The sequence below is a fragment of the Gymnoscopelus braueri genome (assembly GCF_963280865.1).
Source record: "Gymnoscopelus braueri genome assembly, chromosome: 5".
Taxonomy (NCBI): Eukaryota; Metazoa; Chordata; class Actinopteri; order Myctophiformes; family Myctophidae; genus Gymnoscopelus; species Gymnoscopelus braueri.
Window position 1 is genome coordinate 28,255,968 of NC_137606.1, and position 138,013 is coordinate 28,393,980.

General features: G+C 40.9%; 6 protein-coding genes and 1 long non-coding RNA gene across 11 annotated transcripts; 2 read left to right on the forward strand and 5 right to left on the reverse strand.

Moving 5' to 3' along the window:
* Positions 1-50,629: 50,629 nt before the first annotated feature.
* socs9 (suppressor of cytokine signaling 9) lies at positions 50,630-54,961 on the reverse strand. Its single transcript, XM_080429623.1, has 2 exons — positions 54,823-54,961; positions 50,630-52,704 (listed from the first exon to the last, which is right to left on the reverse strand). The coding sequence occupies exon 2, from the start codon at positions 52,544-52,546 to the stop codon at positions 50,894-50,896; it is 1,653 nt and encodes a 550-aa protein (XP_080285749.1). The 5' UTR covers positions 52,547-52,704; positions 54,823-54,961; the 3' UTR covers positions 50,630-50,893.
* A 1,896-nt stretch (positions 54,962-56,857) lies between these two features.
* Positions 56,858-74,391, reverse strand: samd4b (sterile alpha motif domain containing 4B). Of its 2 annotated transcripts, XM_080429621.1 has the most exons (14): positions 73,863-74,391; positions 73,313-73,446; positions 71,082-71,598; positions 70,478-70,954; positions 70,023-70,265; positions 67,618-67,727; positions 67,212-67,298; positions 66,825-67,086; positions 66,600-66,685; positions 66,143-66,258; positions 65,279-65,477; positions 64,689-64,815; positions 62,817-62,900; positions 56,858-59,862 (listed from the first exon to the last, which is right to left on the reverse strand). In XM_080429621.1, exons 3-14 carry the CDS (start codon positions 71,275-71,277, stop codon positions 59,834-59,836), a joined length of 2,016 nt encoding a protein of 671 aa, XP_080285747.1. In that variant the 5' UTR covers positions 71,278-71,598; positions 73,313-73,446; positions 73,863-74,391; the 3' UTR covers positions 56,858-59,833. The 2 variants fall into 2 exon arrangements, with proteins under 2 accessions (XP_080285747.1, XP_080285746.1); XM_080429620.1 differs by lacking the exon at positions 73,313-73,446.
* A 2,485-nt stretch (positions 74,392-76,876) lies between these two features.
* Positions 76,877-81,177, forward strand: gmfg (glia maturation factor, gamma). Its single transcript, XM_080429635.1, has 7 exons — positions 76,877-76,981; positions 77,331-77,427; positions 79,487-79,536; positions 79,639-79,688; positions 79,817-79,899; positions 80,315-80,388; positions 80,933-81,177. The coding sequence occupies exons 1-7, from the start codon at positions 76,979-76,981 to the stop codon at positions 81,002-81,004; spliced, it is 429 nt and encodes a 142-aa protein (XP_080285761.1). The 5' UTR covers positions 76,877-76,978; the 3' UTR covers positions 81,005-81,177.
* A 431-nt stretch (positions 81,178-81,608) lies between these two features.
* Positions 81,609-90,084, reverse strand: paf1 (PAF1 homolog, Paf1/RNA polymerase II complex component). Its single transcript, XM_080429624.1, has 14 exons — positions 89,847-90,084; positions 88,340-88,372; positions 88,127-88,219; positions 87,916-88,037; positions 87,331-87,397; positions 87,119-87,220; positions 86,895-87,000; positions 84,659-84,727; positions 84,010-84,113; positions 83,790-83,906; positions 83,524-83,652; positions 82,975-83,080; positions 82,722-82,806; positions 81,609-82,484 (listed from the first exon to the last, which is right to left on the reverse strand). The coding sequence occupies exons 1-14, from the start codon at positions 89,891-89,893 to the stop codon at positions 82,033-82,035; spliced, it is 1,632 nt and encodes a 543-aa protein (XP_080285750.1). The 5' UTR covers positions 89,894-90,084; the 3' UTR covers positions 81,609-82,032.
* A 490-nt stretch (positions 90,085-90,574) lies between these two features.
* Positions 90,575-96,202, reverse strand: LOC308086194. The gene is made up of 4 exons (XR_013933229.1): positions 95,897-96,202; positions 94,464-94,600; positions 93,965-94,009; positions 90,575-91,822 (listed from the first exon to the last, which is right to left on the reverse strand). It is a non-coding gene; the product is annotated as an uncharacterized lncRNA (long non-coding RNA).
* Positions 96,203-97,856: 1,654 nt separating this feature from the next.
* Positions 97,857-119,907, reverse strand: taok1a (TAO kinase 1a). 4 transcript variants are annotated; one of them, XM_080429616.1, is made up of 20 exons: positions 119,858-119,907; positions 116,346-116,579; positions 115,813-115,884; positions 114,607-114,708; positions 114,461-114,506; positions 114,228-114,324; positions 114,000-114,113; positions 113,237-113,328; positions 112,924-113,017; positions 112,582-112,663; positions 112,163-112,330; positions 111,242-111,442; positions 110,300-110,428; positions 108,306-108,542; positions 108,049-108,177; positions 106,236-106,439; positions 105,688-105,927; positions 105,122-105,334; positions 104,081-104,263; positions 97,857-103,758 (listed from the first exon to the last, which is right to left on the reverse strand). In XM_080429616.1, exons 2-20 carry the CDS (start codon positions 116,475-116,477, stop codon positions 103,204-103,206), a joined length of 3,090 nt encoding a protein of 1,029 aa, XP_080285742.1. In that variant the 5' UTR covers positions 116,478-116,579; positions 119,858-119,907; the 3' UTR covers positions 97,857-103,203. The 4 variants fall into 4 exon arrangements, with proteins under 4 accessions (XP_080285742.1, XP_080285741.1, XP_080285744.1 ...); XM_080429615.1 differs by having other exon boundaries at positions 119,664-119,897; XM_080429618.1 differs by lacking the exon at positions 119,858-119,907 and adding an exon at positions 119,203-119,223.
* A 4,878-nt stretch (positions 119,908-124,785) lies between these two features.
* tsr1 (TSR1 ribosome maturation factor) lies at positions 124,786-134,505 on the forward strand. The gene is made up of 15 exons (XM_080429612.1): positions 124,786-124,920; positions 126,178-126,281; positions 126,374-126,602; positions 126,987-127,121; positions 127,588-128,039; positions 128,764-128,908; positions 129,309-129,490; positions 131,292-131,500; positions 131,721-131,880; positions 131,971-132,081; positions 132,429-132,561; positions 133,088-133,204; positions 133,800-133,940; positions 134,074-134,148; positions 134,244-134,505. The coding sequence occupies exons 1-15, from the start codon at positions 124,788-124,790 to the stop codon at positions 134,420-134,422; spliced, it is 2,505 nt and encodes an 834-aa protein (XP_080285738.1). The 5' UTR covers positions 124,786-124,787; the 3' UTR covers positions 134,423-134,505.
* The last annotated feature ends 3,508 nt before the right edge of the window (positions 134,506-138,013 follow it).

Consider the following 138,013-nt stretch of genomic DNA (forward strand, 5'->3'; position numbering starts at 1 on the left):
CTGAGGTAAATATTGGATGCAGAGGTCACAGATGGGGCTGCGTTTCATCATTATTGTCCAAACGGTTGATGACTCACTGGTTGACAGCGGCCATGCCATTTATCTATTCTGAACAGTTTGAAGACCGTTTGTGTATCTCAAGCTCTTTCTGTCTGACACATTTTTTATTGAAAGAACAACAATTGAAAAAACCTTAATGGTGGGAGTTCAGTGTGGCTGACATGGGTAGTTCTAGTAAAGGTTGTAGAGCACGTTAGACTGCATATTTATTAAGTTGAATGGAGTTTAGCTGTGGAAGTTATAACCTTTTTGGTGTGACTTCTTTTTATAGCGCCACCATCTTGTCGACATGGGTGAATGGCCTTGTCTGAGTAGTGCGGTGGGCATAGGAACCCTCTCCTGCCAAATGTGACTTATGGAGCTGCACATAGTTTTAGTGGAGAACAATAAGGAGAAGAAGAATCCTTACAAATACAGTAGGTTCCCCCTTAATAATAGCAGAAAACTAAAAGAAAAACTCACTTTATAAAAATGAGTATTAAAAATAGTTAAGAGAGGACAGCTTGTCTGATTCACAATGGAAGGTTATTCCACAATCAGGATTTTGAAATCAATTCTGAACATACTGGTTTCCAGTGCAATGAGGTAAGAATAGGGGATATGTGCACATATTTCCGAGTTATTGTAAGAACCTGAGCAAGACTCTTAACCCCTAATTGCTCACAGGCCCTCATTGGAAACAAGCCCGCAAGGACTTTCATGAACGTCCTGTTAAAAGGAATTATCCTTATCCTTACCATGCATAGCTGCGGTGTTTTGTACAAGTTGGAGGCAGTTAATTGATTTCTGGGGCAGTCTGATAAATAATGAGTTACTGTAAGATGATAAAAGCAGATTTTTAGAATGTGATTCAACTGCAATCGATTTGGAATGTCATAATTAAAAAATGTATTGCCTCTACATGGTTCTCATCCATCCAAAAATGGAAGTTGGCCAATCAGAAGAAATAAGGCTTTTATGGCTTGTTAAATGGTAAATGGTGCATTTTTATAACACCTTTAGCCAAGGCACTTTACAATGTGCATTACACACACACACACACACACACACACACACACACACACACACACACACACACACACACACACACACACACACACACACACACACACACACACACACACACACACACACACACACACACACACACACACACACACACGCACACACGCGGAGGAAACCATGCAAGGCACCGCAACCTGCTCATCGGGAGCAATTAGGGGTTCAGTGTTTGCTTAAGGACACTTCAACACTAAGAATCTGATGAAGACGAAACGTTCTTATGCTCTAACAAATACAAAATTCTCCTAAGGAGCTAAGAACAGTGTGCAGACTTCCCTTCCTTCTCCACTTCGACACTAACTCTGGGGGAGTTAGTGTCGAACTAGGAACCGTTTCCCAAGCGGCCGCTCTACCTCATGAGCCATTGCCGCCCGCGGTAATAGGGTGTACCAAAAAATCCTAAAGGGGGCGTCAACATGTGTGACTTGGTAGCGGCGGACATTTTTGGGGCCGGAGGGTACATAAACAGCTTGTAAACAGTGACCCGACCGTGTTCTTTTTTTTAACTCACAGTCACAATGGTGAGGTTTTTTTTTACCAAAAACATGAAACTGCTATAGTCTCTGCTAACTAAAAGTAATTAGGTAATGCAACTAGACTATGGTAGCCTAGGGTGGTCCAGAGTGTTAGTGACTTTTTTCTCTCTCTAACGCTCTGACAGGCGCGCTGCTCTGCTCATAGACCGAACATTACACTACCGTTCGAGGTCTCCAACTTAAAGGTAGGGTAAGTGATATTTTTGGGTTAAAACAAAAAGTATTTTTTTAAAAGGTTAAAGCACTATATTCTGATAGTAATCATTGCTATAGAGTGTTTGTTCAGTAACAGGAGTCTCCCCGTCTCTCCAGCTCTTTAATAAACAGAAAATAAATGTTCTGGTAGGTGTCAAAATCTCAGCCAATCAGGAGAAAGTACCCATTTTTAAGCTTCATTCTTATAGTGTTCCAGTTCTAATTTTGCCTGCTAATTTCTTAGTGTCATCACTTCCAATTTCACTTGTTTAATCTGGATCCTGATTGAGTTCTCTATCCTGATTGGATAAAATTGGAAATGAAACTGAAACTGAAACGAAAATGCATTTTCTGTTTTATAAAGAGCTGGAGAGACATGGAGACTCCTTATATGGACAGGACACTCTATAGTAACGAGCACTATCAGAAACATAGACCCATTTTGCAATTATTTGAATAATTGCAAATCACTTAACCTACCTTTAAATAAAAATAAACAACGCTATTTCACTATTCACCGAAACTTTCAACAACACAAAACTGCCTTTGTTTCGGTGAATAGTGAAATAGTTTTGTTTATTTTTATTAAAGTTGGAGACCTCGCACGGTAGTGTAATGTTCGGTCTATGAGCAGAGCAGCGCGCCTGTCAGTAGCCTACATTTATAAAAATGTAGGCTACCTTTAAGAACATGACGTGAACAAACACGGCTGTACTTGGGTATGTTGTTGAACGTTAATTCTTTGTGTCGTACAGCTGAGATCCAAGCCATACTACGTATCTTGAATACATTGTTAGCCTCACAATCTTGAAGAGGAGAGCTGCGACATGTGAACAGCTTTCTCATAGACCAGCCACACATGTACAGTGTGCACTGATCACTATGTAGTCTGCAAAGAAGTTAATGTTTACAAACACAAACCACCGTCACTCTCTAGTCTTAAGCGCGTCTCTATGTACAGTCTGACCCCTCATGGGCTGTAGCGTCAAAAAAGGGGGCGTGGTGAACCTTTGATGATGAGTCGTTGGCGCACCCTATACAGACAGAGGCAGAGATGAGGGACTGCAAAGAGCAATTATACGATTTTGTATTATTGTTTTTATTTTAATTTTTTACTGTGAATCATGCAACGCTAGTCTAGTGGAGACAGCCCCAGGGAAAAAAATATATTAAACACCAACTGTACATGATTCTATAAATTTGTATTCACTGTGAATAGAATTCGTCATCCCTCAGATCTGTCACAATGTGTGCCAGGGGAACAGGCCCAGGTACATATGAACGGAGGCAGAGCAGGTTCAATACAGTGAATTCATTGCATCGAAACAACAGGGACAAGGCTCACAGCATGGCCATGCAGGCAAGGGCTGAAATTGGCAAACAACCCCCCAAAAAAGGGAGCAGACAATAATCTAGAGTCAAGGGACAGACGAAGGTCAAATACACAGGTAAGGCAAGCAAAAACAGAACCTGACACAGGGCTAGAGAGCTAGTACAGGAGAAAACACAAGGCAATGCTGTAGAGGGTTACTTCATTTGTCTGAGCTCACAAACTGTGCTGATGACGCAGTGGCTGTCTAGAGATACAGTATATAATGTTTGTGTGCGTGTGTGCATCCGTGCCGTGCTCTGTGTGTGTGTGTGTGTGTGTGTGTGTGTGTGTGTGTGTGTGTGTGTGTGTGTGTGTGTGTGTGTGTGTGTGTGTGTGTGTGTGTATAATGCCAGTGCCATATTATGTTTTCGTCAGTGATTGTAATGTAATTAGACTTGGTGGCCGATAATGATACAGGGCTTTTTTGTTTGTTGGGTAATCACATACAATTAGAAAAACAAACTACCTGCCGTGTAGGCTAGGTACACACACACACACACACACACACACACACACACACACACACACACACACACACACACACACACACACACACACACACACACACACACACACACGAAAAAGACTAAAGGAAAAAATACATGCAGGAAACAATCAGCTATCACGTCTCTACAGCGTATCAGTCTGCCAGCCTTATCTGCCTCTTAGTGCTACACTGATGTTAATGATATCACTGTGGCCTCTGCCAACAGCTACAGCACACCAGCCAATCCAGGCCCATGCTTTGTAGATCTCATTTGATTTTCACTGCTGATAGTGGATGCGGCGATTTATGCCATAGCGCTCATTGAAGGAGGGGGAGATCAAAGAATCTTCCGGTATCCCTCCCCCCCCCAAACTCCCCCATCTCTGGTTTCATCAGAGCTGCAGCAGGGCCTCCTTAAACAGGCTTTCTGAATCACTAAATCTGGAGGGTCAAACTCCATGTGCAAGAAATGCTAAATCTCAACAGAAGTACTTGAGATACTCTTGTTGTCATGTTTACCAGTGCCTGCAGTGTCAGAAATAGTACAGTAATTTCCTGATGCTTCCCTCGGCACAAAGGATAAAAAACTAATGAAGCCCTATATTTTTTTTCTTATATCCTGTTTTCAGCGAGTAAAGCAGGGCCTCCTTAAACAGGCTTTCTGAATCACTAAATCTGGAGGGTCAAACTCCATGTGCAAGAAATGCTAAATCTCAACAGAAGTACTTGAGATACTCGTGTCATCATGTTTACCAGTGCCTGCAGTGTCAGAAATAGTACAGTAATTTCCTGATGCTTCCCTCGGCACAAAGGATAAAAAACTAATGAAGCCCTATAATTTTTTTCTTATATCCTGTTTTCAGCAAGTAAAAATGTGTGTCTCAGTGATCTAATTCTTTGATAAGTTATAAATGAAGATATCAATCGACAGAGTGAATGGGATAGAGTTATTTCTTAGTCAAAAAGACCTGAGGCCTGAAAATCCCAATTTCATTTAGCACAACACCGAGCATCAACAATAAAAACTAAACTTTCTATTTCACATTTCATTCCTTTACTCCTTCTCCTTTACATTGTGCATTAATTATCATCCCATGCAAAACACAAACCAATTATCTTTGCCTTTTTTTTTGCGAGGTTTTAATGTTTTATCTATACAGCGAAGTGACAGAGCTATAAGAAAAGTAAGTGTAATTCATTAATTGGTATATGCCATTCTAGGCTTCTAAAAATGTTACCCTATCATTAGTCTTTCACGCTGGAAATAATTTCATTTGTATAATAATAGTACATTAGTATTGTACAAAGGATTGTGGCATGAGAGGATAGTCATGCACAGGATTCTGACCAGATTGTGCCTTAATTAGGCTGAATTTATTTATGTGAATTGAATTGAGGTAGGGTAAGTGATTTTATTTGGTTAAAATAAGATAAGAAAACTAGGTATTTATCTGCCAAGGATATATATGTCACAGGGAAATTGGAGAACCAGGGAAATCGAAAACGGAGCTCTCGTTTTTAGGCGCGGGGCTTCGGGGCGAGGCGGGGCTTTTCGAGACAGGGTTTATTACGCGAGGCTCGCGAGGAGGAGGAGGAGGAGAAGGAGGACGCAGCGCCGCAAGGCGGGGCTTTGATGCGAGGCGGCGTGATGAGGAGGAGGAGGAGACGGCACCGCGAGGTGGGGCTTTGATGCGACGCGGACCTGGCTTTTGTTGTTCCCCCCCACATAGCAACCAGGAAGCTACGCTAGGGGAACGCTGAACACACGTTCACACGTGATAATAGTTATTGTCCATGACGGGAGGCGCGCCGACTCAGCAGAGCTTGAGGCCGAGGAGGCGCTAGTGCCCGCGCTGACCGGCCGATGCTCTGCAAGTCGAATCCGCGGCGTCCGAGTTGTAAACCGATATGGACAGAATATATCTTTTCATGGATCACTATCCGTGTGTGTGTGTGTGTGTGTGTGTGTGTGTGTGTTTCAGGGATAAACTAAAACAAATGTTAAAAGCCAGAACACAATAAAAGTATCTTAACAGTCATGCTTTCAATAAACCAAATTGAAAGCATGAGCGAGTGCGCGTGTGCGCGTGCGTGTGCGTGTGTGTGTGTGTGTGGTCGGGTCCATATATGTTAGTGCCACTGTGGTTGGGAAGCCTCGTGGCTTGTATTCGTGGCCTTCTAGTGTTGGTTCTACAGAATTGCCTGGGTGGGTGCCTTCTCTTCTTCGCTACAACACTGATGATACGTCCCAGCCTCCCAGGTGCATCCATGTGATGTTTTTTTGTTATGTTACAAGCACTGACAATTAATTTAGTAACTGGCTTTTTGTATGAAGTACTGAGAAATGAAGAATAATGTCCTTGCAATGGAAAATGTTGATTTTATGTAACCAATTATTATGAACAAAACAAATAAGTAAACTAAGATCACGCATTTCTGCAGATGATCATAAAATTATTATTTGATTTTATTTGTATTTTCTTTGGTCACAGAGGTGGGAGTGTTTTATACAACAGTAAAGTTGGGCCCATTTTTACTCAGAGTTCTATTAATACTAAGAATTCCATCAATGGTTATGGTGTGGTATGTTATAAATAACTTAGCAAAATGCAAATGAACATGCATTAATGTGTTTGTAATGCAGTGCTAATAACATCTGTAGAGGAATTCTTCAGAGCTGATGCCCCGGCGATTTCGTAAACAAAGCATTCAAACAACTCAGAAAATAAAAACACCCCACAGGCCTTATCTGATCTTTTCTGGGAGTTCTTACAGTGTGGAAAATGCACTGATGGCACCCAACGATGTGCAGCCATGGGCTCTTATCAGACAATGGAAAACCTTGTCTCCAACTACCATTCTGTGAGGTAAATCACAGTGCAGTGAAAAAGACAAGGTGCCATGATTTATCTCTATATTAGCATACACACACACACACACACACACACACACACACACGCACACACATAGGATTAAGCTCTGTGTGTGTGTGTGTGTGTGTGCGTGTGCGTGTGCGTGTGCGTGTGCGTGTGCGTGTGCGTGTGTGTAAGAGAGGGGGCAGGGGGGGTCTTTATTAGGCAGGTGCTAAATGTGCTCTTTATGAGAGATAATGGTGGTGTTATTCTGCTCTTTGCTGAAGCTAAATTGACTACCTATATGAGCAATTCTTTGTTTCATAAATACACAATGTACTCATATATGAGGAAAGGTAATGGTAGGAGTAAAATCAATAAACCGATAAATCTCACCTACAGAATGTGAATAATGTAAGAAGACCATTTTCTCCATTCCAAATTCACAAACCATAATACTTCATTTTTAATAGATACAAGGCCTTGCATTTTGGAACTGTTACAACAAATAAAACCATCAGAGGGAACAGGAAGATATGAACAAAATGTTTTACTTTAAGTAGCCTATGTGCCGGTATGGTATGAAAGATTCTTTGGGGATTGTGTGATCTGCTATAAGCAGTGGGAGCTAACAAAAGTGTGCAGACTTTATTTTGACACTATGAAAAGATCCATGTTTGACTTTCAGGTCAGACGTTCTTTTTCTCAGCTTTCTGAGGTGTCATAATACTCAACATTACAAATGTCAACTGTATCCTGCAGGTTACTGTAAAATGAATCCCAGTAGACGCTCTGTTGTAGGTACCAGCATGCATTATTTTCCTTCTTCCAACTGATTCACCTGCTATGAGATAAGGGTTCTCATTGAGTCAGTGAGAACTCCAATATGGAGGAAAGACATGCACATCCAAACCCGATGTTGGGCACAGCAGTAGGCTACTCAGATGCAAAACAAAATTGCAACTGGAGCCCGTTGCTCCATACTACAGTGTGCGAGCGTTCCTTTTTAGTTTTTCAACTCCAATCACCATATTAACATAGCTGCAATTTTGCTGTTACCGTGTGTTAGGTTTCCCACCCCCAGAGAATGCAAAAATGGCTGCTGTGAGAATAGGCTACTTAACTGTTTTAAAAGCATTTTTTTTTGCATTCAGCTGATCTGGAACTTCAGTATAGTCAATCATCATACATTTACTGTGGTGTCTCCTCATGTCATTAAGAAGTTGCTGTAACGGCTTGACAAACTATAAGACAGTATACCAGTATATACTGTGCGTAAATAGTACCAATTTAATTGATTTGAAAAAAAAATACGTACTACTGTTTAAATAAAATGATATTATTACATTACAAATCCTTCCATGGTCAATTCAGACAATATTTCACTGCTAACGATAAAGCTGTGTTTCTGTCACATGATACAGTGTTAGTCACACAAACAGCTTCTTAGCTTTCAAATTAGAGCCCATGGCAAAACTTGATAGATCCCCTAACAACATCCCTCATAAAGCAGTCTCTCTTTGAGGTCTTTGAGGCTTCTGTCATATCGTCACACACCCCTGAGGGCATGCTGCTGCAGCTCCAGAGCTGATGATTGCTTCGCTTGCCACATTTGGAAGCAGGAAACAAAGCAGCTGGATGGTTTGTGGTTCCACCACCGGGGGGGTAATGACCTGCATCACGTGTACCACGGCTAACTTTCATTCTTTATTTCTTATGGTTGTCCACCCATGCACGGCAGTAATGATATATGAGCTGGCGCTTATCCTGAGTGGTATCTCGGAGCAGGTCACTGCTACAAGGCTTATAGAAATAGAGGAATAGCCTGATTCACTCACCCAAGCTTACAGGGTCTATCCTGTGTGTGCAGAGGGCTAACGGTCTTCACTTCATTCATAATTCTTCCATTGGTTCTGTGCCCATAGCAGATTTTGTGGATGATGTGGTATTGAAAACATACACAGCAAAGGTTTGCTTCACAGTTGAGGTTAATCATGGTATTTTCCAGATAAAAGTTCAGCACAATAGACAGGTCTAGGACTCTATACACGGTTTCTATGTATTGTATTGCAGTCTCACAGACTCTCTAATTCTAAATGACAGTGCAGATTTATCTAATTCTCTCTGTCAGTTTACTTTTCACATGGGTCTTTCTTAGCAGATGTGAATAGCTAATGAATATTTATCATTTCACTCATTGAAGCTTATATTGTTAATAATTTACCAGTTATTATAATGAAATGGATTCCAGTGTATACACGATCAACATGCACGGTAATGAGCTTTTTGCATTTAGGCCGATGTGGAAGAAGAAATCATGACACCAGCTTTGTTAGAATCATCAGTAAAAGACATTCAAAGTGATTACAATAATATGTCATAATTCAAAGGACAAACCTGGAGCACTGAGTCCTATTAGCAGACTATGACAAGACAAAGGCCATTCTTTACCGTGAATGCAATTATTGGCCATTAGCCTCCATTCAGACAGTATACTTTGTTGTACTTGGACATTGTGATGCTGTCTGCTCGGTGTGCATGTGCTTATAGGTTCGTTGTGATTTTGCATGGAAGGAGCAGACACGTTCACACAATCTAGTGCTTACTTTTAGTGCCTCGAAGTGTATGTACTACGATACGATACGATACGATACGATAATACTTTATTGTCAGTTCACACTGAAATTTGTCTTGCGACCCAGCAGCCATATATGCAACAATAAACAGTACACACATTTTACATGACACAAGAAAACAAAACAAAATACATACATAAAGACATACAAAGACAAGAGCAATGTCCACCTCTCAGCCTACCCCTGGCCTATAACTCCTGATTAAGCCTCAATGTCGTCTGATGGACAAAGGACCTCTTCAGTTTGACCTTATTGTATGTAGGAACACCGTATCTCCTTCCTGAAGGCAGCAACCTATATTCTCCATACAAAGCATGGCTAGTGTTTGAAGTGATATTCCTTGCCAACCTTATCATACTGTCATTATACGTAGATGTATAGAGCCTCTGAAGTGGTTGTCCAACAATCTTTGAACAAAATGTTCAGTTGCTGCAGCAGTTGTGACTTTAAGGCTACAGACAGGCATCCATACCAGGTGGTACTACAGTACTGAAGAACACTCATAATAACAGAAGTGAAAAACAAAAGAAGAATCTGTCTACTAGCACCAAAAGATCTCAGACGGCGAAGGAAATAGACTCTTTGCTTTGTCTTCTTACCCACTGATTCAATCTGGTCTTTCCATGACAGAAGGTGTTCAATTACTACTCCTAGGTATGTATACGAACATACCTGGTTGATCTGTTCACTATGAATAGTAATGGGGGATCTGTGTATCTCTAGTGGGGCACCAAAAACAATCTCCTCTGTCTTTTTTGTGTTAATGATAAGAGCGTTGTTATCACTCCACTCCACCACCTTATTTACTCTGTGTTGGTGCAGTCCAGGATCACTGGAACTATCCAAAAGAGAAATCAAAACTGTATCATCAGAGTACTTTAGAATGTATTGGTCTGTTTTGTCAGTGCGACATTCAGACAGACATTCCTCAGTACGACAGCTGTCAGTATAAAGGGTGAAAAGTACAGCTGAGCTTACACAACCCTGGGGAGCACCAACATTAGTAGTTAATGCCGTAGAGGGTTCTGTTCACTTTCACCCTCTGTACTCTGTTAGTAAGGAAGGAAGCATACCAGTGAATTAAGTATGGATTCAGTTCCAACTGTACCATCTTTGTCACCAGAATATCAGACTGTATTGTATTGAAAGCTGAAGAGAAGTCTAAGAACAGCACCCTTGCATGATTCTTATTAGACTTATCTAGGTGTTTTGTAATGAAGTGGACCAGTGTGACAACCGCATCCTCTGTACCCCAACCTTTCTTATAAGCAAACTGACAGGGGTCGAATTTGTCTTTAGTTATACTTACAAGATGTTGCAACAGTGATTTCCAGTGATTTCATGATCACTGAAGTGAGAGCTATGGGTCTATAATCCTTATGTTCTTTTGGACATTGGATTTTGGGTAGTGGTTTTATGTGTGAGGTTTTCCAACACAGAGGAATTGTGTGTGTGTCTACAGAGGTTTGAAATATTGGTTGCCACAAAGGAGCCAACTCAGATGCAAAGTTTTTGAGGAGAAAAGCACTGCACTCGTCCGGCCCATTAGCTTTCCTTGTGTTAGTACACCGAAACACTTTTCTGACATCCTCTTCAGTGATGACAATTCTGTCTGAGGGGGCAGGTGTTACAGCCTTAAGTATTTCAGTGCACTTAGAGGAATCGCCTAATGATTCGAATCTGGCAAAGAAAGTATTTAGGTAATTAGAAAAGCCAAGTTCATTATCTGTCACAATAGGTTTGGTTGGGGATGACATTCCTGTCATGGATTTCATAGTATCCCACTCCTTTTTGTGATTTTTGGCTTTAAACGCATCCTCTAGATGCTGTCTATGTGTCAATTTTGCCTGCCTCATTTCAGTTTTTAGCTTTTTTTCCGTCAATTTAAGTGCACCGAAGTCTTTGTTTATGAAGGCTATTTTCCTTTCATTTATTACACTATTATGTGTCCTTGGTCACATATGATTTATTGTTCGGATAGATTTTAATTTACTAAACTAATACTGTAGTAATACGCCTGCTTTCAAGTGATTGTAACCAAACTGGAGGCTGACTGATGCTTGACATTTTTTATTCATTTGTTGAATTATGGTTTTGAACTTCACAATTCTTTGTTTAAGGCGATTACACAAACCTGTCTTGTTGGTATTTCAAATACATAAAATGTGCTGTTGATCGGTGCACAGGAATGGTACCAGATGTCACGTGTCAGATGTGTTAAAGTCTTACAAAATAAAATTGTCTTCTGTATATCTGAGTGGACTAAAAGTTTAATGAGATCCCTCGGTAATTAAAACCAAGCTGCAAGAATAGACCCAAACTATAAATGTTATGAATTATGAATAATGTTGGCTTAAACTTCATTCAGGCATCAATGGTGAAACACAGAAGAAATAGCCTAGTAGAACAATATTCCCTAAAGACAAGTAATATATTCCTCTGCCAAGTTAAATTGCACCCTTGCAACAACACATGAGGCTGAGAAAAGATTGAGGGCAAAACTACTGCAGTTGCAGCTTTCTAAAAAGTCACTGAAGTGGTGATTGTAGAGATCATATTATCACATTCCTCAGTGCCTTCTCAGAACTTCCCTCTCTACTGCCGTTTCTAAATCAGAAAAGGATTTTCATCCTAGACCTGCCTTCAGCAGGCCTGTGTAGAAGTCCCCCATGCGTTATTGTTTTACTTTTGAAGTCCCACGGTTATAATAGTTCACTCCTTTTTCAGGATAAGGGTTCCCTTAGCAAGCATCTTCCAAAACAAGGATTTGTCTTCATCACCCCACAGGTTCATGTTACCCAATGAATTCCTTTGTGCATGAAGTTATACAGTATTTGCCTCGAAAAACTATAACAGCTTTAACAAAGGGTATGTGTGCAATCATGAAAATCAATGGTGTAAAGTAACTAAGTACATTTACTCAAGTACTGTACTTAAGTAAAATTTGTAGGTGTTTTTACTCTACTGGAGTATTTCCAATTTTCTGTACTTTTACTTCTACTCCACTACACCTCAAAGGCAAATATTGCACTTTTACTGCACTACAATTATTTGAAAACTTTAGTTATAGTTACTTATTATGGTGTCTCGAAGGCAAATACCGATCTACAAGCTCACAACGCGTCGCTTTTGTGACGCACTGTGAACTTGACTTGTAGATCGGCTCAATGAACCACACAGAGTTTTCCTTCTAGGCCAATGTAAAAACATGAATGACAGCATTCTACCAACACATGCTGTTGTTATTTTTCTAAAAGTTTGCACAGAACATTTCTATCGCAGCCTACATCGTAACATTATGGCAAAACTAGATTACAATATTTACATTGCAATTCATTTATAACTTAGAAACTTTTATTATAATAAACATAGCCCACATTAAAAAGTAGGCTGTATTCAAAATATTGAGCCCTGAGCATAATTTGTCTAATATTGCATTTTGCCAGTGATAAATGTGTGACCGAGATGTGTTTATTATTATTATTAATAATTAATTAATTAATTAATTAATTAATGTATGTAAAAAGGTTTAGGGGGGGTTCTGCACGTTGAGTCCAGGGACGTGGCATATTAGCATATTAATGAGGGGTCGTCCCTGCAGGCCTGGCATAGTGGCATAATTAATATATCCTGGAATTGTTAATGAGGGCACAGACAGAGCCACGTTCAAGGTGCTATAAAACTCCTTAGATATGTTTTTTGGGTGAGAAAAATACTTGACAGGGGCATTATTGATCAAACATATGTAGCTCAGTAAATTCAATGAAGTGTGAGCACTTCTAGCCAATCTGCCAATCTGCAGTCAGCCAATCAGGCAATTGGACTCCGCCTTTAAATATCACTGCCTCTGACACTTGTCATTCTTTTTCCAGCATGCAACAAGCAACCCACCTCCATCCCCAACTCCACCCAGTCTCAATCGTCTAGAGTTGAGAAGGTTCATCTGCACTGCCACCACAAGCGTCTAGACTCCGGGGGGTTCTCCCAATTAAAAGTAAATCTTAAACATTATGTACGTTACATATGTACGTTAAATGTTAACGGAGTCTAATTGCCAAACATTTGCAACAACTTGATCTCTCCCTTTATTGTCTCCGCCAGGCCGAAAGGCATGGCGAGAGAGTATGTTTTACCCTCCGTCCGTCCGTCCGTCCGTGTGTCCGTGTGTCCGTGTGTCCGTCCTGTCTGTGTGTTACCACCTAATCTCCGGCACCGTTGGCCCGGTCGCTGCGAAACTGTGCACACACACTCCCTGGATGCCAATTCAGAACCTCTGCCTCAAAATTTTCACATGGGCCTATTATAGCGCCACCTGGAGGCCGATTTGTGCAAAAATCATTTTTCAATATTACTCCTACAGATTTTATCCAAACGTCATGCAAATCGGTACACAGTATCTCTATAGTCATGTGATCAACACGGATCTGTCCGATATCCCATATTCCATCCTCATTGGCTAAGGTTGGCTTCCAAAATTTGCAGGATTGGTCCGTTTTGAACAAAATGCCTCAAATCATGAACGCAGCTTGCGATTTCCGTGAAATTTCACAAACACATTCCCACTAGGCGGAGGAAGAAATGCCACTTGACATTTTTCAAATCAGCCTCATGGTGGCGCTATAAAAGGCTGATTTGTGTTTTTAACTATAACTGCACCGATCTGTGTGAAACTTTGCACGCACACTCCCTAGAAGCCAAGGAAAAACATCTGCCCTGCATTTTTCACATTTGCCTTATATAGCGCCACCAGGAGGCCGACTTACGTAAAACACATTTTTGGATATTAAGCCTTCAGATTTTATCCAAATTCCGCACAAATCGGTACACATGATCTCTATAGTCATGTGATCAAGATGGAACTGTATGATTTTTCATATTTCATCCTGATTGGTTAACATTGACATCTAAAGTTTGCAGAAGTGGCCCGTTTTGAACAAAATGCCACAAATCATGAACGCAGCGTCCGATAGAGGTGACACTTTGCACGCACATTCGCACTATGTTGAAGAACAAATACCACCCTTTAACATTGCCCTATTATAGCGCCACCAGGAGGCCGATTTTTTCAACACTTTTCTTTTTTGTATTACTCCTACAAATGTTGTCCAATCATCATGCTAATCGGTACCCATTATCTCTATAGTCAAGTGATCAAGATGGTTCCGTCCGATGTTTCATATTCCATCCTGATTGGCGAATTCCAAACATTGTTGGCCCACAATAACCTAACTGACCTGGCGGAGACCTGTGCTCCGAGGAGCACTTTTTCTAGTTGAATTATATTTCTGACCAAATTTGGATGAACTGCAACTTTGAGTAAAACATTTGAGTACTTTTTACACATTTATTCTTTTTTTTTACACGCAATTTTAGTTGCATTTAGAGCTGAATTATTAGGTCTTATTAGGTATTATCAGCGTCTTTGCCAGTGTCGACCGACTCAGACAAAGTTTCACGTAATGATGAAAATAGACTATCATGCATACAGACGCGCCTCCAGTGTCCGCTGTATGATTTATAATATTTTAGGCTACTACAGTGCCGGCCCTGAGCAATTTGGTGCCCTAGGCAGGATTTTAGCTGATTTTTGGGGGGCGAACTACTCCTTTAACACATTCCATGCCAGAGTTTAATCTCATAATGTACTCACCAGTGCCAGCGTTTTATTGTTGTTTTTTAGTTTTTTTCATGTCGCCACAGACCTCGCTAAATAAGTTAAAAGTGCGCGTTCATTTGGTTCTAAACACACAGCGGATCCGTGAGAAACGGCTAGCGAAAACAGTTTCCAAATCCGTGCCGCCATCTTGAAGCTACAGCCGATACACGCTAAACAGTGATCAGCGAGGAGAAAAACAACAACCAGAGAAAATCGAGTTTTAAACAGGATCCCAGACAGGAAGCGGATACGATCGAAAAAAACGGAACCCGAATAATTCCGTTTCCGACCGGAAACCGTAAACGGAAATGGATCAAAAAAATTCGGAAACCTGGGGCACTTAACATGGGAATCGGCGGTTCGCGTAGATCTACGCGACTGGCACGCTGCGGCTTTAAATAGGTTCGCGTAGATCTACGCGACTGGCATGCAATGTGTTAAGTACAGTACTCAAGTGTACTTACTGTGACTGTCCACCACTGCAAGTTTGAAAAATTTGACCAGGCTGATAATTCTCACCTGTCATTTGAGTCAGTCTGTCACAATCACAGTAAGGGTTCAGACTAATTGAGCATCTTGTGAACATTCAGATAGAACATAGGATCACACTTTTTGATGACAATAGACTATCAGACTATCATGCCTTACAGACGCGCCTCCAGTGTCCACTGTATTATTTATAATATTGTAGGCAACTACTATATATTGATCACATGAACGCCACACACAATAATAATAAGTCTTACCATCTGATGTGTGGGATGATCTATTCCCCATTCTGACGTAGGACAGTGATGTATTAATCCAAAGGATCACACATTTTGATTGCCAGCCAGTTTGGCCTTTCTTCCTGCTCCTGCACCATAGAAGAGTACATCAGATGAAACATTGCTGCTCCTCTTCTTGACCTCATCATCAGAGTGATGCCCAATTTACTTCCCTCTGAGTCATCTCCTCAACCCTGCTTGGGCTAGTTCCAAATGCTATCTTGTTAGCCCTGTATATACACCAATTAGTAGTTTAGTTAGTTGTAGTATTGTAGTTAGATAACCGCACCTGAATTAACAGGATGTGCCAGCGCAGGAAAGTGACCGAGCCAAGGGTAATTGGGCTACAATTACCTGGATGGTGTACAGATCGCACCGGACTTAATGACACTGGATGAACAATCGGGCTAAGTGTAGAGCACTTTGTTTGAACCTAGTTGTATCCCATACCTGAATGTGCTTACAGTAGTTATTCTGAAACAAAACAAAAACAAAATAAATCTCCATGAATTCAAGGCTTCATGGGGTGTGTAATTGATCCAAAAGACAAACGTTGTAAACATTACACATAAGAGCATTACGTTCAGCTGATCCATCGTGCAATAGAAGGACTCGCTTCCATACAGAACAGATGGTCAGTTGTCTGTCAAGGCGATGCGGCTGACAGCTGTATTTATATAGACGAGACGTTGAACTTCTCCGGCACCAGTGTTGCCAGATTTCGTGAGAGAAATAAGCACCACAAATGCTACAAATTTTTGTTGCAGAAACATCTATTTTTCACCAAATTAGGCACAAATGCTCTCGTCCATAATGTGACAATGACCGTCAAACAAGGTTTTCATATACCATATCTGTATTACAAAATTGTGGGCGATGACTATTTCTTACAAATGTCTTGTTATTTTACACACGGCCCCATGGACAGACCGTGGTAGAAGCTGAAGTTGTGTCCGTGACGTTATGTCCATGTCCAGCATGTTTGCACATTAGACCACGAACTGCATTGATTTGAAAGTCCGTCCGCGTCCGGTTGTGTGCGAGCAGGCTTCAGCAAGAAGATCAAATTACTAAGAAGGGGAGGGGCCGTTGAAAATATCAGTGTTGCCGCAGAGGGGACCGGGCTTGAATTAGTGTAAAAAGATATCTGTTCACTTCTGCCCTAATACATAGGACCACAATGGAAACAAGTCCCCATTACTTTTTTGTGTTATTCTTTTAGCCTTAATGTCTCTCTAAGTAACACGTGCTGTTTGCATTTCTGACTAATAAAATATGTAATCAATCAATCAAAATAGGCTGCAGGTACAGTATAATGCAGGTAATCAGTATATATACATATATATATATATATATATATATGTATATATATATATGTCACAGTATGATTGGAAAACCAGTGCACTTGTTTTCACCGACGGAGTGGCACCACCGAGCGAGTCGCCGTGCCGAGCCTTGCGAAGGCACGGCATAATATACATAAAATATATGTATATTACATACATAAAACAAGCCTAAAAAGTGCACTTTACTCTTATCCATAGGGGTGCCACAAACTCACACATAGCCGTTGGTAGACCACCCAGCCTGGTGGAGATCTTCGCTAAGTTAATCATTTTTATGGTGAACCTTAAATAATGTGACTGAACAGCAACATGAACCACTTAAACCCTATATACTTAGTTGACCAGATTCCCAAGGGCTCTATTGAATGTCATTGCTGAAAATAGGCGATCAAGCTCACGACGACTCGCTTTGCAACACAGTGGTTGTGAGCTTATAGATCTTCTATTATAGCTGACTTTCAGGAAAAGGCCACATTATTTTTCTGAATGTGGTCTTTCTCTGATTATGGGAAAAATAAATTACCGGGATCCTGATATTACTGTACATACCCCCATTATGTCTCTAAAAGCAATTCAGTATATAGCCCCAATTACCAGTGGGATATTTAGTCAAAGGCAATTTATTCAGTAGGCGGGTTACATGCAGTCATGCAGATGGCATATATAGGATCCAAACACAGGGAATGAGAATATAATTCAATTCACACAGAAGGGCTCTATTGTATCTTAATTGCAGTCGGCACCATGGTTTAGTTTTCATAGAATTCAGGGATCACCTGCATTCCTTGTTACATTTCTTTTCAACTGGTAATGATGTGCGCTTGGGTGATAACGATGACAGTCCATTGCGTCTTCTCTATAACAGCTACGATCCAAATGGAGCATTTGAGGCCGGGAACCTGAAATAGCTCAGACGTTTACATCCACAAAGATGCACAATGAGATTCAATTTCACTTCTAAGCATTGACCTCACACTGAAGGAGATGAGAGGGACAAATTTATAAAGCATTCCACTGTGGGGAAGCCTTTATGGTTCTGTTGCCATTATTTTTACCATACCTTATAGTATAGCACACTGTTAGATTGTCTACCACGCTATGCTGTACATGAATCCCCCTGATTGCTGCAATTCCACCACTCTTCTCTAGAGAACACAATGGAGATTCTGAGACAAAGATGAATGACCTAATCTTATTTGATTTTAAAAGGTTATACTTTCTCCACCTCTCAGGCCCATAGCCTGCTCTGGACCACCAGGCATCCCTTCTCCCCTTCCAAAGCTGGCAGAGGTGTACTGTACCTTACTTTACAAGTCATTTAGAAATGTCACTCATTAACAGCCCAAAGGCCAGCTGACCTTCTATCCTTTTAAAAGTCCACAGACCTTGGTAGTATTTTAGATTTTATAGTGATTATCCTCTGAACCCTGAAGCTCTTAATTCACATATAATAGCCATTATTAGCTATCTTTATACAACATAAGCCTTATCAAATCCAGCTTGGATGCAGTTGTAATTTGGCCCAAGCAAGATTTACACAGTAGCTTTGGCAGAGAGCCAGTTTAAAAACCTATTCAAGCTGAGGAATTCAATTTGGCATTTTGCCATGCAGTATGTGAAAAGCACAATGAATTCGCAGTGTCCTCCTTATGCTTGTGTAGGAAAATTGTCCTTTATGCCTGTAAATAGCCTGATGGTGACATTTTCAAATATGAGCACAAACTTGTGCCCCGATACTGATAGTTCAATTAAGTGCTATTGTCAAGCAAGCTAATAATAAGCTCATTCATTCTCTCCCGCTGGTGCAATCAACCATCAATGGATGGTTCTCCCCATGTCTACGCCACAGTAAAACCTTCAAGAGACAAATAATTATTTCACTCATCAGGGTGGAAATATCATGTCATACAGCAATATACCAGATTTGCAGGGTACAAGACAAACATTTGGCAAAACTGCCATTTGTACGAGAAGGAATTGACCTTTTAAAACTCATTCTGTTCTCGCACCAATGACAGCCAAGAATGTGTCGCATGGACTCCATGTCTTATCAGTCAAATGCCCTCGTTGTTAGCAACGTCTCATTCGCCTGAGTAATGGGACTAATGCTATAATGTGGATTAATGCTAGAATGTGAAGCATTATGAAGATGGTTTTCAGTGTGGGATTGTGCTACACAGATTGCATGATGCTCAAATAACTGATTTGATTATTAATCATTTTGTAATCCAGCAGGACATACTGTTTGTCTAAATATTCTCCTGCACATCAGAGGCTACTGAGCTATGCAGAGGCTACAGTAGGTGTGTAACAGTTAATCCAACCAATCCATTCAATTGATTATAAAAAATAACTGAGTATAATTAAATAATCAATTTAGGGGGAATAAGTTTATTTTTTTCTTTCTCTCTTTTTAAAATACAGTAGTATAAATGGACTGTAACATCCAACAACCTCACAACGCCTTACGAGCTTCTAGATTGGCTATTTTAAGTATTTTTTTGCACAATATCACTGGATGACGAAGTATGAAGTAGGGCTTAAGTGGTTAATCAGACTCAATTATAAAAAAAATCTATTGCATTGATTAAATGGTACATTTATATTAGCGCCATTATCCAAAGCGCTTTACAATGTGCATTACATTCACCCATTCACACACCGACGGCGGAGGAAACCATGCAAGGCACCAACCTGCTCATTTAGGGGTTCAGTGTCTTGCTCAAGGACACTTCGGCACTTCGTTTCCTTAGCGGCCGATCTACCTACTGAGCTACTGCCGATTAGTTTATATATAGTTAATTTAAAACATTACAGCTGCCCCCCCAACCCCCCCCCCCCCCAAAAAAAGTGCTTCTCGATTATTCAATAAATCAAAAAAGGAATCAATAGAATAATCGTTAAGAAAATAGTCAACGTCCTTCTTGAGACTCTCATTTAGTTCCAACTTGACATTTATAATCTCCAAACAATGAAATTAAATCATTTCCCTGCCCAAAAAGCAAGGTTTGTTGATTTTACTTCCAATAACCTTCCATGTCTAATTGAATTTCACTAGTTTAATTTAATGAAATTTATGAAGAAATGAGGACCCATGGCTGATTGCATTGTGCGCTTTGAAGTGGCTCAACAAGAATGATTTGAAGATAGTGAACTTGGTTTTCTCAGTCAATTACAGAGAATCGTCCGGGATGACTTGAAGGGCTGGTTGTCTCGAGTCTGAGTTGCAAGGCCAAGAGGTAATTTGCCTCGACACACTTGGGGCATGCTAATGACTGTCCCTGCTTCGTTACTCTAGTCTGGTATTGCAGTGTGGAAAGAGCATTATTGAATTACTCCCTCTCCATCATTCCATCTTCTCTGACATCAGCTAGTCTCTCCTACATATCATATGCATTATAGTGTTTGTGTTATCTATAGTGATACACATTTGATTCCTCAATTCAACTACGAGAATGTCCTTGCCATGTGAAAATGGTCGCATTCTCACTTAATTCACTGAGCCCTGACTTGACAGTGACATGTTGAAATGAGAGTCCCTCCTGCTGAGGAGTGGGAGATAACAGGATGATTCATAGCCTTTCAAAAGAGGTCACCGCTTCCTGTGCTTTTACGACAGGAATTTGGGATTCCCTCTCTGTGCAGCAGGGAAGGGCAGCAAGCCCAGTGTTCCAGTTGGCATGCATGCAGAATGAGCTGTGGCTGAAGAACAGCCCTTGTCCTCACAACTCATAATCCTAAACTCGGGCTCCTGTTGCAATTTACCAATGTGGTCACAAGTTCATTCTTCCTAATTTAGAGCAGGAGGGAAGGGAACCAATGTTCTTTTTAGAATTATTATCAACCAATCCTGGGGACCAGAACGTCTGGACCAAAACGTAACAAAATTGCTTGCATGCAAGATTTCAGGATATCTTATTACAATAAGAGCAAGTACTATTCAGTAACATTTGAAATGACTCATCAGCTGGGCTGCATGCCAGTTAAAGGAATACAGCATTTCACGTGGCATTTCACCCAGCAATGTGCTATAGTAAAAGACAGATTAGTTTAAAATAATAATAATGGAGAGGACTAACTGAGGCAAATACACTAAAATAAGATAAACATTACATCAGCATTGCTTGAACAGGATTTGGGAATGTACTGACAATAGAACAAGGGCATGTGAAGGTTAAATTGAACCTCTTCTCTCCATCGTTGCCGTTTCTAATAATTGAGCTGGAGGGCCAGAAAGCGCTGCTTTTGTTGCCTGGTGACTGCAGCACAAACCAAAATGTTCTGTTGTCTATTATAATGAAAGTGACCAAGCCTACATTTCCAGCATTTCCACAGGGCAGATTCTCCTTGCGGGCTCCAAGTTTATCATGCATATATGACAGGGCAGGTTCCAGCTAGAATAATCTAGATTAATGAAATGTTATCTGCATTGCTACTTCAGAATCACAATCAGTATTAGTGTAAGAGCGTTGGGCTTGATTCACAGTACAAAAAGATAAAGGAATATGTCTTTGCAATAGACCCGCAAATGGTCAATTTTTACTGTCTGTCAGGCCTCTACTTTGAGCGCAGTAAACAGACAAACACTGACAAAACATCTTGTCAGTGCTGGGATTCCCTAGTCCTGGAAACCTAAACCAAGGACCCCCAAATGTATATGTATTTGGCCACGGACCCCCATCTAAAAATTGTTTGCACCAGGTGCCCCGAGAGAAGATTTGTGTAAAACCTTTAAAAGTTTACAAGCTCTCAACGCGATGGGATGCATGAGCTTGCAGATCGGCTTTGTTTGAGTGGCTGAACTGATTTTGATGATTTTAATCAATTTAACTGGGGACCCCCTGGATTCCTCTCGAGGACCACTGGGGTTCCTCGTACCCCACTTTGAGAACCAATGACCTAAACAATCTTCCACTGGCAGTTTGGAAAAGTTTGACTAATGACAGCCTTGGCCAACAAATATTACACTGTTTTTCTCCATTATTTGGAGAACCACATTAACTGGATAGGGTGCACAGACCTCCCCCCAAAAAGTCAATATTAAATGCAGCAAAAGCCAGTGTTCTTGTGGTGGGTTGTTGGCCCATCTTTTTAGTCTGTTAGCTGTACCAATTCCACTGCTATGTGTGAATCGATCAACTGCACTGAAACATTAAGGGAGGGTAAGTGATTTTCTTTGGTTAAAATAAGTGTTAAATAGCTCTATATTCTGATAGTACTCATTGCTATAGAGTTTTTGTTCAGCAACAGAGTCTCCATGTCTCTCCAGCTCTTTATTAAACAGAAAAAGCATGTTCAGGTCAGGATACCAATTTTATCGGAATAGAGACCTCAAACAGGATACAGATTAAACAAGTGAAATTGGAAGTGATGACACAAAGAAATGAGCAGACAAATGGAACTGGAACACTATAAAAAAATATGCTGATAAATGTGTACTCTCTCCTTATTGGCTGACATTTTGTCACCTACCTCTATTTTCTGTTTATCAAAGAGCTGGAGAGACAGGGGGACTCCTGTTACTGAACAAACACTATAGTCTATAGCAATGTTTACTATCAGAATATAGTACTTTAACCTTTTAACCAAAAATATCACTTACCCTACCTTTAATATTATCACTCTCAAACTAGAGGCCTCAGAGTTTAATTATCAGTCATAACTCAGCACATTAGTTGCCAGCCCCAATAAAATTACAACATAATGCACACTGTATTCAAATGAAATCATCATTAAAAAGAACATAACATAAACCTACCTTGCTTTCCACTGCAGTGACACACAAAGTCCTGCAGCACAACGATGCAAGGAGCGGGGGAGAATCCAGCACCACAGCTAAAAAAAAAAAGACAATATATAAATGTATTAAAAATCCACAAGGGGACACATAAAACACATAGAATGTATACTGTTTTACCAGTATCTCCAGGTCTCTAGCCACAGCAGTTTGTTGGAGGTCACTTCATTTGTAAACTGAAATGTAGAAATAAAATACATTTGAATAAAATAAGTACTTAATTACAGTATTTAAGATGATGTTCGACAGAAATTTAAAGTGCTATAAGCATGGCAAACATCCATGTGCATAAACAAACAATAGCCTAAACTAAACAAAGGCCAGCAGTAGCATTAGCCATACCACAAACAAAACATAGCATTAAACAAGGCTAGTCAGTGCTACATAAGGCTGAGCTTCGGCCTACCATGAGTTCTCTTTCAGGGAGATCATATCTTTCTTTCTTTTTCCTTTATTTATTCAGGGAAGCCCATTGAGAGCCAGCTCTCTTTTTCAAGGATGCCCATCACCATCATGTGTGCAGCAGACATACTCAACTCAACTTGTATCACTTCCTAACTACTTCCTGGTCATGTGACCAGGGCATGAGCACAAATCACCTGGATTCCCACATAACAAACCATAATACTTCATTTTTAATAGATACAAGGCCTTGCATTTTGGAACAACAAATAAAACCATCAGAGGGAACAGGAAGATATGACCAAAATGTTATACTGTATTTCTCAGCGCATCAAGTCAGTCTACCCTATTATATCCTCTATTACCCATGTCTTTCCTGAAAAGTAACTAATAAAATATCTAATAAATATTATTTGCACATATTGGGATTAGTGACAGAAAGCAAAAGATAACCATTAGGATGTGTTATCATGTTGACAGTGTGTGAATTTGCAAATTCTGCATTTAATTGAGAACAATTGTGTCCGTTCAGATGCTCAACAAAGACGGGTGCACCGATTTTGAGATTAGCCCTGGAATCACGACAAACAGGCAGACAGGCAGGCAGGCAGGCCGACAGACAGGCAGGCAGGCAGGCAGACAGACAGACAGACAGACAGACAGACAGACAGACAGACAGACAGACAGACAGACAGACAGACACACACACACAGAGAGAGAGACCCTCTTCTAGATGGCTCACCCCATAGGAGCCTTGTTGTTAAATAATTACTGTTCTGATCCAATTTCCTAGTTTTCTCTCGTTATATTTGTTTAACGAGAGATTTTTTTTGTAGTAGTAATGTTAAATTACTGTGTTGTTCAAAACAAAAACATTTCCCACCATACTGATTTGACAACCTACTATATTCATAATGTTAAAAGTCCAAAGTGCAATCCAATATTTGGATTGTAATATGCATATTATGCATGTAATCAGCTCACTGCTTTTTCCAATAGGGAAGCTATTACTTTGATAGTATTTGCCTTCACACTTGTCATGCTTTGAAGAGATTAGTTCTCCTTTGAACAGATTAAGAATAGTATACATTCCTAAACTGTAATTAAATGAATATATGCTTTAGGCGAGTGGTTCCCAACCTTTCTTCCTTGTCAACAAACTTCCTTCGCCCCCCCCCCCCCCACACACACACACACACACACACACACACACACACACACACACACACACACACACACACACACACACACGCACACGCACGCAGGCAGGCAGGCAGGCAGGCAGGCAGGCAGGCAGGCAGGCACACACGCAGGCACACATACTTCTTTTCAGGCATCTTAACCATTTAAGCCCTATACGACAAAGTGCGAAAGTAGCCAATATACCTGCTCACAACGCGTTGCATTGTGACGCGTTGTTAGTGTTGTGAGTTACTAATTTGAATAGAATTTCATCATGGTTCATCATGGTTTTTGCCAGTAGCAGGCATAGCTATAGACCGTGCAGCCAGTGCCATCGCACTGGGGCCCGTGGGGTGGGGGCCCGTGGGGTGGGGGCCCGTGCACACCTACGGTATGGTGGGCAGAGTACGAGCACTTTGCAAGTGATTGAGGTTACCACCTCGAAAGTATGCCTGTGTTCAAAGAAGTTAACAACTCACACTAGATACTGTAGAAAGATAGATAGATAGATAGATAGATAGATAGATAGATAGATAGATAGATAGATAGATAGATAGATAGATAGATAGATAGATAGATAGATAGATAGATAGATAGATACTGTATATACCCTTGAAAACACAAAGGGGCCCGTCCTTATAGCTTGCACTGGGGCCCCCTGCAACTACACTATGCCACTGGTTGAGCTGCCTTCACATCGGGTGACATGATTCGATATAAATAAAAAATAATAATATTTGAACTGGGGACCCCCCCACTCTGACAAGCACTTGGAATGAGTTGAGGCATTACATTTTGCTTGACTGGGTTCCACAGATAAATATGTTTAGAATAGCAGAGCTACAAGCTCACAACGCCTCGCAACGTGAGGCGTTGTGAGCTTGTAGATCAGCTATTTTCAAAATGTTTTCCTCTTTCTATATTATTTGACTATAGAGCACCGAAGTCGGATGTCACTGCCTCTAGAGGGCGCTGTTTCACGGGTTCGTGGCTTTATTTTTTGTGTTGAAATCCCCATTTGGGAATCTTAGATCACGTCATATAAGAACTGTGTTCCAAACATAAACACACCACCCTGGCGTTTTTGTCAGGGAGGTGGCTCTGCATCGTTTATGATATTCATTCATATTTGATACAGCCTGTTTCTGGCGAAAATTGAAGTAATTCTGCCTTAAAAGTCTTAAGAACTGAGGTTCCGGGAAGATGGCGGAGAGAGGAGCAGCTTAGTTTGTTTGCTCTCCAAAGTAGGTTAAAATAGCTCGACAGAAACAGAACCAAAACGGGGAAAGAATGAAAATAAAATGAATAATATATAAAGAGGAAGCCATAGAATCATTTTAAGACCTACAAGAGAGGAATAAAGCATCGGAAACAGCGACGACGACGGAGGGAAAAGAAGGGAATGAGAAGCGGAGATAAAAATGGACGGGGGATTCAACGAAACACTACGTGCGGGACTCGCTGGTATATCGGCAGAATTAAGATCTTTTAAACAGGAAATGCAGCAAGAGCTAGCTTCGTTCAAAGAAGAAATAAAGAAAGAAATTAAGGACGAAATTACAAACTTTCGCATGGAGGTAGACCTCCAGGCGCTAAGACAAGACGGAGAAATAGCGACGCTGAAGGCTGATACTAACGAGACCCAAGCACGCATATCAGAGGTGGAAGAATGGAGGATAGGAGCGGACGGAGCCATGATGGTAATGGTGGACCATGTGGAGATCTTACAGGCACAACTACTGGAGCTCGAGACGAGGGCGAGACGAAATAACTTAAGGGTCTTTAATCTGAAGGAGGAAACTGAAGGGGTGTCGGTAATGAAGTATATGGAACAATTATTTCAATCCGAACTGGATCTACCCACAGGAACCCAACTTCAATTACAAAGGGGACATCGAGCCCTCAGCCAGAGACCGAATAACCCGTCTGCCCCCCCCAGGTCCATTGTGCTGAACTTTCTACAATTTGAGACAAAAGAAATGGTGCTGAGAAAGGCTTGGGAGAAGAATATACAAGTGGAAGGCAAGCGGCTAGGATTCGACCATGATTACCCTCCCGAAATCGTTCGCATGAGAAAAGATTACCTCCCAGCAAAGAAAGTCCTAAAAGAAAGAGGAATCCGTTTCAATACTCCTTTCACAAAGATGAGGGTCCACTGGCTGGAGGGAGTGAAGACCTACAACAACGTGGAAGAAGTCACACAAGCCATGAGGGAAAGAGGCTTCATGGAGGAAAGACTGAGCGGGGATCCAGACGTAGAATCGCCGACGGAGGAGCCGACAACGGCAGCGGAGGCGGAGGGTCGAGCGGATCCGACGACGGCACAGGCGAAGGGAAGCAAGGGAGCGAGCAGTGGAGCCTCGGAGTGGAAGAGAGTGGAACGGGCGAGAGGAGCAAAGAATCGAGCTTCAGAGAAGTTGAAAAGTTTTAGAAGAAAATAAGGAATTCTTTTTTTGCTGAAAACAAGAGGTAACATTGAGTTGAAATGACAGTGGGGGGTGGGGTAAAGAAGGGGAAAATGACGAGGGAAGGTAAAATACATAGGGGGAAAGAATGGTAAAAATTGACGTCATATTAATATAGTAGATAGAAACAAACCCACCCGTACAATAGAAATGGCTGGTTATTTTGTGAATACAACTCAATATGGGGTCTTGGTTACAAACTAGGTTTTTGATGAAAACGAAATGGTTTCTGTTCTGTTTTTTTTGTTTTTGGGCTGTTACTTACTGACGGAGAGTTTTCTCATTAAGAGGATGTTGGCTAGGCGCTGGGGAAGCCCAAGGGTTGGGTCTAGTACTAGTATGCCTAGGGGGGGGCCCCCGTGCAAGACGGGGCTTACCCCCGCACCCTATTATGAGGGTCTAGGGGTCAAGGAGGTTTTACCCCGTGTTTGGAAGTTAATTTATGTGTTTTTCGTTTTATGTTTTAAGTGTATGAAACTGACAACTGGTTGTAAACATTACGGGATGAAGGTACAAGGGTTATATGTAACAAGAAGAGAAATGAGGTATTTTGATGACTAATGTGGTTGGGATAATGTCACTGAATGTGAATGGTCTGAATTCTCCGATAAAAAGACAAAGGGTGATGACAAAATTGAAAAAAGAAAAAATGCAGGTGTATTTCCTACAAGAGACTCATCTAACAAAAACAGAACATGAGAAATTAAAAAGATTTGGCTATAGGAATTCATATTATAGTTCATATAGAAAAGGTCCTAGAAGAGGTGTTATAATTTTGATATCTAATACAATTAATTTTACATTTGAAAAGGAAATTAAGGATAAAGAGGGGAGGTATATTATAGTGAAAGGAAAACTAGATAATGAACCGGTGACCTTGGTAAATATATATGCACCTCCAGAAAGTGATAAGATTTTTTTCAAATCCTTGTTTGATATCATAGCCTTGGAATCAAATGGGATTTTGATCTGTGGAGGAGATACCAATACGGTTTTGTGCGATAAAAAAGATACGTCAAGTACAAAAAGAGGGAAAACTCAATTAGCAAAATTTGTGAATACATCACTAGAGGAGATGGGACTGATAGATATATGGAGATATCTTCACCCTTTAGTAATTGACTTTACACATTACTCTGCAGCCCATAAAGTGCATTCTAGATTAGACCAGTTTTTTATAAACACAGATGAAAGTCATAGAGTTACTGAATGCGAGATTGGAGGGGCGGATGTATCAGACCATAATCCAGTGTCTTTGAAATTGAGATTGAATAACAGGAAACGTCAAACTATCTGGAGACTTAATATGGGAATGTTGAACAGTGAGCAAAGGAGGGAGAAGATCAAAGCTGAGTTAATAAGATATATAGAAGAAAATGATAATGAAGAGGTGGACCCGACAGTAGTCCTGGATGCCATGAAAGCGGTCCTGAGGGGAAAATTGATAGTGGAATCAGTATTAGTAAAAAAGGCTAAGTTAGAAATCTACAGGAAAAACAATGACAAATTGAGGGGGCTAGAACAGGAATATCAGAAAACAAAAAAGGAGGCGGTATACAATCTAATGCAAGAACTGAAAACAAAAATAAAAGAGACACAACTTGACGAAGTTGAAAAAAATAACAGGTTCCTCAGACAAAACTATTATGAAGCTGGATCAAGGGCCACCAAATTATTGGCAAAGCGAATACGCAAACAACAGGTATTGAGTAACATATGCCAAATTAGAGATCCTCAGACAGAAGAACTGACATGTGTACCGGAACAAATAGAGAGAATATTCAAAAACTATTATGAGGATTTATACTCACAACCTAAAGAAGCAGAAGAGGGAGAAATGAGAGCATATTTGGAACAATTAGATCTGCCTTCAATTGGGAAAATACAAAATGATAAATTAACAGCAAGCATTACAGGAGGAGGCCGGCAATCAGCTCATTTAAGAATAACAAATCACCAGGGAGTGACGGTTTTCCTGCGGAATTCTACAAAATGTATAGGGAAGAGCTGGCACCACTACTATTAGCTTCTTTTAACTGGACATTGAAAAAACACAAAATCCCAACCTCATGGTCAGAGGCAATAATTACAGTTTTGCTAAAAGAAGGGAGAGATAAGGTGCAATGTGGTAGCTATAGACCAATATCCATTTTAAATGTAGATTATAAAATGTATACAAAAATTCTGTCCAAAAGATTGGCAGATCTCATGACAGACCTGATCGACGAAGATCAGACTGGGTTTATCAGAGGGCGCCAGACCCATGATAGTATTAGAAGAACTATACACATTGTAGATAAGGTACAGAGGACGAATACAAGTGCACTATTAGTAAGTATTGACGCGGACAAGGCCTATGATCGGGTCTCTTGGGAGTTCTTATATGCAGTGCTGACAAGATTTGGATTTAGCAAAGAGGCGGTACAAAGTATAAGATCATTATATCAACAGCCCTCAGCGAGAATTAAAATTAATGGAAGTTTGTCCGAAAAGTTCTATCTACAGCGCTCGGCGCGCCAAGGGTGCTGCCTTTCGCCTTCCTTGTTCGATTTTTTCATAGAACCCCTGGCACAAGCGGTGAGACAAAATGTGGGTATACATGGAGTTGTGGTTCACGGCATAGAACATCGGATCGGGCTTTTTGCCGATGATATAATAACATTCCTCGGAAAACCTAATGATTCACTCCCTGTGTTAGGTAATATATTAGAAACATTTGGGCATCTATCTGGCTACAAGGTCAACATATCCAAAACACAGATTTTGGCATTGAACTATACCCCAAATGCATACATAAAGGAATCTTTTGATTTCAATTGGAATCAAAAAAGTATTAAATATCTGGGTGTTAACATTACTAAAAGTATGTCCACACTGTATAAGGCCAACTACACCGGAATAGATCAGAAAATCCAAAAAGATATAGAAAGATGGACTACATTGCCACTGGACCTTAACTCTAGAATTGAGACTGTGAAAATCAATGTATTGGCTAGGCTTTTATATATGTTCCAGGCTCTGCCAGTAGAGGTCCCCCAAAGCCAATTTACAAAATGGGATAGACTGGTGTCCAGATTTGTTTGGGGAGGTAAAAAGCCTAGAGTTAAATTTCTGACTCTCAAACTACCAAAAGATAGGGGGGGGATGAGTCTCCCCAACTTACAAATGTACTATGAAGCTGCTCAGCTGAGGTATGCGGTATGTTGGTGTAACCCTAGCTATGAGTCCAAATGGAAAGAAATGGAGAAGGAAGTTGAGAATAAACCAATTCAGAGTTTCTTAGGAGACATTGAATATTTAAAAAAAAAGAAGCATCTCATCGACCCAATTACATTATTTACATTGGAGATTTGGTTTAAAATAGTTAAAAAATACAAACTAAAAGAAGAAATAAAAATATTAAAATGGATAGCTTCAGACAGTGCCTTCAAACCGGCGGAATATGATAAAGGGTTTAAACAGTGGCAGAATAAAGGCATGACAGCATGGTGTACTTTGGTGAAAAAGGGGCAGTTGGAGAGCTTTAAGGAACTAAGCGATAAATATGATCTAAATAAACATGAATTCTATAGGTACCTACAACTAAGAGACTATTATACAAAGGAAATTCACGAGACACCCTCTGGAGAAGTGAATGGTGTGGTCCAAATGATGATAAACGCATACACAGGAAAAGAGGTTCGGGTTATATCCGGATTATACCAAAAATTTATAAATAGTAAACATACAACTGATTATATAAAAGAAAAATGGGAAACGGAACTGGAGATAGAAATTACAGAAAAAGAATGGGTGAATATGTGGATGACGCATCAAACCTCCACCAATTCACGGGTCTGGAGGGAGTTCTCCTGGAAAAATTTGATCAGGTTCTTTATAACTCCAAAAATTAAGAGTAAACAGTTAAGTAAACAAGTTCAATGCTGGAGGGAATGTGGAGAGGTGAATGTGGACCACTCGCATGTTTTCTGGAAATGTCATAAAATTGAGTCTTTTTGGAAAATGATACATAAACAACTCCGGAAGATATTGGGATACGAGGTACCTATGGAAAGTAAAGTTTTATATTTATGTGACTTAGAATCAGGAAAGGTGCGGATGAAGGACAGGTATTTAGTCAGGATTTTATTGGCAGCAGGGAAGAAAAACATCACAAGGAAATGGGGACAGGTGGACATACCCTCACAAGGGCAATGGGAAGAACTTGTGGAGGAAATCTATGTAATGGAAAATATGACACATCGCCTGAGACTACAGGAAACACAGATGGTAAAGAAATGGACAAAGTGGATACTCTACAAGAACTCTATTTGAATGAAGTAGCATAACAAAAGGACATATATAGTCAGTTGTTGGTTTCGAAACGTTTGTCTTTTTAGGTTTTTTTTTTTGTCTTGTCTTTATGTCTTGTTCTCTTTTTTGGGTTTTTTGTATTTCTTTTTGTGTTGTATAATTTACGTTTGTGTGTACAAAAATTAATACAAATTTCAAGTGATAAAAAAAAAAAAAGTCTTAAGAACTACTACTTCCGGGTCTGAAATCACTGTCCCTACAGAAGCCGCGTTCATGGGAAATGTAGTCTTTGGGTTGTTTGACTCGTTTCTAGTGTTTATATTGTGTAACTCTTTGGGTAAATGTGTACATTTACACCTTCAGTCGATGCTTCATATCCATATGAGTAAAATCGCCAGGGGGGTGTGTTTATTTTTGGAACACAGTTCTTATATGAAGCGATCTAAGATTCCCCAATGAGGATATCAACACAAAAAGTAAAGCCACGAACCTGCGGAAAGCGCCCTTGCGTCAGGACTTCGGTGCTCTATATAGCCAATGTTTGACCAGTGTTTATAGTATAGTTTGTTGATTTCTTTTGATGCAGTAATGGTATTTTTTCATTTAATTTTTTTTAGGTATTAAAAAAGTCTTAAACGTCCTACCACCACCAGTCATCTGGGGACCCCCCCCCAACATCATGTGGGGACCCCGAGAACCAAAATCATGGCAATGCCTCTTTTTAAAAAAAAAGAAAGAGTGGGAGCAGCAGGCTGCCCAGAGTATAAGCTGTGTGTTATTCCTTGGGTCATTGTGTTCATGAAAACATGTCAAATCTGCCATGCCATTATGTTCATGAAAACATGGCTGTGGTTTCTTCCTGGAGTAATGTGTTTTAGTGTAATTTAAACAGGTCCACATTTTATGCACACAGAGTGTGTGATTATGGATGGCAACATCAGGGTGGGAATGGTGCATGTCGGTGGGGTGACTGCCCTTTTTATTTCTATTTGAACCTCTGCCCCCCAAATTGTCTACAGTGTGCACAGACCTGGCCATTGTTGGCTTTCTCTGCTATGGTTTGCACTGAATAAAATTAAAATAAATCGGTCTCAAATGTAACCTGAAGCTTTTGAATGAAATGATACAGAAGGCTTTGTTAACAGTGTGAGAATATCTTAACAAGATTTATTTTCATGCTGACATCGATCTTGATACAATTGTTAACAAGTTTGATTGTGAAATGCTGTCTAAAGGGGATAGAACGTGTCGTATGTGGGTGGGTGAATCATTCTGGGATACAATGTAATTTACTAGTGATGGATGCAATGGGGATCTATGGTGAGGGAGGAAATGTGTTACAAGTATTGTTGTAAGTAATGGAAGGAGATAGCTTCCTAACATAATGATATGTAATGTATGTAAAGCAAATAAAATAGTATTTAAGATAGTCAAAAGGGCAGTGCCCTCAATACCCTCATACCTGACTAGCTACTTCTCCAAAGTGAGTGACACCCACACCACAGCCACAATACAAGAGGGAGCGACAATGATCTGGTAGTACCCAAATATAGAACATTCTACTCTGCCGCCAAAATGTGGAATGCCCTGAAACCATCCATTACAAGTTGTGAATCACTGGTTTCTTTCAAAACTGGCCTGAAAAAGATCAGGAGACCACAATGGGAGGTATAAATACAAATTCCCATAGAAAGGAGGTGTTATTCACTACTTATAGTGTTTTGTATTTGATGATGACATGTATTATAGTGTTGATGCTATGTTGATGAACTGAATACATAGAACCACAATGGAAACAAGTCCCAGGATTCTTTTTGTTTTATCCAATAAAGTATTCAATCAATCAATCAATCAATGTACTCCTGTACGGCGCATTCTTCTATATAATGTGTGTGTGTGTGTGTGTGTGTGTGTGTGTGTGTGTGTGTGTGTGTGTGTGTGTGTGTGTGTGTGTGTGTGTGTGTGTGTGTGTGCGTGCGTGCGTGCGTGCGTGCGTGCGTGCGTGCGTGCGTGCGTGCGTGCGTGCGTGCGTGCGCGCGCGCGTGCGTGCGTGCGGGCGGGCGGGCGGGCGGGCGGGCGTGCGTGCGCGCGCGTGCGTGCGTGCGTGCGTGTGCGTACATGTGTGTATGTGTAGCCTCTTTTAGTGTTATTTAGTAGTCATACTATGCTACTGGGTTACGTTGATGTGAATGCAAAACATCTGTGAAGTATGCGGGATAATAGGATTTTGTAGGAGACAGCTGTTCGTCTACGGTAAATTTGGTTTGTCCTGGCTTGTGAATTATCCTAAACTTGACACAAATAGTTCTCTATGATGACAGTCCCTGGCCTGCTGACCTCCGACAGAGACATAAGTGTTGAAGGCCTATTATCTACCAAAAAGTTAGGGTACCACTACAAGAGTCACACATTATATGTCTGAAATCTTTCATGTTAATTAACAGTTCACTGACCTCATGCTCCCTCCGAACACCACAAAGCGACTTGGACAGTCCTTTATGCCAGTAGCCATCAGGCTCCCAGCCTCTCCCATATGTTCTGTTTTGTCCCTTGGGATTACTGACTTGACTCTGACACGCTTGCACATGGACTACTGGGATGTACACCAATGAACCATGATGATGCCTTTTGAGGATAACTGAGACTCTCTTATATTCATTCATACATTCATTATTGATATAATTGTATAGTATCCAATTTCTCACTCTTGAAGGGAAGCTGACACTGTACGTCTATCAGTCTCATTTTCACTGTTGATGTTGACCTGTGTCAACAAACAGTACACTGTAGTACTGAGTGACATGCTTATTGTATATATAATGAAGACATATGCCATAATTGTGTGAATGTGAACCTTACTGCACCTATAATATGTGTGTCCTTATATGTTCTCCCTGTGGACACAAATAAATGGTTAATGTGTGTGTGTATATGCCTCTTTTCTTTTCTCTCTCTCTTATTATTTTTTTACTTGGCTACTAGGTTGAACTCAGGGCCCATGGGTCTGAGACTGCCTCAGGGCCCCCCCAACACATTTATACATGTCATTGCCACAGCCATGACCATTGAATGTATACTTCACACTGATGCCCCACTATTTCCATTTATATGAAACTATTTGAAAGGTTGAGTAGATTGCCCATGCACATTTTATAGGATTTACAAAACACACTTAATATGGAATGGGAATACAATCCATAGCTATGACCTCAATGGATGTCATAATACATATTCATTTAAATGTAATTAACTTATGGTAGACAATTTACACAGCTTTCATATTCCTTTAATGAATATTTCAGGTTCAGGTTGCATGAGCCAAAGGCATAACATTGTGATAGACAACAAGAAGTTGTTAAAACAGCCAAATAGAATAACACAAAACACACACTGACATAAAGGACCCAGTTCAAATATGATTAATTTGTGGGGGTCGCGGCCTGAAAAGTTAAATAATAATGAATGCAATTAATGACCTTCAAGTTTGCTGGTTTGAATGTGAACCCTAAACCCCAACCAATCATATCATCATATGGGAGTGGCGTAGCGTGAATTAACACGGGGATGACCCTGGTAGCATATCAGTGGTCCAGGTGTGTTACCTGTTAGCACAAGTCAACTTTTTAACCACAACTAATGAGACAAGACATCAGTATAATGAGTTTTGGAACCGATGGCATGAGAGAAAAGACATACCTTTTTTTTTTTTTTGTCAAGTTGAATGTGAAAAGTATTTGTCTTGTCAGCAAAAACTGCAAAGAAAAAGTGATGGTGAAGAAAGTTTTCTTGGAAAGATACTATCTGACAAAACCACAAAGCATTTCACAAGACTTCTGCAGAGAAAAGGAAAGAACTGTAATCTCACACGTATAACGCACAGGAAACTGGATCAAGTGCTGTCAGAAATATTTTAAGTATTTATTTGTCTCATCAGCAACAACTGCACAACGATGGTGAAGAAAGGGAACTACAGTTTCTGACAACCCACAAATGATTTCACTTTCACAACACCTTTCTAGCTGACAGTGAACTTGAAAACTTTTGGTTCAGCTTCTATAATTCAGGATCAGGCTCTGGAACAGTGAGTCTCAGTTGGCCCAACTTTCTAGAGGGCCCCCATGACCTTTGGGCCCTTGGACCTGGGCCCGACAGGCTTGTTAAGGTTAATCATAACACCAGAGGCAGCTCCACTGATCATGTTCAACCCAGATTTGGCACAAACAAGGGAATGAACTCTTTCTCATGCTATACAACAAAAATGTGGAATGCCCTACCCAAAGGAGTAAAGGAGTGTCAAACCCTACTCACTTTCAAAACTGCCCTAAAGAATCACCTTCAGGAGGCTGCAATTCCAAATTGGCCCCTGTCAAAGTCTTAACCTACCCCCCCCCCTCCCCTCCTCCTAAAACTGTCTATTGTACATATTTCTTGTTTTTCATACCAGTAACCTGTAAACTGATTGTATGACGTTCTGCATAGTAGTGTATATTTGTATGTCTTCTTAAATGTCATCATGATGTGAGTGCACGGGGATCTAATTTTAAATAAGCCAAGTGCTTTTATGAGCGATCCAGTTTAGAGGACCTTGTATTGTGAATTGTACTTCCATGTACTTTTACCATGTCTTTCTAAATAAAGTATTCAATCAATCAATCAAGGGGATCCAAATCTGGTTGAATTGTATAAGGAAAAGGGTGTTCCTCCACACGCATTATGTCTCAGTGCGCGAGTCACAGTATGGCAGGTGAAGAGATGCGGCAGGTGATTCCATGTGTTTCTCAGTAGGCATGTGTGGAACGCCTGGTGAGGCGAGGAGGTTATAAGCATGTGGTATCAATACCATCCCTTGGACCAACCAGTCCACAGACCAACCAATAGGGGTTACAGACTGCACAAGTGTGAGGGGGGGGGGGGGGTCAGGAATTGAATCAAAAAAAGTTACAATAGAAAACAGGAATGCACAAGAAAGGTATCTAAAAATAGTAAAGTCTTCAGCTTTGATTTAAAAGACTGAGAGAGTTGTATCAGAACTGCAGTTTTCAGGGATTTTGTTCATTCAGTGGACAGAAAGCACTCGGTGTGGGTGGGGCGGGGGGGGGGGTGATACAGTATGATCCACTTTCTTGGTCTTTGTGAGGAGTCGAGCAGCAGCGCTCTGTCTGATTGAAGCTTCAGGGAGAAGATCAATGCATGGATCCAAGTTTTTCCAAATCCAGCTGAGATATAAGTTATTAAATATATTTAACTTTAATCCTTGATTTATTCTTAACCACTTTAAGTTTAAGACTCCTGTCTACTAAATATATATTTAGTAGACAGGAGTCCCCCGGGGCTCTATAATAGGCCACTCCTTTTCCCCCATCCAAACCATCCAAACCATCGAAAATAGCCCATCGACAAGCTTACAATGTGTCACAACGAAACGCGTTGTGAGCTTTTAGATCTGCTATTCTCGCCAGAATAGGGATGCTAGGGTTCATCTGGTTAAGGCAGTAGGCTACTGACTTTGCAATTATCTTTTGGTTATGAATTATCATAATGCCGGGAATCTTATTCAAACTAGTGTCCTCGCAACTCACAGGGATCATGCTGTGGTCATTGCACTAACTGGTTAAGCTACCAGGCACGCCCGACTTTGTAATTGTCTTGTCCGAGTCAATAACTCCAAGAGTTTTGGCTTGGGTTGTGCTTTTCAACATTACAGATTGAAGGTAAACAAACACTGACTGTAAATCCTTTTTCCTTGGCTCCAAAAACAATTAATTTAATTTAAGAAAATTCTGGCACACGCACATCCAATCGTTGATTTGTTCAATGTACTTAGTCAGTGCTTGTATTGTACCATAATCTCCTGGTGATTTGGTTATGTAAATGTGTGTGTCGTCTACATAATTATGCTAATATGTTTAATTGTTTTCCATAATCTGAGCCAGTGAGAACATGTTGTAGATGTTGAAGAAGAAGCTCAACAATGGAGCCACAGGGAACTCTGTATGTCATTTTTGTCTGCTCATGTGTAATTACCTATAGACACAAAATAATCCCTCCTGTAAGTAGGATTCAAATTAGTTTAGTACTGAGCCAGAAAGTCCCACCAAGTTTTCCTGACAGTTTATTCATCTATTGTGATGCAGCTGTGTTGAATGCAGCAATACAGCAATACTAAGACTGAAATTCTGCCACTGTTTAAGTGGATGTCACTGAAGACCATAACAAGAACAGTCTCAGTGCAGTGGTGTGTGAGAAATCCTGACTGGAAAACATAAATCTTCAGTGCCAATAAGTTGTTCAGTTGTTGAAAAAACTGCTTTTTCAATGATTTTACGTACACACAAGTCACTTGTAGAAGTGCTAGCACTGCTTAAAAATGTGTCTGTATTGAAATTGATTAATCATCATATCAAAATAATATAAGCAAATGAAATGGTGGTGAAATTCACGATGCTTTGAAATAAGAATCCTAATGGAATTGAATCACCATGAGGACATTTACACCCCTATAATGTTAGCTGTCTACTGTATTACTGTAGTTCGTGCTCTTATGTTTTTGATTGTTACCATAGCATCATTGCATTACGTCGAAGAGACCATCTTCTGAAGGTGTTTGTAAAGGGAGTAGGTGGTAATTATATGTTTGGCAGTCAGTCTACTACTCAGACACAAATCCGACTTCATAGATGATTTGAAGCAGCTGACTCCAGCACATAGGCAGTTCAGCAGGGTCCATTGCAGGCGTGGTATTGTAGATCTTCACCTTTGACACCATCTCCCGGGTGCAGCGATGGATTTGTGTGGGCCCGGCCATCTCCCACTCCTGCTTCCAAGATGCCACCAGCCATGCGCGAAGGTCCTCAGCGATAGAACAGTACATCCTCTTGTGCCACCTTGTTGTAGGATGGCAATGTCATTGTGGGATGTGCCAGTCATGTTTCTGGGCTTTCCTTGCCAGGGTGAGGCCGGCCAGGGTGATTCCCGCTATAGGACCGGGCAGGTGGAACACAGGGGTGGGTTCAGGCAGCTATGACCGGAGGGCGTTGTTGATGGCAACATCGACCTGTTTGAGCTTCTGCTTCAGGCTGGGGTGCAGTAGGCTATTCGGCTGCAGAGAAGACCAGGGCTTGCGTGGATATTCGTAGTGTCTCTTGGCGGAGGCTCCTCAGGGCGTGTCAGTGAGACATCAGATAAGCGAGACCCTTGATGTCACCTTGGCTTTAACTAGGTGTTGCTTGAAGGACAGTGTCTGATCCAGGTACTTTAGGGCTTGCTTGTTGGAACCCTAGGTGCTTGTTGTCAACGAAAAGTAAGCCTTGCCGAGCCATGTGGCTCATAGGGCAGGAGTCTATCTCCTGGTTCTGTAGCATGAGGCAACTTGATGTACAAGTACTGGACATGACGCTAGTATGTCGCAGGGACATACTAGCGTCCAGGGTTGGGTGGGGTCGCGAGTCAATGGCGCATTATTTTGGGGTCGCAGGCTGAAAAGTTTGGGAACCCATGGTCTAACCATTACCAATGCTAAGCTGCAGACACCGGCACCTCCGGAGGTAGGGTACCAGAGTGCCCATGCATGTTTTGGTTGAGACCATCCTCCATCTCGTCCCATCGCCTGAATCTACGCTGGAGTCAAATTAATGTGATTAATGTTTGTAGTATGATTGCATTATAATGTATTTGACTTTCAGGGTTTTATATCCCACAAATAGCTTTTGCAACAATCAAATGACTGATCACCGAAATAATGGATACCATGAGGCTTCTATATACAGTACACACACACACACACACACACACACACACACACACACACACACACACACACACACACACACGGACGGACGGACGGACGGACGGACGGACGGACAAAAATGAAATTTGTTATAAATAAAATAGAAAACAATATACATCTCAAATTTTTTTCTACGCCATAAAAGGCAAAGCATCAATTAGTGAATGAGGACGATCTGGGTTAAGTTGGAGCTATAAGAAATGTGGCAGGATTCAGATATTTAAAAGTTAGAGGGAGGTTGCCTTATGAAATGCAGCTGAGCTGAAGATGAAATTGTTTGCCAAGAAGAGAAGTCAATAAGCCAAGGTGCACGTTTAAACTACTGCCATGTTTTATATAAATAATAATAATGCAATAAATATTAAAAACAGTTGAAAAATGTTAGTCTACCCAGGACCCTAACATTCCCCGGATATGTGTCAAAAGGAATATGGTACTAGCTTTGTTGTAGAATATTTTGTCACATTGTGTAGAACACAATACATTATTTATGAAATTCTGAAGAGTTTTCCTGGTGACACATTAGCGAAGAAGAGTCTCAAAGCCCAGCTAGCAGCCCCTGTAGTCTGTGCTGACATTGCCTGACGGGTGCTGCTAAGAGGAAAAGCCATGGGATCACCAAAATGATTAGGGTTCATCCTGGAATCTTCCTGTTAGATTAGATTATGAGATAATGTAGGACAGAGGGTGTTCTGGATCAATAAGTGGGGCAGCCAATCACTTCAGGGTGTCGGGTCACAACACTATTTTCGATGCTCATGAAGCAAAGGCAATGCAGTCCAGGGATCCATTTAGACCGCTTTGCTATATCTGTGATGCGAAGAGCAGCTGTGTGAGATCAGGGACAGCTACAGTATGAGGTTATCATCAATAATGCATATACTTTTCTCCCTCAACACCTAATCTCTGTTGAAAGTAGCAGGTCTACAAGTTCACAATGCCTCGCAATGCGATGATCGAAATGTTTGCTCAGTATGACATGCCCAGAATAGGGATGCTATATCGTTCAAGTTGGTTCAAGAGATTTGAGGATAATCCTGGTCTCTATACGGCCTCCCCCTGGTCAGCCTGATGGAGGGGAAAGGAACTGGTTGGAATAACTTGTTCCTTCCACGCGCTACGTCCAACCGGGGAAACCCCCCCCCCCTGTATGGTGATAAGAAGTGGCCTGCTCACTCCTCATGCACTGAAGGGGGCATGAGCTCTCCCTAGGCTGGCAGAGGGAGAGTAGCGCCCAGGATTACATAGGCAATTGGCACTGGGTGAAACAATGGGTTACAAAATGGTGGAATAACACTTTTCGGGAAAAAAAGAAAAGCTTCGAACAACGACTGATGAGATCTGACTGACCATGAATCGAGCACAGTTCTGTAATGACATAAGCGTGATGTCACACCTTCTGGACCAGACGTGAAGTTCATATTTGGGCATTTGGGAGCCGACATCACCGTAATGCAGATGTCCATATTTGTTGATGGAGGAAAACAGGGGAAACGTGCGCCTATGTCTTGTCATTTTGTACATTATCTTCTGTGAAAATGTGATATTTTGGCCTGTGGGTGACACCAGAGGATAGGGTCATAAGGTCACCCAATAGTTATAGGGAGCAGGAATATGCTCAACAGGTTTCATGGCAATCTGCCCTTTACATTTTGAGATAATGTGTGTGCAAATATAAATCTTGGCATAAGAGTACCTAGAGAATAGGCCATGGGGTCACCATAATCAACCATTTCCATGGCAGTCCAAGTAAGTACTTTCCAAGATATTGATCGTGCAAAATGCGTGTCTGGAACTCTTGGCTTAATGTAGCACTAGAGCAGTGGTTCTCAACCTTTTCTGGATCGGGGCCCACTTCAAATCTCGAAAAGGTTCGCAGCCCACCCATCTAACCACTTGTTGTGGTCAATGGAACTAATTATATATACTTTTCTCCATCAACACCTAATCTCTGTTGAAAGTAGCAGTTCTACAGGCTCACAATGCCTCGCAGTGCGAAGATCGAATGTTTGGTCCCAGTCCGGCCCTGCCTGATTCGGATGCTATCAATGCATTGAATGGGACATTATCACCTCTTATTAGACCTTTGAATGGGCGAAATAGGCGACATACTAACCTACCTTATCAGACCATTCATTGGGTGTTATCAAGACATACTAACCTACCAACGGAGATGACTTAAATAGTTCAGTTTCGGTTTTGGTTTTGGTTTCGGACCATGACGGAGGCGCGCAGTCACCCCGTGAAGGACCACCGAGGGAGCTAAAGCGACCGAGTTGCCGTCCTGAACGGTGTGACGTTCGCCTGTGCCTACTCAGCGCCGTTCGAGTTATGTACCGATAGGCACAGAATCGTAAATATTGTTGTGGGGACTGCTCCGCCTCCAAGTAGGTCAGTAGCTCCTGATTACGCCCCATGAATGGTCTGACAAATCGCGGGTAGGTCTAAATCGCGCCTACTCGTCGCCTACTCGCCCATTCAAAGGTCTGATAAAACGTGATAATCTCCCATTCAATGCATTGATAGCATTCGAAGCCGGTGCCAGAATAGGGATGCTATCGTTCAAGTTGGTCAAGAGATCTGAGGACGGCGTGTAGGTTCGGTTTGGTTCTGAGAAGCTTCGGACAACAACTGATGAGATCTGACTGACCACACAGTTCTGTAATGACATAAACGTGATGTCACACCTTCTGGGCTAGACGTGAAGTTCATATTTGGGCATTTGGGAGCCAACATTACCGCAATGCGGATGTCCATATTTGTTGAAAGAATAGAAAGAATTTTCAAACACATCCATCACAGTAGCTTCCATGTTTATGTTCTTATCACAATGCCACCCTCAAGGCAACAAATACAGCAGAGTTATTGCATTTAATAGGACATTTTGCAAAATGCAAATACCGACTTGGAACAATTTGGTTTATTTTAGGTTCTTTGGTCCTAGAAGCTTACTGTAAGTATGTTCAAAAGCGTTTGGGGAGCACTAAAGTAAATGTTATACAAACTCAAATCCATAGTCAGAGGATTTACAAACGTCAGCCACATAGTTTGGTTGTATGAAAGGAACAGAACAGTGCAAAACCTGACTCAGGGTTTGATATGGCCCCTGTATTGCAAGCAGCAATACAGGGGCCAAGCAATGCAAAATGCAATATGAAAAAGGGAATATGCAATATACACAATAAGCCATATAGAAACATAATAGACTGAACTTGAGAGAAAGAAGACCATGCAATTAACAAATGAGAATGAGAATGATTTAAATTTCTATATAGCACCTTTCATACATATTCTCAATGCAACTAAAAGTGCTTTACACAAAAATACATTAAAAAATTACATAAAAAAGGAAAGCATCAAGAAACAAATCAAATGAGCAGAAAACCAGAAAAAAAAGAGAACAGAAAAGACCTACAGAATATCTGTCAGATTAATCATTGTGATAAGCAAGGCAAAATAGTTTTAAGATTACGCTTGAAAGAATCTACTGATTCAGCCTCTTCTCAGATTGACTGGCAGGGAGTTCCAGAGTTTGGGGGCATAAAAACTAAAAGCTGCCTCTCGATGTCTCTTACCACTGGCAGTTGGAACTTCTAAACATTCAGTGCCAGAGGATCTCAGCGACCTACTAGGTTCATACCCTTTGATCATATCTGACATGTATTTTGGTGCATAGCCATTAAAAGGTAGGGTAAGTGATTTGCAATTATTCAAATAATTGCAAAATGGGTCTATGTTCTGATAGTACTCGTTACTATAGAGTGTCCTGTCCATATAAGGAGTCTCCCATGTCTCTCCAGCTCTTTATTAAACAGAAAATGCATGTTCAGTGCTCTCTCCTGATTGGCTCAAATGTTGACACCGATACTGTACCTGAAAATGTACTATATTCTGTTTACTAAAGAGCTGGAGAGACCCCTGTGACCGAACAAACGCTCTGTAGCAATGATTACAATCAGAATATAGTACTTTAACCTTTTTAACAAAACCAAAAAAATTACAAAAAAATATCACTTACCCTAGCCTACCTTTAAGTGATTTATAGACAAATGAAATAATCGTAAAATCAATTCTAGAAGTGACAGGTTGCCAATGCAGAGATCTTAAGAAAGGTGTGCTCTGTGTTTAGTCCTGGTGCTGCAGCATTCTGTATTACTTGTAATTCTGCAATTGCTTTCTTTGGCAGACCAGCTAAAAGAGCGTTACAGTAGTCTAACCTACTAGTAATAAAGGCATACATCAGATTTTCAGTATCAGCCTGAGAGAGAAGCTGCTGCACCTTAACAATGTTTCTGAGGTGATAAAAAGAGATATTGGTTATATCTTTTATATGAGTCTCAAACCTTTTATCTAGCTGAGTCAAGTATGACCCCTAGATCTCTGGCCTGACTGTGTCAGTGTTAAGAGCGAGGGTTTTTAGGTGTGCAGACAGTTTTTCTCTCTGCTCTTTCTCACCAATGACCAATACCTCCGTTTTCTCCTGGTTAAGCTGGAGACATTTCTGTGACATCCACGTATTTATATCAGTGAACTCCATATATGGGCATAAAAGGGACATGGACATGACAGATGCAGAGATCTCCATGTATGGGCATATCAGTCGGATTGGCGGTGCGACTGAACACCTAGTATACACTTGCTCCCTGTGTGTCAAATAATTGATTTCAAAATACTACTGTTGGTCTATAAAGCTTTAAATGGTTTAGGGCCGAAATACATTTCTGATCTTGTAAGAAATCATGAATCATCCAGACCTCTCAGGTCATCTAAAGGTCTGCTTTATGTTCCTAGAAGCACAAATAAGCTTTCTGTTTGCCGCTGCCTTTGATTGAGTTCTTTATTTATTTTTAATCCTCCTTTCTTTTCTCCTCTCCTCTGCACTGTATCTATTAACTTTTACTTCCTTTGCTTTATGCATCCTAATGTCATTTTATAATTGTATTGTTGTGTTTCCTTTGCTTGATGTTTTGTGTAAAGCACATTTACTTGCCTTGAATTGCCTTGTTGTCGAAATGTGCTTTACAAATAAAATTGCCTTGCCTTGCCCTGCCTATAGCGAAAAGAGCCGAACTATTTTTGCACTATTTTTTTTTATTCTGGAAAGTTATTTGAAAATATTGAGAATATTTTAGGGCAAAGCCACTTGACCTTTGGGGCTGTAATTCTTTTGAGGACACAAAGGCCAAATGCCATAGCAAGAATACTTTATTTCACAAATTGCCAATATTTGTACAAACTCTCGAGTCAAAAGTTCATACATGCTCAGTCAACAAGTCTACATGGAGGCTCATCATCCTCAGCCAGACATGGCCAACAATGGCACAAGGATAACTGGATTAAAACAAGCCAGCTGAATGCAGCTGAACAGCATGCAACACTTTTCTGTGTCTATGATGACTATGAAACACTACCGGGAGAATGTTGGGTTGTGCTGGAAACAAATATCAAATGCAAAATGTCACTGACAAACAATGTATGTGAAAGAATATACTTCATAATGGGGAATGTAATGAATTATAAGAACCAAAGCTTTAATGACTCAGGAATTTAGTATTGACTAGTGCACCGTTTCAAAAGGCAATTTCGTGTTCAGGACTAAATTTCATAGGGATTCATTACAGAACACAAATAAATGAATTTCAGCTGCAGTGGCTCTCCACAGCCAGAGAAACATTATTCCCCCTCTCTGGGTGAAAAGAGGTATCACCTCTAGCCATGTTGTGCTCGCTCCAAGAAATCACTTTGTGCCTCAAATCAGTTTGGTACAAGCTCCGCTGGATTCATGTCCTAAATACGCAATACATCTCATCGTATTCCAGCTCAGGGAACTTTATGACTCTGCACAGCACACACACAATATACCACTACAGACAGAAGCTCACCCTCTGTGCACTTCCTCACTCTCAGATGTGCTGAGTTGGCAGCAAAGAGGGGCCCTTTCGGGGTGTTTGGGTTGATTATAACCAACAGATTATTTGGGGCAAAGTAGCTATTGTCCCAAGGTGTTGTGTGAGTTCCAAGCTTATTCTCCACCCTCATGATGTTCCATTCTAGAGATTAGGCTCAGAGGAAAATCTTTTTTCCTCAATTGAAGGAAGGAAAAAGAAGACCAAACAGACACAAATATGCTAAGCATGTGTAGCCAATCAGCTTTCTAGTTTTTTGCTGGTGCACACTGTCCCTCTGGGCCTCTTGATGTAGCCACGGTAAAGTCCCTCCTTTCTCCTGATGTCTGTGAAACCTGCATGATGAGAGCCAGGGCGCTGGCAGCTGCAGCAGCCTACAGTATCTTCTTTCTACCGTAACCCCCCACACACACACACACACACACACACACACACACACACACACACACACACACACACACACACACACACACACACACACACACTGAACAAGAAGCCAGTGTCAAACTCTGAAGCTCTTTGAAGCCACCTACTGTACACTTTGCAGTATAGCAAATATAGCAATAATATATGTGGATGTTTTGTATAACAGAAGGAAGAAGACGACGAAGAAGAAGACGACGACGACGACGACGACGACGACGAAGAAGAAGAAGAAGAAGAAGAAGAAGAAGAAGAAGAAGAAGAAGAAGAAGAAGAAGAAGAAGAAGAAGAAGAAGAAGAAGAAGAAGAAGAAGAAGAAGAAGAAGAAGAAGAAGAAGAAGAAGAAGAAGAAGAAGAAGAAGAGATGAAATTCACAGAGGAACAACAAATAATGAGGCCGGCCAGGACCACCGTGTTGAAGAAAACATGACCAGGCTGGCCAAAGAGATGGAAATCTGAGCCAATTAAACAACACAGAGCCACAATTCATTCTGATTATGCTAGATTCAGTCTAGACCTATGATCTGACAACTGAGCAATTGTTCAGAATAATGTAATATGTCCCTAGTATGTGTGCCTCGATAGTTGAAATTTGAAAATGTTTCATGTAAAAACACACAATCAATTCAGTTCTATTCATAAAGCACATTTAAAAACAAAGTTAACTTGTGCATGTGAATAAAGACAGCCAGCATAAAGTATAACAATAACAGAAGGTTAGGGTTAAAAACATGAGCGTTAAAACTGCATAATATATAACCGATATACAATAACACAAAGAACAGAGGATTAAAAAAGAGGCGTGCCTGACATGGAGAACAGTTTAGAAAGGTTCAAAGGCCAGGGAGAAAAGTGATGTTTTGAGTCTTGATTCTAAAGTGTCCAGAGAAGGGGCAGACCCAACAGGGAATGCTTTTCCATAGTTTGGGCGCAACAGAAAAAGCACAATCAATAGGGAGTAGAACCAAATTCTCTATACTGTCAGTGTCAGTCGAACATCCAGCAACAGATGACATCGAATCAGTTAAAACCAAAATACTCTTTGTTCCCTTTCAAAACTCAAACAAAGCTGTGAGATTCGACAGCATGACCTCATGCATGCAGTGGACTAAATTCCATAGTAGGACTGTAGCCACACCTCTCTTTCTCTCTCTATGGGGAAATATCTTAGCTGTCAATTACAGTAGGCCTACTGTAAACTGTGCTGAACAGGACAAATAGGCTAACATCATTGTACCAAGAAGCCATAATCCATTGAGTAAAGTAGCCTATTAAATAGTCTAGTAATTAACCAGTTGCCCCACACTTTATCCAAAGAGTGTGGTAGCTGGTAGCTCAAATGTTTCCCAATCAGAGGACATTGTTTTCTGTCCATCTCGGGATGAAAACTTGAAGGCTATCATCGAACTGTTCTTTCAGGTAGGAGGCTTCATTAGTGAGTGAGCGACGTGAATGCCATGGATCATTTGGAGCCTGTACACCAAATACACCGACACTGCACTGAGCACCATGGTGATTCAAAAGATGGTTACAGATCCATTCTCCATGCTCTCTCATTAAAACTGGAACGCCTGTCCACTCTGGTTATTGCTTGGCGCACATAACAATTAGCACAGAGGTCTCTTTTTTCATTACAAACTTTGTTCACACATAATACTCACTTCAATGCATAGGTAAATTATGCAATTAATCCTTGAATAGGTCTCAGATAAGCAGTTAAATGAAATTCCCTCTAGCATGAAATGCAGTTTGTACCCTGAAGGTTTATGCCAAATCCATTCATTTTATTTACTAAGGAACAAAGTTTCAATTTGAATATGCAAATGTTTCATGTCTGTATAGAGACTGGATTCCTACAGATATAGTGGCAAGACACTGCATGTTATTCTATGATCTAATAATTTGTCATTTAAAGGGAGTGTAAGTGATTATAAATTGTGTGCGTGTGTACACACACACACACACACACACACACACACACACACACACACACACACACACATGCACAGTATACAGTCTCTATGCTCAGTTACACACTTGCATAAATGTATTCTTTTTGTGTGTTAAATAGCTCTATATTCTGGTCGGGATACGAAAAACAAAAACATCTGGAGTTACTTTTGAAATATAATTCATTATATTACTCACTACTAAAGTAATGATACATTACAATATATATTACTTTCTGTCAAGTAATGTTAAATTCATTTTGCATTCTTTAAAGGGTCTACACCATGAAAATCACTTTTTTCTTGTTTTTTTGTATTTTGTGGGGTCCCCAGTGTCTCTTGTACCCAAAACAATTTTTTTTTTTTTATTCAGTCATTCCTTCTCATTTCATGGATTTCCAGAATGGGCGTGTCTGAACAGGCGATCTCAGAATGGAAATGTTTCTGATGTCACAAACATTAATGATGGCAAACCCAATGTTAAATGAAAAGTGCCCGAATCGCTCCGAAACCTTTTCTACCCCCCCTAAGTGGGGGTCTACGAACAAATACTTCGGGCTCGGATTTTGGCTCCGCCCCCCGGAAGTGGGTGAAACAGGCACCTCAAACAACTGGTGGAATTGTTCAAAAATGTTCAAAGTGTTTTTTTTCCGATTTTGTATTTTTCTTAGATGCTTCTTTTTATGCAGAATTTTACCTTTTTTTTTTTTTTTTTAATATATTTTTTTAATATATTTTTTTATTAACAGACAGAATTGCTCAGTAGCCCCCCCCCTGCCCAAGAGGACGTTTTGGTATTGCAGCTGAAAGTGCTGTATAAGCCAGAGACAATTGACTTGGGATGAGTATATCTGAGTGATGATTTAGGCTCAAACCTTTTGAAAAAGGTTTGAGGGACATACACCATATGATATTAAATATCAAATATTTTTTTTAAATTCATGGTGTAGATCCTTTAAAAGAAATTCTGCTAGAATACCTAACTTCAATGTCATGATGAAATACAACCCAGTAGCTGCAGTTCCATCGATCATTGCAAGGTGTATTTTCAAAATCCATATAAGTCTCTGAAAGTAATGTTACTTGACATACTGTAGGAACTGTAATAATACCTTACCCAGACTGTAAAATAATGGATTACTTCACTTTGTTAATAATGAAACTCATGTAATGTGTTACTTATGTTATTTGTTACCCCAAACACTGGTTCTATAATACACAAGGAATTAAAAGTTACTAGTAACACATCTCACAAAGACTGCAATGCAGTTTCAGTAAGGGAATTTTTTTAGAGCTGCTACAAATTTTTGACAGCTGCTACAAACAAGGGTGTTTTTATGATTCTGAATCCATTGCAAGCATTTGTTTTGCACCAAAACCACTCCTTGGGCTAAAAACGGCCCAATCTCAACGGGCTTCTTACACAAAAAGTATACCTGGAAAAGGATGGCTATGGCCGTTTTTAGCCCAAGGAGTGGTTTTGGTGCAAAACAAATGCTTGCAATGGATTCAGAATCATAAAAACACCCTAGTTTGACCCCTCACAAGCTACTTAAAACAGAATTAAAAAATAAAAAATCTTCCCGCATAAGGTTATGGTTATGGTACCCCAAATTTCAGGAATTGTCACAAATTCTCCTAGGGAAACTGCATTTCAGTCTTTGTGAGATGTGTTACTAGACACCTCTACAAACACATTGGTGAAGTTTTTTTTTGGTAAGGAATTTATTCCAAGATTTTTTTTAATATCCCCTGACTATATAGCAATGAATCTTGCTGACCAATGTCAAATTGTCCGTCATCAACTTTAAATTCAAGCCACATAGAGCTCACATTAGCTTGCTTCAGTGGCATGGAGTGCCATAGATGTATAACTTTATATCCTCCTGAACAAACTCAAAACGGTTCTCCAGTTCTCTACATCCTACACTGCTCTTCAGGTAGATTTTTTAGAGTATTTCATTAGTGCCAATTAACTATGCTATTCTCCTCATTGTACTGATTAATGTTCACCCTCTTTTGGTCCATGTGTGGACAAGTGAATCATTATGCATAAATCGGAACCAATTTGATTTTGAATATGAAAACGAATCAATATCATCTTTACTCCTTACTTGAGGGCTGATTTTGATGTTCAACCACATAGCAAGCACTACATTTGTCTTGTCTCATTAAAACTGCAGGCAGTGCCTGTGACATTTAAACACCAAGCATCAATACCCAACAAGTGGCAGATTCTATCTAGACACACGGCAATAACACCATTTAATATTTTTAGTTGAATATTTTCAGTTTAACTGCTGATGACCATTTCTCCCTTAATGAGGATTAAAGGTAGGGTAAGTGATTTTTTTATTGTCCAAAATATTTCTAAAGCAATCATTGCTGTATAGTGTTTGTTCAGTAGCAGGGGTTTGCGTCTCCCTGTCACTCCAGCTCTTTAGCACACAGAAAATGCATTTACAGGTCGGGATACCAATTTTATCCAATCAGGAAAGGAGACAAAACTCATACAGTAAAAGGATACAGGATAAACCAGTGAAAATGGAAGTCATAACACACAGAAATGAGCCAACAAAATTGGAACACTATAATTGAAGCTCATAAATGAGTACTCTCACCTGGTTGTACGAAATTAGCAACTCACCTAAAAAACTAAATTATGTTTATTAACCATACCATTAAGACCTGGAACATGTGTCACTTTTTGATTTGAGCCAAAAAAGCATTATTTTACACTTTCGCTATTCAAAAATAGCAGATCTACAAGCTCATAGCGCGGCACTCGGTGCCGCGCTACGAGCGTGTAAATCTGCTATTTTTGAAAAATCGTGAAAATGTGTGCAAATCTTTGAATATATATTTTTAAAGCGAACATTTTTTACTCATATCTTTTCTTCTGGGACCCCCTGGAACAAAATATTTTGAGATGGGGGTCCGCGGGCAAATACATATATCATTATGAAAATGTTTGAGCACCACTGCTATAGAAACATACGTTTTTCAGAATACTGTTGGGATTTAGGAGACATGTAGAATCGGCTTCAGGTCTTAATGGGTTAAAGAGACAGGGAGACTCCTTTTACTTAACACTCTATAGCAACAATCACCGTCACAAAATAGTGCTTTGACTTTTTAGGAGAAACTTTAGTTTTAACCCCCCAAAGATATTACCCTAGCTTTTATTTCAACATCATTAATACATGCTCAATGCTTGCAGTTCTTGTCTCAAAAACAAAATGGAACTCACCTCAGCATGGTTCCACCTCCTTACAGTCTGACTGATGAGCAGCTTTATCATAATTATCTCATCTCACAGTCACACTAGGACACATCCCCCCCATTGTCAGATAATTAAGCAGATTTTGCTAAGCTACCTCTTGTAAATCTGACTGGAAAACTAAAAAGAAAAAAAGAAGAAAAAACACAGCAATAACAGATTTCTGAACACCAGGTCTATTTTTAAATTAGCTTCATGTTTAATGTGAGCATAAAGGAATTATTGAGTGTGCATGACAAAGTAATTAAGATTCTGTATTATTCAGAGTTTAAGACATGGTGAAAGACATACATGGCAACAAAATAAAAAATAAATACAGTGCAGTGTGGATTAACATAGCCTAGTAAGGAACAAGTCAACATATTGTTCAGTAGGAGGGACTTGCATCAAGAATGTGACTTTAGTAGGGTTTTTTTGTTCAACAATATAGCAGTTTGTTTGTTATTCCCACCAGGTGTCCATTCTCCGTACACGCACTCTCTGTTTGTAATGGTATTCTTTCAGGTGCTTTTTCAAGGTATTTGGAATGGGAAGCACGTTGATACCATCGTAGGTGGTGCGGCTGCTGATGACCGCTCGGCAGATGTGCTGCAAACTGAAGGGCTGTGTACGATGGATGGGGTTGGACAGTAGAGGCTCAAAGAACATGCAGGAGTTGGGGTCCTTATAGTGCTCCAGCAAGCCTGTGACCGTGGGTGCATGGAACACACTAGGGTCGTGTACGTCGAAGCTGAAATTATGGTTCCACTGTTCGATGCGGGCGTGTAACGAGCGGCCATAGCGCCGGAAGCTAACGGAAAAGAGGTAGTCTTCCTGTGCGGAGTCACGGAGGAGGAAGGTTCCCTCGGGTTTCCCCTCCAACAGAGTCTCTGCCTCGTAGCGGTCCATTACCCCCCAGTAACACGAAAGGTTAGTGATCTGCAGCAGGTCTGGAACTAAACAGTGGATGTAATCAATCTGAGTGTGAACACGGTAGCCATCCTGAGATTTGGGACAATCAGTCTGCGGGGGCGTGGGCGTAGATGCCATTTGGCTCTCTGTCACTTCTGGGTCGACCACAGGGTCAGGGATTGGGTCACAGGTTACGACAGAGGTCGAGGCAGAGGCTGCTACCTCATCTAGGGTGTCCAGACAGCTCTGTAGTAGCAATTGGTGCTGCTGCTGGCTATGGATAAGCAGCTGCTGCTGCTGCTGAATAGTGGCTCTGTCATCTCCTGCTAACTCATTCATACCGTGGGCCAGTTTTGGGCCCAATTTATAGAGAGGGTTAATTTGGGCCGTCACTTCAAACGTGTGGATCTCTGCATTGGGTGGCGGCTCAACACCTTGTTCGATACTTATACGCCGGCGTTCTCGCAGCCGGTCATCTACATCCTCCACCGCAGCAGCGCTGGCCACAGGTGTTGCTGAAGCACTGCTGGCCATCACGGGATCAATAACTGGAGGCTGCGTTATGGGGGCCGTGTGCTGTTTGATGAGGTACCACTTCTGAGCCAACTCCGAGTCTACGGGAAAGGGGCAGTCATCCAACATCAGCTCACTGAGGTGGATCTTACGCTTCGAGGAGACAGAAGAAGTTGAGGATGTAAGAGACTGAGGAGTTGGTGCTGATGCTGCTGTACTGTGTGTCTTTATGGGGAAACACTGCCCCATGGCGTCTTGGATCTTTTGGCGGAGTGTGCGGCTGCTACTTGCCCCTCTGCCCTCATCCTCAACAGTGGGAGGTATCTCGGTGACCGATCCCCCTATCCCTTGTCCTGGCTTGGAGAATTGGCTTGAACTGGCTGCCCATTCTTGTCCCGGTAACGAAGGACCCACTTCCAAGCCCTGCCATCTCCTGCCTTCCTTAAGAGGCGAAGAGGAACACCGTTCTCTGGGCTCTGGGCCACTTAACAGTTCACCGTACTCAAAGCCGTCGCTGACGGGTCGCTCAGCAGCCAGCTCATGAGATGCAAGACCTTTCTTCTTTCCTTTTCCACCTTTGCGGCCTCCACCCGTCTCTCTTCTCTCCTCCGAGCGGCTCTGTCTCACCTTGGGACGGGCGCCCCGTTCTCTGTCTTTCCCTCGATCCCCCGATTCCTCTGGTAACGACATGTTTAATTATGTGTTGAAATACTAACAGTTGCACAGGATGAGCCCACTTCAGGGAGTTGTCGGCTGATGACCTGTGATTGCACGGCTCTCTGTGGCAGGTTTCCCATTAAGATGTCTTGCTCAGTCAGTCACTGTGTCATGGGCCCTGCATCGCTGTTCTGTAAAACAAAAAATGTCAGCTCTGTTATAGGCTTCAATTGGGGTTTTAGGATTGTTCTGACTAACGGAACTCTTTGGTCAAAGTGATGATAATGTCTGTAAGACGAAAGTGTTACCATGCAATACAGACAGACCTCTGGCATACAACTTGATGGAATCACAGATGAGTCAGTTAGTTCTTAGTTGTTTCAAGAACTTAGATAGTTGTGTTTAACCCATTAAGACCTGGAACTGTGTCATTTTTAGATTTGAGCTAAAAAGCATTATTTTACACTTTGGGCTATTCAAAAATAGCAGATATACAAGCTCATAGCGCGGCACCGAGTGCCGCGCTATGAGCTTGTATATCTGCTATTTTTGAAAAATCGTGAAAATGTGTCCAAATCTTTGAATATATATATTTTTAAAGCAAACATTTTTAACTCAAATCTTTGCTTCTGGGGGTCCCTGGAACAAAATATTTTTATCGGGGTCCGCGGCCAAATACATATAATTTTCGGGGTCCTTGACATGAACAAGATTCAGCACCACTGATATAGAAACATAAGTTTTTCAGAAAACTGTTGAGATTTAGGAGACATGTAGAATCGGCTTCAGGTCTCAATGGGTTAATGCCATAGTTAGAAATATTACCTTTCTTGCAATAGCATCTTTACTAGCCGTTCTTGTCATTTGGCAAGGCAGTTCATGTAATGTTATCGAATGTTGCATTGCTTTATATTACATGATAATACATACATCTGAAGAGATGCATACAACGGACAGTGGGCCAACAATAGCGAAATAGTAATAATAACACTTCCTACTGTTGGGGTAAGTGGTGTTAACTTACAAGCACACTGTGGCAGTGGTGTAAAATGACTACGTGCGTTTACTCAAGTACTGTACTTAGTACAATTTTGAGGTATTTTTACTTTACTGGAGTGCTTCAATAGTTTGACTTCTACCCCGCTACATCTCAGAGGCAAATATCATACTTTTACTCCACTAAAATTATTTAAAAACTTTAGTTACTTTGAACATTTTGATTATTATTACAAAACTTACATTAACCACTTCAGCCCTATATACATTTCGGCCATTTGAAAATAGCCAATCTACAAGCTCACAATGCATCACAAGCTTGTAGATCTGCCATTTTCAAAAGATTTTAATACATTTTATTCATTTGAAAACTTGTGAAATTGGACATTCTGGATAATGAGTACTTTCTACATTTTGATACCAATACTTTTGTACTTTAACTCAAGTACATATTGAATTCCAGACATTTACTTGTAACAGAGTATCTCTACATTGCAGTATTGATACATTTACTTGAGTAACAAATGAGAGTACTTTTTCCACCACTGCAGGTGGTGTTTAATTTGGCTTCCCAGGGTCACATTTAAGAGTTCGATCTAGAATAGAAATGGAATAACAGTTCAAATTGATGTCATTTGCAATATAGGCTAGTTCTCATGTAAAATGTAGTGGCCAGATATGCTAAGATACTATGCTATTATTGACACACTGACGTTCCCCTTTCAATTTAATTAAACACTGAGGCCACCAACAATGTAGTGTTACACTTCTTAAGAGCAATGTTTGGGGAATTCTAACAGACAGATTCATAGATAGATTAACCTCTATGAATCTATGAATTGAGTACAAAGGATCCCAATGGAAACAAGCCATAGGCTTTCTTGGGTTGTAGTTCCTCTTAGCTGACCTTGAATTGAACTGTACTTCCCTGTGCTTTTTTTCAGCAAACTGCTAATAAAGTATTCAATCAATCAAAAACATCATCATTCTGCCTTTTAGTCTAAGCTTAATGTTTTAATTTATACTTTGCTTGTTTGTTTGTCTTTTAACCATTTCTCTTTCAATAAAGTTGTTTATTTTGTTTTGTTTTGTTTTAAAGCGACTTTGGGTACTAAGAAAAGCACAATATAAATCTGATGTATTATTATTATTATTATTATTAACCAACAGTGAAACTCAGCGGTACACATTAGCTAGTTGCTAGCCAGCTAGCCACTTTTCATTTAGAAAGGAAAGGTAAGTAAGTTATTCCAGTCCATCACTGTTTGTCTGATTTACATGTCAATATACACACGTCGTTCATGTTCCATTACCTGTGGAAGGAGCGTCCTTTCATGCTGTTTAATGTTTTAACTTCTGTCTAGTTAGTATTTATAATAGCGGCTAACGTTAGCTTCACACAGCTGAGACCACTCAAAACACTTAATGCGGAAGCGATCACTGTTGCCAGATTGTGTGAGAGAAATAAGCAACCAGTTCTATGAAAACAAGCCCAAGAGAAGCAACTAGGCTTGTTTTCAAACAGCCGATCTACAAGCTTGTGAATCTACTATTTTCAAAGAAAATCTTGGAAGAAAATGTGAAACATTTGGAATATTTTGTAAACATTTTAACAACACAAATCTTGTATGAGGGTCCCTGGCACAAATACATATTAATTTGGGGGACCTTGACATGCAAATGTTTGAGAACCACTGGTTTAAACAACAGTAGGAAACAAGCCCAAATAAGCAACTACACTTTAGAAATAAACCCCAAAAACCGCGACCACCAATATTTAAAAGCAACTTTACAGAAAAACAAGCCTAAAGTCGCTTATAATAAGCGGACATGGCAACACTGTAAATATTATAGATGCTCTTGCATCCATTTATTAGTAGCAATAAGTTCTACTTACTATAATATTAAAACCTTTCACACGCGAACTAAAATGTACGTAAAACTCTTTAATACTCTAATACTTGAATACTTAATGGGTTAAAAAAAAACAAGTTTGGTTTATGGTGGATGAGTGAAAAACCTAAAAAGCCTCATTTACGGGAAATGGCCGATCTACAAGCACACAATGCGTCACATCTTAACGCACTGTGAGCTTGTAGATCGACTGTTTTAGGCGTACGAGACTGCATACGAAGAAGTATAAATGACCGTATACTCCGTAGTACGACGGTATCACAATACCAAAAAGAACTGAGCTCATTTTAGCCACAGCAGTGGTGTAAAGTCACTAAGTACATTTACTCAAGTACTGTACTTACTGTAATGCGTTGCGATGTGACGTATTATGAGCTTGTAGATCTGGTATTTTCAAAAGATGTTTATACATTTGAAACCTGTGAAATGGGACATTCTGAAAAATGGGTACTTTTACTTTTTGGTACTTTAAGTATATTTTGAAGCCAATAATGTTGTACTTTTTTACTCAAGTAATTTTTTTATTCTGGACTTTTACTTGTAACAGAGTATTTCTACATTGCAGTATTGATACTTTCATTTAAGTAAAACATTGAGTACTTTTACCACCACTGACCACAGCTCTTTTTGTTTATTTTTTTTAAATATTCGACACTCTCGTGCAATGGAATATAAATTAAGATAAAATCAGCTTGATAAATGGATTATTTTTGTCCATCATTGATATTGTTATAGCCCAGCAGTGGTTCTCAATGTTTGGTCCTGGGACCCCCAGGGGTCCGTGACGGGTTCTAGGGGCCCCCCAGAAAAATGATGACCGTCGCTAATATATAATCAAAATCAGTTTAACCACTTTAACCCTATTTTCTAGTTTGGCTATTCAAAACTAACTTGTGGTTAGAGTGTCCACTCTGAGACTGGGAGGTCAGGTCATACCGGGTCATACCAAAGACTCTGAAAATGGGACCCAATGCCTCCCTGCTTGGCACTCAGCATCAAGGGGTTGGATTGGGGGTAACCCTGTGACATACTAGCGCCATGTCCAGGTGTAATTGTGCATCAAGCTGCATCACGATACAGAAAAGGGAGATAGGCTCCTGCCTATGGGCCTTACTTACATGTACTTATTACTTATCTACAAGCTCACAACGGCTCGCAGCGCGAGGCGTGTGAGCTTGTATATCGGCTATTTTCACAATATCTATCTGTAGAACACAGTCAGAATTGAAAACCTCAACACCTACATTCCAAGTGCTTATCAGGGTGGGGGGTCCCCAGTTCAAATATGATTATTTTGGGGGGTCACGGCCTGAAAAGGTTGAGAACCACCGGTCTAGAAGTAACGTCGACTTTGTAGACAACTGAAAAGGCACCAAAATCGTGTCTCCAAGTACACAGATGAGATAGAACACAAGCCATGAATCAAGTAGCAAAAGAATTTAACTCCTTTATTTGGACTGTCCATCTCATGAATGCTGCAGTTCAGACCAGTCAAACATACAATGAGTGACAGTAAAAAGGTAGTGTGTGTAAGCATGGGATGCAAAATGTTCATTCATAAAATATTAGAAAAATGTTTGGGGAGTCATTAGAATTAAATATAAATTGTACAAGACAAAGATGCAATATAGCCTACAACTGACTGCTTTATTCACTAAGCCAGGCAGGGACATAGACAATATCTGACGGACCACTTGGTAGTAGCCATCATATCACATAGGATTTGTACCTCATAGTGGTGGCTTGGTATGTGAAAATATATCCAAGGCTGAACTTATGAAGTGCATTTTCTAACCCATTTCGCCCATCACTGGAATGTAAACACGGAGTAAACATATTCCTTGGCCTGTTATTAGTGTCTGTTCGGTTATACACATAGTCACATTATTTGCAGCTCAGATAATCATTTTCATCTCCTGCTGCATATTTCCATAATGCATAGGCACCTGTAGCAATGCACCAATACCTTTTTTTTCCTCTATCTGTAGTATTTATTAACAGTATTGTACTGTTACAAGTCTCACAAGGTTCCAACCTTTGCTGAGGTTATCAAAATGAGTATCTGAGCCATATAACATAAGAGCATCGATATACAGTATAGCTAATACGCTTCATCGTTTAAAATAAGATAACAGAATCTTAAATTGGTCAACCATAGAAGTCTCTTCATGGGTATGAATCTGATGCATTCACCAAGTCAGATATATCCAAGAGCCTGCTCTGAAGAAAACCATGACTAGAACACTATTCAGGATCATTCTGCAATCGACAGAGGAAGATGTGGCCATCTGTGCATTTCAGGCACCACATGAACAGTTCTGTCAGCATGTGAGAACAGTTTAATCATAAGGCCTGGAAAACTGTTCTTTTCACATCACTCCACAACCATATAGGAAGGCTGTGCATACCTCACTTGAAATATCTACCAAGACACTGAACTAGAGTTGGTAAATAAGGGGTAGAAGGTATCTGTTGTCAAGCTATACCCTGCCAGCTCATTTATGAGAAGGCTTCAGTACTTTAATGTGTTACATAGTGAGACAATGATGAATGACATCACATAGCATGAAACGGGCATATCCCAGCGAGATGTAAACAGTGACATTTAGGCGGTATTAACATAGAACATTAGTTGCAACATTTCTGCTCTCTTGTTGGTGATCCTGAGCATCACCAACCACCATGACTATTCTGTCCTCTATCTACAACAGTGCTGAATTAGTGTGGCAAAAACATGCAATTATAGAAAAAAGCATAAGTTATCAATATCAAGGGAGAGTAAAAAATACAAGTGGAAAAGACAATCTGTAAATAACCATGTTTACTGAACAGACCAGCTATGGCTCTGCAGAAATAATATGCGAATGGTTATCCCTGCCTTATGATTCAACCAAAAGTGATCCAAAAGTTAAGACCATATTACACTTACATGCACCTCCGCTCTGCCACATTCAAACACAGAGGCTGTATTAGACAGTTTTTGAGATTCAACACTGATACCACATGATAATGTTAGTTTTTTTTGTGTGACTGAAACATAGAAGGACTCAAAACGGAAAATATGGACATTTCCAAGCACCTTGAAAAGTATGAATCATCAAATCTCCACACTGGCCATTTTGAGGAGAGGGCACGGTGAGGGCGAAGAGGTGAGTACTGATGGAGCTTCATCTGCAATTTACAGAACCAATCATAAGGGGGCCAGAGGGTTGAAATGGGTTTCATTAAGTTTCCTCAACCTGCATTAAATTGTAAATTGAAAACAGACACTTACCCTCCCCTCTTATCAATTCAATATAAAATCAGCACTCACAGCTCACCCGTCCTTATTGAACCCTGTGGGGATTCCTCGGCACACATTGAGATTCATCATCATTTGTGTAGTAGGGCACATAATATTAACAGACATGCCACAGTTGGCATGAATTCTTTAAACTTCCGTTATTCCTTTTTTAAACAAATATAGCATTCTGTTGCATTTTTCTGCATCATTCTTGAATTAACAATCACGCAGCCCTTCTCTTTGGCTTTGTAGAGGTAAGAAGAGTAGGACACAGTCGTTATACCTTGTCTGTGTTTTAAGGAAATTAACCAAGACAATGTGTATTATCTGTGATTCAATTGCAAACCCGCTTCTCCTCAATACCTTTAGTCGTACTTGCTTGCCTCAGTCACAAAACACATAAGAGGAGTTATAGGTGCCCATACATTTTCCTCTAATGTATTTGGGAGCGGGGCAGAGAGATAAGACAAAGAACCAAGGAAAGCCTTTTAAGCTTCAAGCAATACATGCCCTTGATAGTACTGGCTACAGAACAAGCAGTAGGGGTGGGATTTGTGGCTGTGTTTCTGAATAAATTCCTAGATACAGGTAGAGCCTCTGTGTGAGTGTATCGGTGTATCAATTAGAGCTCAATTTCAAAGATTATATGTGCATGTGAGGAGGAGAAAAGTGCCTTATTCCTCGTTGGGAAAGGTTTGACTTAAATATTTCATGGGGCGTGAGCCGTGACTGTCAGTGTTTGTTTGTTTATTTTTTTTGCTGGGAGGAGAAAAAGAGTAACACAGGGCAGAACCCCTTTAAGACAGCACCGATCCGCCATTTTCCTCTCAGACTACGGCAAACTGAGTCTGCACATCATGTCACAGTCCTGCAGACAACATGGAGCAGTTTGCACAATTAACCTCTTCTCCCTCCGGCAATATAATAATCATCTGTATTCCATTTATAATAAACTTAGTTGTATATAATAAAGTACAAAAATATCAGAGAACATATACACAGTTTTTGTCGTTTTGTAGTGACCATTTTGCCTTGTTTTCTGAAGCATATATCTTGTGCTGGGCGATGAGAAGCTGAACAGGCCTCACTGTGAAGTGAAGTTTGTTATTCTTCCTTTTCTCTGCTTTTCATATTGTTGATGTTCGGTCTATTCCATCTGAGGAGGAGATTGGAGATGAAAATAAGTGAACATAAATATTCCACCCTCTGTAAACCAATCTGTATGAAAAAGGGACCCAATTATAAGTCAATACTAGAAAAGCCAGTGGACCAAAATCACTACACAGATCAACCGAGACACCAGTTTCACTTGATGCTTGGAAGCAAATTTGGTTGTAGATTTACACCAGAGCATTAAGTGACAGGTCATTAAGGGCAAAAATCGCTTGAATTTGTCTTCCATGCCTAACTGGCCTGTCACAAAATGCCAAACACAAACATCCATGTCCATTAATACCTTGGCAAAAGCAACCGGTTGCTACTAGAAGGAGGTCTATCAAGCTGTCGCCAAATGGGGAAATGGTGTATCAAGGGCACGACTGGTCCACAAGGCTGTGTTGGTTGCATTTAAGGATGAGCTTCTGGGGCTTCTCATTCTTTGATTGAGATCTGTATGCTTTTGCTTCAATTATTGTTGCGTCCCCTTCCTTGTTCATTTGAATATACTGAAAACCCCTTTTTGCCTTGATCTGGAGGATATCACAGAGCTTGTGCGAGGACGTGCTGTGATTGGCCAGTAGTCACTTTGATAGGCAGTTGTGCCTAATACAAGAACGCTCACCCCAAAACACGCTTGATTTAGATATTTCTGGCCACCAGAACGATGATTTACGATTCTGTCTCTATCGGGACGTAACTTGAACGGCACTGAGTCGGCTGAAGCGGACTTCGCAACGTTCGGCTCGGCCGCTCGCTCGCCTGAGCTCACTCGGCGGTGCCTCTCGTGGCTCAAGTCCGCATTTTTTATGCCTAACTACTTCCTAACTTAATATTAAGGGCTGTAGTCTGTTCTCACCAAGAGGGCCAAGTGGTCCACCTCGCTGGGGGCGACAAACTATATACCTAACCTTAATAAAATAATTTGCGACGCATTTTAGATATGTAAATAAATAGCATTGGGGACTGAAAGTCTAATGCTCATCTTGGCACGCCACCAATTTAGCTGGTAATTTAGGGTTTCGGGAGTTATTTAAATGGTAGACGAAAGGCAGTTACACGCGCGTCACAGAAGCGGGGCGTGGTTATAGCACAAGCTGTATAAGCTTTGGAATGATGCGTCCTTTATGCATCCTAAGTCTGGTCCACACTTGCAGTACTGGATTTGGCCACTTCGAAATCCTTGCTTCAAAAATGGGGGCGTTGTGATTAGCTGAGACACATGGGGGAATCACAGGGGGAGTGCTCAATTTGCTTCATGTGATAACCTATTACATATGCCATGGCTTGCCAACTCAAACAGCATGCTCGCTGACTAACAAGGCCATCAGCTGATTGGCACGGAGAATCGCTCACCTAGCAACTTGTTTGGGTGAGCCTCACCAGCTTAAAGGTGTCCCTTGCTTGTGTTTGTAAAAGTCAAGCATTTATTGTAAAACCGTGCAAATATGCAGGACGTTGGGTGCACCAAAACGAGCACCCCGCAGAAAATCTGGCGTGGGAATTAGTTTATGCTTACAAACAAGACAAGAATAGCAACAGTAACTACAGTGGGCAAGACCAATATATAATGGCCACACAACAAAACATAGAAAATATGCCGCAATGTCAACATAAAGGCTACTGGACTAAATATGGCCATAAGACGGTTAGCAGATATTTTCAGGACAAATTTGGACAAAGATTGGCATGATCTCATAAATGAGATTTTAATGGCCACATTAAAATTAGTGTGGCAAAGTGTTGCAAAAACCATGTCTGTCTCCACACTTGACTTAACTGTGCTTCAGTACTGATCTAATCCTGGGAGTCTTGCATAAAACAATTTGACACAGAGTTTTTAAGGTTAAAATTAAAAAGCATGACACATAAGAAAGAAACCATAGTTCTAAAACAAATGTTGATGGCATCATTCTAGAGAGCCAGGACACGTTTCCAGGTGTAATCTAAAGTGATGCAGTTGACAAAGAGAGAGGGAAATGCAAGGAACAAGTTGAGGGCAAATGCATAAATGAAAATAAAATAGGGAATTGTCTGTACACCTGTCCCACTATTGTAGAAATCCTGATAATGGTCTAACTCAGTCTTTAGCCTGCAGACAACATAATGTGCATGAACTTTCATTTGTTGTTTCCCGTTCTTTGAGGTGTGTGCTTTGTCTGGAGGTGGTGAGCCTACTTATGCCTCATTAATGTTTATTTTCGTCACACCGAAAATAGCAGATCTACAAGCTCACAACGCCTCGCAGATGCAACGCGTTGTGAGCTTGTAGATCTGAAGCATAAATCGGGCTTCAGTGTGGAACTGCCAGGCAGCAAAATAGGAAGTCATTATCAGCATGCAGTTCTAATTAATGGCCCAGCAGATGTCGCTACTTCCCTTCCTGCTGGCTGCAGAAGCATTTTTACTCCATTCAAGTGAATGAGGTTTTGGCCAGACTTTATCCACCTGTTTCCTAGGCTTTTCACTTCCTGTGTGTGTTCCACTTCCTGTCGATTTGATCCAATGAAATCCAATGAAACTGGTCAGATGACTAATGATATCCAATGAAATCCAACAGGAAGTGGAAAACACACAACCTAGGAAACAGGTGAATACTTATTTTTATTACCTCAGTAAACATTTTCATAAATACTTTGTTTTCAATCGCTAGTTTAAAGTATTTTTTCAATTTCAATGCGTTTAGTAAATTATGGTCCCATTAATTAAAAAATGTTATGATAAAGTAGGGTATGTTTCTAGGGCTTCTACTGGTTCTACCGAGTGAAGACCCGCCCTCGCTGCGGTTGCAGCCAATAGCAGTCGTTTCCGGTTGCTTTTCGGGTAAGTTGGGGGGATTTGAATTTGCCGAAAAAATGGCTTCAAAACGGGGTCTGTAGAAACTAATGGGTCACTTGATGGTTCCCTTCGTCCATATCCTTTTTACAGTCTATGGGAAGTGCTGAGGACACTTACCCCCTAAGGCATGCTCTGTCATACTGAGGCACAGTGACTCCAGCGTGGGGTTGATTTCCAGGTCGCCACCTGGAACTTGGCATTCTGAAGGAATGAGAAACATACATAGTACTCAGTACCCTAGAAACACCATTATAGCAACTTTCAGAACTACACGCACAAAGAATTTTCATTCACACCAAATGACATCCAAAACTGATTAAATCACATTTTATCTTCTGAAATAATATTTTATATATTAGACCACAAATAGGCTTTGCCTGATTTTAGGCAACGTTACATAATGAATTTACAAATAAAGCCACACATAAAAATCATGTTGTCATCATCATTCAATGTTTATCACGACTCCCAATATGATGTGCACTGATTTGTGTGAGTTTTGGACAAAATCCGTAGAAGTTGTAACAAAAAGTGTGTTTTGATAAAAATGCTAAATGGCTGGAAATCTAGTTAGGCGGAAATTGGCCTACACTATTAGGGTCACGATTCAAGGCATCCAGGGACACATTATTTTTGATTGTACGACCTACGGGTCAAAGGTTATGCGCCAAAACATAAAGAAAGATTTTGGGTGGATTCTTCCTCGTCTTACTGGGAGTGTGCATGCAAGGTCTGACCACAATCGGTGTAATCTCTGCCTTCCGGCCAGGCAGAGATAATAACATATCTGTATGATATTGGAGGATTAAAAAAAATTATAATCACAGTTTTGTTTATTTCAGGATTCAGAAGAATAGACAAATATAAGAATATGCAGAGTCAAGTAATATCAAAAGTAAAAAAAATATATAAGAAATATAAGAATTGTGGAGGATTCAATATATTACCCAGTCCTGTGACACTACATTAAAGAAAACAAGCTATTGACACCAGGGTATTCAGTTCCTGTGAGACTGAACCTTAATGGGTAAAACAAAGGTCCTCTCATTATAATGGTAACATGTGTGGAATGGCATCTAAAACTATCTCAACACTAGCCTGGTAAACCCTCCCTCCGGAAATCTCATTTCTATTTGATTCCAGGAGTGAGTCTGGCCTGATAGCCCATTCTGCAATATTGGCTATGGGCTGGAGTTGGGCGGGAGTAATAACGTTGACTGACAACCCCTTCAGCCAATGATAATTTTCCCCCTTCAGCCAATCAGCAGTTCACCAGTCTAATGTGACGCAACAGGACTTTTGAGACGGCCAATGCCCAAAATGGGTTGCCTTATTCGGATACATGGGTGTCACTGCCCGCCCCTACCGGTTCTCTAAATTTTTATTTTTAAATAGGCTTTGTCATGATTAATTTACCACATATATGAAGTTAAACAACTAAATTCTATCCAAACGATTTCTTATAAGTAAATTCCGTGCCTCAAAATAGAAGTTAGAGAGCTTTTTGAAGTAAAAAAATAGCGGAGAATATAGCGGACAAGAAAAAGATGGCTGCCGTTCGTGTTTTGGGCTCACTCGAACTCGCCACCTGATTGGCCAACTGCCGCTGTCAATCACAGAACGATGTGCGACGACGCTGATAGGCTCGGTTAGTTGGTAATTCCACTAGAAACCCCCACAATGGGCTATCAGGCCAGACTCACTCCTGGAATCAAATAGAAATGAGATTTCCGGAGGGAGGGTTTACCAGGCTATCTCAACACACCCTTAATTAATAATAACACTATTCAAATTACTGCTAAGGTCTGTGGAATCATTTCTATAATGAAGACGTGAGGTTAGAAAAAATATTCCATCCTGAAAGTGTGAATGACTAACAACATGGGTGGGACATAATGAACGTGTAAATTAATGCTGTGGTGCAGTGTTGGTGTGATGATGGAGGTGGGCCATGTATAATAACCATGTTAATATGTCACTGTACAATACCTTGCTGCTGGAACAGAAGCATGGTTTGCGGGGATGTGTGGACAGGCAGCGAGTGGGTTCGTTGCACGGAACTGCGACTCTGACTTGGCATGCTGTTACTGCCCCCGGGGTTGGCAAACCATAAGTTCTACAACATGGAAAACACCAGTTCTCATTAAGAAATTGTCACTCACCTAATGGGGTTTGAAACTTTTCTTTCCCGTCTATTCGGCAAAGTCAATATAAAAACAAATTATCTTTGAGCTACGATAATGATAATAAATGGCCTCGGGTCGGATTCGAACCAGGGCTGGTTGCGGGAAAGACTATAATAATGTATGTGGCATGCGATCTTACCAGGTGAGCCACTGTGGCTCCCTGGTGATGGATAATGTTTGCCAACTGAAAAGGCCAAATCCCCTCTCCAGGATTAAGTTGAAAAATATCTTATTTGGCAATGCAGCTTCACCACTGTGTTAAAAGTGGCTTAACCTCATTCATAATTCGATTGTACGACCATGTCCCTTGCCAAAAATAACTGATTTCCAAGTGTAAAACATATACTGAAGTATAAATGATGCTTTTGACGAGCCAGGAACAGAGCTACTGACTTGTCTACCCTGACTTCCCAGAGCAGGGTTAGTGAGGCTGTGGCGTGGGGAAACTCCTCCGATGCCACCTGGACTCAGGAGCCCCATACGACCGGCTGGGAGCCCACGAGGGGCCAACTGGAACTGCCTCTGTCCCCGGCGCGCCAGAGCTCCACTCACAGAGCCTGCTGTGGGGAGAGAGTTGGACCCGTACGCCCAACTAGATCGAGTACAGAGAGGAAAGAAACTACATTAGACATTTTTAACCCATTAAGACCTGGAACTGTGTCATTTTTAGATTTGAGCTAAAAAGCATTATTTGACACTTTGGCTATTCAAAAATAGCAGATCTACAAGCTCGTAGCGCGGCACCGAGTGCCGCGCTACGAGCTTGTAGATCTGCTATTTTTGGAAAATGTGTGCAAATCTTTGAATATATATATTTTTAAAGCGAAAATGTTTAACTCAAATCTTTGCTTCTGGGGTCCCTGGAACAAAATATTTTGATGGGGGTCCGCGGCCAAATACATATAATTTTGGGGGTCCTTGACATGAAAAAGATTGAGAACCACTGATATAGAAACATACGTTTTTCAGAATACTGTTGAGATTTCAAGCTCACACAAATTTATCTTTTGGATCTCGGGCTAAAAAGTTTGGGAACCACTGGTGCAGAGAACTGGATATTCAAAGAGTATGGTTATGTCAAATACTGCACAGTGTTATTTGACAGCAACAGACAGAGAAAGAGGAATAGAAAAGTTACGCAAAAAAAAGTTAAAGACAGCATGGAAAAACCTCAGGGAATGCTCCACTCAGCTGGTTTGACATCTCTCCTGCTAAAATAAATAGATCAAAGGAGATGCAGAGCCAACACGGTCTCACCCTTTCTGTCGGTACACAGGCATGTCCAGCATGGCTTTTCGGGGGAACAGGCGGAGCAATTTGAGGACCTGCTGCTTCCAGGATACAACTCTTTTCTTCTGTGTTTCTGTGAAAGCCTGACAGAGTAACGAACAGCAGAGAAGGATGTTAGCACTCCAAACACTAAAGAAAAAGAAGGAGGAAGTCCGCACACTGTTCTCAAGCTCCAAGAAACTAACTTTTTTATTTTTGCAACGTTTCGACCTTCTAGGTCTTCAAAGGGTTTCAAACTCAATCCATATGACTAGGGTTGGTGGGTTTTTTTCGTCAAAATTCAACATTTTAAATATAATTCAATTCAATATATTAAAAATATACACATTTCAATACATATTGTATATTAAATGTTCTCATAAGGTTTCTTATAGTGTTACAGTGTGGAAGTAAACAGGAAATAAAAAGCTTGACTCATTCTCACCTCATGTGTCAGACACTTTTCAATGAGCTGAAGGTAGCAGCTGATGTTCTCCTCATCTGGCCTTGACACCAACAGCTGGGTGCATACTGCAAATCAGAGGCAAGGTTTACACATCACTACATAAATGTTAACGCAGCAAATCTGATCACCCGACACACCAGGCCAGCTCACCTTGCAGGCCCCCACTGGGACACAGCACTAAAAAACACATGATGTCCAGCGTACCTTTACCCATTACACGTGTGAACTGTCCAGCGATGTCACCGTCTGAGATAGGTGTAGCTGAGGACTCTCCATCGCAAGGAGGGGGGTTGTGGGACTGAAAACCGTCTGTGGCCAGCTCTTTATCTGACCCAACCTTGCCCTCTAAGGAGGATTCTGAGGTGATCTGAACTGCACTGGGTGGGGTGTAGGTCTTCATGGGTGTGATAACAATTTGCTGTAGCTCCTGGAGGGCATTACGCAAGTTTCCACCTTCCAAGATGTCCTGCCAAAGGAGGTTTAGATAGGTTATTCAATTAAAAATATAAACAGCAGGTAAATAACCAAGGGCGCTTTTGATTAGCAGTAGCACAAATAAAAATCATCAACGCTGCAAATAATTTGCATTACCTTCTCTAAAGACTTGAGCACACTTTGCCTTTCTCGCAGTTTCTGAATGCTCAAGGCAATCTTGTGCCGTGCGCCTTTAGTAACATTCTGAAAAGGAGAAATAGGGAAGATAAAATGGGCTGCACGAAAATCCGGAAAGTTACTTCTCATTGGGCTGCTACACAATGCGTATAGTTGCTAAATAACAAACCTAATGACCATCTGTTTCATTAAAGCTATGACGCAAAGGCAAAGATCACACCATTTATAACAAGAATGGCTCTATGTAACTGCAGGGTGCATTGCTTCATTTCATGCCTCGTTGGCGGTGGGTGTATCATGGGGTCTGAGGATAACGTTCACAACTAATGAGGGGTGGAATGATCAAAACCTAGCCCTGGTGAATGATAATGTAAAAATGACAAACCTGCGACTCTAGGTGGTGCTCTGTCAGAATCATCATTTCCTCATATGTCATCTGGGAGAACAGTGATGCATATTTGTGAAGACGGAGGCTCTTCAACCAAGTGGGGACATCTTGACCAGCCATACGATGACATACAAATATGCAGAGGGGACAGAAAATACAAATACTTTGTTTGTATGACTGTTGCAGTGATGTTGCTAGGTTTTCAATGTAATGGGTCCCGGGTCCCAGCGACATTTTATGAGTCCCAGGGAAATTAAAATGTCCTAATAAAATGTAAAAGTGCAGCGTTTAAGTTGTGTTTGATCTTATATGGTGATACTATGGTTATACAGTATCAATGTAGAAAATGTATCTGAAAGAAATAAACTATATTACTATATATATATATATATATATATATATATATATTCTTCTAAACCTGACAACCTTAATATTTGCCTAATAAAAGTATGCAAACATAGGACAGTAGGCTATATAAAGAACACCAAAGCACCAAAATATAGTAAAGTAAAATAAATATACATTGCAAATTAAATACTTTGGTGGCATTTAAATATGGTTGCATTTTACACCACTATAACAACTTTTTGACTTTCGTTCCAACCTTTGAGGTGTGCATCGGCCTTCTTCACAAAAGACACCACTATATCAACAATGAACAATCACTATGTTTTACAAGAAATGTGTTATACTAAAAAGTGTGACCCATAAAATCTGGTCAGCTCACGGCATACACGGTACAGAGTCGACCCCCTGCTTTCCCACTGGATCGTAGTAACTTCAACTTGGCGACGCCCCTAGTCACTGCGTCGTTTAGGTTCAACATTATATAACTTTTAATATGCCATTGGCTGTTTGTGTTCTTTTTGGAAATAATGAAAATCCGCTTGTATAGGAAAATAAAAAAATGTCCCAAAAATATAAAAAGCTACTCCTATGGAAAGGCTATTATATATTAGTTTACTTATAAGGACTAGCTGTTTTACTCATGATACAATTTGTCTTTCATAACAGATACATACGCAAGATAATCCCCAGACAAGAGAAACAAAACACCAAGAAAAGAAAACGTTTCAGTCATAAGTAGCCTAATAAATGATTAGTAAAAAATCCGACTTCACTGTAGTAGCCTTTTCATAAATGATTTGTACTTAGCCTGTCGTGAAAGTTTATACTTAGAAAAACAAAAGCACTATTAGTAGCAAACTAGACATTTAGACTGGCATATTCCTTCATCCTCATAAGCGCTAATGCACGCAAATGTTTTCGCCAGGTTTTATTTTTGTTGTTTCTCATAAGCACGCGTCCGTTGTCCTTCAACAACACAGCCGTCTGCCCAAGCTCGGTGGCAAAGCTCGGGTGTGCAGTACAGAGCAGATACGTTGCCCCGGGCGTTATACTCAAATGTGTGACCCTATACAATCTGGTCAAAATGGCAGTGTCCAGGCGCTCGGGTGACGCAGTGGTAAAATCCCTGCCCACCACCACGGAGGTTGCGAGTTCGAATCCACCGTGGTGCATCCGGCTTTGTCGGCCGCCTGTGCGAACACAATTGGCCGGTGTTCGGGGGAGGGAAGCCGGTCGGGGAGGGTGATAAATATCCCAGCATGTATTCCAACGGGCTGCGGCGGCACCTGTCAGCGGGGAGTGTTGGGCGAGAGGAGTAGGACGAAGGCTCTATCTACGTCCTCCTGGTGGGGGCTCCTCACTGGCAGGTGAGTCAGTAGGATTCAACAGCAGTGACAACACAGAAATGTGTGTGGGAGGAATTAATTTGCATAACAACTAAATTGGGGAGAAAAAAGGGGTATAAAATAATTCTTAACATAACTCTTTTTTTTTAAACCCTATCGATCGTGTTTTTAGGTGATTTCTACGCGGATTTTGTTGTTCATAACTTAGGATAAAGTAGGATGCGGCCAGCTGGCCATGCAACATGGCAGTGTTTTTGATTTTTTTAACCGTGATTTTTCTTAACACATTGATTGCCTAGAACGAGTTAACTTTTTCTTTTTTTTTTTTTTGTATTTGACCCAAAGACCAAGGAGATATGATTAGTCGAAGATCTAGACTCCTATCCACTTCCTTGTTAACTTAAAACTTAAAAATTTTGTATCTCAGCTCCTGAGTACTTTTTTTTTTTCAATGAAAAATCTCTGGCAATAAACTGCAAAAAATCTGAAATAACTCAGGCAATCAATGTGTTAACATGTAAAATGCTGTTGACAACAGTGTGCGTCCCATGAACGCACGGACGGTGAGTTGGGTCTTTTCTTAATCATATGAATCAAGAGACGCAGGACGCAGGCCTAATATCAGCATCACTGCTGTTGGTAATGCACGTCTTTCACCTAAAGTAAAATGTGACTGCCCTTGAGCCTTATCAGATGGTGAAGTCTGACCTTTCATGCCACTGCCGTCCTCTTGAAAAGTGTTGCGCATAGAGCCTTGGTCTTCTGTCTGCTCACTGCCTGAAGAGGCCACGCTGCTCTGGGGGGACAGGGGAGCATGGTCTGTTGGGGCATAGGCCTGCCTGCCCCCCAGGTCTTCCTGGCTAAGCCACTCAGTTCCACATGCCTGAGGGCTGGAAGGGATGAGGGACAGGGTCTTCTTCAGGGGGCTGGGTTGTAGCTGCCCACCCATACCTGGCAAGGAAGCATGGCAATCCACGTAGAGAGATTTTTTAGAAATGTCATAGATCGTTTTGTGAATAGAGATCAAAATTCATACAACAAACAAAACAAAAAATAGGATGGCACAAGATTAACAACAGAAAATATCATTGAAATCTATGATTTTCAACTTCTACTTTCCGGGACTGATATTTGAAGAAAAAGGTAAAAAACGAAAATGCTACCTGTGTTATTGCTGTTGATGGGAGAAGACATCCCACCTGGAAAAGGCATGTGTCCGTTTTGGCCAGCTGGAGACGTGCTCGAGGAAGGGGACTTGTCTTGCCAGGCGAGGGCAGGGTCCAGGGCCTCGGCAGAGCTGGGCCACTCGTCAGAGCCCTGTCGTGGGTGGTAAGGGCTGGAGGGGGCCCGTGTGGAGGGTGCGTAGCCACTAGAGAGGTGCTCCTCCAGGTGGTTCAGCCACATGGCCAGGGATGTGCGGTCATCCAGGGTGGTGGCGGGGTGGATGAGAGCGTACGATAACAGTTGCCTGCTCTCCTCCACAAACAGGCTGCTCTCGATGGTGTGACTCAACACCTTCTGAAGCAGCTTCATGTACTCACATTTGGCCTCGCTGTTTCGTGGCTGCAGCAGAGGCAGGTGGGACAGCAGCAGAGACACCACCTTCTCCTTGGGCTCCTGGTGCCACTGACTGACAATAGCTGATTAGAGGAGGAAGCATACAGAGAAGGACTTGGGTCAAAATGTTTGTAAATTATTCGTTGACAGCAAGGTTTTAAAAAATATTAATTGCAATTAACTGAATACATCATGTAACCTGTCTGCTACCTGCATTGTTGGCCTCAGCTTCTAAGATGTGGATCTCTGTGCAGTCTGCCAGCCAGTGCTCAAGACAGATGTGCAAGAAGCGAGCCTGGGTGCGCGACACTCTCTTCAGCAGAGACAACAGTGCCACCGTCTGTTCACACTCATTCCAGCCCTTGAACCAATCCGTCAGGATTCCCACCTGGTCTCGGAACATCATGGCGTGTCTCCTCAGGAAGGAGAAGCGGAATGTGTCGGGAGAGGAGGCAGGGTACTGGGGAAGTTCTCTCACACACACACACACACACACACACACAGGGTCACTATAGCCCCGCACAGCGGAGGCTTGTTTGGAACAGTCCTGGGGTCCCCTCAGACTGGAGCGAAGGGCCCTCACATGTTTCAGGCACGAGAGTGGCTGCAGGAGTTTGCAGGTGGAGATGTCGTGAGAAGAACTGGTCAGTGTCTAGAATGGATTGTCACTCAAACGGTTGAAGGGGTCATCTCACTCTGGCACACACAGGATCACATCATCTTCATCCTACCGAATCAACAGACAGGGATAGAGTAGTTTAAAGAATGTTAATAGTCTATGGCATTAATCCATATTAAAAAGTTTGCCAGCCTAACATGTTCACTTCAGTAAAAAAAACATGGCCTAAGATGATAACGTACACCTTGCTTTGATAGGGAGTTTTTGACTAAATGGAGTTTTTGACTAAATGGATCAACCCAGCAAGAGGTAACGTCCATCCTAAGCACAATTAACAATGTCTTGCTATGTGGATGTAATATTTGTGGGGATTAATTTGTATCTTCCAAAGTTAGTAACAAGACAGCGAGACGACATTTTCTATTCTTGGAAAACAGTAGTTAAGTGACGTATGATCAATCCCGTCATGGTTGGGATTCTTGGAAGAAAACCGATTAATTATTTCTGGGCAAATCCTATTAAATATTTCGTGAAATTCTTATGACATAACTGAGACTTCTTTCCATAGACATATAAATGCCCGTAGACTGTTCCACTTCCTATAACTTAAGAGACTGTGTTGATCACAGAAAAAGCAGGTGCTGAAATTAGTAAAGGTTTTTAAAGAGACATAATGAAGTGTAACTAATAAGCGATCACTAGTAGGTAGGGTCCCGAAATACGGAATTGTCCCTCATTTGGAAACTAAGGGACACACTTAACTTATTACTATATACTTATTTTTGGGAATCAGTCAATGACACATCTTACAACTTCGAACAGATCATATACACATACAGTATACTATAATACAGGTTACCCACTTAAACCCTCTAGACTTAAGACCTCTAAACTGGACCAGAGTTGTCTCTGTACTTGGGCAGCTTTTTTCTGTCTACAAAAATAGCCTACAAATACAAGCCTACAAGCCCACAACGTCGCAACGTAACGTGCTGTAAATCTGCTATTTTTGGCTACTGTTCCCCCCAGTATGTGGATGCTGGGTTATGATCACCCTTTTCTGGACGTCCCTTATTTTTCTAGTAAATAAGGGACGCCCGGGCCAAGTGTCCCTTATTTGAATTTCAAGGTAGTTGGCAACCCTAATAACACAGGTAACTAAGTGACCACAGGTATGGATGGACATTGCACAACACTTACAACACTAATGCAGAAGGTTGCATAGTCATCAAATAGGCTACCACTGGCCAGATTAGAGTAGACTAATGACATTTAAATCATGTGTACCTGGAGCAGCAGGCAAGCAGAGCTAATTATAATGTAGAGATTATCTGAGATGACCAAGCTATAGGCACAGTAAAATCCTGTGTTCATTTAAATACATATTAAAATATTCAATGTTCACACTCAGTCTCAGGGTCATCAACTCCCATCACCATATATATACAGTAAAATCCTCACTGTTTACTGTTCATTTGTTTCTTTTTGATTACTACTCGTTTATATGATGTTTTTGCATAGTATTGTATATTTATCTGTCATTAAATGTTTCAATGAATTGAGTACACAGGACCCCAATGGAAACAAGCCATAGTGCTTTGTGGGAGTTTAATCCCTTTAGTAGACCTTGTATAGAACTGTACTTACTGTGCTTTTTTTTTGCACACTGTTAATAAAGTATTCAATCAATCTCGTAGTTAAATGAACACTCACTCACACACACACACACACACACACACACACACACACACACACACACACACACACACACACACACACACACACACACGTTCATTCCAGCTTCGTTCAATAATAAACCAACCTGTGGGGGACGATGGTACAAAATGTGTGGTGGTCGCCCCAGAGTGTTGTTCTGGTGTGTCCCTGCTTTTATGAACCTCTCTTATTATGTTTAGCAGCATTAGCTAACTAGCGTTAGCATGACAGCTAGGCCTCCTAGTACAGTGATGAAGAGGGAGCTTCAGTCAGAGTGTTGCCAGATGTTGCGAGAGAAACAAGCAACCAGGTCTATGAAAACAAGCCCAAAAGAAGCGAGCCCGGCATTCGCCTTTTAAACATAATACATTGGCTTTTTTTTTCTTTTAAGAATCTTGAAGAAAATTTGAAAACATGTGGAATATTTTTGACAAATGGGGGTCCCGAGCTCCCGACCCTGGCATAATATATTTTCAGATGGGGGAGGGGGTGCTCCGTAGACAAATACATGTTAATTTGGGGGTCCTTGACTTTAAAATTCAACACTGGTTTAAACAACAAATACTAAACACGCCCCACATAAGCAACTACACTTTAGAAACAAGCCGCCCCCCCCCTCCCAAACGCAACCACCAAAATATTTACAAGCAACTTACCAGAAAAACAAGCCCAACGTCGCTTGCAATAAGGGGACATGGCAACCCTAGGTTCAGTATTTGTATTGTTTAGCTAATATGCCGCTTTTTCTGCTCGTCCTCCGGCTGTCAGACCGTAGCTCATTCCTACCAAAAACGCCACACAGTAGTAGCTGGTAGTGATGCATCCACTGTGTGGATTCAGATGCTTCCAACGTTGTTTACCTTTTGTCAACAAAGTCACTTGTTAACGAGGCAGAGGCTAGCGGTGCTAATACGCTAGCTTAGCTTAGCTTCGTGGCTAAATGCTAGCGCTACTAGCCTCTTTGGCTAGCAGGTTTTCTTCTTCTGAATGCAATGATAACATTAGCTTAGTGTTAGAGAAGAGGCGTAGGTTTATCCGTCCGCTGCGTGGCGTTCCACGGTCATTTGTATTCCTTTACGTCGACGAGCTCGCGTGTATGGAGATTTATAATGTGGGATTATGTTTGTATAAAAGTGTGTTTATTGCAATGCAGAGATAATAGGGTGAGTTACACTGCTGGGAGAAATCTACTTGGATTCAGAGATGACGTAAGACGTTAATCTGACGTCATACGCTTGGGCGGTAGGCAACAGAGCTGCTCAACATTTGCACTTATTTTATTTACCCACACTAAGCACGTTTTGGTTGGATGTATCTCGGTATATTGTTGTTAATGTTGACTCTGACGTTTGTCTTTATTGGCAAAATGTTTGGGTTCAATAATGATAGTAATAATAACGATATAATGAGGTAGGTATTCATAATTAATTTGATCATCATTCTAGGTACATTTCATATACATAAATCCAAATTTGGTCATTCATTGTAATGCAGTACATTAAAACAATTTATGACTAAAAAAAATAAGAACGCTGCAAGAACTGTCCTTTTGTGGTCACTCTTTAATGTTTTCTGTTAGTAAATCCCCCTGGCTCTGATGTTGTTGTATTGATGTATTAATAACTTTGTTTGTGTTTTGTTTGGTTTGTTTTGTATTGTATGTCATGATTAATATAGATAAAGTTTTTGGGGAAAAAAGAAAGAAAAAACTGTCTGCCCCTACAATAAATACATAAATAAATACATGTTGGTAATTAAAGACAAATCCCCCCTTCAACTTCTTTGTGTGTGTGTGTGTGTGTGTGTGTGTGTGTGTGTGGTGCGTGTATATATATTTTATATGTGCCATTACAAACAAGGTTACCTTTTGGGTTTTCAGGCAGTGCTGCCCACTGATCTATAATAGGGCCCACTACTACAGTAATCAAAACAGCCCCCCAACCACTGGCTCAGTAATGTTGTAACTACTGTAATTAAGCCCAGTCCACACCAATCATTCACAAGGCAACTAGTTGCAACTTGCAACCAGTTGCAAAGAATTGCATTTAGCACAAATTCTGGGATATAGTTGCAAGTAGTTGCAGTTGCAACTAGTTGGTTGAATCATTGGTGTGGACTTCAATTAATTGAGTACAAACAAGCCATAGTGCTTTCTTGGGTATCCTCTTAACAGACCTTGTGTTGTACTGCTGTGCTTGTCTTTGCAAACTGTTAATAAAGTATTCAATCAATCAAAAACTGGTCTCAATAAATATGTTAACAGAACACATGATTAGTTAATTAGTAACTAATTACTAATTAGTTAAAGATTAATTTGTGATAATGTAAGTGTTATGTTACCAGTTATTAATGTATTAATCATAGCCATTCATTTATATATTAATTTACAGTGTATAATTCATCTCCAGTTATTCCTACATTATACAGTACATTCATGATTAATAACCTATGTCCCATTACAGCATGAACAGCAGCCTTATGGATGAACTGGAAGCTAGATACTGAGGCAATGATTAAAAAAAAAAGAAACACATTTGTTTTTTGTTGAATTAACCTCAACATAAACAAGTCAGCATGGACCTCCTAGCTAGATACTTTAGAAATAGTGAGGCATAGATTATGAAAGATTGTAAGTATAAACCAATACAAGCACATCTGATGTGGAGTGGATGCTCTTCTAGGTCAGTGGTTTTCTAACGTTTTATGTCAAACAAAGGACCTAAACTGTTTTTGTTACCACCGTGCTCCACTAGACTCTTCTTGTTGTCCTCATAACAATCATTGACAAGTGAAGGGTCACTCAGAATTACAAGATCAAGGAGTTTATTTTATATTTTTCCATATGCCTTTTAGATTAGAACGATTTTGTGCCGGGGACCCCCACAAGAGAATATTTTTGTTGTTGGGTTTTAGATTTTAGGTCTATTATACATTCACTCATTAAGATAACTTCTAGTTCTAGTGGTTTGAAATAAACTGTTACTAACCCCTGGAACCCTCCCCAGGGACCTGGGGGTCTCGAAGTGGGGAGAACCACGTAAAGAACTGATGCTAGATAGCATAGGCATGGCAGAGATGCTGTGACATGAAGTTATATTCTGACAAACGTGGAATTATGTCAACCTTTAATTATACGAAGCAATTCATGATTAATAATAATAATCCAATGTATAATTTTTTATTGTATATAATGATTTCATATATAAAAAATACAATTATAGTATGAAATAACAAGAGACGTGTACAAACATACATCATGTACATACATACATACATACATACATACATACATACATACATACACACACACACACACACACACACACACACACACACACACACACACACACATATATACATACATACATACATACATACACACACACACACACACACACACACACACACACACACACACACACACACACACACACACACACACACACACACACACACACGTCCGTCCGTCCGTCCGTCCATACATACATACATACATACATACATACATACATACATACATACATACATACATACATACATACATATTGGGAACTGGGACACTAGTTGACTACAGGAGTGTGCACACTGGTGATTTCACATTTGATAAGAGGAAAGGGGGGAGGGAAGGGGGATGTAGTGACTGTATGCCTGCCTGCCTCTAAAGGAGGATGTTGAAAGTAACAGTTGCTTGTGACTAGCTAGTTGTAAGCGACTTCTTGATCTAAGCAGTTTCACCTTGAAGACAATAAGGCACACACGGACTCCTTTCAGAATGGTATGAGAGACTATTCCAATTACTTGCATGCTTATAGGCTTCTGCAGAAATTTGATCGGTTTGGTGAGCCGTCATATTTGTTTTACAAAATATAGTTATATTCAGCCAGTCTCTGATCACTAAAATATTGCTACACAAATCTTGACACAGGAAACTGCATCCTCTTATGGTGCACTTCCTGCCTTCAATATGCCATGTTAACATTTTGAATATTTAATGCTGGATAATCTGAATCTCAAAGCTGTCCCCAACAATCGTTGTATATTTTGTGGTTCAGAGAACTGTTGCAAGTACTTTTATCTGAAGATTTTGCTATTTGAATAAATCTAACTCTGCCATCACATTGCAGTCAAGTTCTCTGGTTGTGTGTGAAGTGGATGAAAGTCTGAAAGAAAAACTAAGCAAGTTCAGATTCCGCAAAGAGACCAACAATGCTGCCATACTGAGTAAGTAGCACATAATAGCAGTGAATATCACTTACTGTAGTCTGCTTATCCCATATAAATCAAGTGAGGCGATTATTGAATTTGATTTAATTTCAAGAAACAACTCTGGCATTGGACCCTTCGCTAAACCCCACCCCAAAAGCGATTGTCCAATGCCAGCTTAGCAACCGTTGTTAGCCTGGCACAGGTCTGGCAAGCTTTCGTCACCTGCCATAGCTGTCAATGTTATTTCGCCCGCACACACACGCACGCCCGCACACACACAATCACAATCAATCACAAAACATAATAGCAAGAATAGGAATACCACGATAACGCAATGGTGACTATGAACCACGTACCCAAACCCGTTGGAGGCTGCTTTTCCCAAGCTGAAATCTGCACTTAAACTGCAAGGCTGAATATGGCTGTGTTGTTGAACACATACACAGCTTAACGTCAGGAAAGTTACACGACACGACTCACTCGCCCAGGTGGTGTCAATAATAGGCTACTAATCACCGTGATCGTAATAAAATTCAGAATCACAGCGCTGCCTGTTTCGGATTCCGCACGTTAAAGTATATTCATTCATTTGTTCGTCTATTTATTAACTGCTACTGTAGTCTTACCCTGCGGTACATGAAAACTCCTGTTACAGTCATGGATCAACTTCAACCTGGTGTTTGCACTTTCTCCATTTACGGTCCGTACATATATATAAACGTTCAGATTTCAAATATAAATTGCTTACCCTATGGCCACGGATGTTAAAATGATGCACGGGACTCTCAAAAGTACCCGTATATTCTGTATTGTTCAATAAAAAGCATTTTAATCCGATCGGTGGCCATTTTCTCATAGAGTTATAATGTATCAGAGTGCAATACACCTACCAACCGATAGGGTCGCTTTGTTGAAAGCATATGGAGAAAATGGCCACCGATCAGATTAAAATGCTTTTTATTGAACAATACGAATGATACGGGTACTTTTGAGAGCCCGTACATAAATGTAACATCCGTGGCCATGGGATAAGCACTTTATATTTGAAATATGAACGTTTCTGTAGATGTACGGGCTATAAATGGAGAAAGTGCAAACACCAGGTTGAAATTCATCCATGACGGTCGAGACAGACGACCGTCGTGTATCCATGGCTATTACTCCCTCTAACATTTCCCGTGTTTTTAGTTTATTGAAATAATGTCATGCACATTTGTCCAGTGCATAGCCTACTGCAGGCCTTGTTGACTAGATTTAGAAGAGATTTTGAAGCTATTGCTGCTGAAATGATCGATTATTTTTAAGGGGAAAAGCCGTCATTTAACATGCAAGTCAATGGGTGAGAAGCAGAGATTGCCAGGCGCTGCCAGGCCTGGGTGTGACTAACTTCGCACCACCAGTCACAGAGTGGAGTGGGTGGGGCTTAGCGAAGGGTCCATTGTGCAACCAGAGTAAATCAGAAGTTGTTTACAAAATAGATAAATAAAATATAATATCTGCAAAATGCTGAATTGTGAATCCATTGTATACAATTATTTTGATGTAGGCTATATAGCACTAATCAAAACACCATTACAAAGTGCTTCACCTTCAAATTTAAATGTAAATGTTTATAATTACAATGTAAAATCTTTATATCAATCCTAAAACTGACAGGAAGCCAGTGAAGAGAAGCTAAAATAGATATGTTCCCTTTTTTTGGTCCTTGTGAGTCTGGCTGCAATGTTTTGCACCATGCTGTAGTCTTCTGCTGACTCAGACAGGTGTACAGAGATTTACATAGTCAATCACATCATCATCATTATCGTAGATTGGCTATTATTGCTATAAAGAAATTCAAAACGTTTGGAAAATAACGTGGTCATAGGGGATTGTGGTAGCATTCTACTGGGTTTCTCAAGACTGGGTTTGATGCGATTTGATGGCAAATCATTATGCTTGCTCTATCAGGGCTGGGAAAAGATTTTGTGAAATCTCGCTGTGGGAAATACAGCCAGATCCTCTCTGAACATTTTCAGTTGCAGTGGAATTCTACCCCACTCATGCATTAATTATAAATCTTAATTTCTCATAGTGAAAATAGATATGGCAAGACAGTTGGTCATCCTAGAGGAGGAATATGAGGCAAGTAACGTTTACAAGCTTTGTCTTTTAAATCACATGTAAAATTTGATTTTGAGGTTAGTAGTAGAAATGAAAATCACCTAATATAATCTTTTCTTTCAGAACATTTCACTGGATGAGCTGAGAGAAGAACTTCCAGAGCGGCAACCCAGATATCCTTTAAAAATGTCATAAACAACCTGCACATATCAATTTGAACATTTTGCAAACATAACTAATACTACAGTGGCTGTATAAATAATTGCTATCTATTAGTTTGCTTCCCTTGACAAAATTGCACATTCATTGTTTACAGCTACAAATATATCCATGAAGATGGCAGAGTGTCTTATCCTCTGTGTTTCATATTCTCCAGTCCAATGGGTGCGTAATAATCCCTCACTTCATCAAATTCTATTTATGCTTTTCCGCTTGACTACATCTTGTGTGATTCTTGTTTGTTTGCTCAACAAAAATGTAATGAATTTTTTTTTTACATCCAGTTCTATGAACTTATAACAATATGGAATTGAATCTTTAACCACTTGAACCCTATACACATATTGACCGAAGTGAGTCCACAAGGAGTCTATATTGGGCCCCCTCCTTTCTCCCCTCTACACTAGAATATTGTCAGAGAAATTAGCCAATCTACAAGCTCACAATGGGCAGTGTTGAGCTTGTATATATTTATGGGGACACTAGGGACACTAGGGTTCACGTGGTTAATGTTCCTCAGCTTTGTGCATTAAATGTTTGTTATAGGAAAAGCTTCAACTTGTGTCACTCACCTCAATAGGATGCAAGCCTGAGCAACAAATGATGTATGCAGGCAGCAAAAACCAACTGGTCCAAGTTGGAGAGCTGACAAAGGTGATTGTTCTAGAAACACCTCCAGATGCCCAGATTTTCAGGTTCCTCTTATTGTACATTTTTATGTAGCACTCAATGAGTAGACTTTTAACCACTTAAACCCTATATAGTTCCTGGTATGTCAAATAGCTATAGCAGATCTACAAGCTCTCAGCGCATCACGTTGCGACAGATCTGCTATTTTCACCAAATCATGACATATTTCCTCCAAATGTTCACCAAATTTTGCAGAATGTTTGCCTATTATGCCCCAAATAGGGATGCAAAGGTTCATGTGGTTAAAGGTCTGCATTTAAATGTAATCACTGAGTCACCTTGAGTACATTTATCAAATGTTTTTACCACATTAAAATGAATTTTGTGGGTTAGTGTTATTGAACATAAGTTTCAATTGTCAGTATTGTTTTTATTATACAGTTCCTGGCACGTTACCCATACTTCTACCTATCGGCCTTCTTACCAATCTTACTCAATAGAGTAGACTACCTCTGGTTGAATAAAACGTTTAATGTAATTCATATAATAACATATTCTTTTTAATTAGGTGTTTGAAACAAGGAACAATGACGACCTGTCAGAGCAGTGGCTGAAGGACCAGCTCTCATTCTTCCACTGAATATGCATAACATGTCCTCTAATCCTCAAACGTTGTTTATGGCAACATTAATTCTACACCACTCATGTATTTTATGAATTTTGTTATTCATATTCAACCGTTTTTGTTTTTTAAATTTCCAATTCATTTTGGACAGCATTTGCAAACATAATAAAATGTCTTTTTAAATCAAATCTTTCTCTGAAGTTGCCGTTTGCACCATAACCGATTACTCATTTAACATAGCAGACCCTTGCTGTGTTGTAATGCACTGACAAACAGTGCATTACAATGAGTAGATGTTTTTGTCTAATATAATAGTAATAAAAGGGGGTCACACAAAGGAAAAAATCTGTGTTTAATCACCCATTTAACACTGATGAGACTTTTGTGGCGTTAAAATGTTAAAATGACTGATTAAATACAGATTATTTTCTGAGTGCGACGCTCCTTTTATTAGTGTTGTACAGTTTATTAGGACAACGCACCAGACGTCAGAACGCAGTGGCAACATAAACAAACTGATTTGTCTAATATAAACCATGATCAGACCAGACTCAAGTTAAATAAGATTAATTAATATTTAGGTATTCATGGTGTCAGTCTGTTGGGAATGATTTGATGCTTTGTTTCTCCTTAAAAAACATCAGAATTTTATTATCAGATCACATCTATAATGTGATAACATCTCAATGAACAAGGAAACAAACCTTACATGCTCCAGCACTGAAAACCTAGCAAAGAGAACTTGCTTTTGTCAACATCAAAAGAAGAAAGAAAGTACAAATAAGTTCTAATAAGTACTGTATAAGCTAAATCTATAAATCAAAAATATCAGCAGAATTAAGTAATATTAACAGGTGCCCAAAAGCTACATGGACCTCCCTCACAGTTTATCATTTTCTTTTCAACCATCAAGGGATTAGCCCCATTAAGATACGTAGCATAGCATCGTCATACGACAGCCAACGCTTTATAAACCTGCTGATTGGAGCCAGGTGGTCTGTCACAGGCAGGTGGAATTCACCAGAATGTCTACAACAGTAATCTCATTCGCTGTCACTGGCATCACTAGAATCTGTGCCTTGCTCACTACCACTTCCACTGTGAGCCCGAGCCTCTGAATGGTCACTGCTGCGATCACTGTGTGCCGGGGACGCACTGCCACTCCTCCTGCGCCTTCTGTCCACTCCTTCGTCCTCACTTCCGCTGCCCTCCTCCCCGCTGCTCCTGGCCGCGTTCTTGGGCTCGTTGTCGTTCTCGTTCTCGTTGTCGTTATCCTCGCTATCGGCGTCGCTTCCGAAGATCTCTTCCTCGTCGCGCATGGTCCTGTCCTCACCACCGCTCTCACTGCCGCTGGCTTTACGCTGTCGCTTCCTTGCCCCACCTTCCTCACCCTCGTCCTCTTCCCCCTCCACCACCCTCGGTTCCTGCTCTTCATCCTCCCTCTCCGATTCACTATCAGAGTTCTCTGCCTCACTGCCCTTGTCCTTCTCATCGCCTAGGGAAAGAAAAAGAAAAAAAAATGAGAAAGAAAATATTATCAAAAAATATATATTTTCAGGGGTTCAGGGGTTTTATACCACAACCCCATATTATGAGGGAGTTTTTGTGGCGACCCATAGTTTGATAACCGCTGTTTTAAGTGATTGCCATCTAAGTCAGATGGCGTATGCTTTAGCCAGTAAAGAGAAGATAGGGTGGGTGAGCAGAGTGGACACGGCAAAAGTCAACTAACCAGATCCAGCCAGGCCCAGCAGTTTCTCCAAGTCTTCCTCTTCATCTTCAGGCTCATGGTTCTCCAGCTGAGCTTTACGAGCATCCTGATGAGGACATGGAGAGATTTAACACCATTAAATCACTACTACAATTAACTAATACAACTGCCACTGAATTCAAAGTAACATGTTGGATGAACAGAGTTGAAAAGTAATGCACTGGGAATTGACATTATTTAAGTAAAGCAAAGAGTCTAGAGCTAGAAGACTCACTTGGGCTTCGAGTTCCTTCTCGTTCATGTCTCTGTGCTTACACACAAGCACAGCATTTGTGGTGGACTGTGCTCCAGCCTTGGCTCTCCTCTTACTCAGACGCACTCTACAATGCAGGGCAAATGGGTTGATAGAATGAGCACATACATACATACATGCAAATCAAATAATTTAAGAACATGAAAAAAAAACACTTCTAGAGCCTGATAGTGGTTGGGCCATATAGTTTAACCAAGTTACATTACTTAAGAGATTCAACTGTATCGAGGCTCAAAAGAAACCTTTGATGTCACAGGATGCCAGGAGGTAGGCTGAAGTGTATAAAATCTATAAAATAGTATAACTGACACAGCTGTAATTGCAAGACACTAAAGTGGCGCTTTGACATTTAAGTAAAGTGTTCAGAAGGACGATAACAGCGCATTGTATCTAAAAAAAATCATGGAGTGCAATTGAAGGAAACAGAACTCAAAGTCAGGTCAGGTGTGTTGTGATGAAAATGCATCATAAAGACACAACCAGCAATCACATAATCTGCTCATGACTCACCTGGTCTCAAGTTCATTGTAGTAAACACCATCACCATCTCTGAAGATGAAGAAGTAGTTCTCTTCATAGCCCTTGCTGGCTTTGTTCTTCACATTCCAATTATATTCCCGAGCTATCTTGTAATCATACCTGTAACACAGAGACAACAGAACAAACATTGTTATCAATTTCTTGGTAGTATCCCTGTAACGTAGGAATTTCATTTTGGTGTTCTGTGCTTATTATTATTATACAGAAAAAACGATTGTGCTGGCAACTTTACTTACAGTTCCTCTGGCATGTAATCCTGTTCCTCGTCGACATCTCTCTTGCGCTTACGAAGAGTTTCCTCATTGGGCAGGAAGTAAGCTACAAACTGATTTCCTTCCTCATCCATCATACCTCTGTAATGTTAAAAAAGAAACACACACACACAATGTAAATCAATGGCAGTCACAAAAGAAACTAATACTGTGCAGAATTGCAAAAAGGCTGATGTTTACACACCTGATCATGGCCTGAGACATCACATCCACACCTGCAGGTGCTGTCATGTCTTTAGGTGCAGGATCAGAGTCAAAGATGACCTGAGCACATGGGTTGATCCACATCTGGGGAACAGAAAAAAAGCAAACTTAAAACCAAAAGTCTGCAGTCCACATAAAGCATTCATAGTGAAATGACACTGTAGATTCACACAAGAACATCTATCCTGTAGCATGCATTGCCTTTATTACCTAAAGGCTACATTATATCACTGCTCAATGAAGTTCTGGACATAATCTTGCTTTTTTAAATGTGTCTCTTACGTTATATCGTCGCTGTCGGGTAGAAACCTTGTATGTCCAAAACCATTGCTTTTTTATTATTATTTTTAAAACATTTTAAAAAAAGTGATAATAGCAGATCCCCAAGTTCACAACGCATCGCACTGAGTATGACGACTATGCAAAAATAATTGCGATTATCTCAAATAATTGTGATTAGGCGATTATGTAATAACTAGAGGCTTGGGCCGTACGCCTATGCCTCTATACATACCCTTTCGAAGCAACACCTTAAAGAAAATAACATGTCTGAAGATTCATGTTCATGTACTTCCCCTCATGGCATGCATTTAGAAATAATCTACATGGAATGTCAGTTTGTGACGCACCTTGAAGTCAGGGAACACAGGCATCACCTCTACTGGAGTAACTCTGGGTTTACTGTAGTGCGTGGCAATCTGGAGGGAGAAATGAGTTATAGAATGTTTATTTAACTTAGGAGGCTGACTAATTACATGCCCTCTGGTTTATAGCAAAACCAGAGGGAATCATTACAGAATGAAGGTTCCATTATGCAAATTCACACACCTGAGAGTTGTCCAATGTTACCAAAGCCTGCCACCGAATGAGTTTACATTCACACACCAATCTCTAATTAAGGAAATACTCTGAAATGGTCACTTAAATAGAGTTATCTGATTTCTAAATCAGAATACGGTCTTAATCGGGGTAAGCAAAACACAATAAGCTTAACTGTGTTTTTGCCCAATCTTTCTATTTATTTTGGCATGTGAAGTTTACACTTTATTGAATTCTTGTAGGTTTCTTAATGTGCATATCTGAATACATAGCCGTATGATGTAATAACTTCACTATGCAACCTTTTTAGTGATTTTCTTTCACTTTTATTCTGACCAATCTGCATAGTATAGTATGTTAATACAATAAAACAAACACAGCTGCGGTGGTTGGTCTTCCTGCTCTTCTATTGAGTAATTAAGGTCCTGAGGTAGGGTATGACCACTACTTGGTTGACCAAGTGGTACTGCCTGAAGGTCAGAATTACATTTCTTCCTTGTACGAGCACACATGCTCTATTAAGATAAGTACCCTTGGGAACCAATGGTTCCTGAGCCATGTGGCCCATAGGGCAGGAGCCCATCTTCTGTTTATGTAGCGTGAGGCGGCTTGATGTATAAACTACCAGTACATCCCCTAGTCATGATGTACCCCATGGGAAATGACACTAGTATGTCGCAGGGATTTACCCCCAATCCAACCCTTGATGCCGAGTGCCAAGCTGGGAGGCATTGGGTCCCATTTTTATTGTCTTTGGTATGACCCGGCCAGGGAATTGAACCGCCAACCTCCCAATCTCAGCTCAGGGCGGACACTCTTAACCACAACGCCACTGAACTGGCCACTGAACATGCTCAATTAGCTCAGTGGTAAAAATGTCAGTACTTGAGTGGGGGACCCGGATTTGAATCTCGGGTAGGACGTGAAAGTTAAAGAGTGCCGCCATAACCAGATATAAATCAGAAAACCATCAATGATGGAGCTTGCACAAAAAAAGAAATTCACCCACTTTACGCCTGTAAACCTACGATGTGACAATAAAGTTGATTCTGATTCATATATTTAAAAGTGGGACCTAACTTGAGTAAAACATGTACACCTGGGTTATTGATGTAATCTCACAAATGCTATGTATGTAAATGCTACAATTTAATCATTGCCACAGTTTATTTGAGGATTCAGTTCTCTTTATTTTTTCGTGTTGATCTGGGCGATTACCTCATGTTCACAAGCCTGTTCCCCCCCCCCCCTTAATTTTGTATATCATTATACATCCATATACTACATTAGACCTCATTCTTTAATGCCAGACAAAACTATTCATATTGAAAGTATAAACAGTACAAACCAGTCCCCCAATTGAATTGTGCCCCTGGAGAGGTTTAAAAGTAGTAGACCTGCTAACCTGTAGATGTTATCTTACACATTGACCCATTAGAATGAATACAAGAACGGTCAACCCAAAACAAGCTCGCCCCGGGTCAAATCTGGCGACCTTGGAACGGTCGCCACCAGGTATTCCTAAACGTAACCTGAGGAAATCTATGCCAAAACCTAACCTTATTCCTAAACGTAACCTCTGTAAAACTATCCCTAAACCTAACCTTATTCCTAAACGTAACCTCAGTAAAACTATGCCTAAACCTAACCGTATTCCTAAACGTAACCTCTGTAAGACTATGCCTAAACCTAACCTTATTCCTAACCTTAACCTCAGTAAAACTATGTCTAAACCTAACCTTATTCCTAACCTTAACCTCAGTAAAACAAATACAAGAACCGCTGGGGGAGAGCGGTCCGCGAAAAGAAAATTGGGCGAGTGTGTTTTGTGGCGAGCCTTCCGGTTACCATTAAAACCAGGAAAGCTTCTGTTATTTTAGATTTTAGCTTTAGATTTTAGTTCACAGCGAGTCACTTCGTGCCCCGCTGCAAGCTTGTACATCTGCTATTTTTGAACATTTCTTGAAAGTGTGAGAACTGCGGTCTCAGAGGGCATTTGTAGAATCGTCCTTAATTAAAAATCATTATAGGAATATAATTACTCACCGCCTTCTGTGCATCCTCAAATGTCTTCTCAATGGCAGAAATCTGGCTGTCTCTGTCCTTATAGATCTCTTCTTCTGTGAACTGTTGTTTGACAGACACACCAATCCTAACAATAGAAGACATCCAGATTAAAGAGTGGGTCTTACACAGAATTGGTCAATAACAGCACATTTCAATGTAAAAGCACTAATCCAAAAGCATTAACCTCGCTACAACTAACTTACTTGACTTCAACCTTCTCATTGGAGACTCCATATCTGTTAAATTCTGTAGAAATGTACTCAGTTTTTCTCATCCATGGGACCACCTTGGCGTGCTGCTGAGACCTTAAGGAACAGGAAAAAAGGGGTTTAAAACCAAACACTATATTAGTGTCAAAAGAACTCACACAATGTAAACGCTACATGCATGTACTGTATGTATTTTGTGTCCATACCTCTTTGAACTAGATGGAGCTGTGATGTCCTCTTCCAGTAACTTTTCATCAGCTGGATCCAGCAGAACTGAAGAAACAAAACATAAACAAGTAGTATTTGATCAACAGATGTAGTCTCCAACATCATGTGGACCTTTATCCCATTAAGACCTGAAGCCGATTCTACAAATGTCTTCTAAATCCCAACAATATTCGGAAAAACTTATGTTTCTCTATCAGTGGTGCTCAAACCTTTTCACGTCAAGGACCCCCAAAATGATATGTATTTGGCCGAGGACCCCCATCTCAAAATATGTTGTTCCAGGGACCCCCCAGAAGCAAAGATTTGAGTTAAAATGTTCGCTTTAAAAGAATGTATATATTCAAAGATTTGCACACATTTTCAAGATTTTTCAAAAAGCTCGTAGCTCGTAGCGCGAGTGCCGCGCTACGAGCTTGTAGATCTGCCATTTTTGAATAGCCAAAGTGTAAAATAATGCTTTTTAGCTCAAATAAAAAAATGACACAGAAAATGACGTTCCAGGTCTTAATGGGTTAAAAGGAAATTATACAACAGCGGTTAAGTGTCTACAATCAAAGACTTACTGCTTGGGTCTATCTTGTAGGTGTCTGGGTTGATGAGATCAATAGTGACCCCAAGGTCGGGTTCTGTCAGGAGCTCATGCTTATGTTGCTTCTCCAGAGAGGTGGCTTTATACTGAACAAACCTGTCCAAACACATGAAGAAACACGTGAGTCGGCTCAACGGTCTACTGCTGTTACGTGGCAGGAGAAGACAGTCAGACAGGACATTTACCTGTGCTGGTCGAATGGATATGTGATGAACTTTGGATCAAAGGGGATATCAGGTAGACTGTTGCAGTATTTCACCCGACAGACCACTCCTGACCTGTAATGGGGCCAAAGCATGTTACCAATTCACCACTACTTTTGAATGAATAAACAAACAAATAATACATTTCCAGATACATAATAACATTTGTAAATGAATGCCACTACATTAAATTACCTCTCTGGGACAGTTCTATGCGAGGAGCTCCGACTGGAAGAGAAAATAGCACACACATTTGTTACCAACTGGCCTAACATTTAATGTTCACAACTTTAGTTGGGTCTATTGTCCTACAGACAGTTCTTCTCACATTCCTTTCTGTATAAGCAAGAAAGCCTATTTGACTGATCCTGCACATCCCACAACAAGATCTGTGAAAAGTAAAACGAGCTAAATGGTTCACTTTGAACCGGCTCGCTGCAGTCCAGATGCGTCCAGTAGGAACTTAACCTGTAATGTCTGACCGCACGCTCCAGGAATCGCCATTGGGTGTCTACCAGCGTAACATGTGCAACAGCGATATCTGTTAAGTTCTGTCTAAGTATCTGCTGTTCATTTAAAATGTGTAAAACTGAAAGTGTGTTCTGTTTTTACAGAATTTTACAGTATGCGATCTTTGAGTATCACCTGTCCCTGTAACTTGTTAACTACACTACCTACCACCACTAAACTAAACACATTAGATTAATTTTGAGATGTACAAAATAAAAGAATTTTACTTCCGTTTTCCAATGGTACGACTCATTAATAAGCTAATGATCCATGCTTATGTCATGATCTCTTCTCTGGAGCAGCCATGACAATGATTAATAACAAACACAGGCAACTTAAATGAATGAAATAAACATCATACTATATTCCCATAACACATTGAAGTACCAATACTAAATACATAATGACAGACTCTCCTGCAATTACACAGTAAATTCCCCTGTGTTGCCATGTGTAGCTCAAAAGTGTAGTGTACACACATTCAGAGATTTGACAGGGTGTATCACCTCTGTCCCCGAAGTGAACTAACACCATCTACCACTAAACTTAAAATACATCATTTTGCGACATACTTGCCAAAATAAAACTTAATTTTACTTATTTTATTTTGACCAAGTATGTGGTTTAGCACATATTTTGCTAGCCTTGGATCAAGACTATCATAGACGTATTTGATCGACTTTGACATTTGCATATCTATGAAAGTAAAAGTCAGATACATCTATGATAGTCGATCCAAGGATAATATTTTGCATACTGTAATTGACTAACTGATTGAATAATCTATGAACAGTTTGCAAAAAAGCACAGATCTATACAAGGTCTGCTATTGGGACTAAAACCCAAGAAAGCACTATGGCTTGTTTCCATTGGGGTCCATGTGTATTCAATTCATCGAAACATTTAATGACAGACAAATATACAATACTATGCAAAAACATCATATAAACGAGTAGTAATCACAAAGAAAAATATGTACAGTAAACAGGGGGGGGGGGGGGCATTCTGGTGATAGGGCTTGGACGCTTGGACTTTTTTACACAGGGGCCAGTTCCGAACATAAAAGGTATTTTATATTACATTAGTACGACCGATTATTAAACCAAGTTCCACGCCAAGATTAGTGGGCCAATTAATCCAAACATGAAGCAGCTGTGAAATGAAAAGCGAAGATTGTTTTGGTTCTTGTTACCTGTGACCGTCCTCTCGTTGAGACTGAGTCTGGATGGTTGGAGCCATGTTGTTGTTCTGCTCTTATTGCTCACGCTTTCTTTCTTGAAGGCACAAAGGAACACAAAGTGTAGCCTTTGATAAATGAACAAAACAATCCCGCAGTCCTTATCCTAAATACAACTATTATTATTACTGTGTAACGTTATACTTCGCACCACAACGCGCACTTTAGTTTTTCCCGTCCCTCCGGATCCTGACCCCGGATATAATTTACGGGTCACAGACGTTGAGCAGCAGCACAATTTTAGAGAGCGCCACCTGCTGTTCTGGCATTTAACCACTTGAAGGTATAGTTCACCCCAAAAAATTACTTGTCTTCTATCAATTACACACCCCATGAAGCATTGAATTCATGGAGATTTTCTGTCGCATTCCTAAGCCAATAATTTGATTACCGGCGGAAAAATGCTAATGTTCCGGTACCGTAGACTAGATAAATTATAGGCTTAGGAAATAGGAATGCGACAAAAACAAAAAAATCTCCATGAATTCAATGCTTCATGGGGTTGTGTAATTGATAGAAAATAAGTAATTTTTGGGGTGAACTACTCTTTTAAACCCCATATGGATAACCGGAGTCCCTTAGGGCTCAATACTACTAGTGTTTTTCTTTTTCTTTTCTGTTATTATACGGATGCATTGCTGGGGTTTAAGTGGTTAAAGTGGAAAGAACACAATTCAATCTCATCAGTGCAATATTTTCTTTATTTACACAAATACTCATACTTTTAACAATGACCTCATTTCCCCACCTTCTCATGTACAAAACATAGTTTGATGTTATCAGTTACACTTATGAACAGAGCTTAATGAGATGCCTGCAGGAGCACCCTTGGACCCTTTCACCAAGCTAAGCACTCAACGGTTCCAGGGGTTCTGTTTAATTGAAGTTGGAACTTCCAACTTCCATTAAACATTTTCTAAAGGATAAAAAAGATTAGCTGTTAAAACACAATTTCCCAACATTTACATTTGTTGTTTATGATAATGCCAAATGATAACATGGGTACTGTTTTCACATTATTTATTTCCCAGCCTTTAAAGATCTATTTCCCTCTTGACTGAGTGCCTCAGATGTCTATTAGGATCCCCAAACTGAAGAGCACCAGAGGAACACCGTTTTACACACAAGCAGCAATCCATGCATTTGTTTCTTGACCTAATAATTTAATTTGTCTAGAAACCCAGCATATTATATTGAGAGAACACTCTACAAACATTATTTTTCTATCTATGATGACATGGACCGTTGCCCAAGTTTATCTACACAAGGGTACTTTTTGTATAATAACATTTGAATCAGTCCCACAGAGTTGATAATGAACTCCTCATTGTAGGTTATAAAATCAATCATTCAACAACAATGACTGTTTTAACTGGTAAAACGTTCATAGGCCTAACTGACAACACATTTTCAGCAAACCATTATAAAAATGCAACTGCAAGCAGCAAAGTATTTGTTGCACAGCAGCAAAAATATTTGTTGCACAGCATGACAGTATGAGGAAACTGACCTCTGTGCAGGTCTTACATTCAATCTTTGCCAACAAAAGCATTTTCCATCATATTCATGCTGCTTCACCAATATCGGAGTGAAAAGATGTGTGTTGAATGTTACATACTTGGACAAGAAGCACTTATCATTAATAATCTCCTCCTAGTCTCAGTTTGTTCTTCAACAGCTACTGCCACTGCAAATTTCCATCCGCTTATCAGCCATTTACATCGACAGTGACCATGCACTATGGTGTACAGGTAGCCAGTGCAAGGGAAACATAGCATAATATGATTGTCATCATCATATGTTCATTATACACGCAGCTCCATCTCTGTGAACAGTGCTTTCTGTGAATTGATTCAGAGGTGCTTTTTCTTCTGGCTCAGGTCTGCACTGATCTTTGCATGCTGGTATCAACTCTGTAGCTGGTATCAACTCTGTAGAGAGAGACAGAGTAAAAAAGACACAAACAAACAAACAGTGAGTAGGTAAGTGAGCGAGAGAGAGCAAGAGAGCAAGTTATTCTATTATTCTTTATCATTTCTTTGAGAAATTTACTCTTGTACAGAGGTCCCCAGCCTGTGGTCAGCAGACCACAGGTCGTCTGCTACAGCCCATTCACTGGTGGTCCACGATACCACTCCGCACGGAAAATAATTTAATATTATTTGATATATAATATACAACCATTATGTATCTGTAGGATAGTAGACTTCAATCCACTCCAATCTCACACCGCTTTCTCTCACTCATGTTTTGGGTAGTCTACTCTACCTAACAAAATACAAGGTAGTTACAACCCATTGTAACCCCATGTGTGGCTCATGGTGTCCAGCATCTCAATTCGTGCTAAATGTTAATATTAACCACAGCTACTAAAAGACTACTACAAAAACATTAGTGTGACAGAGATGCAATTCTCCCTACCCTGACAGTTACACTGGCAGCACATCAGTTGGCAGTTACAAAATAATAGTGATAAGAATATAGAAGAAACAATGGAAAAAGTAACATAACAGGATGATATGAAATATCTCTATTATTATAAAATAAATATTGTAATAGAGTTTATTATATAAAAATGGTCCTTGGTGCAGAAAAAGTTGGGGAAGGGGATCCCTACTCTGCTATAACGATAAAAAATCCTGAAACAGAAAAATGATAATAATTAAAAACATTATAATAACTAATTTATACCCGGCGATGTGAACAGCCAACCGCAGTCTCAAGGGAATTGTCGCCACGTAAGGGGCCACCGAGCGAGCTAAAGCGAGCGAGTTGCCGTCCCGAACGTTGCAACATTCCCTTGTGCCTACTCAGCGCCGTTTGAGTTATGTACCGATAGGCACAGAATCGTACATTTTGTTGTGGGGACTGCTCTGCTTCCGGGTTTTTCCAGGTTGCGACTGGTTACGCCCACCGTGGGACTCGCCGTACATATGCACGGAATTTCGGGGTTTCTAGGCGACTATGCACGGAATGACATGCACTGGATCCGTGCAATGTATACTAATTCTCTGGCAATCGGGCTGGTATGACAACCCAGTCATTTACGACCTCGAATCGTTGTCACCCACAACCATGAGAAGCTTATGTTTATGCTGTTTGAGCTAAGCTATGTGTGCTAATAACACAACATTGATTCAAACAGTGCACGTGTCAATGTGCTAGTGCTATGGAGAGGATATCCAAAGCGCCCTCCCGCTCATAAAACGCAGTGTGTGGGCACGGGCGCTAAATGAAAGTCCTTTATAAGTTTGCAGCGTCTGTATGTTCTGCCGTTGTCTCTGCGCCGGTGTGTGTGTGTGTAGCCAGTGGCTAGAGATCCCATAGCCTGCGGGACTGTAACCATGACGACATATCCCATAGCCCAAACTCCTGCCCGAATCTACGGTGTTTACACAAAAACGCTAATAAACTGCTTACATTTTGGGAAAGTGAAAAACGGGCTTCCTCACTGTCTGCATATGCTAATGGTCAATGCAGGTGTGCAAGTTGAGATCAATTGCTCAACCCACTGAAGAGAACCATGCGGAACAGAGAGAGAGACCGACTGACTGACTGACAGAGGTTTCCTTAATATATAATAGGATAACCAGGAGGGAGAGAATGAAGGAAACAGTTACAGAGAGGGGATTAGACCAGTGGTTCCCAAACGGTGTTCCAAGGCACAGTGGTGTGCCATGAGATAAGTCCAGGTGTGCACAGGGATTTTGTAACAATCACATAGATATTTTTGCAGCAGCAATACATAGTATACAAATACGCAAAAAGTTATGAATTATTGTTTTCTTATTTACTATCAATACTTTGTGCAAACTCATTTCCTAAAACAGAGGAATAATCTATATGCTAAAAATATATTTTAACCACTTTCAACTTGGCATCCCTATTTTGAGCATGTCATTACAGATTAAAAGAAAAAAAGATAATTACAATTCTTTCAGAATTTTTCACAAATAGGGAAAATATTTTCGCTATAAATACAAACTGTTTGAAAACCACTGGATTTGACTATCCACAGAAAAGGACATGGAGCTAGTATTCAAAGTGAAATACTAAACACAAATTCAACTCACCTGTTCAACATATTTAGCATTTGGCTAGGGTCATCTCCAAAAACCCTGCAACATCAAAATAAATAAAACATTTACACATGGAATATGGAACATATTATATATGTTATATAAGTATGTCAACTCTCTGATAATACTCTTAGGACTGTACTCATTCCAGTGTGGAACACAAACAAAATATCTTAACATGAATATCCACAGTAACACATATTTAAGATTCAGAAATAGCATTGCATTGTGAGCTTGTAGATCTGCTATTTTTGCCAAATGTTTGCACCAGACGCTAGGGTTCAGGTGGTTAATAATTAGTCCCTTAGGGGTCTGTAACTCAGACAAGATTAAGATGATTTTACAGTGTAGATATGGGTCAGAGATAAAAAAAAAAATCATATCAGATGGGGATCTGTGTGGCCTATTGCATATCAAACTGGGGGGTCCTTATTAAAAAGGTTGTGCATTGCACATATAAGAAGCCATTGCACGGGCACAGTACATGTCTTACCCATCTCCCCAGTGGTAGAATGCCTGGTCCTGATAGAATATACATAGAAAGAGCCACACGCTTATGGTCTCCAGCCAGAAGATGACAAAGAGGAACCATAGAGATGAAAGAAGGAGCTCACACAACATCCTGGTGGTCTGTGGACACAGTGTGAGAGAATGAACATACACACACACACACAGTGATGGCAGGGATTAGGCCTGAAAGAGCTTTGTGTACCATCACAGACTGAATGAGTTTACACCCTGAACACAACAAGAATCAAGGTTTTACTTGTCACTACTCATACAGGTAACAAGAAGCAAAATGAAATGTTTTTTAACAATAATGACAACAGTAATGATTAAAAAAAACGTAGATAATAATAATAAATATATATATATATATAAATAACATATCTTCTAATTTTACTGTATCAGGTTCCATTTAAAGTAAGCTACCCAGCCTGTTATTTACTGGAGTATTTCCCATTTCCAATACTTTTACTTCTACTCCACTACATCTCAGAGCCTAGGCAAATATTTAGCCCTGAAACATGACTGTCATACCATGACAGTCATGGTGCCGAGTCCCCCTGGTCTAAAGTTGTGTTCGATTTTTTCACATTGCCATCTCTCACATAAACATAAACGTTCAGATTTCAAATATAAAGTGCTTACCACCGAGCCACGGATGTTACAAGGCGATGCGGACCGCGATGAGTACCCGTATCTCCCGTATTGTTCAATAAAAAGCATTTTAATCCCATCGCCGGCCATTTTCTTTTTTTCTTTTTTTTTGTTTTGTAATGTATCAGAGTGCAATACACCTCCCAACCATTAGTGTCGCATGGTTGAAAGTATAGGAGACAATTTGGAGAAAATGGACGGCGATGGGATTAAAATGCTTTTTATTGAACAATACGGGAGATACGGGTACTCATCGTGGTCCACATCGCCTTGTAACATCCGTGGCTCGGTGGTAAGCACTTTATATTTGAAATCTGAACGTTTATGTTTATGTGAGCGATGGCAATCTGAAAAAATCGAACAAAACTTTAGACCAGGGGGACAGGGCACCATGACGCTTGTATACAAGCGTCATGTGAACCATGGCTAGGCAAATATTGTACTTTCACTCCACTGCAATTATTTGACAGTTGTAGTTATTTGTTACTTAACAGATTTAGATTATCACAAGACTAGCATTACCCACTTCAGCCCTATATACGTTTCGGCTATTTTAAAAAAAAATACATATATATATACATTTGAAAACTTGTGAAATGGGACATTCTGCAAAGTGAGTACTTTCTGCTGAAAGTACATTTTGATGCCAATGCATTTGTACTTTTACTCAAGTAATTTTTTTATTCCAGACTTTTACTTGTAACAGAGTATTTCTACATTGCAGTATTAAACACGTGAATACTTTTTTCCACCACTGTCACTTACCGTTACCCCCGTATGTATCAATGGGCTTGATGATCAGAAACACTGACTCTCATCTACTGTGCACGTCCCCTTTCTTTAAAGAGATAATAGCTACCGTTAGCTTGGTTAGCTTGACTAGAACTGGAAACAAAACGTTTTCTCCCTTTACTTCCACTGCGGTGCTTAGTAAATGTAAGGAATGAATGGCAACGACTTCACTTCAGTAACATCGTTAACCTTGTGTGTGTTAATGTAAAACTATATCTACACGGACCCCCGACGGACCAGAGACTGTAAATACACGGCAAGGTGATATTATCTGTGTGCTGCTCAGCTGCTGCAAACTGTGATTGTTTACATTATTCTCACATTTCACGTTGAATGTATTTCCGGTCAGTGTTGCCAAGTTTTGCGAGTGAAACAAGCAAACAGGCCTATGAAAACAAACCCAAAAGAAGCGACCACATGCGTTGTGAGCTTGTAGATCTGCTCATTTAAAAAAACTCTTGCAATAAAATGTGGAATATTTGTTTATTTTTGAAATATGAGAACTACTGTTTAAATAATGATTATAATTTTTGGAAGCCTAAATAAGCAAGTTCACTTAAGAGAACATTAGCTAAAAATATTTTTCAATCTAGAAACTGGGCCTTTGCGATTACACACATTAAAAAAACATTGCAAGGTTTTCACCAGGAGAGGCAAGATGAGAAACTGAATAATACTAGAAGGGGTTTGCTTACAGGACATCTTGATCAGCCTCAAGGTATCCACTCCAAACCAACTTGGTGCATATCAGGACGGTGGTAAAACCCCTAAACCTACATACTCTACTATGTCAGCGTCCCTAACCTCGTATCACCCCTCTTGATTTCATTTGAACATCTGTTAAAACATTTTTAGAGGCTATTATAGTAGCCTGCGTTATTTTGGCACATGGAAGCACAAAATACTGGAGATGGTTCTAACTAAATGCATTGAACACTGCTACTGTACAACAACAAAGACACACTTAAAGATAATAAAGATCTTCAAGAATGCCTGGTAACACTTTGTGCTTTTGTTTCCCCAGTAAGCTACACTCTTCCCTCAAGACAACATGATACAGTGCAATCTTTTCCCCCCTTATTTATTGCCTACTTAATCTCGGTTCAATTACAGTATAGTAATTTAAAGATACAATATTTGTTGAATAAAATGAATACAAATAAACACATTTATTATGAAAGTTCCCCAATCGCCCCAATAATATTCTTACTGACACAGAATTGTAACGTTTAGAGAAAATCTAACGGTTTAAATTCTGTGCTGCAGGGGTCCGTATGTATTTTTGCCACATTAAAAAATCTATTTTTTGTAGCACATAATACAATGTCACCTGGGACACTGGGACATTTTGTGGCAACTAAAATTGTATGCATTAAAAAGACAAAAAAGGGGAAGAAGAAAACACTGGCATTCATCTCAAATTGGATGATTCAATTATTGAATTGGATTATTCAACTGCGAACACTTAACTTAAACTACATTCTCAAAGCCACAATATTAAGAGTTTTAACCATAGAGTATAGACTGGGGATAACCATCCTGAGCCCCAAAATGAGGCAACAAGGGTACATTTCAGGTCTTGACCTCCTTGCATGCAACCATAGTATGTATGTAATCAAAACAAAATGTAGCAAAAATAAAGACAAAGCAATTATTTATATACTAAAATTACTTTATTACAGCTGATTTCTGTTCAATATCCCTCTGCCAACGCAATAGTAATTATAATACAAACAATAGTACATTTGATCTATAGTTTTATTCTGTTTTATGAATCTTTTTACACAATTTAAATCCACTTGTACTTTTTCAACTCTTATCTTCATAATCTTTCAGACATTCAATAACATGTTTCACCATCTATACATTTTAATACAGGTTACATGAGTTGTAGTGGTAATGCTGTGTCAAGAAGAATACTGACATCTTCAAAGATATGCAATCTCTCTTTTAATTTGCCTGTCACCACATCTTTTCAAGCCACATTATTTATATTGGCCACTTGACCAGAACTAACTGGCAGCTGGCACATGTTCTATACATTTCATGCCATCAGCCCTAATGATAGGTATAATGGAGAAAAGACAATGCAGTGGTGTCTGGGCTTGGCAACTCTGGTATGGCACAGTGTTTGACCAGAGAAGAATCGCCATTTCTGTATTGGTTTCTCACTCCCATAGGCTTTCAGTCAGTAGGACAAGAATTGACATCAATCGTAAAAGTAATAAAATAAAAAACAAAAAACAATAAAAATCCAGGTTGGTGAAGAGGTCTCATGAATGACTTGATAAAAACCAGACTAAAACAGAACATTGACAAACAAAAGTGTGCATAAAACTTAAGGTTGGCATTACAAGAAGTGAGGTTTGATTTGCCTGACATTGAAGTCATTGGCCTTGGCTTTATGACTTGTCTTAGGGTCTATCGCAAAATATTTAAATGCATCCCCTTTCCTTGACTGACTATTCATAATCAGAACACTTGTTGGATACAACCTGTTATGTTACATTAGCTGTAGCTATTCACTGTGTAACAAAAACGAAAGGAAAGTTTTAAAGAGTTTTCGGACAAAACCTGTTATGTAATGTAATGCATGCTTTCTGGAAAGGGCTCAATATAAATTATATAAGTGGAAAATAAAACTCCCACATCTTAAACCCTTAAACTTCGATCTTCCCAGCATTTTTGTGCCCTTAAATGTAATAGGAATTTGTTACTCAACAAGAGAAAACAACTGAATGTAATTATTCAGTGGCTGCCTGGGAACAAAAGACAAATTGGGAAGAGTTAAAAATAAGATGACAATTGCAGTGATGAATCAGAAGGGGGCCATTAACAAAGTGGGCAGCATTTGAAGAAAATTACTGCAAACGCAGACACAAAACAGTGTTTTGTGTACACAAACTAAAAATAAGATTATTAGACTATTGACAACTCAAAAGGATTCTAATTTTGAGATCCCAAGATTTTCAAATTTCAGATGGCAGTTAAATAAGGTTAGTTTAAGAACTTTCGTATTTTTCTGATTTAGTTCAAGTTTAGTTTAGTTTTTAATGCTTAATCTAAAAAAAAAAAAAAAAACTATCAGAACCTTTAGCTCCAGCTTAGTGATTCATAGGATGACATTTCCTATCCTAACCATCTATGGCTCCTTATTCTTTCAGTCCTAGTTAAGTTTAACATGTTTCAAATTATGTTTGAAAAGTGAAATCCCCCATATATTCAGGCTAAGTAGGTCAAGGTGGCCCCAATAATATTCTAACACCCACAAACGTAAAAGATATTTAATACAAATGTAATGGTTCATTGGTCTGTTAGGGGTTGACACAGCAATGGATATCAAAGAAAATCAGTATGCAAGTGCTTTTGCCACATGTATCCATAAAGGAGGGGGGGGGGGACTGCTCAGAGTTCTTATCAAGTGTCTGCTTAGTCCATGTTATATTTACATGCTACAAAGCCATAATTAAGAACATGTGCTTGATTCACTAACCATCATTCTTGGGTAGTGATGAGATGGTTTAATATGGACAACATAGCACCTTTTTGTTTTAGTGTTGCGTAATAGGGCCCTACCATGTTTAACCAGTGTCATAGTTTTCAGTTGTTATATTCTTCAAAGTATTACCAAGCCTGCTGTCATGGTCAAACTAGTATCTAGACAAAGATACATCAATTTCTTTGATAGAAATTACAGACATAATAAAGCATAAATATGCACGTCATAAAATGCCTGCAGCATCCTCTCATCCTGTGATCTATTACCTCACAATCATGCATAGAGGAAATGATATTTACAGCTGGTTCCTGGACACAGTATTAGCTTTTGAGAAAATGAAACAAATTCTCAAATCAAACAGATTCCTCCCTCGTTATTTAGGTATTGTATGGGTTATAGTGTATGTGGAAATCATTGGAAAGAATTACAACACACAAGTTAACTCGTCTGTTTTCTGACCCTTCTTCTCACTCTCCACTATATACACAGTACTAACACCACATTCATCCCCAGGGTGTTTTGCTAATAAAGCAAAAGTCTTATCCATTTAAACATTATACATATTTTGCTGTATAAAGTGCTTCAACAAGGCAGCAGTATTAAAAAGGCACTAATAAAATCAAAAGATTCAATCTAGGATCCTGTTAATAGAAATGAAGTTTCCTCTTTCCTCAGAATCATGTAGGATTTCTCTGACATTCTCTGTAAAAGCTGCTCCTAAAATCAGGAGTTTAAACAGTTTTCTAAACGGATATTTTACCCCTCCATAAAAGTAAAAAAAGAATCTTTCTACATCAATGATACGTCACATACCAGAGAAGAATATTCTGAGCATGCGTTATGAGCTTATTTTACTTTGGCAGTAGTGATTTAAATCAAAAGACGAATCACAGAAAAACAAGCTATGGAGAACCAGAAAACAAAATGTGATTGTTATGTGCGGAAAGACGAGGTGGAATTGCTGCTTATACGCCATGTTTCAGGAACGAATTCAGGTGCGACATCCCCATTTCCCACATACACCGTTTACATGGCCACACCTCAAATCTTTTACTCTAGAATGACTTTTAAAAAATGTACATTTTAGTGACCTAAAACACAATTTGCGTATGGATGAGAGGGCCAAACACTGAAGAAAATGTTTGTTTAGCAAAATATCTGTATATATGTTGACAAAGCTTAAATCTGCTGTGAGCAGGCACGGGGGCAGCCGACCAGCTGGCACCAATGACCACAATAACAGCAAAAGGGAGACCACAGCACCTGGAGCTGCTTGACTGGTTGCCCGACTGGGCATAAAACAAGGTAGAGGGAGAGAGAACTTCTGGGAGGAGTTACGTCCTGTCTCTGCAGACATCAGCAAAGAGTGAAGTCCAGCACACTGTGCATTCACCCAGCCAGGATCACCATGAACACTGATAGACTGACGAGGGGAGTTGGCTGATGAAAAACACTGGCGAGTCAGCGCAGTAATAGAGAGACTGAAACTTCGGAAAGACTACATCTGAAGAAGTACATGACAGATCTACCAACCATGATGATGTTTGATGCCATGAAGAAACAGATGGAGGTAACGAAAGCTTGGCTCCTGAAAATGGCAGAGCTGTACAGGGTGTTGGTGGAAAGTGGAATATACAGTACAACCAGGACATCTGTAACATACGGTTCCCCAAAAAGAAAATTCAGCAGGAGTTTGAAGACAGAGTTGGAGTTGGAGACAGAGCAAGAGACATCTGCAGCGGAGGATGTTGCAGACAGATAATGACATGCAGAATGCCAGCAACTTCACAATTGCTGGAGACTGACGGTGGAGCTTCAGGACTCTAAACTACATCTGAAGGGCCAACAGAGCGGCAACTACAAGCTGGAGAAGAAACGACAGCGCAAGAACCTCAATTGGAGGATTCAGTTCATATCTGTGGCAGCAGTGAAGGCTGTTCAGGGACACTGCAGCCCCTGCACTTTTACTTGCTGGGCTGCAAGGTCAAACAAACAAACATTTTCTTACAGACAGTTTGAGATCATTCTATGATAAAAGATCAGATATCAAAGTGTTCCCAATCCTGTTTTTTGGTTTTGAACAACCTAAAAGCCAAATCTGATACTCTGAGATAGGGATTACGTTTTGAAATCTTGGGGACTTCCAAATACAAGGCAGTTGCAAGAATGGTGCAAATAAACCTATACCTACTGCTTGGGAAACAACTTTCTAATTGTTGAACAACTAAAGCTGGGAGATTGTCCTCAGTCTCTAGTTGTGCAAAGTGTTTAGAAACTGACATGAGTCCATCAGTTCTCAGATAGCCATGTGGTTTCTCCAAACGTTCTGCTTTGTAGTGCAGCACTGAGCTAAATTCCTCCATGGAAAAGCAGATGGCCTGGCCCACATTGGCTCCTCATCGTTTGCCACCGTCTCCCTTGGTCATCAGATTAGGGAGGGGCTATGAGCAGGCACAAGTGGCTGCCCAGCTGACCCCAATCACTGCACTTGAAACTAATGGGGGACCAGAGCAGCTAAAAATGCTTGGATAGATTGCCCACCTGGGCATAAAACCAGGCACAGACAGACTGTGCATCATAAGAAGGTAACTACGGTAGTGGAAAGAACAAATGTCCTCTCTGCAACCAGCAGCAAAGTGGAGGTTAAGCCCTGCGAACTGAGCCTTCACTGAGACGGGATCACTATTGACTCGGTTACAAAATCATTTCCTGTTGGCCCAAAAAATAGCCCATTTTTGGTTGAAGCCTATCGTTAGTCTCTCACCTTTCCTTTCCCACAGAGATGTCCAAGCCTGGGTCTCTCAGACCTTGATCAGAGCTATACACTAAATATAGCAACTGATATGCACAGATTTTTAGTATAACAATGTGATTTGAGGAGAGACTTTTTGTTGCAACTAAAATGTGTATAAAACAGGACAGTCTAAAAACATTGGCATTCATTTCAAATTGCTGTTTGATTATAGAACATTCAACTGTGAACATTTGACTTTAACTAAATTCTATTATCAACGGTTAAAAAGGCACAATATTTTGAGTTTTAACACAGCCTGGAGAGGTCCATCCTGACCCCCAAAATAAGATTCCACAAGGGTGTGGCATTTCCGGTCTGGACCTCTCCAGGCTAGGTGGACAGAACAGTTTTGGCTCTGGACATCTATAGTCTTATTTTGACCAGGTAACCCAAGTGAAATATTTAATCTGGTAAAAAAGACTATTGGTATTATAATGACCATTACAGCAGGCTGGCATTAAAATAGCAAGTTAGAATTGCTGTTTTTTTCTATTTAAGGACAGACTGATGAATTTTGGTCAAGGGGCTTTCCTAAACATTAGATTGTGATTACTCAACACTACATTTGTAAGGACATAGTTACCATTTCAAAGGCTTTTAACAGTGTTTTATGTGCAACATGAGAGCAATGGCTGTGAATAGCATGTAATATACATTTCTAAAAATGTTTCTGAGTGGATAGAGCTGTAAATAAAAAGGGAGTATTAGCAGTTGACACTCAAATCTTTACATACAAAAAAAAAAGGTAAATGATCTGTATGTGTGCTGATAAATTGCTGTGAGGAGGGCCGTACATCTTCCAGCCCTTTTGACCTGAGCAACATTTACTTCATCACACATCCACATCTGTACATGGGAGAACCGGGGGAGGGTTAGCAAAAGGGAGATGGATTTGTAGAGAGCAGTCAATACCCTGTCCCTCACTGCTTTGTTAACTGGACTCTACCTAGCCCATGCTCAGACGCAGACTCCAGGATGACAGTGAATCTATGTGTAAGAAAGGTGCGACCCGTTGGATATTTGAGAGGTGACACTGGTACTCCTGCTCATGGCCTGCTCACTGCGCCCCCCTGAGGCTGTCCTCCCCAGTGCTTGGGGGCTGTTCTGCACACCTCCACTACTTCGGGAGACTAGCGAAGACCCTGATGAGGGATGACCCCACGGCTGGGGACCCCCACCTCCCTGCATGCCGTGGCCCCAGCCTTGCTGCATAGGTAGCCCTCCCTGACTGGAGTGATAGTGGTGTTGGTAATGGCTGCCTTGGTGGCTTGACCCAGCAGCCCCTGAACCGCCGCTGCCCCAGTGTGGCCCCTGCTGAGACCCCCCAGACTGGTGGTGCTGTGGAGACTGGCTCCAACTGCCTGGAGCCCCTGGAAAGCTATGGCTGAGGGATTCCGGGGAGAGGTTTGACAGCACCATGTTGCTGAAGCCCAGACGCATGCTTTCCGAGTCAAAAGCTTCGATCTCTCTGGCTTGACGCTCCAGCAGACTTCGGATTCGCTCCAAGCGCTCGTTCTGCAGGGACAGCATCTCCTCCTCAATCTAGAAACAGTAGAGCCACAGGATCAGGGTTACATTTACAGAAATGAATACTTTGCAGGGTTTCCTGTGCATTGGTTTTTATGTAACCAGAGTGTAAAATGTATCTGTGTAGGATTAATGTCATTGATTTGAAAGTTTGCCCAGTTGTCTGAGCAAGTAAACAGAGCACAAATACAGGTGAAGAACTTTATCATAAAATGACCTCCTAAATCCTTTGTAGACTTATCAGGGGACACAACAAGATCCCTCCTACTCTGCTCAGCCATTTCCAATAAATAATACAAAACAGTCACAAATAAAAACAAACAAGAGGGAAGGGAACCTTCTGTTCCAGTAGGGCCCTCCTGAGGGACACTCTCTGTTCCAGGTCCTTCCTCTCGCGGTCATGCTGGGCGTCGGTCTGCATCTTGATCTTGCTCTGGTAGGCGTTGAGCAGCTCCAGCTCCTGTTGCAGCTGCATGCGAAGCACCTGGCACTGAGCCTCCTGGGCCTCATCCAGACGCAGCTGAGGACAGAGAGCAGGGTCAGACTAGAGACAAGACATCATAATTCTCAAACGTATTCATGTCAAGGACCCCCAGAATGATACATAATAGCCCGCGGTAAAGATATGCCAGGGACCCCCCATAAGAGACGATTTTTTACGACGTGGCTGTACAGCAGTGATTCTCAACCTTTTTCATTTCAAGGACCCCTTGGTCACTGGCGTAACGTAGATTCTAATGTTGACCGGGGCAGAATCTGTAACGGTCCATTTGGTTCAATTTGTACACTCTCTGAGTTACAGAGCAATAGGGGTCCATTTAGCTCCTAACTATCAATCGTTTGGCTGGGGACCCCCTGGAACCCCCTCAAGGACCCCATTTTAAGAACCACTAGGCAAAAATATCAGCGCAAGTCAAACCGGAGTCTTTGTGTACAAACTAGGGCTTTCACGACTAGAGATTTTTACAGGTCGACTAATTTGACCCAGTGGTAGTCGACTAGTCGAAATTTACATTAAAAAAAATATCCTACTACTATATATTACTATTATCCTCCTGCCCTTATTTTTATGGCGTTTTAAGGGAAGCGCTTCTCGCACAGCAGCACAGCACCACAGCAGCGTCTCCAAGGATTGCATTCCATTGCCCAATAATAGGCTTTTATTGGGCATATTTTTGACCCCCTTTTGATAAAAAAAATTAAGTCAGGAGGATAATAATAATAGTAAGATGGGCCATTACTATGGCATAAAAAAAAACATTTTTTAGTTTTTTTTCAACTATTCGACTAGTACCAACAAGGTCGACTAGTGGTTATACTAAAGCCCTAGTACAAACTGTACACACATCTGAGATTCTACAGATTCTACAAGACTTACCGCTTGAGTGGAGAGCATCTCATTGATGGAGTGGTCATACTGCTCGGCTAGGATGGCCAGTTTGCGGTGCTGTTCTTGCTTCAGACGCTTCAGCACCGCCTTGTGGTCTGCCTTTGGTGTGCTCTCCAGTAGGTGGTTCCTCAGGGCCTTGTACTGCCGGGTCTGGATCTTACAGGTATCCTGGAACTGTTTCTTGATCTGTAGCTCTTTGGACTGTCACAGGGTGGGGAAATAGAGCAACAGAGAATACATTACGTACGTTTACATACTCATAGTATCTGGAATTCTGAGTCATATCCAGGTCTGATTTGAGATATGTTGGTTATACTGTATGCATTTTCCAAGATGCACTCAGTAATAAGAGATGTTATGCCTATATTTGTTCAACTGCGTGTGTGTGTAGTATATACTGTATATACACATATGCATCGATCACCATCTTCAGGTCCTGGCATTGACCCGAGTTATTGTGTGGGTGAAACATGCACCAGCAGTACACCGAGTATCCGAAGAAAAGTGTTGTGTGTTAGTATCTGCCATCAGAGTTCTAAAAGGCCAAGTCTCACCTTGAGGCTTTTGGGTTGCTGGCGAACCTCCATAACATGTTTGCGTCTGAGTTCTCTCTCTCTCCTCTTATTGTACTCTTGCTGGTTGGTGAGCTCCGTCTGGTGCTGCAAGCGGATTAGTTCAGCCCTCATCTTCTGGATGGTGTTGAGCTGGCGGAACTCCAGCTCCTGCATAGACTCATGATGCCGCAGAAGCATCGCATGCTCCAGATCCTTCTGTGTCTGACGCTTGTTCAGCTCCTGATCAGACCAAAAAGAATAGTGCACTAAATTAAATGCAGTCAAGTTGGAATTTGATTTCATTTCTTGGACAATGTGCAGAACTTGGTGCTTGTCAGTTAAAATCCGATGACCAAATAATTAGGGCTATGATAATCAATAGATAAGACCCGTTTCCTGCCTTGATTGATTGGACATTCATTGAGAATACCAAAATATTTAGATCTATATAGCCATAATCACTCAATACCCCAATTTACTTTGTTTCCGTAGGTATGTACAATATGCACTGTAGGTAATGTATGTCGGACACTGCCAAGAGAACTGACCTCGCGCACCAAATCTTGCTCAACATTGTGGCGAGCAATCAGGATCCTCCTCTTGAATCTGCGGCACTCCAGGTCTAGGTACTGTCTTTGTCTACGCAGCAGGTTTGCCTCCTCCTCTGCTTGGAAGTGCTGGAAGTTCTCCTTCTGCTTTCCCAACCAATCCTGTTTCTCCTTCTTAGGTGTCGATTGATTTTCATTCAGCTCCTAAGAGTCCACGCAAAGGCAGGTAATTAGTAGAATGTTTTATTTATTCTTATGCAGCTACTAACGTTTATTAATGTTGTAGATTTGAACAACCATACAGCAGCATATATTAACTGATGTAAAACATCACCCATTTCCAACCTACAGTACGTATCTTCATGTAATTGGTTCTCACTAATGCTCATTATAAGATAGCAGGGAGGGCATTGGACAGTTCAGCAACCTGCCTGCCTACCAGTGACCACTGGTAGGCAGGAAAATAATTACACTGAAATAATTGTTCAAAACAATATCGATCACCAATATTAGTTTGTGATTGCAAGCTAGCAAAAATAGCCAGCATCTTCCCAATCCGAGGCCGATTTCCACTGCACGGTTCACTATGGATGGATATATAAACAGCACCAAGAAATATGTTTGTATATCGAGTGTGCCCACACCACCACTCATTATTTTAGACCTGTTGAGAACAGCCGTCATCACGCATGACCATTACGCATGCACAGATGTGAATATTTATAGCTACTGTACTATTAATTGATCACATGCACATCAAGCCGAGTGAAGATTTAAAAAATATTCTGAAACTCACTTATCAGTAGTGATATTTTGTCATTGTACCTGTCCATGCAGTAGCCTAATTATTCCCATGAGCGACACGCACGCACACATTGCAAAGAGGGGAAAAAATAATCTTGGTTTCTCCATAAGAGTAGCATCTCCCACAGGCCTAATTTAACTCGAAAGGCACAAATGTTGTAGTATTCCGTAACAAGTTTATTACAGACTTGCATGTTAACAACTTAGCACCCAAACAGACTGGGGGTTGACAAGCCGTGCACAAGCCATGCACAGTGGGTGGTTAACGACTGTATTATTTTCTCAAGTACCTACAACAAGCTGCCTGCACAGCAGGAAACAGACGGTGGTAGTGAGAAATAGAAGCGAGTGGCGTTCATACTGACACTTAAATGGTTGTGAGTGAAAAGAAATTCTTCCCATAATCATCCTGTTATCAGGTTTGGTTCCCAATTTAGTCATTATGCCAATTCCAGGATGTTCTCCAGACACCTGTGGTCCCTGTCACTGCTAACCCCTACAGTTGGTCATGTAGGAGGGTTTGCATGAGCATGCGTCTCCTCCAATACATATTAAGTTGTCAGACTCTTCTTCTCAACAGACAGTGAGGTGTTTTGCCAGGATGATGTGTAAAGCATACTGAAAAACAGACTATGCAAGCTAGTTCTTCTCCCTGTTTAACAGGTACCCTAACAAACCAGTAGGAATAACTAGTGCAGTGACAGAGATCGCCCTCCTCTATCCTCGAACGTGGCCAATTATAATCGTTGGAGCACCAGGCCAAGCTGGATGCACCAGAGGATTGTAACCTCTACTCTCCACGGTGTTGGGCAGGAACATTTCCCCTGTGCCACCCAGATGCTCCAACAGTTCAATATTTTTTAAATCAAAACAGTGCTTTATGGATGAAGAGGGGTCCCATCAAATGGGCAAACTTCAAGCACACTCGAGCAAGGACTTAGTTAGAAATATATATATATATATATATATATGCCACAGACACAGTGCAGCTTTAACTTTGATTCCTGACCTCCTTGAGTTGTTCCTTGCGCAGTTTGTACTCTCGTTTCTGAGATTCTAAGAAGCTGTTTAGCTCTTTCTTCTGCTGGCTCTGGATGTGCTGTTGGAATTTCTTTTCATCATTGGTAAATGTCTTTGCCTGATGGAAAAAACAGACATAGCAAATCAGCAAGCTTCACTTGAAACCGTAAAGCAGTTGTCTGCATTCAGAAGTCTTAAAGTGAAATGGCAACAGATGAGAAGGTGAGGTAAAGCTAAGGCCCGTACGTCTTTCTCCATGGATGCCTGATGTTTCTTGATGAGTTTCTCCATCTCCTGGGCAAAGCTATTCCTCTGGTTCTCCAGCTCTTTGTCCAGACGGAGCTTGTGCTCGTCCATCTCAGCCTTAACCTTGTTTTCCAGAGCCATCAACTGTTTCTGGTGCTGCCTCCGCATGCGCTTGTAGCCTGACATCTGCTCCCGCAACTCTGAATCCTGCGCATGCTCCTTCATCTGGCGAGTAACCTGGCACACAAACATCACAAGTCAACACAAATTCTCATCACAGTGTTTGTCGTTGTGTTAACAAATGGACAAATAACAATACCTACACAGACACTACAAGCTGGACTTTAAATGGCCAACACTGATGCCAGCCATTTCATTTCAACATTATTACACATGTAGGGCTGGATACCAACTGGGAACTGCTTCGATACCATCGAGTACCGAAAAATGCCTCGTCATTCAGAATCAAATTTCAATACTACAGCCTAATTCATGTACGATGGCATCATGTGCCGAAAATAACTGATCTACAAGCAACACGTCACATCGCAAGGGGTTGTTTAATTGTAGATCACTTCTCTTCACAATGCATGTATAGAAAAAGCCATCGTTACCAAGACCAGCAAAATTACAAATTTGATGATCATTTGATTTAGATTTTTTTTTCCCACAAGAGGGAGCTCTAACGCAACTTAGGAATGATCCTAGGACACTGTAACAAGACCAGGAGACCTGGTTCTGCCAGACCCAGACTTCACATGACGTGTCAGCCTGTGTCTATGCCCATGTATGGACGAAAGGGGGACAGACTTTTATGGCTGGGAGCTAAGGACAAAGTGACCATGCCCATGTATGGAGAAAACAGGTACAAAGCCTCATGTAAGCCAGACCCCCTGGGTCCGGCAAAAAGGAATGGACGGATGTGACGTCATCCCCAAAAAACAGACGTCCATCCGGCCCAATGATAGGATCTTGACAAAAACACTTCTATCTCCATATCTTTTTTTTTTAGGTGAAACCCAGCCATTTTCGATGGGCGATCACTCTAAAATGGCGGATCACGGTAGAAATGTTATTGTTCCAGTGGATAGACGGACCCCTATCCCATCGCCCAGATCCCATACATCCGGGTCCTCGATGTGGCTTCTGCAGCAGTCTAAACATCGCAAAGACGCGGCAAAAAACGCTGGCACTCTGAGGATGATTTGGATGATAATACCTGGCACTCAATGTGTTAACACATGGGGTGCCAAAACCGTATTAAAACGGTTTTGCAAAAGGTGCAAATAGTTACGCGGAGTGCCAAAACCGAATACCCTTCGGTTTGAGTGTCTTTTTGTTTTTTTCCACACGGGAGGGGCTGGAGCAGCTCTGGGAGTACCCATTGTGATCCTGAGAAGGATAGGCCAAATAGATCACCGGAAACAAAAACATGGCTCCCCATCCGCTTCCTGTCTATTTCCTTCTTTAAAACGCCTATATCTCCGAATCCGTTTCCGGTGGGGAAAACCGGTCATGCGCGATGCGCGATCCCCCCCCCGTTGTAACTCGCGAGTGAAATGTTATCGTTCCAGGATGTAGCCAAGGTCATCGCGGTACATGAATGGATGCTTTTTTTTACGTGGATTTGCTCGTCGTGGAGTCTAGAGCTTTAACCCTTTAAGACCTGAAGCGATTCTTAAAAATGTTTTCTAAATCCTAACAGTTTTTTGAAAAAGAAAAATCCAAAGAAATCTAAAGTGACACAGATGCGTTCCAGGTCTTAAAATGGATTTCATAAAATTGTTATCGAAATAAAAAAGTATTGTTCAGTTACTGGTATCATCAAGGTATCTGTACCGATATCAAAAGGTTTTGAACGATACCCAGCAATAACAGAGATTTATATCCTAAACTTAATGAACATATAACCATCAGAAATGAAGTAGCTGTTTTCCAGGAGGAAAAGACCCCTATTCAAATGACATAATTGAATGCACATACTGTACTCTTACCACAGAGGCTGTGCGTATAGTAGCAAAGTGTTCACGGTTGCGTTTAGGCCGTGGCGTGTGTGCAGGGGGAGACTGTGGCTCAGTTGGACGTGTGTGAGGTTCAGCATCGTCATGGTACGTCTCTTCCTCCTGAGAGATATAACACATTGCAAATCCAATGTAACAGGAATCAGATTAATTACTGACTTAAGGGCCATTCACACCAACAATAACTATAAATGTATTGTTTTAAAAATCGTTCTACAAAGTAACTCATGTCCACAACACAACTATATTGACAGTGGCGAAAGATATCGCTGGACTCACTTTCGCACCGAAACATTACATTACATCTGAATTTACAGGGCATCGCGTTCAACATGTTTACAGAACGTTATCGTTCATCAAAGTGGATGCCCATAACATTATCGTTATAGTTATTATAGTTATCCTTTTCGGTGTGTATGGCCATTAATACTGGCCAATTCTGCATTTCAGTAATTCAATATGTTCTTTTTTGGGCGGTGAAACCGCCCCTATAAGTGAGGTTTGGAAATTTGTACAATTATCTTGGGCAGTGAAACCGCCCCTATAAGTGAGGTATGGAAATTTGTACAATTATCCTGCGCTGTGATTGGCCAATCACAATCTATTCAGGACTGTGATTGGCCAGTGTCACATGACACATGTGCATAGCCCTATATAAGAAACCATAACTTTAAAAAAACCATCAATTTGTTTTTTTAAAGTTATGGTTTCGTCCATCATAAAGAGTGTTTCAATAAATGTATTTATCTTTTGTACATGATTGGTTGACTCCATTCAGTATTGTGATTAGCTAGCAAGACACCGCCCACTTCACACAGGGTGTGATTTTTTTTATATAACAAAGAAAATGTTAAAATGATTCTATATTTTGAAATGGATCAGATATGGAACCTTGATTGCAGCCACATGACTTACCGGTTTGAGGTTTATGACAGAGCTGTTGGACATGACCGTGTGGTCTCCCTCCATATCCAGTTCACTCTTGTCGTCACCAGCGTCTGTCAGACTGTTGACAGAGCTGCTCTGGGAGCTGGCACTGATGGACATGCTGGGAATGGACTGGTTGCTACCCACGCTGTTGACTGTGCCAGTCCTGCCCACACTGTGCTCAGGATCCTGAGGACAACAGACACCGGCATAGAAGGTTAAAGACATTATGAAATGAAAAGTATTTTTTCACACTCCTAGAGCATATCCTTGATCACAATTGAGATACAGTATAATTAACAATAGATGTCAAATCAATTTTTGTGTATTTTTATGTCAAAAGTCACTAAAAGTCCAATCCCAATCACTCCCCGCCAAACAAAAACGTAATGCATGATTACATCAGCAAGCCCGTACTGTAACTATGAATAATCATGAATCATGATTTCTTACACCTGTGTGATTCCCATAGCTCAATGTTTCTCCAAGCAGCTGTTTCTCACTATGGTGACCCAGGGCTGCTGCTCTGTTATGAATCTAATTGACTTGAATCATGACGGCCGGACAGGGCATTACAAGCGTTCTCGTTTTAAACTTAAACAGTATGTATCTGACAACATTTGAGGTGAGGAATCAGCAATGCAGTAACAAACTCTCTGCCTCCCAGTGCAAAGTGCAGACACAAGGCACTGCCATTACATTTACATTGATTCCTAAGCCTGAGGTTACGGTCGGTCGGCTAAGAATGTGAATTGCTGAGACAAGCTGCTCAAGTACAGTACTAGATACAGTATTAGGATAGCACTTTTTTTCTAAAAACAGTATTGACAAGAAGGAATGAAAAAATTAAAGAGAGAAAGAGATGGGAAGGAAAGAGAGAGTAGCGATAAAAACAGTCAGGCTACAGACCTCCTCCTCATCTTGGGCCTCGGCTGTGGGGCCATTGTGGGCATCATGAAACAGGAGCTTCTTCATTTTGCGATACTGTAAGTTGTCCAAATCACGCACCGCCTCCTTAGTCCTTAAGATCAGGTCCATCAAAACTGATTCTGGTCGCTCCCGTTGTACAAACGCATGCTAAGACAGGGAGGTACAAGAGATGCATCACAACATATGTAGCGCAAAATCCTAGTGTAATAAAGTCTGTGGAAACAGGACTTTGCATCTAAACACTGTTTGGCATCAAAAGGCACATGCTTGCTGTCAGCCACTCTTAACCATATGAAACCTAGCATCCATATTCTGGAGTGAACATTAGGCTAAAATAGCAGATCTACAAATGCTCAACAATGAAGTACAGTATATTGGGAATAACTGGTTATTCTTACCTTTAACAGCTCTTCAGAGTTGGGTCGGTCTTGAGGAAGTTTCTGCAGGCAAGAATCTACAAAATTTCGGAAATAATCCGTCCTAGAGTGTGGTAGAATGTGTGAAATTAGAAATGACAAAATGCTTCATAATGTGTTATGATTATTGTTATAAAGCATTATGAGTATGTATGAATGCTTGTAACTATACTTGTAAAGTGTTAAAAGCTGATTATAATTCATTATAAGTATGTTTATAATGCATTATAGACATGGGATGCATAGCAAGAGTGGTCTAAAACATACACAGAAATAATAACAGTGCAATATGCAAGACCTTTCAGGATAAGCTCCCCTGCTTACCATTCACTTGACTGCAGTGATGGGCTCTCATTCTGCGCTATATGGTATAAGGCACTCATTGCATTCATGTTGAACAGTGGAGGCTTCCTTTCCGCTGTGAAAACAAATTACAAGTCACATAAAAAGGGGTGACATCTACTAGCAATGTGGAAAATTCAGAGATTACATGGATTGGGAATAGCATTAACACATATCAGCAATTTAGCGAATACAGGTAAGGTACATGATATTGCGCAACAAGGTGACCGAACAGAAGCAGAGAATCAACGGGAGTGCCGGATCTGAGACAAAACAAATGGAACAGTTATCTCACCTAATTCTACGCATGTTATTCCCATAGACCAGATGTCCACCTTTCCGTCATACTGTCCCTCATCCATAGCCAAGATTACTTCTGGGGCCATCCTAAAAATATATATAAAAATATGTTGAACACAATAAGGCAAATAAAACAGGAAACCAAAATAGATATTGTTAAAGGCATACTAGGTAACGTTTTCAACAAAACTAAAGTTAAATTGTATATCTTTTGTGAGTGGCAAAAGTTTCACAACACCCACTCCATGAATTTCACCCCCGGAAGCCTTTTATTTATATATTTTATATTGAACGTGGACTGGGGGGACTTTCCCGGGGAAATGACGTCATCTGGCCGGAAAACGGAGGTGGAAATGCACTGGTTTCCTGTTTGGCCAGGAACTACCGCAACGGTTTCCTGTTTGGCCAGGAACTATCGCGCTAATAACAAAAATGAACCTCACGCTGATTTTAAGAGAATGTAGGATTAGAAGATCGAAAAAGAACAGAAAAAGAAAGCACAGCTCATGGTAACTAATGCTCCACTGGCTAAGAGAAACGATCCGTAGATAGTATAAAACAATTAAAAGATCGCTTTTTGAAACGCTTCCGGCTTCCGGTGAAAACGAATGGAATTCTGGGTAATCGAGGACTTCGGAAATTGTATGCAGTGACGGTAGTGACCAGCAGAGGTTGCTAAAAATCGTTAGTTGTGAATTTGCATTGTACAACTTTAAAGATGCTACAACAGGGAAGGTTACAATAGAAATAAAACATACCAATATGGCGTCCCCACAAAAGAGTTAGCTGGAGAGGCAATGGAAGCAGAACCAAAATCTGCGAGTTTCACCTGACCTGGCTCTGTCAGCAAGATGTTTCCTGCTTTGATATCTCTGTCAGACCAACACAAGACAGAAGATTTACAGAAGATCTCTTTTCAGTGGTCACATTCCTTGAGTGCATAAGTGAATGGTGCCCAACATACTCCCAAACACTAACACACTGACCGGTGAATCATGTTGTGCGAGTGAAGATAGGCTAACCCCTGAAGAGCACCATGGGTAATTGCAGCAATTTCGACTTCTTGCAGAGGTTTCTTGTGAACTGCAGGGGACACATTCATCAAGAGAGCAATGCAAAGGAAGAGCATGAAAGGAAACTTCAATAAGAATTGACTACTTGCTTTGCATTATTCAAAATTATGTCACCCGACCTCACTCCTGCAAAATCTCCAACTCACCTTCCAACAGATCTGAGGCAGATCCCAGACAATACTCCATTACCAACTAAAAGCGAAGGACAGTGAAGGTTTGGTTTATTGTGTCACTCAATGGAAAATATGCAATAACCGTACAACATCATCTTAATTACCAATTAGAACCTTACCCAGGCTGTGTGCTCTCGCAGATAACATCCTTTGTACTCTATACTGTTTGGGTGTTGTATTCTCTGCAAGAATTTCACCTCCTTGATTATGTCTTGCCATTTCTGTGGTAGTAAAATTAAGAGTAATTAAAATGCATCCTTGTGTAAGAAACATCCAACAAAAACATCTGCAACTATGATATTTTATCCCAATTTCTGCATGTGGAGTTTTAGTATCAAACTAAGAAAATACAGAAATATACTTTCAATATATCAATAATATACTTTCAAAGTAAAGTCTCATTGTTGCGTGTATTAGACTAGGCAGCACAAAGAAAGCTGGTGCAAATTGTTGCACGTCTTTACACAAAATGTCTAGGAATTTACAGAATAAAGGAGGTAACCCTAGGGTCAACTCTCATCACTGACAAATGCTTTCAGGATCAATTCTATTCCATAATTAAATAGTGTCATTTTGAGTGCATGTGTATATCATCAATGTGAGCCTGTTTCTATTACTTGACTGGATAATTGTGTTATGAAAAGAGAGGAGCTCTGTTTATTTTGGAAATCCAAGTTCATTTAGTTAATAATATAACCATTTTCCTAACCTTGACGACAGTCACTGACCACCTTTCTGAATGGAAAATTACACTACATTATTAACCCATTTAGACCTGTTGCACCTACTGTATATATTGTTATATGTCAGGATTTAGCAGGCGCTTTTAGAATTGGCCTCAGGTCTAAATGGGTTAATGCCATAACCTAATTTTAGTTGATTGTCATGCCCCAGTCATTCATTTTATTGTGCCCCAGAAAACTTTGAACAAAGTGATCTGCCATTAGTCAGTGAGTGTCACTAAAATCAAGCTATAGTATTGCAAACAGATTACTTACAAGGTTAAGTGCTTTAAATTTAGAATATCATCTTTGCCACACACTACACACACCTCAATTAAACACATACCATGCACACTGACAAAGTACCTTCAAGTACCACAAAGTGTGCTATGATTAATATACATACATACTTTGCTACTTCTCTTTACCTTCTACTTACTATTGCTGCAATTCTAAATTATACTTTGTTATTGCTGCTACAATGTGAGGAACCAAAACCAATACATTTTACACTTGTGTTGTGTATAAGATGTAACAATACAAATCTTGAATCTTGATTCCACATCAAAAACATTAAAATGGTTCATATAGATAATCGTTTACCTCAGTGGTTTGCTTTCCACTATAAGACATCTTTTTGATGGCCACCACTTCATTTGTACGCACATCCCGTGCCTGAAAGACCAAAAAAAAAAGAAGTACTGTTAGTGTTATTTCTCATGCATTGATGCCGCATGCCACATCCTCATTAACTGTACACTTTTAATAACATCTACGTTTTGGGTGAAAAACATAAGCAAACAACAGAAACATTACAAGTAATAAATTAAGTCATACACACCATGTTGACTCCTCTACAATTTATTCTGTCCTTGATATAAAATTAGGCAATTCTATAACACTTACTGCTCTTGGATAAAATGTCAATTTTGGTGAGGTAGTTTAAAAAAGTTTTAAGAGTTAAATGAAGTTAAGTTCAATGTGAAACGCAGCAGGGGTGAAGGGTTGCCCTGTTAGTGTGTGAACACACTAACAGACAAGGCCAACCCAGAACAGAAATGCCCCAAATTAGCCCAATCGGCTAAAATGATGGCCAAAAGCACCCGGGCCAAAGTTTTATGTCTAAAACTACTCACAAAATAGACAGCCCCAAAGCTGCCATGTCCGATCTCACGTAGATCTGAGTAGAGCTTTTCAGGGTCATCTTTGAAGAAAAGATCAGCAACATCGGGGTCCTTCAGGCTCCCCGCCCGAGTGGCGTTGGGCATAATGAGGGGGGGCAATGCCGCTGTCGCCAGGAACTATCTAGCGACGTGACAGCCCCCACCAATGGCTCATCTGCAGGACAGTGGCCTCATACGTGTTTCAACCTGAAAGGACAAAAAACAAGATTTGTTTTAGAGGGGAGGTAGAACCACAGCAATACAAAGAGCAAGAAGTAACCTAAAAAAGGTTAATAGGTCAACATCCATCACCGTTCCATATCCATATCCCTTTCAACACTGACAGTGGAAACAGCTTTAGGTAGTACATGAGAGCCATACTGTATGTTCCCTGTTCTTACAATGTTGATTTCTTTTTTATTTATTTAGAGTAGCCAATTATTTTTCAACACATTTCCGTGTTGTCACTGCTGTCGTATCTTACTGACTCAACTGCCAGTGAGGAGCCCCCACCAGGAGGACATAGAGCCATCGTGCCACTCCTCCCGCCCAACATTGCCCGCCCCAACCCGTAGGAGTATGTGCAATGACCAATATCACCCTCCCCACACCGCTTCCGTCCCCCGAACCGGATGCACCACAGTGGATTCGAACCCACAACCTCCGTGGTGGTGGGCAGGGACTTTACCACTGCGTCACCCGTGCGTGCGTACGTGCGTGTGTGTGTGTACTATACAAGCTTTGATAAAAGGTTCTGTGTCAGATCAAGGATGAATAATTCAAACTGTATCACAGCATTTTTAATAGCAGCAGCAGGAAAATGCTGGGCAAGACTTCAAGAAGATGGTGGTGATGTTGGGTGGAACTGTGCAGAGTGACCAGTTGGAGATCATGGTCCGTTTTGACTTTAGCTGGAGGTAGAAAGAGATCAGTCTCCCGATTTCCATAGTCACAGCAACTACAGGAAGAAAAGCAGTTGGCCATGTCCCGACAATCTCCCCTCCCTCACACCGCCAGTCACAGGTATGTACAGACAGATGAAATAAGGAAACAAACTAAGGATAGTCTCCAGCGCAAACAAAGACACCAACATTACAACATAGTGAACATACTAGCTGACGGGTGAGATGACATCAGCTAACCTAACAGAACAAGGCATGTTGGCGTCACACTCAAATTACTCATATCTAACACAATGTTATGGCATGACTCTCCAGTGTACAAAATTACCAAATACAAATAATACCCTCCACTTTTACAATCAAAATGAAACTTATTTGCAGCATCTGTAGTATTACATAATATCAAGTCTTATTATTGTTGGGATAGAGATCACTGAAGTTACTGAGCCCTTGCAACTCAGATGATCAGCTGCAAACAGATGCAGAGCTGACGCCAGAGTCACAAGACTTCTTTTCTCCTGGCCTGGAGGAGCAGCCCTCAGTCCCAGCAGATATCTTTTGTCCCTCGGCAGCAACACTGGACAACTCACTTGACCGCACAGATGCAGCCACAGCCCTGAAATAAAGCCTCATTAACATGTGGGACTGTGCCTCTTTATTGTCAATGTTCTTTGCTACATTGTTGGTAATGAATGAGCTTTGTTGTCATATCTCATGATGGCATTTTCAACTGCAAGCACGTGAGCAGCAAAGTGAATGATGGCAGCTGATACCTTCATGAAACACCATTGCGTGCCAACGAGTGCACATACACACAAGAATGCAGCCAGGCAGGACAACAAAGCTAGAGGGGTGAGATTCCCAGTGTATGCTCTCACTGCACCACATTTTTCAGCATTTCCTGTCTGTACAGCTACGGGGAGGAAGGAATGGGGCCTGATGAGCAATTAGTCTACTGATTATCTGTCTTCTTCGACCTAATAGCCATGGCACTTACTAAATATGCACCTAGACTTGCATGTCTAGCCTACAATAAATAAAAACTTGTAGTCTTATCAAAATTTTGGGACTGCAAACTGACAAAACAAATAATGGATTACAATGCAATTAACAACAAACCACAATTTAAGCATCCAGCAGCCAGACACCACTATTTCTGGTGATTCAGCAATAATGTTTATGTAGTATAAAACCACAGACTATGTGAGCTTAGTGGATGGCTTTCTTTCTGAAAGATCAATGGTTACCAAATAGAATAGAATCACCAACAGGGAGCCTATAAACCCTAAGTTAAGACTTTTGAGCCCAGATTAACATGCTAAACTAAATTGTCAGCTAGGCCAAATAAAGAAGGGAGCTTTTCTTTTTAGTTTTGAATTTGTTTATGGGTGATGATGCACACTTGCATGTGTCAATCTTGAAAATACCTCGACTAGCACTTTGTTACCAAGGACTGTCTCAACCTAAAATCTGTGCCCAATGCCATCATTGCTTAAGTATGGACAATCAGACTATTGTAAAATAATGAAACTTAAAACACTTACATGCTGCACCTAGTCCAGTGGTTCTCAATCTCAACCAGTGGTCCGGGACCACCAGTGATTTTAACTCTTGAGTGGGTAAAATGTACACTCTCAAGAGTTAAATCATTGTTAAATTTCTGCATTACTTAATTAAAGAATTGTTTTTTGGATCAACGCTTGCCTGTTGTCTCTCCTATGGTACCAACATCAATACAGCATGGAATTGTGGACACAATCGTATCCAACTATAACAAAATATTCTACGTCTTGGATCCGAGAGTCTAAATCTCATCAAACGGTGGTCCGTGGCTCAAATGCCAAATAAATAATGGACCTTGATATGAAAAAAGGGTTGAAAACCACTGACCTAGTCATCTAACTACCACCTGTGGCACTAGGCATCACCTGGTTGAAGCTGCTATCACGGCTCTCCTCTCAGAGACAATGCAGGTTACCTACCAGTTCTAAACAGCTGCAGCAGCTGTTTCGCAACAACAAAGTCAAACTTAACCAAGTAGAACTCCAGCACGCACGGCCAAGCGCACGCATTAACTAACAAACACACACACACACACACACACACACACACACACACATCAACAGCTTCGAGCTGGCCATGTATCGTAGCAAAACTTAACGCTAGCCAAATGACAGTTGAACGTGTCAAGTTTTTAAGTGTTATTATGTGCGGGTCTAACAACATAGTGACACCATGTTGACTGAATATGTTGTACGGCATCCAAATGAACAAAGAGCTCTGTTAACTAATGTTAACTTAACCTGTTAACTAATGCTAACAGGTAAATGTTTACGACTAGGTAGCTATAGCTAACACCAGCTAGCATAGCCAGTTAGCTGAAACTCACCCTCCGCTGACAGGCCAGGGTTTCAGCGGAGCGACACAATGTCGTGTAATTCAACCAGTTTGGGAGGAGAAAAGTGCTCGTCTTTTGCATCAGCCGAAGGACTACTTTGTTATTACTGAAATATCATTATTCCCAAAGCTGTCAATCGATTATATTGTACGGAATTGCAAAACATGACTTGTTAAAATCCCCACCCTAGAGCTAACGGGGGTGCCAGAGTCCTCCAATCCCACTCCCAGGCAGCTCCAAAGATGGCCGCCGAATGTTGGTTCCACTACAACACAGTTACCAAGGATGCGTCCATGATGTCACAACTATGGTGGCGGAAGAAGTACTCACTACTCAGATATTTTACTTAAGTAAAACTACCAATACCGCAAAACACTCTGTTACAAGTAAAAGGCCTGTGTACAAAATGTTACTTGAGTTAAAGTACAAAGGTATTGGCATCAAAATATACTTTAAGTACCACATTTTAAAGTACTAAAATGTTTGAAAAGATAAAAGAGTAAAAAAAGTACAATATTTGCCTGCTCTGAGATGTAGTGGAGTAGAAGTAAAAGTATTGAAAATTGGAAATACTCAAGTAGAATAAAAGTACCTCAAAATTGTACTTATATAAGTACAGAATGAGTAAATGTACTTAGTTACTTTCAACCACTACTGACTTTAATATTGTCAATTTGTCATGATTTCTATTGTATTTTACCTGTTTTTTATTTATTTATTTTAACTAGTGAAAATAGCAATCTACAACCTAACGTGAGCATGATCGTCGTACAACTAAGTATAGGGATTAATTGGTTTATGGTGATTTATATATCATCATCACACTAACTTTTACCGTGTCAACATTTTTTTATTGTTATATTATAATAAAATACGTCATTTTTGTCAACTACAGGCTACACACTCCCGATTGATTGTTACGTCACTGACGTATCCTTGGTGTCTTTATTCTAGGCGTTCCACCGCCGTTCTTCGTGAAAATACATTGGGGAGAATGTGAGGGAAGTTCAAACACCTCCAAAACACCCATAAACAAACTTCAATAGTAGTCTACCCAGGATGTAGTTGAATGAATAGGTGGGCCTATTCTTGAAAGTAAACCACTAATGTGTTTTTGTGTTAAATGTCTCACTATAACTGTCAGAGTCACTGGTTTTATCAGCAAGTGCATATGACATAGTTCCAAAAAAGACAGTTTGGATCTATCCAAATAAGAAACCGTGGATCGACAGCGGAGTACGTGTAACAACTACATCTACATGAACTGGTCTCAGATCCAGCAATGTGGAAACGCGCAACGCAACGCACGCCGCCTATAAACAGCACCATCAGGACAGGAAGGCGAAAAAGGCCTACACTGCAAAGATGGAAGACCAATTCAGCAGTGGTGACATCAGGGGCACGTGGCAGGCGGTACACACCTTGACCGACGGCAAACGAAAAAACAGAACTGAAGTGAAACCGCCTGCCTCCCTCCCCAACCAACTGAACACCTACTACGGCCGGTTTGAGCAGCCAAGCGGCAAGCGGGGCCATCAGCAGCAGCAGCAGCAGAGGAGACCCCTCTAACCATCTTGGAGGACGATGTGCGCACAGCCTTCACACAGGTCAATATCCAGAACCCCTGCGGGACCTGATGGGATTCAAGGCCGGTTCCTTAAAGCATCTGCAGACCAGCGGGTGTTTTCTTCTTCAACCTCTCCTTCTCCCAGGCTGTGGTCCCTGCAGGGTTCAAAATGTCAACCATTGTGCCCATTCCCAAAAAGGCCAAAGTGACATGACTGAATGACTGGAGGCCTGTCGCTCTCACCCCGATAGTCAGAAAATTCTTTGAGAAGCTGGTGAGGGAATACCGCAAAAACAGATCCACCGATGACGATATTGCCATGGCTCTCCACACCGTCCTCTCGCACCTGGACAACAAGCTGCTGAAGGACACATATGCATGTATGCTGTTCGTGGACTACAGCTCAGCATTCAACACCATTGTCCCAGCAAAACTTGACATAAATCTCAGAGACCTAGGGCTGGATACAAGACTTCCTGGCCAACCGACATCAGATAGAGAATGGGCAGCATCACATCTGACCCTCAACACTGGATGGTGTGCAGGGATGTGTGCCGAGCCCTCTCCTCTACTCCCTGTACAGTGTACACGTATGACTGCACAGCCACACATGACTCCAACACCATCATAAAGTACGCAGACGACACGACAGTGATAGGTCGAACGAGTCTGACTATAGAGATGAGATCAACTCACTGGCACTTTGGTGCCGGGAGAACGACCTCGCCCTTAACGTCGACAAGACAAAGGAGCTGATCGTGGACTTCTGGAGGCCGCGGAGAGATCATGTGCCCATCCTCATCGATGGCGCTGCAGTGGAAAGGGTCAGCGAGTTCAAGTTCCTCGGAGTACACATCGAGAAGGAGCTCAAATGGGAGACACACACCACACTCGTGAGGAAAAAGGCTCAGCAGCGACTGTACTGGCTCCGCCACATGAAGAAGTTCGGAGTAGGACACCACATCCTCAGGCTGTACTACAACAGCTCAGTTGAAGGCGTTCTATCAGGCTGTGTTACGGCCTGGTATGGAAACTGTACTGCCCGAGAAAAGATTAGTGCGAGAAAAAAAGAGTAGTGCGATCGGCAGAGCGCATAATGGTAGGCGAGCTCCCCGCGCTCCAGGAACTGTACAAAAAGCTGTGTATCAAGGACAAGCACCACCCAAGTCACAAACTGTTCAACCCCCTAAAACGACCGTGGCCGGGCAAGGGGGCCTACCGCAGTATCAAGAGCAGCACCACCAAGTTCTTGAACATCTTTCATCCGGCCACCTTCAGACTGCTGAACAAGGCTTGAGCCTTGTTCAGCAGCCTGATGACAGGCGGTGTCAGGCTCAGGTCTCTGTACCTTGCTCTTCCTTGGACCTACCTGTGTATTATACCAGGGACAAATGACTTGGATTTAGCTCTTCCTTGGACCTATACCTGTGGATTATACCAGTGTCAGTCTACTTTATGTGGATTATGCGGTCGACTTTTTTTCTTTGCTCTTCCTCATGGACCTACTTGTGGATTATACCAGTGTCAGTCTACCTTATGTGGATTATGCGGTCGACATGCACTGACATTTTGCACTGCATGTTTTTTCTAGCACCTTAACTAACGTCCACAAGTATATCATGCACAGTATACATCTGCTGCTATGCTCCATCTTATCTCAGACCATGTGTAATGTAGATAACTTGTTTGTTTTTTTTGTTCTCTTGTATGATCTCCCCCCTTCTCCTACTTCCCTTTTTTTCTATGGAAATAACGATACGATGGGAACTATGTACGAAAACGGATTTCACTACTTTTTTACTTCTGTAAACCTGTGATGTGACAATAAAGCTGTATGTATGTATGTTTATGTTTATGCTCTGACTTCTGGTGTGCTGCAATCTGGGAACCCATAGACAAAAAAAAAACAGTGCCCTCTGCTGTTTTGCTATGAATCTGTCTTCAGAGTGTGCTGTGAACACCAGTTCCGCCGTGCCCTAGCAGTCAGTGTTGCAAGGTTTTGTGAGACAAACAAGCAACCAGGTCTAGGAAAACAAGCCCAAAAGAAGCAACTATAGGGCACTAGGCCATTATGAGCACATTGAAAATAGCCAACCTACAAGCTCACTTGAGCTTGTAGATCGGCTATTTTCAAAACATCTTGAAATAAAATGGAATATTTGGAAGATTTTTTGAAACATTCTAACAACACAAATCTGGTACGGGGCTCCCTGGCACAAAACATTTTCAGATGGGGCTTATAGGGACAATTTGGGGGTCCATGACATGAACATAATTGATGTTAAAATAATGTAAAAATTGTGAAGCAAGCCCAAATAATCAACTACACTTTAGAAACAAGCCCAAAAAAACAAAACAAAAAAAACAGAACAATAAGCCGAAAGTCGCTTATAATAAGTGGACATGGCAACGCTGCTCAGGCTCCCACTGGTCCATCAGTTTAGGCCTTCACCAAATAAGTTGTCAAATTAATAGAATCACTATCTTTATAATAGGCCTACTCATCATCATATTTGTTTAATCCATCAATGTGTTTGTTTGTTTGTTTGTTTATCCTCTTTAAGAAGTAAAATGAAGGAATTTAGAGTTTTTAAAACAATCTATAGCTTTCATTAAAGACATTTTCACAACAATTCATTATGAATATAACTTATAGCTAATCAAACAGTGAAATTGTAATAGATTTATCTAAAAACCAGGAACTTTAGTTAAAATATCAAACAGGACAGTGCGTAGAAGTGCTCATATACAACATTGCTAAAGCACCATTTATCTTTTAATTAGAGAATTTTAATTAGAGAATTTTGTATTTTTGCAAGATTTTCACTGTGTCCAGAGTAGACGGTGAGACTGTTCACAGCGTGCTGACCTGTCGCTGTCCATTGTCGTGGTGCTGAACCATTCACCAATCGATGCATGATTGTGGCTGCTAGATCACTGTTTCCCAAACAGTGGGTCGGGACCCATTTGTGGGTCACGGTCGCGGACACATTTAGGGTCAGACCCTTACACAAAAAGTCTAATTAATAATCTAGAATTTTAGTTTATCCTATCATCTACTCTAATTCTCCCCTGCTGACCTTTTTAATACCTCAAAGAAAAGAAAAAACCTTTATTGCATCAAAAGTAATCAACAAACTATACTATAAAAACTGGTCTTATATTGGCCAAATTGGCAAATTGTCATTGTGGAATATTTATCTGTGGAACCGAGTCAAATTAAATGGCAATTATTAATACAAAACTACAAATCTTGAGTCCCACTCCCTGGCATACAATGTTTTCAGATGGGGGTCCTCAGACAAATACATATTAATTTGGGGGTCCTTGACTTGAAAATGTTTGAGAAACACTGGTTTTAAACAAAACTACGAGAAACAAGCCCAAAAACCCGCAACTACCAATATTTACAAGCAAATACAGAAAAACAATTATAAAGTCGCTTATAATAAGCGGACATGGCAACACTGGTTATTACGTCTCTGTTGCGAATGCGGAAGCAGAGATCAACGCTGGGGGCGGAGCATAGGGGTGGAGATTTTGTCCACATGGTAAAGAAGATGGCTGCGGGTGAGGAGGAAAAACAACAGACCCACAGACCCGGTGTGTTCAAACAGAAAAACAAAGGCCACAAACATGGCAAGCATCGGACGAAGGGCGAACTCGAGAGAGAGAACAAAGGTAAGACTTTGATTGGAAGTGATCACACACCCCTCGTCAATAACCAAGTGGATCATCCAGGTTCTGGTGCGGCATAGTCTCTGCAGTGCCAGCACGTGCTTTCTTTTTTTAGCTAACCACATCTGAACTCATACATGCTCATACACAATGGTGGAAAAAGTACTCAAATGTTTTGTAAAAGTGTCAATACTGCAATGTAGAAATACTCTGTTACAAGTAAAAGTCCGGAATTCAAAATTTACTTCAGTAAAAGTACAAAAGTATTGGTATCAAAATGTACTAAAGTACCAAAAGTAGGAAGTGCTCTTTATGCAGACTGTCCCATTTCACAAGTTTTCAAATGTATAAAAAATCTTTTGAGAACAGCAGATCTAGTAGATCTGATCTACAAGCTCACAATATGTCGCATGCTATTCATCAAAAATGTGGAATGCCCTACCAAAAGGAGTAAAGGAGTGTAAAACCCTACTCACTTTCAAAACTGCCCTAAAGATACACCTTCAGGAGGCTGCAATTCGAAAATGGCCCCTGTCTAAGTCTCAAATGGCCAATTTGTACATAGGGCTGAAGTGGTTAATATATGTTTTGTAATCATCGAAATCTGCAAAGTAGCTAAAGTTTTCAAATAATTTTAGTAAGGACAAGTATAATATTTGCCTCCGAGATGTAATGGAGTAGAAGTAATGTAATGGAGTAGAAGTAAAAGTACTGAAAACTGGAAATAGTCCAGTAAGTCAAAATAACTCAATTGTACTTAAGTACAATACTTGAGTAAATGTACTTAGTTACTTTACACCACTGACTTAAGAGACATTACCTTTAGTTTCCTTTAACGACTACGACAATTTAGTGCTTGACGTCTAACAGCAATCAGTTACTGAGAAAAGTAATAGTTTTGCTAATTTACATCGAAAGAGGCTTCAGTATAGCCAAATGGTAGCTCAGAGCTAGCCAAATGGGAGAGACAGCAAATCACCAAACTAACAATGCCAGAAAACAATTATTTAGGGAATTTGCTGACATTTCCCAAACAAACGTAGTGCTTGTTTGCCAAGATTTTCTTTTATGTTCAACCATTATAACACATTAATGGTAGTACGGTACATGTTGCACACTAAGGTGATTGTTCTATTAGCAATATTAGTTATATTACAGAGGGCTCTGCAGTGCAGAGAGGTATGGGATTTGGTCTACGAGCACCTCCATATTGACCTTAATTGGCAGTGCATTATCTGATCCTAATGGTCTGTCATACAGGGAGAGTGTCGGTGACAGCCCTTACCAAAAAACAGAGAAAAGAGCATAAGAGGATGGACAGAAGACACAAGGCCAACCAGCTTCGCAGAAATAAGAAAGACATGGTAAATTATTTTTAATTTGATGGTGTGAATAATCTCTCCTCTATCCTTGTAATAACTCTGACTGACGTTGAAAAATTGTCTTGTCCATCTAGGTCCTGACAGAGAAGCGACGTCTTGGTAGCAAGGATGGTCCCCCTCACTTGGTGGCTGTGGTGGCCCTTCATGCTGCAGTTGATGCTGGGTTTATCACTAAGCTGTTACGCGGGGAAGATGCTGGGGGTCTGGTTCGACAGGAACTCTGCGTTAGTGGCATCAATGACAGCTTTGGTCTGATTCTGCCTCGTTTCAAACAAAGGTTCACTTTTCTGCGCTCTAACACAGGTAAGTGTCAACTGATGTTTGTTCAGGAGATTGATTAAGTCCAAAATGGATATACATTTAAACTGTTATTACTAGCTAATTTACTTCATGAATCATGTATACATTATTTATTTCTCTAGTTACAAACACCTCTTTATCACTATATGACTTACTATACATTGAGTGAAAAAGGATATAACCCATTTTAATGAGTTTATTCATTTGCAACTTAAGAGAGAAACAAATTGTTTCTTATGATCATGACATATTTTCTAGTCTTTTGTGCAACATAGACCATTATGCTTGTCCCTAAAAGACTCCAATCTGTTATCTAAAAGTTAGATGACGGATTCTAAATGGCTGCTTCTAGTCTGATATCTTGTGGCTTCCTCGCTCTTTTCATAGCTGACCTGCACTCCCTGCTGGATGTCGCAAAGGTTGCAGACAGCCTGCTATTTGTCCTGGACTCCATTGAAGGTTGGGACAGCTATGGAGAATACTGCCTCTCCTGTCTCTTTGCCCAGGGTCTGCCCAGCCACGGTGAGTACACTGTAGGAGCTTCACAAGGCCGCACACACGAACCACATCATTACAGAGTGGAAATATGGAATTTCACGAAGTTTGGTTAATGTTATTAACCACTTAAACCATTTGTTTACCAGAGTCCGCCAGCAGTCTATATTAGGCCCCCTCCTTTTCCCCCCTTATACCAAATCTCTTAGATAGCAGATATTTCAAGCTCAACATGTAGATTGTTCTATTATCTATTTTTGCCAAATGTTAGCCCCAGAATAGGAACGTTAGGTTCATGTGGTTAAATGTATTGAATTTTGTTGTTATTCATGGTTGAGGGCGTACTAATCACTATGTCTTTGATAGCACAGCTTGCATTGAAATCACTACCGTGGAGTGTGGTGAACAAGTTAGTGCCTCAGTTTTATTGATCTTTGTTTGTTTCTCTGTGTTTTTCAATCCTGGTGCTTTCCTTTTCTGCTGTCTCCTATAGCGCTTGTGTGCCAGGGTGTTGGTGATCTTGCTGTGAAGAAGAGAGTAGACTGCCGACGAGCTCTGTCAAAGATCACAGAGGTCCGATTCCCTGATGCTCGTCTCTTTCCGTTGGACACGGAACAGGACGCCATGCTGCTTCTGAGACACCTGGGCTCTCAGAGACAGAGGAAGTTGGGCTTCCGCTCCAAACGCTCCCACCTCTTGGCTCAGCACATAGCCTATGTTCCCAATAGCTCTGAGGTCACAGGCGGTGCACCCACTGGCTTAGGGACCCTCTGTGTGTCTGGGTATGTCCGTGGCCACCCTTTGCAGGTTGACAGACTGGTACACATCACTGGACATGGAGACTTTCAGCTCAGTCAGATTGATGCTCCTTCAGACCCCCTACCGCTCAGTACAACAACACCCAGACCAGAAAAGCCTGGGAAAGGAGGAAACATAGACATGCAGGTGGATTTCTTTTTTTATTTTATTTTTTTAAATGTTCTGTTTATTGAATTTAGTTTTTTTTACATACTCACAGGTCATAATAGGCATGTACTGAAGCAGACAAACAAAACAAAGTATATCAAAAGAGTCAAGAAAATGAGTGGGTAACAGGATAAACAAATATTAATGGTAAGAAAAAGATAAATTGAATAAGGTATAAACAACAGCCAAAATAAAAACAAACAACACACACAAAGACAACAAAAAACAAATGCACAACGTAAAATCTCCAATTAAATTAATTTACAAAACTGTCCACAAGCGCCACATTGAGTTAAGTCAGTGATACATGTTAGTGATGTGATATGCAGGTATACATGCAGGTGGATTTCTTGGGAATCAAAATTTTTGTTCAGTCTTATTATTATTATTTTAAGTTTAGTTTTATGTTCTTGATGGAGGGTGTATACATGGTCATTAGATCCAGTACAGCAATTGCCAGCAAAAACAATTGCTATTGTTACACAAGTAATGTTTTGCTAAGATGAATGGTTGTAACGGGACTGCTGTCATAAGGAATGTCCCGAAAGGGATTAATCTTAATCTAAAAATAAAACACAATTGTATATCAATTTTGAATAGACAGATACTGAAAATAATTATATTGTATAGTGCAAAGTATCCACTAGTAAGTCCACTGACCACTGGATATCGTCATCACTGAGTTTTTCCATATCTTCCACAGGATGGCACTGAGAAGGAACCTCCAGTTCGGGTGCTAATGAAGGCCGATCCATCTCGCAGGGAGAGCCTGCTGGCAGAGGCCGAGGTGGACCCCATGGATGGAGAGCAGACCTGGCCCACCGACACAGAGCTTATGGAGGCAGAAGGTGGGAATGGGAGCTGTTAGATTACATTTGAACCCTGAAGAATAAAATTAGAGCAAAATGACCACCGTGTGAATACGGTCAGTGGGTGATATAGACCACTGGTTCTCAAGCTGGGTTCCAGGGACCCCCAGGGGTCCTTGAGGAGTTACAGGACTGTAACTCTGAGAGTGTACACCAAATGACCCTTACGGGTTCATTTGGTTCCATTTGTACACTCTGAGAGTTTGTGTAGATTGAAAATTTGTATCAATTGGGGGTCCGTGGCCTAATGCATATCAAACTGCGGGTCCATTACATGGGTCTCTGATTAAGTATGGTTTGTTGTGATTGTATTAGCAATGGGAAATTAAAAGCTACAATCCTTTAACTATCTATTCATGTTTTTTCTATTGCTGGACAGAGGCCAGAAAGAATAAGCGTGTGATTAAAGTTCCAAAGGGAATGTCAGACTACCAAGCCACATGGATTGTGGATGACTGTGATGAGGATGGCGAGGAGGAGGAAGACAGCTCTGATGATGACGATGATGATGAAATGATGGATGAGGCCATGGCTGGAGAAGATGAAGAGAATGATTCACAGGTACACATCTAACGCAGGAAGCCGGGTTCTTTTGATTCTATAATATGGCTGTTACGTCAAACATCTGCTTTGCTGTAATGTTAGTCGATTTGATTGTCTGTGGCTTGCAGTCATGGCAACATGAATAGCATAGGTTCTGGTTGCTGTCATGGAAACTGACCGCCTTTTTAGGTATGTGACCTTAAGGAGGAAGTGTGTGGGTGTTGAACAGAGCAGTAATTGATGGAGAAGGTGTGCGTTCCGAGTGCTGCTGGTTCCGGGGGTGGAACAGTGCATACGTGACCCATGGTTAGTGCACCTCTCTATTGGGAGGCATTGTTTGTTTTCTCAGTGTCTGTCTCTGGCCTGCAGTGCCAGGCTACTCACCCAAACAATAGTGTTTGGAACAAGGGTCCCGAGAGGAGCCTCCCGACTTCCCGTTCTGTGAACAGAACTTCCCGTCTGGACATGGGGAGGGGACGACCATTTATTTATTTCCAGCTTTGCTTAAAAGAAGGGGGAAATTCTTGGATGTGCAAAGGATTCCTTTTCGATCTCTGGTTGTTATTAACGTGTTTGATGTCAGGATTAGCACACTGGAATATTTGGGTGATGTTAACAATGGGAAAAGTGGTGCTTCAGAGGGTTATGATTATTATTATTATTATTGCAGCTGGGATTGTTCTATGGCTTGTGGGTCAACCCCATGCTGAGTGGATTCCCTCATATACTGTAGCAAGAGTGTGTCACTGTACATACTGTTCATACTAGGGAATAAGTACCACATTATGATTTTGGCCTCTCATAACTTGGTGTTAATGAACATGGACAATTCATGTTCAGAGATGGCAGTCAGGGTTTCCAGGTGGTGCAGGGCTAAAGTTCCTTCCCACCACGTGGAAACTGGAACTGGACTGGAAGGTTAAAATCCTTCATTGTGTATCCGGCTTGGCCAGGTGCTCTTAACGCAGTATTTCCCAAACTTTGTATGTATAGTGACAAATACCCCGAAATAACGAAACAAACAAAACAACATCCTCCCGGTGAATCTCCTCAAATTCAGTTGAAAAGAGGCGGCTGATGACTTCATGTTTATCGGAGGAGACGTGGTTGTCTAGACCCTCCCCAAGACAGTAGGGTTATAGGAGTGACGGGGACTGTACACATGGGGGTAATTGGCATACTGACTAAATTGGGAGAAAAGTGGGGGGTGAAAGATGGCAATAAGAGAATGAAGATAATGTTTGTTTGGGCAATGTCCAAGTGACCAGCTTTTTGCTGGCCCATTGCCAGTCAAGCAATTGGACCTGTATAATACTAGTCTCTCTCTCTCGTAGCCAGACAATCAGAGATTGATACGTCTGGTGACATCTAAATTCAGCAAATGGGCTAAAACTGTGTGTAAACAATTCAGAAATTTTAAAAGTAATAGATTAAAAGAATCTATGAAAAGACTTTAGGGGCGGCCCATCGTATGGAATGTATCAGGATTGGTTTTCAAAGCGGTGGGCGTAGGTTTGATGAAACTATTTCAATGAATTTAGATTTAGATTTCCCCAGGGATATCAGTAAGCAAAGATCTCTGATCGTCTCCCTACACAAGACTAATGTAATAATCTTCTTTTTTTTGCTTTGCAATACAGTGAGATTAAGATTAACTCTGTAGTAATAGACTTGTCACATGTATCAAGAATATTTAATAAATAATCACAGACAGAGAACTAACTGTACTTTGATACAGGGATAGCATTTTCCAGATACTAATTGCACTGATGACCCAGTTAGAGTGGTCATGTTTTATATTGACTGTGTTCTGTGACAGGATCCTGGTTCAGCCTGCGACTCTGGAGAAGAGGAGGAAGAAGAGGAAGAACTGTGCTCCACAGAGCAATCCGGAGCAGATCAACGTTATGATCAGCACATGGATGAGGCTGAGGAGGGAGAAGGCCTGAAGCGCTATCGTGAAGCTCGGGCTAATGAGATGTTCCCAGATGAGGTGGACACACCCCTTGATGTGCCGGCTAAAACCAGGTAGGGTCCTTCTATTGCAGTAGCACTGTATGAACACGTTTCTTTACTTTATTCAGAGCCTTTCAAGTAATACTGTGAGAGACGACATCAATTTAAAGACGCTAGTAAGATTTCATGCAAGTTTTCTCCTTTAAATTAAATGACGTACCTCTGAAGCAGGCACCCTGATCCATCAGTCATGCCTTGCCATACTTTTGACATCGCTATCCTTTGGTCTCAGGTTCCAGCGCTACAGGGGTCTGAAGAGTTTTCGCTCCTCTCCCTGGGACCGCATGGAGAACCTGCCTCTCAACTACTCCCGCATCTTCCAGTTCCAAAGTTTTGACCGCACCCGTCGCCGCATACTAGCCGAGGCTGCGCAGGAGGAAGAGGGAGCCATGGTATGAGCATGTGCATGAGTTAAGGTTTTTGCTATACCCCGTGTACTGTATTTGTGGATTCACTAACCTCTGTTCACGCTACTGTTGTAGGTGGGCTGGTATGTGACTTTGCACATTATCGATGTTCCCGTCTCTGTGATGGAGAGTGTCCAGTCTGGCAAACCTTTGGTGCTGGTGTCCCTCTTGCCTCATGAGCAGAAGGTATGGCCCATGAAAATGAATGTTATCGTCACTGTCGGGCAGAAATCGTGTATGTCCAAAACCGTTACTTTTTAAGATGTTATCCAATGGATCTAATGTAGTTATTAGTCACAAGCACGCGTTTTCAAGTGTTTATGAAATCCATAGACAGACTTGAACACTTTTACTCCTTAAAATGTTTCCAAAAATAGCAAGTCTGAACCAGGTCTGAATCAGGTCACTTTCTGCCTGACAGCGAAGATATGTTGTACCGTATATAATGGCCATTTGATCTTTCATTTGAGTCCTTTCTGAAGTGGAATAACGCACATACTGATGGTTCTGCTATCATTTCCTTCCATGCATAGATGTCAGTGATGCACATGTTGGTACGGAGGCACCCCAGCAACACAGAACCCATCAAGTCCAAAGAGGAGTTGGTCTTCCACTGTGGGTTTAGGAGGTTCAGAGCCTCTCCTATCTTCTCTCAACACACCTCAAGTAGGTCCAAAAGAACATGTACAAGTTCATAGAGACTACATGCCTGTTGTACACCTGATTTTATTCTATAATGCAGCACAGCAGTGGTGTTCAAACTTTTTGTACCCAAGGCACACCAAAGGGCAAGTCAAAATCTCAGTCAGCACCTGTATTCATATCCATGCAAAAAGCCTCTATAACAGGATAATAACTCTTTAGATATTTACTTTTTATTTATTCATGCCAAATATATTTTGTAGCGTATAGGATTTGCCTCAGCATTTTGGAAATTAGTGCACACAAAGTACTTATATAGTAAATTAAACTAAATATAATTAACTTTGTATAGTTGTTCATATTGCAATAATAGTGTGTCACACAATCTCAAGGCACAACTGGATTTGTCTCTGCATACTGTTTGGGAACCACTGGCATATAGCATGAGATGTTGGTTTTGTGTATTAACGCATCAGTTCACTTAAAATCATATTTAGCAGCTGGAACTAAGCTGCAGTTTGGTGTAAAAATCTGATTTGCTTTTCTTCAGGTGACAAGCACAAGTTGGAGCGTTTCCTTCAGCCAGATTCCCCCATTGTGGTGTCTGTGTATGCTCCCATCACCTTCCCTACTGCAGGGGCACTGCTCTTCAAACAAAGGAGTGATGGTATGCCATAGAGTTAACCACTTTCAACCTGAGTGGTGAATGTAATTACTTAAAGGGCACTATGTACAACTTACCTCTTCTACCCCGGATTTGAACCGGTTTCCTGCTCAAGTGCTGACATTTTTACCATCGAGCTAATATATCCAGCCCGCTTGCTCAGCGGATAAATTGCATCTTGACCATAAGGCCAAAACATTTCAAATCAATATGTGCTTTAAAATGCATTAAAAAAAAGCATTAAAAAAGAAAACGGTAACATAACGTTGAGAAAAACAGCCAGGCAACGACATTTTCTGTCTCAAGCGAGTTTCAAGTCTCAAGTTTTCATACTGCACTGAAATGAACAGATGAATGGCTTCCGCTAAAATCAAACAAACCACAGCATGCTTTGGAAAATGGTTGGCAGTAATGTGAAGTATAGAGTGAGTCATAGTCATACTAAAAATGCCAGACCACCGGCATGGTTCTTGAATAAGTGATCTTATTTTATAGTTGCTTTTTTGGTACTGCGACCATTTCTTTCTGTTCTCCAAGTTATGTAATCAGTTCAGTATTCAGTACCTGTATTTGAGCGTGTTATTTTTTTGTCATCCAGGCATACAGGACCTGGTGGCCACAGGCAGCCTCTTGAGTTGTGACCCGCAGCGTGTTGTGCTTAAGAGAATTGTGATAAGCGGACACCCGCTGAAGATTAACAAGCGCTCCGCTGTCATCCGCTACATGTTCTTCAACAGGGGTGAGCGCTGCTGTCCAGTTGTGCATTCATGTACTTTATATTTCATGACACTAAACTTGGTCTGACGTTGCCCCAGTGTTAATTTAACTCTAAAGCGTGTACACGTATGTTTTTGTTCCTCTCTCCACAACAGATGACATCATGTGGTTCAAGCCAGTCGAGTTACGAACCAAATGGGGTCGGAGAGGTCACATCAAGGACGCTTTAGGTGGGAGAATTTAGGAAATTCATATCATTGGCTCCTGGAATGTTTCACCTGGAATATAGTTGACAATCTTAAATTCTGGATCTTGTGTTTTTCAGGAACTCATGGTCACATGAAGTGTGTATTTGATAGCCAGCTGCGCTCTCAAGATACTATCATGATGCATTTGTACAAGAGAGTGTATCCTCACTGGACGTATGACCCACATGTTCCACGGTCCTTACCTTGGATCAAGAGAGAGAACACCGAAGAGATCGATGACGGTGACATGGAATAGGAGAGACACATGAAACTAGTAAATCATATTGAATTGCCATGACAAATAGTCATATGCATTAAATAAACCTGTTTGAATCTAAAGTGCCTGATTTTGAAGTTGTTTGCAAGCCAGTGTTGGATGTTCCTTCACTTTTGTTTCCATGTTCTTAGATCCATTTCTACCCACTAGATGGCAGTCATGATTAAGGATTGGTAGATGAAACTTATCTGAAATGATTGTTGAATAACTGCATGACATTTGGTTGAACTATCAGGGTCTAGATAATTTTTTGTATGAATGCTCACGATCAAAGGCGTAAGTGGTGCGGAGGGGAACTTTATGATCTAATGTTGAAGAGCACATTTTTGATAAACGATTTTTTTTGCAAACTCGTATAATTAATAGAATATGGAAGTGTAATGCTAGGGATGTGATTATTTTTTTAGGCCTGTATGTATCGGGGCACTTCCTGTTCATTTAACATGAACAATGAACACATAATTTATCACGAACGATGATCAAACAACCAAGATACATACATGTACAAGGCAATTAATATAAGCTACAACATCGGTCATAATTGGGCCTGTTAACTCACATCTTACAATTACTATCAAGCCAATGTTGATAATTAGAGTGACAGATAAATCGGGTAACATGGTATATTAATTGCAATGATACCTGAAATCTCCATAATTGTCTGTATTATGGCCTTAAAGGTTGTCGGCAGCAACTTTGGAATTATGCTTTTAGCACTAAAGTGCTAGCCCAATGTATTTCTTGTTTGTTGTTGAATGTTGTTTGAATTCAACTTACTTAAACCTATTACCCCACCTGGGGACTAGACCGTCAACAAGGGTTCTCTAAACATTCAGGTCCTGAGCCAACCTCAGCTCCCTGGTGTGGTGCTGCCTCATGGCATCTGCCTCCAAGTCTCTGCTCCAGGTGTTTCGTGATCGCACAATCTTTTCCCGTGGGGGTTCCACTTGAGTTATTGTCTTGTGTTCAAGGCTGGTTACAGCCATCTCCAACAACACCACTGGCGAATCTCTAGCTGTATTATGGCATTAAAGGTTGTGACTTGTGAGCAGCAACTTTCTTTGGAGTTGGATGATTTGAACACTTAAATTGCCATCTATCTCTATTCAGGTTGTGTTTCAATGTGCGACATGACAAAAAGTGGTAATACTGTATAATCACCAATACTGTAAAATACTGTAGTTGCTGATATTGACCACTGCTTGGTGCATATTTTCCCCTACTGCGCCCTCTCTCTCTGGTGGTCTCCCTGACCTGAAGCCCCCTTTTCACCACCACCCAAACACACACACGAGAGAGATCATGACCCTGCTCTTGTTTTCTCTCTGGATCCGAAATGCTCAACAGTTTTACGTCCCTCCTGGTTCCATACTTCTTGTCTTTTCTTTTTTTTTTCACTCAGAGAAACAGTGATTTATGAATTGTAATATTTATCATAAAACTGCTCTTCCATGCTCACAGCAACATGATTCATCCGCGGGCTCTGCTGGGACTGCACCACAGAGGCATGCCAATATGTCTGGGAAAGCAGAAGGTGAAGACTTGGGGATGGGGAGGAGAACATGATCCAAGAAACCAAGGGGAGCAAAAGTTCACTCTGTACATTTTTTTTTCATACACTGAATTTGATTATGACGGAAAAAGTTGAAGAATAAAGATAATACAATCGGGAAAGAGTAATGTCTCTTTATTGCCTTGGGGGGCAAGCTAGCAGCCCTGGACAGTTTTGCTGTAACACTCCATTTATCCACTCCATTTTCTATTTTTTTGTCTTAACATGAATTAAGGCAAGGGCACTGTAACAGTGATGTGTTGAACACATCTTGTTAAAGCTGAAGGGAGGGGTGTGGTTGGTGTGCATTTCTGGCCCGCAGTTCACATGGAGAGGGGGGAATTCAATACCCCCGCCATGGAGAGACTGTCCTTAAAGGCACACATGTATAGAAGAAGAATGGGACCGAATTTAGATGCATGCACAACTCTTTTTTTTTTCACCGACACTATCAATTTGACACAGATAAACATTTTAGTTGTTTTGGGGACCAACTGCGACGTGGTGAGGCAGAATCCAGAACCATAAGTGAAGTGTGTGTTTGGCACAGGCCCGTCGTCAGAATAAGGAGTGAACGCTGGTGGCTTAGCGCTGTTTGGATCAGGAATGTCTTTGCGGTTCCCCAACTCGCTGCCACCACACTTCTGCTGGCTCCCACTGAAGATATAATGGGTGAGAGGTTTTTCCGTTGGACGAGGATGAAGAAAGGGAAGGAGGAGAGATAGGGGACGAGCCAGTTGATGTTAAAGGCCGTCTGATATACTGTACCTCCTCGACCCTATGACGGTGTTGCTCACCGAAAATAGCAGATCTACAAGACCGGCTATTTTCGATTTAAAGCATAACAAATATACAACCAAGGGATAAAAAGGAGATGCATAGAATTCAGCAATTAAAGTAAAGATCTGGGGGTGGGGGTGAGTGCGGGTGAAATGGAGGAGTGTGAGAGAGAGTCTGAGGTGGTGTGGGCGAGGGAGGAGAGGGAGAGAGTGGCTGGCGTTTATGGATTGCAGATGTGGCGCTGTGGGGTTTTGGCAGGGGCCATGTGTGTGCCTGAATGCTGCACCGGCTGGGTGGCACCGGGGTGAGAGGGAGGTCACTGCACCGCAGCACACAGCCCATAAAACACTGAGAGTTGGGGAGAGGAAGGAGCAAGCGAGGCCTCAAACACACGCGCGCGCGCACACATGCACACGCACGCACGCGCGCACACACACACACACACACACACACACACACACACACACACACACACACACACACACACACACACACACACACACACACACACACACACACACACACACAACACACTAGCCTGGGACTACAGGGCAGTGAGGGTGAGCAAATCACACTCTGAGGTAAGGTTCATGCAAGCGCACACGCACACACACACACACACACACACACACACACACACACACACACACACACACACACACACACACACACACACACACACACACACACACACACACACACACTACCCTGGGACTACAGGGCAGTGAGGGTGAGCAAATCACACTCTGAGGTAAGGTTCATGCATGCACACACACACACACACACACACACACACACACACACACACACACACACACACACACACACACACACACACACACACACACACTACCCTGGGACTACAGGGCAGTGAGGGTGAGCAAATCACACTCTGAGGTAAGGTTCATGCATGCACGCGCATGCACACACACACACACACACACACACACACACACACACACACACACACACACACACACACACACACACACACACACACACACACACACACACACACACACACACTGATGCTCTGCATATCTAAGATAGATTCCAATAGAATTGCATTTAATACAGTATTAAAGTTGGTATGAAAAAAATGTTGTGTTAAGCTTAGCATTATGTCAAATGTATCAACAAACTCACTCAGATCCTCTCCTCATGGGCAAAATGTTTTTTTAAATGGACATCTTCCATCCATCTCATAGCTATGCTGTATTTATTACAAAATATCACAA

Coding starts and splice junctions, on each gene's coding strand:
- socs9 (XM_080429623.1), bottom strand. CDS start 52,546: ATGTCGTTACCAGAGGAATCGGGGGATCGAGGGAAAGACAGAGAACGG.
- samd4b (XM_080429620.1), bottom strand. CDS start 71,277: ATGATGTTCCGAGACCAGGTGGGAATCCTGACGGATTGGTTCAAGGGC. Junction 67,728..70,022: donor GGACGGCAGTGGCATGAAAG/GTCAGACTTCAC, acceptor TGGCTGGTCAAG/ATGTCCCCACTTGGTTGAAG. Junction 66,686..66,824: donor CACACGTGTAATGGGTAAAG/GTACGCTGGACA, acceptor TCTGATTTGCAG/TATGCACCCAGCTGTTGGTG.
- gmfg (XM_080429635.1), top strand. Junction 77,428..79,486: donor CAACAATGCTGCCATACTGA/GTAAGTAGCACA, acceptor AATTTCTCATAG/TGAAAATAGATATGGCAAGA. Junction 79,537..79,638: donor TCCTAGAGGAGGAATATGAG/GCAAGTAACGTT, acceptor CTTTTCTTTCAG/AACATTTCACTGGATGAGCT.
- paf1 (XM_080429624.1), bottom strand. CDS start 89,893: ATGGCTCCAACCATCCAGACTCAGTCTCAACGAGAGGACGGTCACAG. Junction 84,728..86,894: donor TTGAGGATGCACAGAAGGCG/GTGAGTAATTAT, acceptor TTCTCCCTCCAG/ATTGCCACGCACTACAGTAA. Junction 83,081..83,523: donor TACAATGAACTTGAGACCAG/GTGAGTCATGAG, acceptor CCTGCATTGTAG/AGTGCGTCTGAGTAAGAGGA.
- taok1a (XM_080429616.1), bottom strand. CDS start 116,477: ATGCCCAACGCCACTCGGGCGGGGAGCCTGAAGGACCCCGATGTTGCT. Junction 112,331..112,581: donor ACTCTGAAGAGCTGTTAAAG/GTAAGAATAACC, acceptor TCCCTGTCTTAG/CATGCGTTTGTACAACGGGA. Junction 105,335..105,687: donor AGCAACCCAAAAGCCTCAAG/GTGAGACTTGGC, acceptor ACCCTGTGACAG/TCCAAAGAGCTACAGATCAA.
- tsr1 (XM_080429612.1), top strand. CDS start 124,788: ATGGTAAAGAAGATGGCTGCGGGTGAGGAGGAAAAACAACAGACCCAC. Junction 128,909..129,308: donor AGAGCTTATGGAGGCAGAAG/GTGGGAATGGGA, acceptor ATTGCTGGACAG/AGGCCAGAAAGAATAAGCGT. Junction 132,562..133,087: donor CTTCTCTCAACACACCTCAA/GTAGGTCCAAAA, acceptor GCTTTTCTTCAG/GTGACAAGCACAAGTTGGAG.